The 140978-nt window shown below is 47.6% G+C and overlaps 4 protein-coding genes across 8 annotated transcripts; 2 read left to right on the forward strand and 2 right to left on the reverse strand.

Annotated features, from left to right (window-relative positions):
* Positions 1-23192: 23192 nt before the first annotated feature.
* On the reverse strand, positions 23193-50077 carry DNAAF6 (dynein axonemal assembly factor 6). Of its 4 annotated transcripts, none has more exons than XM_075007821.1 (7): positions 49955-50077; positions 45349-45480; positions 42116-42185; positions 40476-40581; positions 28154-28250; positions 26396-26481; positions 23193-24129 (listed from the first exon to the last, which is right to left on the reverse strand). In XM_075007821.1, the coding sequence occupies exons 2-7, from the start codon at positions 45445-45447 to the stop codon at positions 24000-24002; spliced, it is 588 nt and encodes a 195-aa protein (XP_074863922.1). In that variant the 5' UTR covers positions 45448-45480; positions 49955-50077; the 3' UTR covers positions 23193-23999. The 4 variants fall into 4 exon arrangements, with proteins under 4 accessions (XP_074863922.1, XP_074863924.1, XP_074863925.1 ...); XM_075007823.1 differs by having other exon boundaries at positions 45349-45495; positions 49955-50056; XM_075007824.1 differs by lacking the exon at positions 49955-50077 and adding an exon at positions 49425-49729 and having other exon boundaries at positions 45349-45495.
* Positions 50078-50207: 130 nt separating this feature from the next.
* NUP62CL (nucleoporin 62 C-terminal like) lies at positions 50208-67111 on the forward strand. Its single transcript, XM_075007637.1, has 13 exons — positions 50208-50298; positions 51175-51469; positions 52323-52732; positions 55078-55188; positions 55713-55838; positions 59239-59337; positions 61538-61649; positions 61936-62080; positions 62554-62603; positions 62754-62888; positions 63566-63677; positions 64521-64587; positions 66861-67111. The coding sequence occupies exons 2-13, from the start codon at positions 51189-51191 to the stop codon at positions 66950-66952; spliced, it is 1740 nt and encodes a 579-aa protein (XP_074863738.1). The 5' UTR covers positions 50208-50298; positions 51175-51188; the 3' UTR covers positions 66953-67111.
* A 5062-nt stretch (positions 67112-72173) lies between these two features.
* Positions 72174-108238, forward strand: RBM41 (RNA binding motif protein 41). 2 transcript variants are annotated; one of them, XM_075007490.1, is made up of 21 exons: positions 72174-72272; positions 73269-73385; positions 74659-74851; positions 75441-75645; positions 77295-77662; positions 78588-78735; positions 85034-85166; positions 87398-87614; positions 88536-88684; positions 89493-89655; positions 89953-90081; positions 91697-91816; positions 92565-92656; positions 95151-95249; positions 96361-96489; positions 98188-98265; positions 98788-98851; positions 100486-100658; positions 104071-104800; positions 105097-105380; positions 106564-108238. In XM_075007490.1, the coding sequence occupies exons 1-21, from the start codon at positions 72265-72267 to the stop codon at positions 106715-106717; spliced, it is 3753 nt and encodes a 1250-aa protein (XP_074863591.1). In that variant the 5' UTR covers positions 72174-72264; the 3' UTR covers positions 106718-108238. The 2 variants fall into 2 exon arrangements, with proteins under 2 accessions (XP_074863591.1, XP_074863590.1); XM_075007489.1 differs by lacking the exons at positions 85034-85166; positions 87398-87614; positions 88536-88684; ... (10 more) ...; positions 105097-105380; positions 106564-108238 and adding an exon at positions 79127-80393.
* A 21627-nt stretch (positions 108239-129865) lies between these two features.
* CLDN2 (claudin 2) lies at positions 129866-130555 on the reverse strand. The gene has a single exon (XM_075008064.1). It carries the CDS (start codon positions 130553-130555, stop codon positions 129866-129868), a length of 690 nt encoding a protein of 229 aa, XP_074864165.1.
* Positions 130556-140978: the final 10423 nt, after the last annotated feature.

Below are 140978 nucleotides of genomic sequence, written 5' to 3' on the forward strand. Positions count from 1 at the left end.
GCAGGAGCGAGTGATGCTGGTGCAGCCAGCCACACGCTCAGGCGCAAACGCCAGCCCTGGGCTTCACACCAAGACCAACTTCAGGTGCTGGAGTTTAGCTCCCTTTCACCATCTGTAACTGAGCTGCACTGTTCACACACCTGCCCACTGCAGACAGCTGCTGGCAGAGTGATGCTGCTTGAGTGGGATCTCTGACTGCCACAGCTGGGCTCGCAGAATCCCGTAGCGTAGAGGCACCTATAGTGGCAAAAGCACTTTTGCCAGGACAGCTTATTTTGCTTGGAGGTGCTGAGTAAGACATATGCAGTTTGGCTGAGATAAGCCAGTTTGGCTGAGTACGCTCTGCCAGGCCAGTAAAGCAGTGTAACTCCTAACTAAGGGTTTCTGTTGTAGGCCTGGTCTCTATTTCTTACACACCCATAGCACAATCACCTCTACTGGCCAGTCACGTGCCCTGTGCGTACGCACGGCATACAGCCCCCTGTGCAGCTCCATTTGCACTGACAGGTATCCCAGATGCACTAGTGCAGACTCACTAGTGTGCTGCTCCCACACAGACGCAAACAGGTGCACACCACCATCACCGCTGTCCGGCCGGTGTGCTGCCTGCCCGAGGAAGTGACTCTGAATTTTCCTGGGGAAGGCAGTGGCATTGTCTCATCCCTGTCTGAGGTGAGAACTGCCTCTCCCCTGCCAGTCCCCTCTCCGCTCTCCCGTCTCCTTATTCAGCATTAACGTCACCCCAAGCGGCTCATTCATCATCCCAAATTAGCCATTATTAAAGCCATCCATTCGCAGGGCTGGGGCTAAAATGAATTGTGTTATTATTCCAGTTACGACAATGAATGACCCGACATCAAAACCCATTTTGAATTCGCAGCGAGAAGGCAATCAATTACTTCGTTCCGCTGCCTGCTTGTCTGGGAACGCCAGGCTCTGTGCTGGGAACAGGCTGCGCTCCATTAATGGCATTTCCAAGCCCTAGTCAGGAGACTGGAGTGTTTCATTTCATGCCGTGGCAATTACCGAGGTGGCTGTTGTTGTGAACCCCCTGCAGCCTCTGTAAAGGCTGAGGCCGGGTTCTGTTTGGGATGGGGTTGGTAGGCGCCTTGCATGTGTGTGGCTTAATGTGGGCTGCTTGTTTAATCCAGGCTGTTCTCAGACAGCAGCTTCCTTTGACTGACAACACCACCAGACCCTTCAACCGGTCCTTAGGAACCCAAGCGGGCCTGCTCCTCTTGCCTGCTACAACGCCCCCCCCCTTGCCCATTTGCGCTGCGCCTGCCTCCTCCTTTCAGCCCGGCTGGGAGCTTCTCCAGACTGTCTGCCTCAGGCAGGCAGGAGGAAGCAGGGCCCATACTAATTAGCTGCAATTAAGTTTGTGTTGTCCGACTGTCCTGTCACACAATTCATCTGCCCAAGACTGTTGCGCTCCTGGCTCCGCTCTGCGGCGCCCATTCACTTCCCTTTGTTTCATGCACAATAACAGCGACAGCAACTGGACCGCAGCTCTGCCTTCCATCCTCCTTGGCGCCCGTCCCTGAGAAAAGCCTGGTGGGCAGAGCGTTGCCTGCAGCCTCCTCCATCTTCTGGGCTGGGAAGGGGAGCAGTGGATGGTCTCCCCAGCATGGCTGCGCTGGCACGCAGGCACGTAACGCTGTCTGAACCGGTGCCAGCCACCTCTCTGCTCTGACACGACCAGGACGGGCTGAGCCGCTGAGAATATAGTCACAGAACTTTCCACTGGATGTGCCTTGCCCAGGGTCACAGAGACAGATGGGAGTTCTATTTCTGGCACTGTTACTGACTAACTCCCAGTCTGACATCATCACATTGTGTCCGGTGCAGACGGAGATTCTGCCATCCTGCTCCTGTCCGAATCCCAGGGCTCTTCACACGTCTGTGTCAAATCCACTCACGGCGAATGCTCTGGTGGCTACCACGGGTGACCAAAAGTTGGACTGGGGCAGGACTGACTGGAACGACATGCCTGGTGGCAGAGGAAGCTGGGCTGTTGGTGGCAGAGAGACCTCTTTCTGGGCGTGGCCTGCAGCTGTGCTCCGTCCATGAGTCTGTGGATAAACAGACACTTTTCTGGGAAGGGTGAGGTGCTCCATCCATTTCAGAGGCGGTTTGATTTGGGGACCCAGGATAACGGGGCAAATGCCAATACTGTTTCCAGCTTCCTGCTGTTCGTGGTAGTAGAAGCATCCAGCTATTCTTGGAGCATTGTCGGAGTTGGAGTAGGATTTTCTTCCTCTCATTTGACCCCTCCCATTGACTTGCCAGTCACTCATGTAAATGGTTCTTCCACTAATAATATTAACATGGCACTAGCGTGTCTCTCGCCACCTTCTCTGGGTATTTTGTGTCCATGTTTAATAACAATAATACTGTGCACATCTCCATCAACTTCCATCCCCACCTTCTTTGCGTACACTGACTCAGTCTCACACCCCCTCATGGCACGTGCCCTCCCATTTTACAGATGAGAGCACTAAGGCATTCACCCAGGGTTGGGGAGTTAGCAAGTAGCAGAGCTCAAAATGGAAAAGAGATCTCCTAGTTCCCTTCTCCAGCCACTCTGCTCATCATCTCCCAAACTTAACCTATAGATCAGGGTCAGCAACCCCCAGCACGCACCCCAAGAATGGCACATGTGCTGATTTCAATCAGCACGTCAGGAGGGAGCTTAGCCCGCCCCTCCTCCTCCAGGCAGCTGGGAGGTTGCTCAAAGCCAGGCCGCCTGTGGATTGACAAAAGACAGGCTGATGCTACCGATCACCACCCACATGGCAAAGCTCTGCATCTTCATTTATTTAGTAACGAAGCTGTTTAAAGTAGGATTATTAGTGACTTTAAAAAGTATCACCGGCACTCAGACCGTACATAGAGGTCTGCCTTGGAAAGGATGCTGACCTCTGCTATAGATAGCCCTTCAGGTGTGGTTTCAAGCTACCTTTGCCTTGCTGCACCTTGTTTGTTTTCTGGGGGATCTCTGATATTAGTCTGGGTCCCAGTCCCCTGGCTGTTTTCCTGGCTGCCTGGACACAAGCTGGGCTTTTTGTAGGATATTGTATGCTGGGATGAAACTTCCTCTCTGTAACCCTGCACATCAGCTTAGCACAGGAAGTGAAATATTGTATACAAGTGGATTAGCAAGGCAAATGTAATTGGACACGGTATTCTTTTTGACGTCCTCTTCTAACTGCTGTGGGCGTTATTCGTGGAGACTTGACTGTACAGGTCTCCTCCAGAGTCGGCTAGATTTCAGCAATGAGTGACTGAAATGAGTCACATGCAGCTGGTGAGGAGCCAGGACATATTTCAGAGTGGAAGGTGCTTTACAAAGACAAGCTGGCCTTGACAAGACAGGGTGCGGGTAAGTCATCTCATTGACTAGGTCAGAGAACCTCAAAGCTGTACCTTAAATGAAGCACAACAGGCCTCAGAGGATACACGAATTGACAGTAAGTGTTTAAATCACAGCCTGAAGCGGTGACAGTGTTAAGGAAATAATGAATGGAGATTAAACTCCCCCTGCCGTGCGGAGAAAAACAGAACACTTTGGGGTGAACTGAAAAGGTCTCACTGGTTAGGGGACATCAGGATCTAAGGAGAAAGCTGAAGATCAGGTTTATTTAAAAAAAAAGAAACAAAGAGGAAGATTTCTTTGTGGAGTCCTTATGAGCTCACCTTGGTCCCTGTGTACATTTGAACAGCAAGGGGAAAGGATCCAATGTAATTATTCCAGCTGGAACTCAGCCAGGACCATGGGGTTAGCAATCTCCACACAGGGAAAATGGTAGAGGTGCTAAATGGGGAAGGGAAGCAGTACGACTGATTATGACCATTGACAAAATGAAAACAATGGTATTTGGAGATAAGGAGATAGGAGGGAAGATCAGCGTAGATGGGATTGAATTAGCACAGAGAAGTTCACTTAGCTGGGGAGCAACAGAACACATGATCTAGATTGTAAGAAGGAAATAGCGACTAGACTAGCGAAAGCCAGACAGAGTTTGAAGGTGATGGATGAGATCTAGAAAAGCAAAGCGATTAGCTTAGGAACGAAGCTGAGCATCTTGAAATTTGTGTATTCAGCAGCATGTTGTACAGATGTGAGACATGAGTGATAACAAAAGATTTGAAGTGAAGAATATTGGCATTTGAGAGGAATTGTAGAAAGATCCTGAGAATAGGATGGATGCAGAAGGTCACCAACAAGGAATTATATAGGAAGATACAGCCAAAAGAGAACCTACTGCAGAAGGTTATACAATGCAAGCTACAGCTATTCGGGCATATCAGCAGAATGAACGATGAATGAAAAATCAAGACCCTGCTATTCAGCATAATGGATGGTTCGAACAGGAGAGGCAAACCCCACAGAGAATGGGTAGATGATACAGTAGATTGGTGCAGAGCTAGTCTACAGAAACTAAGCCACTCTGCACTGGGCAGGGAAAGATGGAAGGAAATAGTGAGAGAGGCCTCAGACACCAATGAGTGCTGAGCCCACGGTTGTTAATGATGATGACGACACCGGGAAAAGAATTCCATGGCAAGTTTATTAAGCACAAATGACATGTGGCCTCCTCTAAAAGACTTGTTAAGCCTCACAGCATCTAGCACCAGGCTAGGCCAGTGGAATGAATGCAACCTCTGGGCTATCCTTAGAGGTCTTACCTGCAAGCCAAAGGTCGTGTGATACACAGCTCAGCCACCCCCTCCACACAAGAGCAGGCTCAAAGTAATGTAAATCAGTGTTGTATGACAGCTAAAGTGATTATCCCCTATAACAAAAATCCCTTCTCCGTATTTAAAATAATTTCCGGCACCTCCTGGGGAAGGATGAAAGCTTTTCTTCTGAACACTTTATTTAAGACCTAATCTTCATCTCACTCTGCCTTATCGGGTTTTGGAACCGGCTGCAAGATTTAAACGAGGCGAAATGAAACGACTTAAGAGACGAGAGGAGGCTCTTGAAGAGACTGGAAAGAATAATTGACAGCGATGAGGTAACGTGATAGGATTGAAGCACGGAAAGAAAGGATCTGAAGAATCACGAGAAGCAGCGTCACCTCAGCGAGACAGTCCCAAATACAGAGAATACTTATTTTAGTGTGTGGGCTTCCTGGCAGCAGCTAGTAAGTTCTGTGCCCAGGACAGGAGCAGAATAGGGTTGTTTGCAATTCGAGTCCCTGTCAAAGATGTGGGTCTCATCCTGAAATCTGTCCTCATGCGAGTAAGGCTTCTGTTTGCCAACAAAGATGTATCAAAAACAACCTGCTTGATCCAATGCCCGTGCAGGTCAAGAGGAGTTTTACTGTACAGTCTGGCGGGCAACGGATGGGCCCAGTAAAATAGTAAAAGGTATTGAAATTATTACTCCTTCAGACAGAGTGCAGAATGGTCTGCAGGGCTGAAGACCCAAAGGACCCATGAGAGAGGCCGCTGTTTAGTAAAGTCACAGGCAGGGAGGAGATGGAAGGGCAGAGAAAAGGATGGGGAGGAAGGTAAAAGAAGTGACACTGAGGGGTATACATTTCCTTTGCTAGTCCCCAAGGGCCAGACTGGCAAATATTTAGGCAGTGAAAGATCTTCAGCTGCATCCTTCTGCACCGAAACAGCTTTGAAAATCTGTCCCCAAGAGCCTAGATTGCACACAGGCAATGACAGGGCTCCCTGTGGTGGCAAAGCCTGTGTGTATTGTGCATGTAAAAATAAAGCGTGCTCACGGTGGGGAGAGCAGGAGCAGGGAGGAGGGGAGAGATGCTGAGATACCGCAGGCTAAGGAAATCCAATTCCCTGTTAAATTGGAAAAGGCAGTGCTTTGAAGATAATGCTGATAGGATAAAGGCTATGGGTCACAGATGTGGGAGAGTGGGTGGGTGGGTGTGAGTGAGGGAGCCCAGAAGGAATTGTAATATAGGGGCATATGGAAATTCATGCAAAATCAGCTCATTTGTAGGAGATTAAAAACCCTGGTCTGGCCCCAGCAGCAAAATGCATCCCTGATGTGACTGGAGTCACAGCCAGAAGAATTTGCCCCACCTGTCTGGAATGTACAGCAGTCTGTCAGCTTTGTGGTGCTTTGCAACGCCTTGCTGTGCATTTTGCTTAACATGTGGAGATATACCTATTGCAGAGAGCTGGAAGGGACCTTCACAGGCCCTTGAGTCCAGCCTGATCCCTCACAGATTTTTTTTTCCCCTAAAAATATGTGCAGCAGGCCCCTTCAAGGATTGAGCTCACAGCCCTGGGTTTAGTGGGCCAACATGCAAACCACTGAGCTATCCCTCCCTGCTACTAGGGGGTGATGTTAGCACTTTCCCTCCTCGCAGATGCAATGTACAGCTAAGCCTCCAGAAGGAGCAGGGTCTACAGAAGCAGCGGCAGATCCTAGGGCAGACAGCCCATAGTGCCCCGCTGCGCTGGCGCCTGGGCCCGTCCCACCAGAGGAAATGCAGAAGGGTGGAACGGTGAGACTGTAGCACTTCCAAGGGGCCAGGAGCTCCAGTTGATGCTGCTGTCATAGTAGAAGAAGCAGCTGGAGCTGCAGGCCCCTTGGAAACACCAGGCCGAAGGGCAACCTCCCCTTTTCCCAGCCCCTCTCCCCCATTGGTGAGCTGGGCAATCTAAAGTGGGGATCTCTCAGCACTCATGGCCATTAGCCACCTTATGGGGAAAGGCCCTTGCAGGAGTCAGGCCAGCATCCAGGGCCACGGGGGCTGCCTCAGCAGAGGGGCCCAGGTGGTACCTCCCCACTCACCCCACCAGCCGAGCCTGTGGTGCCAGTGGGGCAGTGCACTCGGCACTCCTCGTGCTGTGGGCTGGCGCCGGGTTTACCTCTCCAGGGCTGTCAGGCCAGGCCCCTTCCAGGACACCTCAGTGCATTGGTGCTTTTCAGCGAGGGCTGCTGGCTTGGACTGGACTGGGAAGCTTGTGGTGGAGGGACAGGAGGGAGTGCAGATCACCCCAGAGCCTGTCATCTGTCTCAGGTTCTTACAAAGCCGGGTTACTCTAGTTAGTACCTGAGCACCCCACAAGCTGCAATGTCTTTATCTTCAGGTGGGGTGGTGCTATTATCCCCATACTGACAAGTGTCAGAGAGGGGGCCGAGTTAGTCTGTAGCTTCGGGAACAACAAGAAGTCTTGTGGTACCTTATAGGCTAACAGATATTTTGGAGCCCTGATGAAGCAGGTCTTTGCCCACGGAAGTTTACGCTCCAAAATATCTGTTAGCCTATAAGGTGCCACAAAACTTTTTGTTATCCCCATAATGCAGATGAGGCACTGAGGCCTAAGGGCTGATATTTATAGGTACTTAGGCACATAAAGAAGCAGTGAGGGACCGAGGCACCGCTTGCCAGCCAGCACGTGTCAGGAGGAACTGATCTTGCAAGGCATGGTGGGGGGAAGGGAGGGAGACGGGCGGGGGAGATTCAGTGTAATGACTTGTATCAGAGAGGCAGCCGAGTTAGTCTGTATCTTTAAAAACAACAAGAAGTCCTGTGGCACCTCACAGACTAGCAGATATTTTGGAGCATGAGCTTTTGTGGGCAAAGACCCGCTTCGTCAGATGCTGAAGCAGGTCTCTACCCACAAAAGCTTATGCTCCAAAATATCTCCTAGTCTATAAAGTGCCACAGGACTTCTTGTTGAGTTTAATGACTGCACAGAAGACAGCCCTGGAGCCGGGGGGTGAGGGGGGCGCGGTGTAGGGATGAATAGGGGCTACAGGAATGCATGTATCTGGACAGATCTTCACCCCAAGCTGAGGGTATTCCAAGGCAAAGTGGCATTCTTATTAATGAATGAAACACAGATATACGGAGATGGTGGTGGGGAGTGAAGGCAAACACCCCATCTCCTCAGCCCTGCCTCAGGGGAAGGGACCTGGGCCGGGATATGAGGTTATTCCTCTTCCTCACTCTCAGAAAGCGTGTCCAAAGAGATCTCTGTGTATCTTCTGGAAGAATGGTGCAATACCAACCCCTGCTGGCTGCAGAGTGAGCATTAAGCATAAGCCCAGGGGTGTTGATGGGACTTGAACCCTTCAGCTGGGATAAGTCTGCTCCAAGCCAGCCATGCTAAGAGAAATACCTACTCATTCGAACGCAGCACAAGAGCAAGAAAAAGGGCCAGGAGAAAGTTGGGAATGTCGGGGAAATTTGGGGAGCTAATTTATTGGGGTATTTATGGCAGTGTGCAGGTGGGTGGGTGGACGAGGGCAGTCCTGTTAGCCTCTGGAACGTCTTGAGGAGAGCTGGGGAAACAGACAATTCACTCAACACACTTTGGCTGTGGTCTTAGAAGGAGCCTAAGGGAAGCAGGTGCCCAATTCCTATTGCCTTAGTTCCTCCCTTGGCTTGTCAGCCACCTACGGAGAAACTGCCATGTGCACAGATGGGCTCCTTGTGCGGAATTAATCAGCTCTCTTGAGCTGATACCTTTGTCATGAGTGAGTCCCAGAGACCATCACTCTGAGTGTTCGCGAGTCTTGGTTTGTCAGTTGCCTGGTGTGATTGGGCCTCTAAACCAGATGACATCCTTTCTGATGTGTTACTGGATGACAGCCACACCCAGAAGATGGCTGCCAAACACATCGGGCGCCAATTCCGCTGCAAGTACTCGCTTGCATGAGCCTTCCCCATGTTTCCTTTTCCCATAAGCCCCCTTGCACGTCAAAAGGCTCTTGCTGAAGGAAAACAAAGGAGAGGCTCCTCCAGTGGCTACGCAGTGTATTCACCTCAACGGGAATGTGAGCAAATCAGCCACATCTCAGCACTCAGAATTCTCTGAACCTAATTAGTGCCCCGTCAGAGTCTGCAGGAGACCAGTTCTCCTCTCAAGGCCAGATGCTGCATTGTGCAGCCGTCCCACGGGGGAAGAAAGAGACTTGAGAAAGTGACAATTCCTAATGGAGTAATTAAACTGAAATAATTCAATTACGGTTGCTAATTGAATAATTACAGTTGGAACACTACAGATTAATTGAGCAATATGTGTACTCTCCCAGCCATGTGGAGAGGCCTAAATGGAGAGAGGTGATGCTGAGGATGGGCAGAGGATAACCCTGAGGTCACAAACTGAAACGCTGCCTCTGTCTGACCAGAGGAGGGAGGACTCTAGGTTGACTGTACTGCCTTCAGACCAGAAGCCTGATTTAATTACACAAACAAGTAGGGGAAGAACCTCTGCAGGATCCCTGAAAACAGCACTGCTGTTAGTTGTTTTCAATGGAAAGCCCACAGGCCTCATACCTGCAAGGATGGACCCAACACCAAGTGTCTGGAAATCTTCCTCAGGCGCAGAGTTTAGGCATCCAACAGTCCAGTAGCAGAAGAAACAGAGGTTTTTAGTGGCCAAAGGTGAGGCCAGTGAATACTGCTACCAATAATAATAATAATGAACCCCAACAATGCAAGCTACCCAGGCCACATAGGTGCTCTGGAGAGGGAAGCCAAAAGCTCAGGAAAGTCCCCTTCAAAACCCAGTTGTGCCACAGGTTACGAGCACTTCCTAATTCACACATTAATATTCAGTGTCAAAGAGCACACAGGTTTATGGGTTGCATCTTTCCAGGCTGACTATAAATAGCCAAGGAGACTGCAGCAGTTCTTGGGTAAAACCTATGACAGATTCATAGGGCATTAGTTTCACTTTCGTGGCTCTAAAGGCCTGGTCAGGGACCAGGAATATGATCATTCCAGGGTATTCTACTGCCCAATGAACAACATTAATAGAATCATTTATACTTGCTAGGGAGGCTCCGTAAAGTGCGTTGAGATCCGCAGACATAAGAGGCTATGCCACGTATGATTCATTTCCAAGAGGTGTCGATGCCCTCCCAAAGCCTGTCAGAATACCAGTTCTCCCTTCAGCACCAGGAGTGCATTTCTGAATGGGGTGCTGTCTTTGAGGGGTTCCCGAAAATATGTTTGAAGGCATGAAATGCTTTGGGTCTGACACTTCACTGCTTCTTGTTCAGTCATTTACACCTAAGCTGAGTACAAAGTGTGTATAAAATGCTGCCATTCCTCTCTCGTTTTGCTCAGGCGTTAATGACTTCACAAGGGGAGCTAATGAAAGCAGAGAGACTTTCTGTCCATGTCTTGTTCAGCGCTAATCACGCTATCAGTGCTTCACAAAAGACATCACGCTGAGCCATGTGAAGATGTGCAGACTGCATGGGTCAGCTGGCATAAGTCGACTTAAATCCCTGACTTCCAGTGAGCGAAACCAAATTACACCAGCTGGGGTCTAGCCCAATGGCTCCACGCTGGGAAAATTCCTTGTATGGTTTGACAACCCTGGAAGATCAGAACTTGTTGCACCCCGGCTTTTTGAGATCAGGGCAAAGGTCTGAATACAGCCCCACCTACACAAATGCAATCAGAAAGGTCGCAAAACCAGCTCAGAGAGGGAGCTTTGTCTGGAGCTAAGTATGGGCATGCGTAACTTGGCTAGCTCTCCCTTCGCTGTGCTGGCAGCCGCTAATGCCACCTCTTTTGCACTACAGATTAAAGTGTGTGGTATCTCTCCCAGAGAAAGTTTGCCTGCAAAGCTGTTGTTAAAGTTGGATCCAGGAACACAAACAAAAGTAGAGTGCATAAGACTAGAAGAGGGCTACAATAGGTCCCAGCATTTACAAAGAAACACCACAAAAAAATAAGAGACAGTCCAGGAAGAAGAGTGTGATCTCAATGGCACCAAATCTAAATCAACTTCAACAGAGAATTATTTACAGCAGTACCACTCAACTTAGAATCTGATCCACTCTGTGGCTGAGAGGTCCTGGAGCAGAGCTGAACACGAATCAAAGAAAACACCATAGGAATAATTCAAACTGGGAGGTGTAGTTTAGAACAGGGAGCACACATAACAATAAACATAAATCATATGATGTGTAGTCAAGAAAGCAGGTCAACCTCTGAAAAAGTGTGGCTTGGGAGTAGCAGGATGTCATTGAAAACTGCCTCCCTTCCATTTCCACAACCACAGAACACTCTACTGTGTTGGAGCAAGGAGAAGACAAAGTCTACCAGTATCTCAAGAACAAACTTCAGAGATGGAGAATGTCTAGAAGAAGTAAGTTCTTTTACCTATTTTTGCAGTGAGAGGTAAGCAACAAATATCAAAACCAGCAAACAAATTTCATCAACTTGAAAAGATTCGGAAAAATACCATCTCTGGCAGTGATACAAAACCACAATTTTTAACATCAACATTATGTCTAAACAAAAAGCAGTCAAGCAGCACTTTAAAGACTAGCGAAATGGTTTATTAGGTGAGCTTTCGTGGGACAGACCCACTTCTTCACACCATAGCCAGACCAGAACAGACTCAATACTTAAGGCGCAGAGAACCAAAAACAGTAAGCAAGGAGGACAAATCAGAAAAAGATAATCAAGGTGAGCAAATCAGAGAGTGGAGGGGTGGGGGGGAAGGTCAAGAATTAGACTGAGCCAAGTATGCAGACAAGCCCCTATAATGACTCAGAAAGTTCCCATCACGATTTAAACCATGTGTTAATGTGCCAAATTTGAATATAAAAGCCAGCTCAGATGTTTCTCTTTCCAAAACGGTGCGATAATTCCTTTTCAGTAACACACATACCTTTAGGTCATTGACAGAATGCCCCACTCCATTAAAATGTTGACTAACTGGTTTGTGGATCTGGAGTGTTTTGATGTCTGTTTTGTGCCCATTGACCCTTTGTCTAAGGGAGTTAGAAGTCTGTCCAATATACAAAGCATCTGGGCATTGTTGGCACATGATGGCATATATGATGTTAGCAGAGGAGCATGAGAAAGTGCCCATGATTCTGTGAGTAATCTGGTTAGGTCCAGTGATGGTATTTCCAGAGAAGATATGTGGACAAAGCTGGCAGCGGGCTTTGTTGCAGGGAAAGGTTCCAGGACTGGTGTTCCTGGGGTATAGACTGTGGCTGTTAGTGAGGATCCTCATGAGATTGGGAGGTTGTCTGTAGGAGAGAACAGGCATGTCACCCAGGGCCTTCTGGAGTGTGGCATCCTGATTAAGGATAGGTTGTAGGTCTTTAATAATTCGTTGCAGTGGTCTGAGTTGGGGGCTGTAGGTGATGACCAGTGGTGTTCTGTTCTTGGCTTTTTTGGGCCAATCTTGGAGTAGCTGGTCTCTGGGTATTCATCTGACCCTGTCGATTTGTTTCTTTACTTCTTTGTTACTATTCAACATTATATGTATTCTCCTTTACAGAGCAGACTCATGCACAGCTACAGCATAAACTGATAAGATCAACTCATTCTAAAGTACGAGTGTGGAAAATTTTCAGAGTGCATTGAACAGTTTCTTGCAACATGAGAGCAAACCAAGCTAAAGCATCAACTGTGGTAGTAAGACAATTACGGGCATATTTAGGACACGGTTTGACATGGAAGTCTTTTTGGTGATAGCTTAAACAACAGTATGGACTCCACCTGCGAAGAGAAAAAGCGGGCAACCTACAGAGACATTACACCGACCAAAAGAAACACAACCCATCAGCACAATCTTCGGAAGCCCGAACAAATCATCATAAAATTGAAATACATGGTCCAAACTGGTGGCCAGCCTTTGCACCTAAGGATGTGCGGGGAGAAAGAAAAAAGAAAGATGGAAAGAAAAGGCATCTGTCATTCTTGCACACCCCTGGCAGACAGGCATGGTGCTGTGGGTGTGCCCCACCTTCATTTCCCCAACTGAGGCACCAGAAAGTTCACTTAACAGGATCTTGGCAAAGGGAAACTAAATACAGTAAAATTCCTTTAACCCAGCCTCTGATGGTCCGGAAATCCTGGTGGTCTGGCATCTGTAGTCCCCCGAGATACACGAGAGTTGCGAGAGGGGTGAAGAAGCTGGAGGAGCGTGGGGGTGGTGAGCTGCAGCTTGGTGTGGGGGTGGTGACCTGCGATGGGAGTGTGGGGGTTTGAACTAGGGCATGGGGGTTATGGTGACTTCCAATAATCTAGAAAATTTGGTAATCTGGCACCTGTCCAGTCCTGGATGTGCCGGATTAAAGGAATTTTACTGTACAAACTAAGCAAATAAGTCCTTCCTCTTTAATACGGTCTTAGAGAAGGAACACACAGTTCATAAAGCCCTCACCTTAGCACCTGGTTCAGAGCTCCCAAAATTAAAGTTCACAAAACAAGTCTTTGGCACTGGTCAGGCTGGTCTTTAGAGACTGACACAGCAATCACTACAGCCTATGTAGCATCTAGTCTCCTTTTTTCTCTTAGCTTCCCATTCCTATTTCAACTGACCTCCCCAGGGTGGGCTAGGGACTACAGAATTACTCCCAGCCTTTTCTTGGTCGTGGGCTCCAGTCCGTGCCTTAATGGGAACTACTCTTTCATAGACATAGTTAACCCTGAGCTCTGGCACAGACCACTGGTGGAGGCAGGATATTGGGGCAAGGTGAACTGTAGTCCGATCCAGTATGGTAGCTCTTCTATTCTTACTTTTCTTATGGAACCAAATAAAGCTTGATGATACTTAATGGTTAGGGCCGCTCTTTGGCTGGGCTGGTTAATTAAGATGCCTGAAGCGGTGTAGGTGGCTGTGATGTTTGCAGGCAATGCTGCTTTGTGTTCTTCTGAATGATCTCTGCTGGTGATGGTTCAGCAAAGTAAAACTTTGATAACTCCCTTGCTTAAACTTAACCCCCTTCTGGTGGGAAGCATCCAAAGCCTTCTCAGAGACGACATGGAAGCAGCTCTGTCCCTCCACTCCAGTTGCATTTCTACTCAATTTGTGGAAAAATCCCATATGTAATGGCAGGTCTTAGTCACCCTTGGAGAGTGGGATAGAGAATTTGAGAGACAATTCAAATGATTTCTGGTTATGATTAGGGAAATGCACTTGACTGGGATGAACTGTAGACAGAGGCCTCATGACAAATAGTTACCTACTCTTTTACCAATAAAGCAAATTAAAACCACAATGGGTCAAATTCACCAAGGAAATGAAGACAGTATTAAGCTTTCAATATGTTAATAACATGAGTACAAGTAAATCAAGGATTAATAGAATTTGGTACCTTGGAACACCACCAGGCCACCAGTTCAAATTTGTCCTATGTTAGCAGTGGCCAAACATCTTTTATGAGCTAAAGCATCTTCAGTGCCTCTCTGAAACAAATTGGTGGTTCTCAGTCTAGCTCCTCCTGAACAAGTGTTGATATCACAAAAAGCGGAGTACAATCAGTACTCCCCCACCTCTGCAGGCAGTCCTAGCAGAGTGGCTATGACTTGTATGGGCCGGCTCCTACAGGTCAGCACTGCATCACAATGGTAAGAGAACTTGATAAAGCTGCTTCTCCTACCATACTCATCCCGGTAGACAGAGAGCTTCAGTTTCAAGGGCCATCTGTATGCAATAATGAATGCATTGAAAAGTCTCATAAAGGCTTTACCCTTTTCTTAGTCTAGCTTTCAGTAGCTAAGACCATGGAGAGCGAGGCAGAGACACTGTTGCTTCCAGACAGATAGGTATGTATTTGATGCTGAGGTCCATTCCTCTAAACCCAGTTCCTGCTATGTAATAGAAGTAACATTGTTTTGTCTAACCAATCCCCACCAAGAAGGAGCTGTGCCATAACTTCTGGCAGCAGCAGCCCATATACACTCAGCCAGCAAAAATGATCTCATCTTTCTCATGCACCAGCCCAGTCTTCATGCGTATTGATCCTCAGAGTTGAAGCCAGCACATCATGTGATTTATTGAAGTCTTCTGGCAAACAGAAATTCAGAAGGTCCTTAGGTCTTGCCAGAAGTTAAGATGCTCTAAGATGCAATTTGAGCAGTTCTTGGCAACTTTTGTTTCTGGACAGACTATTAACATGATAGCAGAATCTGGGTAGTGCTATATGGACTTCAGCAAAGGGACCAATTTAAAGGCGGTTGTTGAAATGTCTTGACACACCTCAGTTCCACCTACAATGGGATGCAGCCTAATAGAGACATACACTGAAGGCTGCAAATTGTCATTGATCCAACAGAAAATGCTTCTCATGGGAAATCATTGGCAACGTGTCATCTCCATACATTCTCTCAAGAAATTAGCTGCATGGGCACTGGTTACAGCCGAGATAGTCAATCATCTTCCTCCAGTCTCATGCCAGCAGGGTGCAGCCCAAGACATTGTATTTTTAAACTGATTACAAGATCTTGGTCATTAAACATATCCAATCCATCAAAGCCCAAGTCCAGTTTGTCCTCTCCACTCTAATCATTGAGCAGATGCCTGTTTGCTTCCTGGATGATTAACTCCAGCGCATGTCTGCAGAGTGTTACAAGGATTTATTAGCCTGGCTGCTAGTAGAGGAGGAGCGTTTCTTGGTTACACACTGCTGTGCTGCTGGAATTCATTCCGGGGCAACAGAAGAATCTCTGCAGTGCCTCGGCCCTTCTGGGAAGTGACCCACGAAGGAGAGGGTCAAAGCTTGCAGGAGACCAACACAGCACTATACTGCAGGTACTTCATTTAACTGGACTGTAATGGTTCCTGACTTGGGGCTGTGGTACCTCCTGCTGGTCCATCTGGGAATTAGTTCTTTCAGTCCTAGGCTACGTCTACATGTGAACGCTACATCGAAATAGCCTATTTCGATGAATAATGTCTACATGTCCTCCAGGGCTGGCAACATCGACGTTCAACGTCGACGTTGGGCAGCACCACATCGAAATAGGAGCTGCGAGGGAACGTCTACACGCCAAACTAGCACACATCGAAATAAGGGTGCCAGGAACAGCTGCAGACAGGGTCACAGGGCGGACTAGCGCTTCCGGGGCAACAGCTAGCCGCTCCCTTAAAGGGCCCCTCCCAGACACACGCAGCCTGCACAGCACGCGGTCTGCAGAGCCATAGGGACGCACACCTTGAGCGACACAGGCATGGACCCCCAGCAGCAGCAGCAGCAGCAGCAGCAGCAGCCAGAGGTCCACCCAGCCGCCCCTGCAGGAGCAGTGCTCGCCCTGCTCCATGCCATGCAGGAGGCAGCTGAGCATCTCCTTGCCACAGAGGAGGAGCTGCGCGCAGGGGAGGAGGACGCAACCCCCAACCCTGCAGCACCCCGCCCCCGCCCCCCGCTGCACACGCCGCCGGCTGTGGAGCTACCCCACGAGCACCAACTGGTGGGAGCGGCTGGTGCTCGAAAAGTGGGACAACGACCGCTGGCTCCAGAACTTTCGCATGAGCTGGCAGACATTTCTGGAGCTATGCCAGTGGCTCACCCCCACACTGAGGCACCAGAACACCACCATGCGGCGTGCCCTCAGAGTCAAGAAATGGGTCGGCATCGCTGTCTGGAAGCTGGCCACTCCAGACAGCTACCGATCCGTGGGCCAGCAGTTTGGCGTTGGCAAGACAACTGTTGGGGCTGTCCTCATGGAGGTAAGAGGACCCACGGGGGGAGGGGGGGAGGCAGCCCTGGCAGGGGAGCGGGGGGAGGCAGCCCTGGCAGGGGGGGTGGGTAGGGGGGCCCTGGCAGGGGAGGGCCACACATACCCTGCACACCCCTCATTGGTGCTCTCCCATGTGCTTCCCCTGCAGGTCGTCCGCGCCATCAACGCCCTGCTCCTCCAGAGGCTCGTGAGGCTAGGGGACCTGGATGCCGCCATCGTGGGCTTTGCCACCCTGGGCTTCCCCAGTTGCTTCGGGGCTCTGGATGGGACTCACATCCCCATCCGTGCCCTGGAACACAGTGGAGGACGCTACTTAAACAGGAAGGGCTACCACTCAGTGGTCCTCCAGGCCTTGGTGGACAGCTGTGGCCGTTTCCTGGACATGTATGTGGGCTGGTCTGGCAGCACCCACGACGCCTGGGTATTCCAGAACTCGAGCCTGTACCGCCGGCTGGAGGCGGGGACCTACATCCCCCAGTGGGAGATCCCTGTGGGGGACACCACCATGCCCCTCTGCGTAATCGCAGATGTGGCATACCCCCTCCGGCCCTGGCTCATGCACCCGTACATGGGCCATCTGTCAGCCAGCCAGGAGTGCTTCAACATGCGCCTGAACCACGCGCGCCAGGTGGTGGAGTGCACATTTGGCTGCCTCAAAGGGCGCTGGAGGTGTCTCCTCACCCGCCTTGATGCGGGCCCCACCAACATCCCCCAGATTGTGGGCATGTGCAGCGCCCTCCACAACCTGGTGGAGAGCAAGGGGGAGGCCTTCTTTCAGGGCTGGGCTGTGGAGGCCGGCAGGGCCGATGTGCAGCCACCCGCTGCCCCCAGTCACCAGGTGGACCCCGAAGGGACCCAGGTCTGGGAGGCCCTGTGGGCCCAGTTCGATGAGTCCATGGGGTGAACACTGGCAGGCCCCCCACTGCCCCCCCCATCCTCCACAACATTCCCTGCCCCTACGCCCACACCACAGAGCACCCAAAAGCACACCCCCCCACTTTTCTTGTAAATAAAAGCAGACAGTTGTTCGTCAAATCAAATATCTGTAGAACTCTTATTATTATTATCAACAAGACTAACTATTTACAGGCAAAATCTAACTTATATATATATGTATTATAAATAAGGATAAGATGAAAGGGGAAGACAAGGAAGGGGAGAACTATGTACATGGGGGGGCAAGGATCAGCATAGTAACAGGGGTCAAATATACAAACTATTTACAAAAGAACATAACACTGGGGGGAATATATACAAAGTGGGGGGGCCATGTCCTGGGCCCCACACCCCCTAATGTCCAGCGCTGGGGGTGGGCGGCCAGGATCCCTGCCTCGGCCTCAGCCCTGGCCGGGGCTGGCTGGGGGCCGGGCGGACCGGGAGATATGGCCGGCGGGTGTCAGCTGGCCCCAGGTCCCCCTCAGCGGAAGGGCCTTCGGTGGTGGGTGGCGGTGCGACAGCGGACGGCGCAACGGCTGGAGCAGGCAGGGTGGGCGCAGCGGCGGCCGGCATGGCATGGGGGGCCAGGTAGTCGGTGATACGATCGAAGGTCCGCATGAAGGCCCCCCATGCCTCCTGGCACCAGGCCAGTGCCTGCTCCTGCAGCTGGAGGCGGCGCTCCTCCACCCGCAGCCACTGCTCAGCGACCTCCAGCTGCCGACGGTGGAGGGCCAGCAGCTGGGGGTCCGTCGCCGTTGGGTGGTGGTGCTGGGTCCGCCGTCTTCCCCGCCGTGGGGCTGGTCGCTCCTCCGCCGAGGGGTTGGCCTGGAGTGATGGCCCCGGAGGGCTGTCCGGGACCACTGACGCCTCGCCGGCACTCTCCAGTCCTTCCGATGGTGCAGCTGCGGAACACAGGAAGGGGGGAAGAAGAGTGGAGACAGCCGTTAGTGTGGGCCCCGAGCCGTGGCCCTTGTCCCCCCACCCCTCTGCTGCTGATTCCCCATCCCCATCCCCGGGAGATGCTGCTGTGATGGGGTTCAGGGGTCCCCCTGCACTGCACCCCATCCGCTGGCAGGAGTGACTCTCACTCAGCAGGTACAACAGGAGGTTTATTAGGCAACAGATGCCCAGTTTCTCCCAGAAGCGACAGTACAGCAGTCAGAGACAGTCCTTCCAACCCGTTCTGGGGAGAAGACCCCGAGGGGTGCCCCTCTGGGGTGCAGCTTTCCCCCTCCTCAGGCTGGCTGCCTTCCAGCTCTCCCTTCCCCTAGCCTCTAACTGCCGCCCCCGATTCAAACCCAGCTCAGCTCCTCCCTCCTCTTTGTTCAGGGCAGGGGTGTAACCTGCCAGTTGTAGCCCCAGGATCATCCTTAGCCACTGGGAGCTATTCTGCTTGTTTCTCATATCTAGCCTGAGTCTCGCATTTGCACTCCCCCCACTCCATCACGTGCTGCTGCTGCTGGGTGTCCCACCCCCTCCCCCCAGGGGACCCTAGAGGTTCCGCTCCCCCCAGCCCCGGGGATGGGGCATGGCACTGTCGTGCTGGGGGGGGCAGGGGCTGATGCACTCTTCTGAGGGACATGCCACTGCTGTCCTTGGGGCCATGGTCATCTGGGCATGTGGAGGGCCCTGGTCACATCTATTACCCCCACCCCTCAACCCCGGGGGTGTGCAGTGGTGGGGGGTACATACTTGATGGTCCACTCCCATGGTCAGGGAACACCCGGGGGGCGGACGCCTGGCTGGAGCTCCTGGATGGCAGGTCAATCCTCAGGCCGGCGTTGCTGGAGGAGGACTCCCCTTCCTGCTCCTCCTCCTCCGGTGCCACGGGGGTGGGCTCCTGGGGGGCGGGGCCCGGGGTGCGGGGCTTGCCTCCGGGGCGGACTCCACCTCCGGGGCCTGCTGGGGCTCCTCGGCTGAGGTATCAAGAGTGGCCAGAGGGGAGGAGGTGTGCCGGGGGCCCAGGATGTCCCTGAGCTCCCTGTAAAAGGGGCAAGTGACGGGGGCGGCCCCAGATTGGCTGGCCGCATCCCGGGCCCGGGCGTAACCCTGCTGCAGCTCCTTCACTTTACTCTAGACATGATCCGGAGTGCGGGCAGGGTGACCGCGGGCGGCCAGGCCCTCGGCCAGCTGAGCGAACGCATCCGCGTTCCGCCTCTTGCTCCCCATTACCTGGAGCACCTCCTCCTCGCTCCAGAGCCCCAACAGGTCACGAAGCTCGGCCTCCATCCAGGAGAGGCCCTGCTGCCGCTTCCCCGCTTGGCTGCTGGGCTGGGAGCCCTGGCTCCCCTTGCGGGGGGGGTCCCCTGGGGGCGCTTGGGGGGCTGGCGGGCAGCCATTGCAGCGGTGGGGTGTGTGTGGGTGGCTGCGGAGGAGCGTGCAGGCTGGCCGCGTGTCTGGGCTGCTGCCTGCACGTTCTCTCAGCTTCCTGCACAGGAAGGCAGGGGGCGGGGAGCTTTAAGGGGCCGTTCCACGCAGCCACCATCAAGCTCAGGGGCTGGAGAGAGCGTCTCTCAACCCCTCAGCTGATGGCCGCCATGGAGGACCCCGCTATTTCGATGTTGCGGGACGCGCAACGACTACACATTCCCTACTTCGACGTTGAACGTCGAAGTAGGGCGCTATTCCCATCCCCTCTTGGGGTTAGCGACTTCGACGTCTCGCCGCCTAACGTCCATGTTAACTTCGAAATAGCGCCCAACACGTGTAGCCGTGACGGGCGCTATTTCGAAGTTGGCGCCGCTACTTCGAAGTAGGCGGCACGTGTAGACGCGGCTCTAGAGTGCTCCCTGTTGGGCCAGTGTCTCCCCCATAATTACCTGTTTTCTTCTGAGCCACTTCAGGCCCTGTGTCCCGCCCTGTCCACTATGCCCTTTCCATGAGGGTACTGCCCCACAGCAGTGCCCCCATGCTCTAGGATCCTGTCCTTCCAAGGAACCTCAGTCCCTTATACGTCCCTTGCCTCAGTGACCCAGTGCCAGTCTTCAACTAGCCCCTTACTTGAGGGGCAAACTGCTGTCTGAAATGACCTCTGATCATTGGCAAGGAGGAGTGGAGCTACTGCCTTCTGCTGACCTGGCTGCCTCGCAGAAGCCCTAGTACCCCTGAGGCCCTGAAAGCAAGGCCTTGTGGGAGCACGAGCACCTGGTGGCCGGGCCTCACTCGCAAGGCAGAATGACCGTACAGTCCATCCTGGAATGCTATTATATAACGGCGGGGTGGTCTGAAACCAGGCCAGGAGAAAGAAATCAGAAAGTTGACAAGTAGTTGGAGAGTCCCAAAGAAAAACATCCTGACAAGTAGATAGTAAGTCTCCAAAGACAACATCTGGGACAAGTAGCTGGAAGCCCCCCAAAGAGAACATCCTGGTTGTGCGATATCAGAGGGTCCCGGGGGGAGGTTTGGAAATTTATCAAGGACAGAGGCAATCTTATAACATGTTCTGACAGGCCAGGAGGATAGAAAGCCCAAATTGGGTAACAAACGCTTTAATTGGCCAGGTATTGAACCCCCAAGTAAGAAACAGTATAAAAGGTGATTTAGCAGGGACAAGTGGGTGGGCTCCTGGACACCAGGCGGAGGCTAGCAACTTCCAGTCCAGACAGCAGACCCTGGCCTGATCACCTGGACATCACCACCATAAAAGGTCCCAACCAAGCTGTATCTCTGACTTGAAGGGCCGCTGTAACGTAGTTGTTGGTGAGATGTGGGAGCATTGGATGTTATTGGTAAGTCATGTGTAATTGTATACAGCCATATGTAACCTAGTGCTTAGCCTATGCTAAATAAATAAAGATATTTAAGACAAGTGTTAAGTAGTTGTAGTTACGAATAGATGAATCAGTCATTATCGGTAAATACCACTAGCTGGACTAGCTGGGGCTGTATAGAGAATTATTGGGACTTAGAACAGCCACAGGGCATTGTGGTGTTCACAATTGGAGCGTTATTGTTCCTGATACTCATAATACTGTGGAAACCCAGGTTGTAAAGTAGATACACTGTATCACATATTGCTGCTACGCTAGATAAGGCTGCTATAGCAGTGGGGTGGTTGGTCCCGGGCCATCCACCCCCCCAACCCCCCCCGCTGTATCAACCCCCACGCGCACCCACGGGACCTGGAATAGGTCGGCACATCGTCAGGCCTCAGCATGGGAGTCTGCCTGGCCAGAACTCCCCTCCTCTGCCTGCCCTTCCCCAGCACTGCTCTGTCTTGGGTACCCTCTCTAGCTTCCGGAGCAGCCAGATCCTTCTTGCTCCACAGCTGGAGCATAAGTATGTGTGCCCCTCTTCTCCAGGAGCCCTTTTTATAGAGCCTAGGCAGGCCCTGATTGGCTGTCTCTAGCACTCTTCTGACTGGCCTATCCCCCATCCCTCTCCCAGGGCTTGGTTTAACCCTTATTTCCCCAGAGCAGGGTGACTGCCCCACTACACAGACAGCTCAGGGTAGAGGTGGGGAGAAGACACTGTTTCACACAATTCAGTAAACCATTTTCGAAAGCTAAGAGATTCAACAGTCAGAAAAAAGTGGAAGCTACACTCTTCCGCCAGCTCCAAGGGGACTTAAAATTGGTGGAATCAGCTCCGAGAAAATACCTAAAGCACAGAAGAGCTATGCGGCAAGCAAAGAGCTGTAATAAGGCATCCTTGCTGACCCACTTCCAGCATCTCTTGGGGAGCCAGACCAACTCTTCAAAGTGTGGCTCAAAGGCACTACACTACTATTTATTTGTATTGCAATTCTACCTAGGAGCCTTACTCATAAACCAGAGCCCTACTGAGCTAGGCCCTGTACAAACACAGAACAAAAAGACACTCTCTGTCCCAAGGAGTTTATACATCATCTATTCTTCTTTGGGAACCATAAGAAGACTGTAAATTAGACAAACCCTGAGGCTGCTCTAGGATGCCTGGGTGTCAGGCGGGCCCCTTGCAAAGCCCCTGTTGCCTCCTCTTCTTCATTCCTTCCCTAAGCACAGGAATGAAATAATTAAAAATGAGGCCCACAGGCCTTATAATATGGCATCAGACATAAAGGAACCGTGTATTTTGTGTGTTTGTTTTAAGAGACTTTTGTAGCACATATAGTATACATGAGAAATACATTTAAATCCTGAAGATTGGCCAGTTTTCTAATTGGTACAGATGCCACAAAGAAACTTTCTATATGGGACACAGAAAGTACAAGGTATCCTACCAAGTGGAGTACTCCAGGCCCCTTTCTTGTCAAGATGCTCCCAATTTAAACACACTAATGCCCATTGCACGATTCTCCTCCATATTTTGATATCCTTGTATATCTTTCAAATCTGTGGAGTGAAATTAATTCTATTTCTATTTTTAAACATAATGGTACTTCACAAATAAGCACTTTGCTGCTAATGAATCTGCCTATCTGCAAACTGCAACAGGACCTTGGTATGATGGCTATTTACAACATCCGGAAACCACACTGACCAAATAAATATACTCCCAGGCCTGCTGACTTGGGGGGGCAAAGGGGGCAATTGCCACCAGTGTTTCAAAGAGGCTGGGGTTCTGGCCACTGCTACGGCTACTTTGGTAGTGGTGGTGTCTGGAGCTTCGGGCTCCTTTGAAATGCAGCTGCACACAGCTGGGGGAGGGGCAGTGCCACAGTCTAGGTGGCGCTGAGGGCTGAATGCCCCCACCCCTTCTGCCCTTGGCGTCGCCCCTTCCAGGCCATGGACCTGGGCACCCTTTCCATCTTGCCCCAGGGTCCACAGTGGCTGTCGGCACTACTGTTTATCCCATTTTCCCCAGCTATTATATGGTTTGGTCTCAGGCTACAATCTCCCCCAAAAGGTATCAATACAAGCATTTTAGTTAGACCAGAAGTAACACTTTAATTATTCATGGAGTGTAGGCTAAAACATCACATTAACAGCAGCAACCCAGTGACAAATCATTCAAACAAAATCTGTAGGTCTGGTCTTAGTCCCACCCTTTGAGCCAAGTGATGTACCACTGTCTAAGACCTAAGCCAAAGCTCACTGAAGTCAATAGGCATGTTTCCATTGTCTTCAATGAGGTTTGGATCAGATCCCTGGTTTCTACCCCAAAACACATACTCAAAGGCATCTCCTTTCTGAGATGTGGAATGACGAGGGCTATGTAACAAGATATCTTCTTGGCAAGACCAAGCTTTACTGGGAACATCGCACAGCAAAATCTAGAGTTCCGTGAGAGGTTAAAGATGGAATTATCTCCATGCATGAGCTCTGCAGGATTTTATCTAGGAGGCAGAAAAGGTATCTCACATCCTGTTTCATTGGCCACTACAGCTGGTGTTCTGGGTCACACTCACACATGATGACAAGCTCCGAGTAAGTTCAGAGATTGAATTTATATGGTAAGGCTGGGATCCCAAGCTTGCAGACAGAATTGCTCAGAGTTAGAAAGATTATACTAGACATACTCAGAGACACCTCTGACTCCTATTCCCTTCCCAGAGATATATGGTTTAGTCCATCACACTGCCTGACTGCATAACCAAGAGCTGCAGTGGAAGGATTTATCCATCTGGAACCATTCTCAATGGGAAAAGGCCATCGTCTGACTATCAGGTAGCCATACAGATCACTGTTTGAAACAGTTCCCTACTTTCCTTTAGGCAAAGTTGATAAAGTCAAGCTCCCTTTTCATCCTCAAGGTAACTTCCAGAGTCTCCTTTTCTGAGAAGAAACAAGCTTTGCCGTTCTTGCTGTCTACGGGGTGGGGGAGATGCAGTAGCAGCTTCCTAGAAAACAGGACATAAGGGGATTTTTTTAACCGTAAACACAAAGTAAGCACTAAAAAGGGTAATGCAAAATGCTAGTGCTAGGCAAGGGTTTGCAATTCAGAAACCAAAATGCGGTGGGCCACATTAATGGAGTGTGAGGTGGTAGGGCTCATTATACTACTGGGGCTCTGCTGCACAGGGCCCTTGAATAATTCCAAAGCTGGTTCTCTTTCAACACATGTTACGCTTTGTACTCAGACAAAGATTTCCAGTGATGGATTATCGGGCCTCTCACAGCTCTTGCTGCTGCACAGTGGTGCATTTTTGATGCAGAGTGAGAATGAGACACATCCACAAAGCTGTCACAGTGGTGAAAACCTGAATAATGCATACAGTCTGAACATGTGTTTGAAGAAAATGTAGCAAAGGGAGCAGTAAGCAAACTTGCCTTCCCAGGGAAGGATGAATAATTGCAGCATCCTGATTAAAGGCTTTGGCTGCCCCATTGATGTAAAGAGATCTTTGGGCATAGCCAAAGATTATCCCAAGCATGGAGGAATTCCTGGCTGGCATAGAGACAACACAGTCCCCTGGTTGCTTTAAATTAGGTTCTACGTCAGGTTGGTTCTGTATCACACTCTCCTGACCTGCACTAGGTGTTGCAGAATTCCCTATGCCCTGCCTGCTGGGGCCTGGCATAGTTCAGAGCAGCCTAAAGCAAGTTTACTGTGGCCTGACATAGAACCAGCCCCAAGACAGATCCTTTGTGTTCTCCCTTCTCAGCTGTGCCCAGCATTTACTGGATGCATTTGAAAATATAAGATGAAAAGTCTAATTTTGTTTCATAGTGCACAAAATTACATCTACGCTTAGGAAGTCAACACTAGATCAAACAGTCTCAGTCAGCCTTTAGATTGATTGAGAATCTCTTTTTTGCTGGATTCAGGACATGAATTGTCTGGAAGCAAAGAAGATATGGCAAATCCATGTCTCTCCAAAGAAACTAGATCAGAAGAGAAATAGCATGCTGAGGTTTCCCTACATCAGCAGTGTTATATGTAAATGTCTGATTTTGCCACCCAGGGGTTTTTGCCTAGCCAGTGGTCACTGGCTGAATATGCATTTCTCCTGCTTTTTGACTGGCATCACTTCCAAAGGCTAGTTTGTATTTCGGAATGGAAAATTTGGTTATCACATTAATATAATGTGGGCTTCCAGTATTCCTACATCTTTAGGTCAAACTAATCCCTAGTATAACTGTATTGACATCAGCGAATCAGGTCAGGGCTCAGAAAGCCCCATAGACTTTAGTCTCCAGTGTGGCAATTCCTGTATTTTTAATATTTAAAACAAAGCTTTTCTTTAGTATTTATCACAACGTGCCCTTTGAAGCTCTCTGTGTTTGTACAGGTCTAGCCAGAGTTTGCTGTCTAACCTAACAATCATGGATACCCAATACACTTAACCTGGCTGTTGAAGATAGGAAAGAAAACAATTGATCCCTGAACGTAAAAGGTTAGGCAGAGTTTGAGATATTTTTGGAGGGATAAGGCTGGCCTGTTATGTGGTTCTATATAATTAGCCTACTAGGGACAACTCTTCTCTGAACTTAATCCAGATCACACCTCTTGGAACCACTTGCAGAAGGACATCTGTCTGCATGTGTTGAGGCCAAATAAACAAGTAGGCACTCAAAACTATAAGCCCAGTTGTAGAGCACTACAATTTTGGCCCATGGGTTTTGCCGTTGTAAGGCTATCTTTGCTGGAGCAGGATCATAAGGTAGTCTGCGCTACTGGGACAGGTTGATCCAAGCTATGCAATTTGAGTTGGTTTAGTAGCATAACTTAAATCAATGTCCATGAATGAATGCCCATCAATGAACATGGGGTCCATACTGTGTTAGGCTGACAGAAGAAACTCCCTTGTCGACTTCCCTTACTCATCCAATTCTTGGGTGGCGTACTGGAGTTGACATGAGAGCAAATGGTGGTCAATTTATTGTGTCTATAGTAGACATGATAAATGAACCCCTGCTGGATCAATCACTGCACTCTGGATCCAGCCCGTAGTGAAGATGTGTCCACAGAGCCCCCTCCAGATGTTAGTTAGGGCCCCAAACCCAGCTCACTAATAATGGCTGGGTTTCCATCAATCTGTTCTTTTCTTCTGCAACTAAACAATCACATCCGCATCATCACCTTTGCGTGCTGCTCATCATTCCCCTGAAGCCTTTGTTAAATTCCATTAGACAGAAAACTTAAAACAATTCTGCTTCACTTACTTTTTGGGGGTTCGAAGGTCAAGAATCTTGTCCTGGATGTCAAGTGTAATGTTGGAGGACTTTGTATCTGGCAGTTTGATTTTAATCTGAAAGGACAGGTCCATGTAAGACAGAAGGGTAGGAGAGGCAATGTCAGGGGGAGTCCAGAGATATAGTGGAGGCTGGGATGAGCTCTGCAGTACCTGATCTACAGGAAATAGTCAACTTCCTTATGTACCCTTTTGACTCTAAAGGATCAGAGCTAGCGTTGTGCATAGGTGATTTGTACCAGAAGAAGGATAAATCATTTCTTTCAATGGGTTCATGATGTCTCTGCAGATACCCCTATCCTATGCAGAAAGCCTGAGTTGAAAGCCTGCGTGACAGTTTGCAGTTCCTTAAAGCCCTTGCACTGATGAGGGACTGAAGCACTTTGCAGAAACTAGAATAATATACACACAGAGAAGTTACAACCTTTGTGAATGTTGCAGATGTGGGAGGTCACTGATCATATAATAACGGGAGAAGCTCAGATACGTGGGACTTGAAGGGCTTTCACTAAGCTGTAACATTCCATTACTTCCCCAGAGTCATGACCCACAGGTCTCAAACCCAAGCCCACAGAATTCATGGGAGCAGCCATACCCCATCCCACCCACTGCAGCCTGCTACAAGCAGTTTGCCTGGGCCACATGAAGTCTAGCCTTAGCATGAGGGTCAGTTCCTGAGTACCAACTGGTACAATCCCAAAGTGTCTGAATGGCCCACTTAAGCCAGAAGCTGTCTGAGCTAGGCATGTTATGGGTTAATCAGTAACCTTACTGGTTCCAGTTAACCAGCAGCAGCTGGACCAGTGTCCATGTGGCATGAGCAGGAGGTTGCTCCAGCCCTGCAGGGTCACCGCAGGGGCAGTGAGAGAGTGTGGTGCTCTCGTGCACCCAGAGCAGCCACCAACCCCGCCCCTCACCTGCTGCGTTCTGGAGACTGGGCTTGCTCCGTCCCAGTTGGAGCATCCCTGCCTGTGACACACTGGGGAGCAGGGCTGCTCTGGCCATGCTGGAGTTCCCCCCCACCCATGGCAGCACCACAGGGAGGAAAGCTCCAGATGTGTCAGAGCAGCTCAAGTCCCTGGAATGCTGCGGGCAGGGGCGCTCCAGCCCAACCACTTCAGTGGCCTCCCCAGCCACCCCACCTTAATTGGTTAACTAGGATTTTACATCCCTAGTCTCAACTAGGCGCTGAACTGCACCTCTGGCAACCTAACTTGAATTGACTCTTGGCATCTAACATGTGATTCCTGATCTCCAGTTTGTCTGCTTCCTCCAACCTCCCTATTCCCTGACTCAGCTGACTCTTTTCTTGTGACTGTGTATTTTGGCTCTGAACAATAGGTCTGTCCACCTACACCCTGGCTGTGACACAGTCTATTCATAAGCTGCACTATCACTTCAATGTAAAAAAACCCAGTCACACAGGGTCATAGGTAAGGGGGTATAGCACCCTGTTACACCTGCACCCACTTAACCCAGGTCTGCACATGGCTCTTAGAGCCGGGCAGGTTGTGTATTTTCTGAATACCCGAGGGTCTTGAGTTACATGACCATTCCCAGCCCAGTACTGGTTAGTGGCAATGGCAGAATCACTGAAAGCTACTCAAAACAGGAATAGAGCTGCTGTATAGGCATGCCATCCACTGAAGGAAACAGTGAACAGGAAAGAAAGTGACAGCAATAAAAGGGGAAGGAGAAGGGACTGGAGATGGGGTGGGGCAATTCTCACCAGCATGCCCTCACAGCAGGCTGTGGAAGGGTCCTTTCTGCTCATCCCCAGGAAGATGTCCTCCGCTCCCACCTGCTGCTTGAATAAAATCTCATACCTAGCAGAGACAGAACTGGCCATCAGATCACAGTCTCACATAGTTGGCAGGAATGATCATGATGAAGAATAAACCTCCACAGCACAATCAGCCTTTGAAGGGCCAGGGAATAAGACAATGGGGCTGCAAATTGAACCATGCAGATGTAATATTTATCTCCTAAACCCCAAAACAGCCTCTGGGAAGAAATTTTTGTAAAACCTGTTGTCAAATATTTATCTTGCAAACAATTTCCTGTCCATTATTTGGCTTCTGGACCTGCAAAATAACATACCATTATCTGCTTATTTTAATTATATTCCATTTTACATATATTGATTTTTTTTCTCCAAATCAGTTTGTGTAATGAGAATGCTGCAAAAATCTTTCTGTTGCTTTCTAATGAATAAGAACATAAAAACGGCCATACTGGGTCAGACCAAAGGCCCACCCAGCCCAGTAGCCTGTCTGCCGACAGTGGCCAGTGTCAGGTGCCCCAGAAGGGGTGGACCGAAGACAATGATCAAGCGATTTGTCTCCTGCCGTCCATCTCCAGCCTCTGAAAATCAGAGGCCAGGGACACCATTCCTACCCGTGGCTAATAGCCTTTTATGGACCTAACCTCCATGAATTTATCTAGCTCTTTCTTCAATTCTGTTATAGTCCTACCCTTCACAGTCTCCTCTGGCAAGGAGTTCCGCAGGTTAACTATGCGCTGAGTGAAGAAGAACTTTCTTTTATTAGTTTTAAACCTGCTACCCATTAATTTCATTTGGTGTCCTCTAGTTTTTGTATTATGGGCACAAGTAAATAACTTCTCCTTATTCACCCTCTCCACACCCGTCATAATTTTATATACCTCTATCGTGTCCCTCCTCAGTCTCCTCTTTTCTAAACTGAAGAGTCCCAATCTTTTTAGCCTCTCCTCATATGGGACCAGTTGCAAGCCCCTAATCATTTAGTTGCCCTTTTCTGAATCTGTTTCAGTGCCAGGAGGAGGAGACCAAATCTGTACACAGTATTCAAGATGTGGGTGTACCATAGATTTATGTAGGGGCAGTAAGATACTCCTTGTCTTATATTCTATCCCTTTTTTAATAATACCTAACATCCTATTTCCCTTTTTGACAGCCTCTGCACACTGCGTGGATGTTTTCAAGGAACTATCCACGATAACTCCAAGATCTCTTTCCTTATTAGTTACAGCTAAATTAGCCCCCATCATATTGTAAGTATAGTTGGGGTTATTTTTTCCAATGTGCATTACCTTACTCTTATCCACATTAAATTTCATTTGCCTTTTTGTTGCCCAGTCACTCAGTTTGATTAAATATTTTTGAAGTTCTTCACAGTCTGCCTTCGTCTTGACTATTTTGAACAGTTTAGTGTCAGCTGCAAACTTTGCCACCTCACTGCTTACTCCCTTCTCCAGATCATTTATGAATAAATTGAACAGGATTGGTCCTAGGACTGACCCTTGGGGGACACCAGTAGTTACCCCTCTCCATTCAGAAAATTTACCGTTTATGCCTACCCTTTGTTTCCTGTCTTTTAACCAGTTCTCATTCCATGAAAGGACCTTCCCTCTTATCCCATGACAACTTAATTTACATAAGAGCCTTTGATGAGGTACCTTGGCAAAGGCTTTCTGGAAATCTAAGTATACTATATGCATTGGGTCTCCCCTGTTTGCATGTTTGTTAACGCCTTCAAAGAACTCTAACAGATTAGTAAGACACGATTTCACTCTGCAGAAACCATGTTGACTTTTGCCCATCAAATTATGTTCTTCTATGTGCCTGACAATTTTATTATTACTACTGTTTCAATTAATTTGCCCAGAACTGACGTTAAACTTACCGGTCTGTAATTGCCAGGGTTACCTCTAGAGCCCTTTTTAAATACTGGTGTCACATTAGCTATCTGAATGGGGAAACGCAACTGACAATTGCATTTAGAACATGTAATACTCTTATTAAATTGAGCAAAATAAATAGAGCAATTTCTCTAGACTGTTCTGCTGTTGCATGGAAAGAAGTTCCTTTTTACATCTCCAGTGATCAAGCATGAATGTAACACAAGTCTAGTCTCTCAGTCAATGTAAAATCTTTCTAATAAGAGCTCTAGATTTATATTTCAAGGCTTTTCCCATGCATTAATGTGATGAACTATTACAAAGATTTATGCTCTCATTTTATCTGTGCTACACAGTACATAATTGCTCAGGGCTGGAAAAAAAGCTGCAGCTCCTTCAGTAGAGACTGCATGCATCCAGAGAGCTGGGTTCTTATCAGCACTGGACAAATTTACCTTACCCTGACAGGTCAAACATGTTGATAGTTTTAAATAAAGACGTGTATACAAATGTATGTGGGTGCATAAGTAGGGACTAAATAAAGCACTGTCAAAAATGTTAATTTTTGAAGTCTAATTTAAAAGGGGGAAAACTCAGGCCAGAGTTTAGATTGGGCAATTGAATGCCTAATTATATAAGTGAGCAGAAACACTTCTGGGCCAGGACTACACAGGCGTACAATGGAGAAGCTGCAGGCCTGGGGGACAACAGCAGAATGGGAGTTGCCCCCCATAGTGCAGCTCCCCCACAGGCTGCAGGCCAGGAGGGTAGTTGGGGGCCAGGGCCACCCCACAGAGCCTCAGACCCCACCCAACAAGCACGCAGCCCCAGATTTTTCCCTCCCAGGAAGAGTCACTGGATGGGGGGTGCAGCCCTGGCCTCCGCAGGAGGAGCTGCCACAGTAGCAGCATTGTCCTCACCACCATGGGTGGCCCCGCTAACCAACCCCCACCTCCCAGCCCCCTGTTCCAAGACCCCCACCAACTTCCACACCGCCCACCTTCCTTGACTTCTGCACTCCGAACCCCTGCCTTGAGCCTCCTAAGGTACCCAGCCCCCAACCCTCCTCACCCCAAACCCTCACTCCAGCCTTCAGTTTTTTTAATTTTTGAAAAATACTATCATTGGAAAAAACAGGTAAATTTTTCATTTAGTTTCAAAAAGTTATTTCATTTAAAGAGCTGGGCAACGCTGGGTACAGCTGCTAGTATTGTACATAGGGCTGGCAGATTGGAATGTGTGGCAGCAGCATATTGTGTACAGAGAGTATTAGAAAGTGGTTATATAGTGAGGTATTGAAAGGTATATGGAATAGAATAATATATTGCTGCACTCTGAAAGCTGGGGTATCATAATTTATCTGTTGTAATTCTACTGACTCTGGTGACTTACAGCAGGGGGTAAAATTGGCATAGCAGATTTAAATCTTTTTCTGTACTGCTGCAGAAGTATCTAATGGTTTACTTTGTTCCAGAAATCCTCAATATTGTACAGCTAGTTATTGTTTGTTCCTGCACACTAGTGTATCAAAAACTAAAAGAAAAGGGAAATGTAAGGCTAAGCTACAAAGCACGAAGTGGGAAGTAAATTACAGCTCCCTACACCCACACACATTTTGCTAATATGCCTGACTCCTGTCCTGCCACATTTCCTGCTGTTTCAGTTGGAAGCCCCTGTGCAGCTTTTGGGATCCAACTGCATGCCTCTTGCTGTCTGACACCTTTCTCCCCTCTGCAGCGGTAAGACTATTCTGTTTGTGGGAGGTAAAAGGCCCTTTCTGAGAAATGGCTTGAGACCTGTAAACTTCTTTAACTTTTGTCTAAACTACTTTTTCCATAGTCCTTCAGCCTCTGACATGCAGGATTAAAATGTGTTTGGCTCCTCAGAGGCTTGGGGGAAGCTGCGAGTCATGTGGCCTGGGTGGGCATCTTGAGGGAGCAGCAGGGTCAAGTGATGCGGGGGGATATCTGGGAGAGGTGAGGCTATGAGCTTGTATAGGTGCAGGGCTGGGAGAGCAGCTGGAACCAGCCAGGGGAGTTGAGTGGTGGGTGGCAATCCTGGGTGGTAGTGGGGGCTACAGGGACACCGAAGCAACGTGGGCCAGAGCACCAAATTCAAGTTCTCTCAGGGCACCATTTTCCTTAGAGTCAGTCTTAAGTGGGAAGAAAGTGGTGCCGGCTTGATGGGAGGCACAGCGTGTTTGTGTGTGTGGAGATTGGAAATTATTTCTCAACATTCACACCTTAACAACAGAACCAACTGGTGTCTTTGATTTAAATTGTTCTCACATGACTCTTTCAGTGCGTGTTTGATATTTGGGAATGTATTCACTGGGCCTTGGAATTTTATTATGCTTTTTACTAATGTTCCTGAAAAGTGATTCAAGGACCATCGATTCTCTTGGGGGATTTCAATGCCACGGTTGGAAGAGACGCAGACCTCTGGCAGACTACCATTGGGAAAGGCATTGGCAACGTCAACTCTAATGGAGTGTTCCTCCTTACAAAATGTGTGGAACATGAACTTGTCATCAAGAACGCCCTCTTCCACCAGAAAATCAAATTTAAGACCTCATGGCAACATCTTCGATCAAAGCACTGGCACCTCATAGACTATGTCATGCTCTGTGCTCGGGATCAGCATGAGCTCTTTCTCACATGTGAAATGACTAGTGTTGAGGACTGCTGAACTGACCACCACCTTATTCGATCCACAATGGTGATTAGGACTGTCACCAAATGGAGAAATCAGAGGAAACAGATCCAACAAAAGATCAACGTGTAAGACTTGGAGGACCCTATCATACAAAGTGACTTCCAGATGGCGCTCCAAAGGAAGCTGCCGACAGTACACCCTGAAGATGTGGAAGAACACTGGTGTCAATTGAAAAATGCGATCATTGGAGCTTGTGCAGAACACACTGGCTATCAGTCCAGGAAGCATCAGGACCAGTTTGATGAGAATGATGTGGAAATTGAACACCTGACTGAGGCAAAAAGAAAAGACTTCAGGGCCTGGCAAAGCGACATCAACTGCAGAACAAAGAGAGGAGTGCACGCTAAGGTCAAAGCAGAAATCCAGCGTAAAACAAGGACTCTGAAAAACCAGTGGTGCACTGAGAAGGAAGGAGAACTCCGGCATCTCAAAGAGATCAACATTACAAGAAGTTACTTCAATGCTACCAAAGCTGTTTATGGACCAAGAAACCACAGAATTAATTCCCTGAGATCAAAGGATGATGCCCAACTCTTAAAAGACAATGAAGACGTTGCTTCTTGCTGTATGGAGCACTATAACGAGTCACTGAACTGCCCTCCACTGTGGTTCTAGAATCCCTTGACCAATTCCCTCAGTAACCACCTACTGATGATTTGACAACATTTCCTACCCTGAGGGAGATTCAAGCTGCCATTAAAGTGATGAAATGCAACAAGGCAACCAGACTTGATGTAATACCCAGCAAAGTCTTCAAAGAAGGCAGACCAGAGCTCCACAAACAACTCCACCTCCTGACTCTCAAGATCTGGGACAGGGAGCAGATGCCGTGAGATTTCAGAGACACACTGATCATCAGTCTCTTCAAGAAGGGTAACAAGCTGGATTGGGGAAACGACAGTGGCATCTCCCTTCTGACAACGGCAAGGAAAATCATAGTTTGAATCCTTGCAAACCAACTCCTGCCACTCTCAGAAGAAATTCCCACAGAATGTCAGTGTGACTTCTGACCTTTCCAAGGAACAGTGGACAAGATCTTAACTGTCCGGCAACTGCAAGAAAAATGTCATGAACAAAACCAAGCCTTACACAAATTTAATTGACCTGACCAGACCTGACCAAAGCATTCGACTCAGTCAATCGTAGCCCCCTATGGACTACCCTCTCAAAGATCTATCCCAAGACAAAGCTCTTTGTATACTGTGCAGTGGTTGTTCTAATGCTATTGTACTTATGTGAAACCTGGACAACATACAAGCATCCTTTGAAGGCACTTGAACAATATCATCAACACTGCCTCAGGAAAATCCTTAATATCTCTTGGGAGGATAGGCGCATGAACACTAGCATCCTAGAAGAGTCGAGCATGACCAGCATTGAAGCCATTATCATTGATCAACAGCTTTGTTGGACTGGTCATGTGGTTCGGATGTCTGATCAGTGCCTCCCATAACATATTCTGTTTTCTGAGTTGGAGGGAGGACAGAACAGCATTGGGGGCCAGTGGAAGTGATATAAGGACATGCTGAATGCACACATTTAAAAGTGCAGCATCGGTGTTGACACTTGGGAGAATCTTGCACAAGACTGCCCCAGTGAGAACAGTAACCCATGAGGGGATGATGCAATTTGAGAGGTCCTGCTGCAGTGCAGATGAGGAGAGGGAGAGAAGAAGAAAAGAGCACTGAAAACTGCCCCATCTGTGATAAGATCTGCAGCTTCAGAATCAGACTGATCAGCCCTCCAATAGGAGGGTGACAGGAATGCATCCTACTCATTACTGAGTGACTGCCAAGAGGATGTTAAAACTGATATAATTTATTAAATGTTCTCATTATTACCTTGGAACAATAGCAAAAGGACAACTAAGTTTGGAAGTTTCTATGCAAAGAGAGTTAAATCCCCAATGCCAAGTACATCAGTAACTGAACCCGAGTCTTCTGGAGCTCAGAATTCTGTCTACGGCAGTAGTTAGCATTACAGTGACATGGAGGATACCAAATCAATTGCTCATACAGAGATGTTTAGTATGAAAGAGACCCGCGCATTGAACCAGATGCACATTTAGAATATATTGAAGGAGGCCTGTATCAACCACTGACTGATTTTCCCAACCACTGACTATGGGAATGAAAACAGAATATTCATCAAGGAGTTCCATAATAAGAATAAATGGCTTGAATACAGTGTTCATGATGACAAGGCTTTTTGTTTGATCATTTGGGGATGGGATAAAGAATGAACCAGCTTTTTGAATTACTTTCTTTAAAACATGGAGAAAAGCAAATCAAGATTCCATGAACATTCCAGAAGTGAACCCTGTCTAAAAGCTACTGCTAAATGCATTGGATCCCAGGTTGATAATCAAAAGAAGAGAGCAGTAGAAGACAACTGAGCATATTTATAAACTGTAATACATATTTTATTTTGTGATCTCCAGGATATCTCTCTGAGGGGACACAATAAGACAATAGATTACAAATCAAAATAATTTTGGGGAATTGATGCAACTGTGTAATAAAGACAAAGAACTGATTGAATGATTTATGGTTAGCCAAGAGAAGTTCTTTACCAAGCTACACAGCTCATGTCAGAATGACATAACTGAGATTCTGGCTTCAAAAGTGCAAGATGCAATCATAACAGATATAAAGCAGAAGTGCTTTCCATCATTGCAGGTGAAACAATGGAGCTATCAAACATGAACAAGTGGCTCTCAATATATGTTACACAAAACTGGGATTTGAAATACAAGAGTGGTTTATTGGCTTCTACAGAACGCAACAGATGGATGATACTTCACTTTCTGCGCTGATCAAGAGTTCCTTATCAACCTTGGAAAGTGACATTTTAGCCCTAAGATATCAATGCTATAGTGGAGTTGCCAGCGTGAGAGAAGTCTATAAAGGTATGTCCACATGGATACTTAGTGAAAATCCTTTAGTTTACTATGTTCTCTGCTGTGCTCATATGCTCAATCTGTGTGGTAGCAGTCATGGTTTCTTGTGCGGTAGTTGTCTGAAATGGTTTCACACTTCGCCAGGCTCTATGAACTTTCAATTGAAGGAAGTGAGGAGACAAGCGGTCTTTGAAAAAATTATTCCAGAAAAGAATTTTCCTGGATGGGCCAACAACTCTTAAATCATTCAATGACACACGCTGGAGCTGTCGAGTTCAGGCTATCAAAGCAGTTTTGGAAAATTTTGAAGTACTGGTTCAAGCTCTTGATAAAATAGCAGTTGAGAATTCAAAAGTTGGAAGTGAAGCTTCTCTATGTCTTAAACATATGTAACTATTCAATTTTCTGTACTACCTGGTTTTAATGCAGAGAGTACTAGGACAAGAAAACCGCCCGTCCACACTTCTTCAGTCAAAAGACTTTACATATCAGAAAACAATAGTATTGGCTACATCCACAGTGTGTGTTCTCAAGAAAATGAGATGATTTTACATGTCAGATCTTTAATTATGTTAATAAACTATTCCAGAAGGATTACACTGGCCCTTGTGTGCCTCACAAACGTGTTATTCCCAAAAAGTTGGGAGGAGGGGAAAAGTTCCCTTTTGAGAAACCCAAGGACTATTCCAGGAGTGATTAATGTACAGAACTCTGGATGCACTTATATAAGAGATAGAAGACTAGTTTTTGGAGGATGACCTGTTCATTTTCAAGTGCCTTCCAGATGTCCTCTCTTCTGAAAAACATCAGATGAAAGTGTAGATGCTATTTTCACCAGGTACAATATTGATCGAGATGATTTGAACTCTGAAATCCAATTTATTTCTCAGATGTTCAAAGATGGCAATGCTAACACGAGTAATGAGGAATAGGAGCCTACCTAGCTTGAAAAAAGATTGCAATTCTTTTGTGAAATAGCAGTATGTGACACTTATCCAAATCCACCAAAACTCTATCTTTACTTAACTACCCCAGTGACAACAGCATCAGCTGAGAGAAGCTTTTCTTGCTTGTGGCAACTGAAGACTTACCTAAGGACTACTATGGGAGATACAGATTGAAAGAAAACAAGCTATTAACAAATCAGACATGAATTTTGCAAATGGAGAGGACCGACACCTACGATTCTTGTGACAAGGCAAGTAAAGTCATTACTTTTTAAAGCATTTGTTATTGCTTAATTGTTAGTTGTCACAAGAGCATGGTCATGCAGGTGCAGAAAATCAGAAGAGTGGTATGGTAGCTGCTATGAAAGTATAGGTTCCATTTGCTAAAAATGATTTTTTTTAAAAGTATTATTTATGGTTTAAATTTTAGTCATTTCTTGGGTACATCTCTCACAAAAACATATATCGTGAATGGAAAGTTAACAATGAACAACACTGACAGGAAATACCTCTTTTCTTTCAGAACAAAACGGCAGTCATGTAGCACTTTAAAGACTAACAAAATGATTTATTAAGTGATGAGTTTTTGAGAGACAGACCCACTTCTTCAGAGCTATATAATTTCCAGTCCGGACCCAAATATATATTGATCCCGACTGGAAATTATACAGATCTGAAGAAGTGGGTCTGTCCCACGAAAGCTCCTCACCTAAGAAATCATTTTGTTAGTCTTTAAAGTGCTAAATGACTGCTGTTTTGTTTTGTTAGAAAATTGACTAACACGGCTCCCTCTGTGTTACTCTTTTCTTTCAGGTAAAGAACACCAGCTCAGCAATACCAAGGTGCAGTTATCAACTGTTTTTGTATTTTTGCTAAAAGCTTACAATGTTGTCTGTACGATACAATATAAAAAAGTTTCAATGGATATCTAAATTGTACTTGCCAGCAATGTGCAATAACAACTGCATTGTTATATGAAATCATTCATATGTGAGAGATTCTGGTTCTTAAAACTGAATGGGCACAATGTGCAGAGCTCTACATAAAACATGTTTGTATATTTTCATTTTTTCAGTATGGAAAAGAAATACAATTCTGCAAATACTGTTACTTTGGTCCAAACTGTTTTTATTAAATTAAAGAAGGATAAATTTTCTGTCAAAACCTCACATGGCTGGGATGTAATTATAAAGTTGTAAGCAGTTGTGATGTGGTGATATTTATTCACAACACTAATTCTGGCACTTGATGTTAAGGTAGCAGTGAGCACATACCAAAGAAGCAAAATGACAGAAGGCATAAGAATTTCTGTAAGCGCTCTTTTGAGAATCTCAAATGTCAGAGCCAGCAATGTATAAATTGGCCTTAATGCTAGCCATATATTAGGGTAATTTTCTTAAGATTTCAATGTACATAAAAAGCACAAAATCACAGGTTTTCTTCATAACAAAAAGCAGTCAAGTAGCACTTTAAAGACTAGCAAAATAGTTTAGTAGGTGAGCTTTCGTGGGACAGACCCACTTCTTCAGACCATAGCCAGACCAGGTTTTTTTCATGTGCACCTTTTCTTGTAACAGTCTCCATCTACTATTACATAGTATAATAAAACACGATACCAAAAGTAGCACTAGAACCCCAAACTCTTTTTTCTCCTGAGTACGTACCTTGAACACTGCTGCATACCACCATGACCTTTACATTGCGTTATCAGTCACCACTGCATATAAAGGCTGCTTTTTGGACTACCTGACCCTTTGGACCCACGGAATTTTCCAGGGCACTTCACAGCCTAACTTATGTGACAGCATCCACTTAAGAATGCTTTATTTGAGGTGGGTAAGGAAGAAATCTATTACTATTTTTAAGCTATGCTCTTACAATCTATCTCTGACTCAACACCATCCATTAGAAGAGTAATGCTGCCTGTAAAATACTCCTCCAATGGTAGGTATTTGCCTCTGAAGCACTTATTTCCCTAAAATATAAAGGTAAATCCAACCCCCCTCCAACTTATAATACGTCATTAACAAAAGACTGGAATTCTCACTTACTGTCTCCAAAGCATCAGATAAATTCAGTAATGTATTCAAACTTGGCAGATAAGTTCTGGCACTGGCCTTCTTTCTCTCCTAATCCTGCTTTGCACAAGCAAACTGACAACACTTGAGTAATCTCATAACAGGAGAAACAGACTTTGGATGTTTGTAATGAGATTAGAAGTTCTCTTCCACAGAAGAGATTAAAGTCACTTATTAATTGCTGGTGCTTTGGCAGCAAAGTCCATCAGGGTATGTCCACACTGCAGTGTAAGCCTGGGCTTGAGCCTGACCCTAAGCCTCACCTCTTTGCATCTACACTGCAACTGTGTTAACCTAGTGCTCAGACCCCAGGCCCAGAAACCTGCAGGGATGAAGGTAGGGTTACCATCTTTGACTTTTTGAAAAAGAGGACATCTTGGAGAGGGAGTGTATCTGTATCAGTATCTACCAACTCACCCAGTATTAATGTACTATATCACATTAATACAAGGTGAGTTGGTAGATACTGATAGAGAAGTGGGTCTGTCCCACGAAAGCTCACCTAATAAACTATTTTGCTAGTCTTTAAAGTGCTACTTGACTGCTTTTTGTTTTGATAGTGTCTACACTAGCACGGCTTATTCTCTGTTACTACTCTCTCTCTTGGGTGTCCTCTTCTTTATATGGTAACCCTACTGAAGGGTCCAAATGTGGGTCCAAGTTAAGCTGGAACCCAAGGTCCGAACCCGATTGCTTTGCAGTGTAGCCACGGCCCTGCTTGACTCAGGTCCTGGGAGTCAGTATCTCTCAGTACCATGGGACACTTTCCTAGGCCTATCACAACAATCTACAATAAATAATATTGAAAATGGAAGCCACCCGCATTTTGCAAACAGCAGCAGCTCAAGTTAGCGTTAACCCTTTCTGTTCTCGTCATCAATCTGCAAGCACACTATCAGAGAGCCTCCTAGGCTTGTAACAGAGTGCCTACCAAGCCTTTTGCACAGCAAACTGCTTCCTGGTAATGTTCAGGGTGGGCAGTAAAGTCTTCTCACAGTGCACCACAGGGCTAGACTGGGGAAGTTGGAGGCATTAGGGACTCTGGATACAGTTACTTTGCCTTGAATCTGTGCATGCCAATGCTGATGGCAAATCTTAGGGTTAAAGCACCACTTAGAAAAGCCTTAACAGAGGGTTTAAATGGAGTTTTCCTTTTTCTTTCTGAGCCCCCCTTCTTCTTCCCCAGGAAACAAAACTGCAAAAACACCCTCATGGAGAATCCCTGCCACAACAACTGGTTTTCTGCATATAAAAGCCAGAGCCACCACTAGAGGTAACAAGCAGGGCAACTGTCTGCGGCCTAACACTACAGGGGCACCCACAAAGTTATGTTGCTCAGGCTTCAGCTCTAAGAGTGGGGCTCAGTGCCCAGACTTCAGCCCCATGTAGTAGGACGTTAGCTTTAGGCTCTAGGCCCCAACAAGTCTCACACCAGCTCTGCTTAACGGGCCCTCTGAAATCTGCTCAAGGTCTGTCAAGAGGCGCCCCGATTGACAACGACTGGGTTAAAATATAAGGTAGATGCTTAAAGCCTAAGCTTCTCTAACAAGATCAGCTGACTCAAGTCTGACTAACCCCAGGCTTGTATTGCAGTGAAGATATATCTCTGGTGTACACTCTTGCTGCCCTTCCATGACACAAGCTTCTCAGTGGTGTGTATTTTGCTGTAAATCCAGTACACATGCTATATAGAACATGCTTGGATTTCAGCTACCACAAAAACAGTGCACACATTAGCTTCGTTACACTTACTCTGGTTGTTCCCTTGGATCCCAGATATCATCAAACTCTGACCCTTCTGGCACCTCATCTGTATTCCAAATATCTTTACTATTTCCAGACTTCACCTGATGGGTAACTGGGAGAAGGGATAAAAAAGAGAATTTATACTGTCAGCTTCTAGGATAGGTCTATCTTTCTAGTGTTGCTGTCTTTAACCACAGTGTGGTGTTTGATATAAAGTACTTCTAGGATCAGAGTCTCTCCAGGATTTACCTGGCCACAATACAAGGAAATTAGAAAAGGAGCAGAGTTTTTATTTTCATGAACTTTACTCTCCTTTACCCACTTTATGCATGGAACAAGCCCAGGAACATTCTGCTCTAAGTCACAAAACATCAAACACTCCTCATACTGGGATGGGCGAAATCAAGAGGGATTAAGGGAACCTAAGCATTCCCTAAATAGCATTTTAAGAGACCAGAGATGATTTGTAAAGGGGTCCCCTTCATCCTCTCTTTAGTAAAGAGTCCTTTCTATAAATCAAGGTGATCACGTATATTGGAGAGAATATGCAGGGAATATGGCAGGAATTATGTCAACCCCAATTATTGAAGGGAGTTGTCCTCCCTTCATCTGGCAGGGTGTACAGGCTGGGATTCTTTGGACGCACCAATTGTTTCTGGATTCCTAAAGAGAAATAGTGGTGAAAAGCATCTTTGTTGTATTTGCAACTGTTTCTTTTAGACACAGTGCTCCCTACAATTGTCTGTGTCACTGTGACTTCTGGAATGACTCACTGCTGTTGGGCCACTCTTGAAGACTATGCAAAAAATGCAGTTGCCCAACTGTCTGTGAATGTTAATTGCTGGATGGATATTACACTCATTCTGCAAAGATTGCACTGACTTTCTTTGTTCTGGATCCACCTGAATGTGTTGACACTAGTGCACAAGACCCTAAAGGGTTTAAGTTCTTGCTGAGAGAGCCTAACTCACTCTTTACATGCGGCCAGTGGAAATGCCAGCAATTTTAGTGGAATTTACATTTTTTCCCAGCTGAGGACTGGAGGCAGCAGGGTCCACGAGGAGTACCTTGAATGTGGATCTTCAGGGCAGAGAATAAAGCTTAGTTCTTCTTTTAAGTTTTTATTTCAATGGGTTTGTGTGACGTTGTGGGAGTGAGGGAAGAGACTATGGTTTCATGGTAGGGTAGAAGCTTCTCCCCCTTACTGGATGGACAAACTGAGTTCCATTCAGTTTATTCTGTGAAGATGAAATCTGAAACCCCAACACTTGTCTGCTTTTTTGAGCATTAATTATTCCACAGCACCTTTTGCAAGATTAAAGATTGCCCTAGCTGGTGTCTTTGGCCAAAATTTCTCCTTATCTTTTAACAGTGCAGTGTGCTACCTTCTGTGGCTCCATGCTCCATTTCATACATGGCAGTGTTTCAGTGGCACCATATGGACAGCTTGTAAAGTATTTCAAGCCTTTGGGATAAAGAGTTTTACATAATGTATATGTAAAATATGATTATTTTCCTCTGAGTGCAGCGAAAGGAGACCACTTTCAGTTGTGTCAGAGGCAGCTGCTGTTACAGCTATTTTATTGTGTTGGTGTAACGGTGGATTACTGTGTTTGCTGACGCCATTCTGTTACAACACAACTTACCTGTGGGCTCTGCTTCCTTTGCTGGGCCGATATTCCCAGGGCCCACAGTGCTAACAGAAGAAGAATGTGACTAAAAAGAAAAAAAAAGCCAAATACAGTTGAAATGAATGTTTCCATAGCTCACCTCAATAATAATAAAACAATTAACAACACTAATAACTTGTATTTACAGAGTGCTGTTCATCATCATCATCAACAATAACCATGCGCTCAGTGCCCCTTGGGGTCTGATGCCTCTCTCACTATTTCCTTCCATCTTTCCCTGTCCTGTGCAGAGTGGCTTAGTTTCTGTAGACTAGCTCCGCACCAATCTACTACATCATCTATCCATTCTCCGTGGGGTCTGCCTCTCCTATTCGAGCCATCCATTATGCCGAACACCAGGGTCTTGATTTTTCGTTTGTTGTTCATTCTGCAAATATGTCCAAATAGTTGTAGCTTCCGTTTTTTAACCTTCTGCAGCAGGTTCTCTTTCGGCAGTATCTTCCTATAGAATTCCTCATTGGTGACCTTCTGCATCCATCCTATTCTCAGAATCTTTCTATAACAACTCCTTTTGAATGCCAATATTCTTCTTTTCGAATCTTTTGTTATCATCATGTCTCACAGACACCCACAGTTGTTGACGATGATGATTTATCAGAATGTTTTACAAACATTAATTACAGAAAATCCTCGATTTAATGGACTAATGGGGGGAGGGGTGTCCATTAAAGCTGAAAGTCCATTAAATTGAGGGTTTACTACCTTCCCCCCAGCAGGTTTCCCCAGCCTCAGTCTCCCCCCATCCCCCACATGCCCAGGACTCCCAAAGGAGCTACCACCTTCGGAGGAGCCACTGGACCTGGAGATGGCAACCCCGCCACCCTGGCTGGAGATGCCAACCCCACTGCCATGCAGCTGGGGGAACACTGCCACAGCTGGGACTCTGCTTCCATGTGGCTGGGGAGACCCTGCTGCTTGTGGCTGGAGCTTTCCCACCAGCGCTGGGTCCTCGCTGGCTTGCAGCTGAAGCTTTCCTGCTGTGCGTGGCTGGAAGAGCTGGTGCCACTGCTGGAGCCACCACGCGGTCCTTCCATCAGGGATAGGGTGCGTCTGAGAGTTGCATCTGCCTGCGTATGTGCCCCACCCCAGGTGTGAGGAACACATTGTGGCTCCTGTGGCAGTCGAGGCCTCTGTGGAGGGTTCAGCCATGGTGGACCAATAAGTCCCTTACTTTTTTGGGTGGGAGGGTAAAGGGGAGCTTTAGGTTTATATGGGGCCTGATTAAGCAGACTTCAAGAGCAACGGGGGTGGGGCTGGTGGATCTCCGTTGTTCCCCAAAGTCCACTAAACTGGGGTCCATAAAAATCTAGAGTTTACTGTACATTGTCCAAGTTCCTTGTGAGCATTATCATCCCCATTTTCAAGATGAAGAAAGTGAGGCACAGAAAAGTCAAATTAGTTGGCCAAGGGTCTTACAAGTCAATGGTATTACTGAAACGTCTTGTGTCACAGTCTTGTGCTCAAACCATTAAGTAACACCTCCCTCTTCATTCTCACCCTTGAGACAGCAGCGTTGATGTGCTGCATTTAAACAAGGATGCCAGAAGTACAGTCTTATCTCCACATGTGCTAGCACCTAAGGGATCTTTTCTCTAGGGCATCTGACAGCAGTGCCACACTTTGCGTGCCATGACAGTGGCATGTACCAATTTTGTATACGACATGCAATCCCATCATAGCACTTAGAATCTCTTTAACACAAGCAGTGATGCATAGCAATGACATTTATTTTAAATTATGAACCACTACAATGCTAACAGGCAGACAGTGTGCAACATTTCTATGTTTATAAAGCTATCTTGGTTTGATAAATGTGCCTCACCCATGGAGAGCATTAAAGTGAATCTAAACAAAGATTCCAAATTACCAAGAAGATTGACAAGTGGTCCAATAAAAGACGTTACCTCGCCTCTTGTTTCTAGAATATCATAGGACCAACCTTACTACATGGCTATAAACATACTTCATACAAGAATGACACAGACTTCATGGGCATCCCAGTGGGCAATTTTCCAATGAAAGCACAGAGGTATTATTTGTTTTATTAATAAGAGATGAACTAATGATTGAGATTTCTCTCCTGACGAGATGTTAAAGAATAAAAATAGCTGTCAAAGGTAGATCTAGAACAGAGGAACAGTCTGGGGAGGATGGAAGGTAGATTTTGAGAAGTATGCATCCAACCCCAAATGCAGACACTACATAAAAAGGTTTGAAGGCCAGTCAGTTGGCTCTGATAGTGGGATCTCTATTAATAATAGTGCGGTCATGGAGGCCTAAGATATTTCTCATTTTTATTCCTATCATAACAGAACATGTACAAGATACTACCAGTTTTTTCAGAGCATTATGAAGATTCCTTGAGGCGTTGTAGGTTGTGATTCTCAGGCATCCTAGCCTACTGTGACCAAAACTGGCTCAGACACATAAATGCTCTCAGAAAATACAATGACAATAGCACAGTGTGGGCATGGAGTACATTTTCCATATGCCACAACCATCACATAGCCTAAGATGATTTGACATAAAAGAATGGAAAGATAGGTGTCTCTTTAATCATTGCTCCAGATGATTCAGCTTGCAGTGATTACTCACCTCTCCCAATTCTACCCACTCCAACATTACCTATTGTACTTGAATGATCTCTAAAATGTTTCAGGGATGCACAAATTAGCATACTTCATCTCCTCCCAATTACCACTGGCTTTACTCTGTTGTTGCACTGCACCTTTGTACCTGTTACAATAAAGACATTTGTCTCTAGGTCAGAGTAAATGTCTTCATCTATGGCAGACAGCGGGAAGAGGGAAAGCTAAGTCTGCATTTGAGGTTATTTTAGATACATGTGTTCATTTTCTTTTGATTAAAGCAGTCCATGTGTCTCCTGTTCTCAGGCCATGCGCCCTCCTACTACTTCTTTTCCCTTTTGTAGAGCTCCACTCTCCAGTATTTTTTCTCCCGTTTCAATCCATCTAACATTTGGAAATGCTTCTGGGCTTTGATTCTTTTTTTACTACACTGCTTGAAGATAAATATCACTCCAATGAGGTCAATGGAGTAACATCAGTGTATAACCTATGTAAGAGAGGAGAATCAGGCACCTGGACTTTTGACTTCCATGGCAGTTGCACCATTTTCTACCAGACCCGCATTTGGCCTTGTGTGACTGTATTGAGGAAGGTACTTACCCCAAAGTCATTGTCATCATTGTCCTCTTCCTGAGGGTCAGCAAGCAGTTTAGCAAGAGCTTGCAGAGAAGAAAATGAAGAAATGCTGTCTATATCCATAGCTACTGCTCACTTGTTCATGGAAACAAACAGCTGAAGAAAGAACAACTATTTTTTTTGTTAAACAAACAATACAAAAGCACTTTGTTTTCTAGGTGTGATAAATTTGCAGCAGAAGCATGCACACCAAACCCACTATTTATGAACCAAGATACCGAGAAATCTCTGCACGGTGCTTTTCTAGCCCTTATTCTCTTATTATTATTATTAATTACTGTTGTGGCACCAAGGTGGAACCCAAGCGGTGTGCCAAAATCACATTGTGATACATGCTGTAAAAGCACAGAACAAAGTCTCTCCGCCAAAGAGTTTACAAGACAAGAAACAGCAGATGGATACAGACAGACCAATGGGGTAAAAGAAAACAGTCTGAGCACCTCTTAATCGTTAATGTGGGTATCTGTACAAAACCCTTGTTCCCTAAGGAAGTGCAGTAACAGCTGTGTTATCTTGCACTCTACCAGAATAGTATAGTATAGTGTATGGTTTCTTACACCTGCCAGAAATCTCATTTCTGACAGCTCTCAATACAGATCTTCAATCTAGTAATCAGGACTAGCATGCTGCCCAGGAGGTTATGCAACTGCACATTCTTCACTCTACTTTTATGCAAAAATAAGCGGCAGACCAGTAAGGAAGCTGACATTACAGATTTATTTAAGAAAAAATAGCTTCTGGAATGTGTCATAGGGTCATAACAGATTCACCCCACTCTCATGGAATTAGAACTGGAAGGGACTTCAAGAGGTCATCTAGTCCAGTCCTTCAACACATGGCACGATTGAGCATTATCAAGACCAGTCTTGGTGTCTGTATAGCCTGATCTTAAGAATTTCCAATGACAGAGGTTCCACAACCTCCCTAGGAAGGTTATTCCAGTGCTCAAGCACCCAGACAGTTGGAAAGTTTTCCCCAAAGTCCAAGTTAAACCTCCCTTGTTGTAATTTAAACCCTTTGCTTCTTGTCCTAGCTTTAGTGGTTAAGAACAATTTTTCTTCCTTCTTCTTGAAACAACCTTTTATGTACTGGAAAATGGTTATCATGTCCTCTCTCAATCTTTTCTTTTCCAGACTAAACAGACCGATTTTTTTCAATCTTGTTTCATAGCTCATGTTTTCTAGAGCTTTATTAATTTTTGTTGCTCTATTCTGGACTTTCTCCAATTTGTCTACATCCTTCCCGAAATGTGGTGCCTAGTTCTGGACACAATACTTCAGTTGTTACCAACTCATTGCACAGTACAGCAGAATTACTTCTCATGCATTGCTTGCAACAGTCCTGTTAATACATCCCAGAATGATATTTGGTTTTTTTCCACCCCCCCAGCAATGTTACAATGTTGGGTCATATTTAGCTTTCAGTCCACTCTGATCCCCAGATTCCTTTTTGCAGTACAACTTCTTAGGCAGTCATTTCCCATTTTATACACGTGCCACTGATTGTTCCTTCGTAAATGGAGTAATTTGCATTTCTCTTTACTGAATTAAGAACATAACAACAGTCATAGTGGGTCAGACCAAAGGTCCATCCAGCCCAGCAGCCTGTCTGCTGACAGTGGCCAGTGCCACATGCCCCAGAGAGGGGACAATGAAGACAATGATCAAGAGATTTGTCTCCTGCCAGTCAGAGGCCAAGGACACAATTCCTACCCTTGGCTAATAGCCTTTTATGGACCTAACTTCCATGAATTTATCTAGCTCTTTCTTAAATTCTGTTACAGTCCTAGCCTTCATAGCCTCCTCTACCCAGGAGTTTCGCATCTTAACTATGCGCTGAGTGAAGAAGAACTTTTTTTTATTAGTTTTAAACCTGCTACCTATTAATTTCATTTGGTGTCCTCCAGTTCTTGTATTAGAGGCACAAGTAAATAACTTCTCCTTATTCACCCTCTCCCCACCTGTCATAATTTTATATACCTCTATCATGTCCTCCCTCAGCCTCCTCTTTTCTAAACTGAAAAGTCCCAATCTTTTTAGCCTCTCCTCACACAGGACCTGTTCCAAGCCCCTAATCATTCTAGTTGCCCTTTTCTGAACCTTTTCCAGTGCCAGGATATCCTTTTTCAGGTGAGGAGACCAAATCTGTACACAGACTTCAAGATGAGAACGTACCATAGATTTATATATATCTTGACTATCTTGAACAGTTTAGTGTCATCTGCAAACTTTGCCACCTCACTGCTCACCCCCTTCTCCAGATCATTTATGAATACATTGAACAGGATTGGTCCTAGGACTGACCTTTGGGGGACACCAATAGTTACCCCTCTCCATTCGGAAAATTTACCATTTATGCCTACCCTTTGTTTCCTGTCTTTTAACCAGTTCTCATTCCATGAAAGGACCTTCCCTCTTATCCCATGACAACTTAATTTACATAAGAGCCTTTGATGAGGTACCTTGGCAAAGGCTTTCTGGAAATCTAAGTATACTATATCCACTGGATTTCCCCTGTCTGCATGTTTGTTAACCCCTTCAAAGAACTCTAACAGATTAGTAAGACATGATTTCCCTCTACAGAAACCATGTTGACTTTTGCCCATCAAATTATGTTCTTCTACATGCCTGACAATTTTATTCTTTACTACTGTTTCAATTAATTTGCCCGGAACTGACGTTAAACTTATCGGTCTGCAATTGTCAGGGTCACCTCTAGAGCTCTTTTTAAATATTGGTGTCACATTAGCTATCTTCCAGTCATTAGGTACGGAAGCTGATCCAAAGGACAGGTTACAAATTAGTGCTAACAGCGCTGCAATTTCCCATTTGAGTTACTTCAGAAGCCTTGAATGAATGCCATCTGGTCCCGGCGATTTGTTAACATTAAGTTTATCTATTTGTTCCAAAACCTCCTCTAATGACACTTCAATCCGGGACAGTTCCTCAGTTTCATTTCCCACAAAAAATGGTGCAGGTTTGGAAACCTCCCCAACATCCTCAGCTGTGAAGACTGAAGCAAAGAAATCATTTAGTCTCTCCGCAATGGCTTTATCATCCTTGCTTGCTCCTTTCGTATGTGTATCGTCTAGGGGACCCACTGTGTTTTTAGCAGGCTTCCTGCTTATAATGTTTTTAAAAAACATTTTGTTATTACTTTTTGAGCTTTTGGCTAGCTAATTTTATGCTATTTACTTCTGACCATTTCTACAGTTTGTCTGGATCATTTTCAATGTCACTCCTATCCTCCAAAGCACTTGCAACACCCTCCTCATAGATATTTCTGTTCTGGATATGGTCTGAGGAAGTGGGTCTGTCCCACAAAAGCTCACCTAATAAACTATTTTGCTAATCTTTAAAGTGCTACTTGACTGCTTTTTGTTTTGATAGTGTATAGACTAGCACGGCTTACTCTCTGTTACTATTCATGATGTAGATAATGATGACCCTGAGACACTTGCAAGATTCTGAAGTGCCTTCTGAATCATCAATTAAGATTAAATTATGGTCAGTACCATTTTAGTGTTAAATGTATTTTAGTGTTCTGGGTATAGGCTATGACCTGCCCACAGTAATATGTAGCATCATACAATAACTTACTGGATAGAAAACTAACTTTAGATAGCTATCTCAGGTGGGGGGAACCTATGGCAGGTGGGCATTGCAGGGTCGGGGGAGGAAGCAGTTCCTGCAGGCTGCAGTGAACCACCCTCCTATTGCTCCCAGTGGCAGGTGGGAGCTGCAGAAGACAGTTCGCTGAAGTACACTGAGCTACGTGGAGCCACATGCACCCCGCCCAACTTGGGCCAGGTAGGTACCTTGATAGCCTCCCCTCATCTGTCCAGACTCCATACCTAACGCCCCAGCTCCTGCACCATCTCCTGCATTGCCTTCAGCCCACTCCTGCACCCTACTCCCCTGACCAGAACCCCTGAGTGTACTCCCACAAGCTCCCCACCCTCAGCCCCTTCCCTCCTGCTCAGCTTCCTCACCCCACCTTGCTCCTACCCCCGCCTTACAGACCCTTCTCCCCCCACTTACCGTTATCAAGTGTCAACTGGTTAAGCTACGTGGCTCCAGCTTTGCTACAGCCACTGGCATCAGAGCAGCTTGGCACAGGTCAAAGATTATGGACGTCGGTGCTGCTCCTGCTGGGGGGCCACGTTATGCCCCAGAGGCGTGGGGGAGGGAGAAGTGCCACCCTGGGGGAAGGGGATCCGCACAAGACGAGGGGGGCAGGAGCCTGCGTTATAGGAGCGGCGGTAGCAATGGGCACAAGCTCTCAGGGTCTTGCGCAGCGACTGAGCCCAGGCGCCCTGGTAGCCCCGGGCCGCAGAGGCGGCAGCAGGGGCCCAGGGCTCTGAGGCGGCCAACGCCCGTTGCACTACTCGGCACCCCGGTGGCCTCGCCCCACCCCAGCCGGGTGCCCCGCCTTCGCCCGGGGCCCTTCCCCTGCTACTCCCCAGCTCTGCCGTGTGCGGCCCCGGCCCCTCGCCCGGGGGGACCTCCTGGCCCTCCAGTCCCCGCGCTCCCCGGCCCAGTCCCACGCCCCGACTCCTCGGGCCCGGTACCTGGCGGGCTCCAGCTGCGGCGGCCCCCCGGGAACCGACGGCCGCGCAGCGTCTGTCGTTACCATGGTAACGGTGAGTCGCTCCACTCCAGCCCCACTTCGCACCGCGGCTAGCGCAGGGCGGGATGTCGAAGCCTCAGCCAACCCCGCGAGCTCTTGGGGGAATGGCAGCGAATTGAGCCAGTAACAGGGCTCTCCCCTTTAACGCTGCGGGAGATTGGCGGAGGCTGAGCCACCTCCTTACGTCACCTTGTCGCGTCGCCTTCTCTAATCGTCACGCTTTCGCGCGCGCGGCCTGTCAGGAGGCGACGAGCGGTCCGACGGGGCTGGGCCGTGAGTGACCAGGTGAGTGTGGGGCCGGAGGGGGGCGGGGGGCTTGGCCTTGGCCTTGGCCTTGGCCTTGGCCTTGCCTTGCTCGCTGCGCCCGTCGGGGACCTGACGGGCCCCTGTGACCCTCCGTGTCCTACCATCCTCCGGGCGGCCGCGGGGGAGGGTCCGGGGGTCTGTTGAAGCCGCCTGCGCCGCACGGGGACATTTGACTCGGCGGGGGAGCGGCGGGTTGGTCTGTGCCATGCAGCAGCCCAGGCGGGCGCTGGTCTTGGACTCTAGAACCCTTTCCTCTGCCCGTCCCCGCTGCCGCGGGCCCAGCACGTGGCTTCCCGGGGTGACGGGGTGTTTATCGGAGTGGGGGTGGGGGAGGTCCCTGGTGTCTGCGGCGGTGAGGTTCAGCCCCACGCAGGTGCTGCCCGCTGCCATCGTTCTCTAGGCCCACTGCTGTGGGCTTCTCATGGCGCAGCTTGGTAAGGGGTATCTGTACCCTGTTGTAGGGCGTTTTGTGAGGGGTGCGTCTGTGGGCCTTCAGTGTGTCCCGCGTAGGGGTGGGCGGCTCGGCTTTGCTCCTTGGATTTGTAGAAGTTAAGGCCAATATTGTAAGTGCTCCTCCTTGTAGTACAAGTAACTGGCACATTTTTCAATTAGCATCCGCATTATGTAGCATTTGTTGAGGGTGCTGAATTTGTGTTTAACCTGTAGAAATGTCTGCGGAAAAAATGAAAGTACTGAAATATTCCTTATTCTGTAAAGTACAGTTTGGGAGCACATTGTGATTCATTTTTACTAACTGTGTTTCATCTTCTATTCACAACGTGTGGTTGCGCACAACAGCAGCATTCCTTTTCTGGTCACCTGGTTGGTTTTTTTAATCATTCTTTTTATTCTTAGAGTCAGAAATCATCATGAGTCAGTTTAACTTTGGATCTGGTTCTGCTGGGGGAGGGTTCAATTTTGGCACTCCAAAGACCACAACCACCACAGCATCAACAGGATTTGCCTTCTCCACACCTGGTACTGGAACAGGATTCAGTTTTGGCACACCAACTCAGACTCCAGCAAGCACCCAGTCTACAGGCTTGTTTTCTTTGGTGACCTCTGCTACTTCTTCACAAGCTTCTGGATTCACTTTTGGATCACCGGCCACGTCAACTGCGGCTCCAGCTGGAAGTGTATTCTCCTTAGGGTAAGAACTAACTAGAGGAAACATTTGTTTTTGTCATTCTCATGAGTTGCCATCATTGAGGGTTTTTTTGTAAAAATTTTTTTAAAGACACTGTATTTGGAAATGATACAGGTGCAACCTGTCTAGTCCAGCACACTCTCATCCAGCAACATCTGTAATCCGATATTAATTTAGTTAGCCGGACAGCCACTTATCATGGTTGTGACCAAGTTTCTCGTAGCCCTATAAAGTTTGTTTACAGCCACCGTTCTTGGCTGTCAATGCTCTGTGCTGTTGTTTAGCTGTAATTTACCCCTAAATGTCTTCTGAGAGCCCAGTAAACAGTGGAAGTGTTGGTAATGCTGCTAGACAGTACTGACATCTTTTGTGGCATTGGTCAGGGCCTGAGTGTGTTGGACTAGAAAGGCTCGCTCTGTAGTGAGAAAATCCAAGTGGAAAGCCAGGAGAAAAAAATTAGTCTTGTTAGGGATTGAAAAGAAGAAAGATGGGAAGATGCTTGGCACATAGATGGAGAACAGGTGTTCCAGGCACACCAAATGGTGAGGAGAAAGTAGTCTTTACTGAGAGGAGGTAATTAAGGAAGCTTCAAGGTTAGTGGAGTTAGGGCATGACCGGGGCTGTAGTACAGTGTGTTAGAACTGGGCTACAGTCTTTTTAAGATTAAATCCAATGCACCACAAAGAAGTTTGGTCAAGGACTTGCCTTCCTGAAACTCTTTATCTGAAATGTTAGTGATAAGGTATATTTAAAAAACAAAAACAAAAAAAACCTACCCTTCGGCAGCTTGCTGGATTACATCCTGAACAATTTAGATCATCTTGGATTTTTTTTTTTTTTTTCATTTTCTGTCTAGGGGAAATGTACCAAAGTTAAACTTGGGTGGCAGTGGCACCACTCAAGCTACAGGGATCACTGGAGGGTTTGGACTTGTTAACAGTACCGCCCTTACCAGCGCTATACCTAGCAGTGTGTCATCAAATCAGGCAGCAGGTCCTTCTGGCTTTGTTTTTGGTGCCACAACCACAGCCGCCGCCAGCACCAGTACCACCACCACCCAGGCCGGGACAACTGGAGGGTTCAACTTTACCAGCAGTGGAACAGTTCAGACTGGAACCCCAAACTTTAATCTCAGCTCTGTGGGAAATACAACTCAGCAAGTAGCACCTACAGGGTTAACCTTTGGAGCAGCCCCAGCTGCTGCCACCACTGCAGCAACTACTGCACAACCAGCCACGACCTTCAGTCTTGGGGGACAGTCCACAGGTGAGAGTGAGATCTTGACATGTGAGCTTAAGTGCCATCAGCACTATATCCGGATAAAAGCTTCTTTAGTCAGCTGACTTCTGAAGTTATGTAAACAAAATGGTATCGCATATTAAACTTCTAATAATCCAAGTGAATTGGCTGCTTGTTTGAGAAATGGGTATTGAAGTCTGTTCTTTCAGTCCTGTATGAAATGGAACTGGTGCTGCAGGTCAAGCATTTTTCAATCTGTTCGTGCCTGAAGTCTCCAGTTATCTGTAGCATTTTTTCATGTAGCCTTTGAGGTGGCATCTTTATACAGTTAAGATGTTCTCAGTAATGTCACAGAATTGTCAAGTATCAGAGGTAGCCATGTTAGTCTGTCTCTTTGAGAACAACAGGAGGTCCTGTGACACCTTATAGGCTAACAGATATTTTGGAGCATACAGCTTTTGTGGGCAAAGACTCGTTTCATCAGACCCTGCATCTAATGAAGTGGGTCTTTGCCCATGAAAGCTTTATGCTTCAAAATATCTGTTAGTCTGTCAGGTGCCACAGGACCTCTTGTTGTTACAGAATTGTCAAGTATATTTTGTACCCTAAAAGTTCGTATTGGGCTTTATCTGTTTCTTGAGACTAGCCAGATATGAGACTTTAAAAAAAAAGCACACAGCTAAAACCTTAACAGCAGTAGGTATTTGTTTGCTGCTACAGATTGCTATAATGGGAAATGAAAGTATGTGAGCATGCCCTGTGTCAACAAATCAGTTGTGGCTTAGTTAGTACAGCTTAGTTAATAGGCAGCTGTCTCTTTTGTAGGTCACTTCTCAGGAAATTTATTTTTTGCAGGACTCGCATATAAGACTAATGCGATGATGAATGGTCTAAAGGCGTATATCATTAAATCTAGTGCTTCTGACTTGCTCGTGTCTTGTGTGTGAGTATCTAGACACACATGAGCCGTGTCTACACGTGCACGCTACTTCGAAGTAGCGGCACTAACTTCGAAATAGCGCCCGTCATGGCTACACGTGTTGGGCGCTATTTCGATGTTAACATGGACGTTAGGCGGCGAGACGTCGAAGACGCTAACCCCATGAGGGGATAGGAATAGCGCCCTACTTCGACGTTCAACGTCGAAGTAGGGACCGTGTAGTCGTTGCACGTCCTGCAACATCGAAATTGCGGGGTCCTCCATGGCGGCCATCAGCTGAGGGGTTGAGAGACGCTCTCTCTCCAGCCCCTGCGGGGCTCTATGGTCACCGTGTGCAGCAGCCCTTAGCCCAGGGCTTCTGGCTGCTGCTACTGCAGCTGGGGATCCATGCTGCATGCACAGGGTCTGCAACCAGTTGTCGGCTCTGTGTATCTTGTGTTGTTTAGTGCAACTGTGTCTGGGAGGGGCCCTTTAAGGGAGCGGCTAGCTGTTGAGTCCGCCGTGTGACCCTGTCTGCAGCTGTGCCTGGCACCCTTATTTCGATGTGTGCTACTGTGGCGTGTAGACATTCCCTCGCAGCGCCTATTTCGATGTGGTGCTGCGCAACGTCGATGTTGAACGTCGACGTTGCCAGCCCTGGAGGATGTGTAGACGTTATTCATCGAAATAGGCTACTTCGATGTAGGGTTCACGTGTAGACGTAGCCATGGTGGGATAAAATAAAAAAACAGAATTGCAGAGAAAACAGTGAGATCATCTGATCTTTATATTGCAGGAGCTGGAATATCTCTGCAATCACAGTTCCACAAATCTCTGGAAAGGTTTTGGTACCGTAGCACTGTGACCATTATAGACGAATATCTCTCTTTAGAATGGTGATTTCCTTAGGCGCTGAGTTCCAGCATCAAGAGACTGAAATAATTTGTTGTAAATTGATTGCATTTGTAAAGCCAGTTCTGTTTAGAAATAAGATCTTTGTGTAAAAAGACCTTGTGTTTATAGTAGGTTGCTGGTACTTCCTAGGCCATTTGAGAATATTACCAGCGCTTTGAACAGGGACAAAGCTGACCGCAGCAATAAGTCAACTTTGGTGTGTCAGTACACAGCTGTAGTAATGGTCTTCTGGCCATTAAAAAGTGTGTGTGGAGAGAGTCTGGAGTCTGCGTGGGTGATGTTTGGCTACAGTTAGTGTGCACTAGAGCTAGTCGTAACAGCTGTTACAGACAGAATTTATTAGATCTAATGAATCCCTTTGCTGTTGGATCTAGGTTTGTCAGAAAAACATCAATATGAATCTGATAACAGATACTTTTAGCTCTACTAATTGGGATAATGTGTGTTTTCAGTTGCTCTCGAAAGTTGTGGGTATTTCAGAGCATTAGCTTGAGAATGGTTTCCTCTTCTTTCATTCTTTGTCTATTTCTTAATCCAGGTTTAAATTTTGGAATACTAGCCTCAACAGCAGCCTCCTCTGCGCCCACAGGAACATTGACAGCTACGACCATCCAGGGACCTAGTTTATCATTTGGAACCAAACTTGGAGGTAGGGGGTGATTTGAGGCATGGTGCCCGAAAAATGAGTCAAGGTGAAAGGGGCTGACTTCTCTGTTTGAAGTAGTTCTATTTATTGGGGTGTGAAGAGCAGATAAAAACAGGAGTGGATGCATTATTCTGCGTCTTAACAGTGAATTTCTTCTTTGGTCAGAGTCCTAAAAGCACTCTAAGTTCTCTAAGCACATTCTTATTTTACTCTGTACAGTTTTTTGCATTTGAAAACTGCATTTCACGGTTCTTTATTGGGTAAAATAAAGCAAAGAAGTGTAAGGGTTGTAGGGGTGGGAAATAGACAGTCAGGTTAAACTTGAAAAGATTGACGAGGCACAATACAGGAGAACTATTTCAGAAATAAAACCTGCAGAGAAGACTCTTGCATTTGTACAAAGGAGATTGCTGTAGATGAATGGAGAGAAAACGTGTCAGAGAAAAGATCCCGTTCTCTGTGCTGTTCATTCTGAGTATATGTTGGAGCTTCAGAGAAGGATGCATTTGGGTTTTTTCTGTTTTTAGGCTTGACTGCAACATCCACAGCCACGACCACAACAACTTCCCTTCTTGGTTCGTCAGGGCCTACATTGTTTGCATCCATCGCAACATCTTCAGCACCAACCTCTTCTGCTCCTTCAGGCCTCTCACGTAAGTCACAAAACATATATCCAAAAGTTCTTGCAATCTGTCCTGGTAGGGGCAAATAGATAGTCAAAGTGTAAGCTGGCAGGTTTTCTCTGAGGCGGTGATGCTTTTTCCCCCACAATAAATTACAACCACCTTTATTTTGGTCATTGATAGTCAGCTTAAATCTTGTCAGTGCTGTACTCGTTCATTGCATGGAAAACTGGCCAGAGTATAATGCATGTGAGAAGAGTGACAATTTTTTGTATTGGCTGTCCTGATATTGTGATTATGGCTGAACATGCTTACAGATGTTAGGTCGAAGTAAGGCAGCTTATGTTGACCTAACTATGTAAATATCTACAGTACAGTATTGCTACTTTTCATGTAAGTTGCCCACTGCACTGACCTAATAACTCCTCCTTTGCAGGAGGTGTAGTGCTTAAGTTTATGTAGTTAGGTTGATACAGTGTTAGTGTGGGCACTGTATTGCCTGTTTCGACTTTTAGCCCCTGCTTGCTGACAGCCCAGAGCTGTGAGTGCCCCACGCTGTCAGTTTAAATTTCTGGAAATGCTCTTTTACGAGGAGGTGCATTGCTGACAGATGGAAGGTAGAGCGGATGTGAAAAATCTGTGCAATTACTGTGGTGGCTGTATGGCAATGTAACTTAAATCAACTGATTTTTGTAGTGTAGATTTGCTCTCCCCGTGCTCCTGTCTCTGAGGTGGTGTTTATGGTGCTCAGGTTAGGTCCTCACGTTCCATTTGTAAGTAAGGTGCTGGTTTGGGGAAGCAGGTATGTGCGTATTTGGTGCTTTTAATATGCTGTGTATCTTGGTAGTTCCTTTGCGGCAGAAGATGTGCCGGTTGTGAAGTGCTGTCAGTTACCAGGAAATACAAAACCTCTTCTGCTCACTTGAGAGTAGTTAATACTGATCTCATCCTGTGTCCAACTGCTGTCTTCTCTCCACCCTATAAACAATCATTGTAGTCAACAAGGAGGAAGCAAAGATGACTTAGCAAATAGCTCTGGCAGCTGAATTACAAGCATTTTGCTACAAGGAGTGATTTCTGCTATTAATAGAGCTATTTGTATTGAAAACTGCCACTTTTTATCTAGTCAAAGAGAGGTTTTAAAAATCTGTGGCTACATCTACATGAGAAGCCTCTATTGCTAGAAGTCACTGTCGAAAGGGATTTCCCGGCAAAACTTCTGTTGACAGATTGCCTCTACACATAAAAGCAGATTGAAAGAGCAATTCACTCTGTCGACAGAGAGCAGACGGACTGCCCTACCCTCTCTTGGCAGAACGACTGACAAGAAGCTCCGCAAACAGGGCTGCCCGGTGAACTGGAAAACCTGTCTGTTGACCAAAGGGCCCCAGAGTGTCTACATGGCTGTTTTGTCAACAGAATGCTGTCAAGAGAGGTGTTCTGCCTGAACGGGGAAAGATATAATGCTGCTCACAGATGTGCCAGGTTTTGTCAACAAAGTGCATTTTGTGTGTAGATGCACAGTGGTTTTTCCTGACAAAAGCTCAATTTTGCTGGAAAAGCCTCTTATGTAGATGTCACCTGGGGATTTATTGTGCTAAAGTCCTTTGGCTACTGGAGAAACTCTTTTGATTGTCTGCCTGTAACTGATAGTAACTTGTCTATTTGCTGGGTGAATAAGAGAAAGCTTTACCAGATTTTCTGCAACTACTTGATTTAAAATGTTGAATCAGAGAAATGTAGGATTTGAAGACTTCTCAGTACGTCAACTTGTCCAGGTGGCAGGACTAAGTGTAAGTCCATTCCTGACAGGTGTGTGTTTAACCTGAACTTAAAAAATTTCAGTGACAGAGATTCAACAGCCTCTGGTTGGTAATTCTGTTTCTGTGCTTAACTACCCTTACAATTAGTAAGTTTTCCATGATAGCTAAACTAAATCTCTGTTGGTGAAATTTAAACCCATTACATCATGTCCTGCCCTCAGTGGTTAAGGAGAACCATTTATTAGACGTTTCTTTATAACAGCAATTTATGTACATGAAGACTATCATGTCCCCTCTCAGTCTACTTTTTTCAGTCTTTCCTCCTAGTTTGTATTTTCAAGACCTTGACTCACTTTTGGGACTCTCCTCTGTACTCTCATTTGTTTGCAACTTTCCTGAAGTGTGGTACCCAAAACTAGACACAGTACTCTAGCTGAAGTCTTGTCAGTGTTGAGTAGAATGGAAGAATTACTACTGCTGATACAGCCCAGAAAAATGTCTGGTTGGTTGGTTTGTTTATTTGCAGCAGTATTACGTGGTGGTCTAAGACTCTGAAGCTTCAGGATTATATGTTTCTTGGTCTGGTCAGCTATAATTTAAGCTCTTCAGAATGCTCATTCTCTTTGTTCCTTCCCTTTTAAGTTTTTTTGAAGGAGGGCTTTTGGCTTGACTAGGACATTCACCTGTCTTCCGCTTTAGGTAAAGGTCTGTACGTTGGCTGTACTGTTTGTGGAGCTTTTTGTGCATAGATGACACTTGCTTTATTACCCTGTGAACTAGAGCTATTTGGTTTGAATATTTTTCAGCCATTTCAGATGTTAGGACATAAAAGCAGAAAGTTGAGTCCATCAGTAAATATGTACGCTACAGGGATCACCTCCCTTCTCTCTATAAGAAATAAACAGGGCAGCTTGCCAAAGAGAGCATGCAAAATGGAGCCACCTGTAGTGAGACATAGCAGCTCACTTTCATTAGAAGAAACCAGATTGTATTTTGAGATATTTAGGCTCTGTGTTCATAGGAGCACAGCCTACCCAGATCATGTCAACCAAATTACACATATTGCAAAAGCTCAATGAGCATAGAGCCAAACTTGTCCCTGATGTAACTCCATTGAAGTTAATGTAACTCTATCAGAGATCAATTTGGCTTAATGTCTTCGTTATACTTACATTTTGGCAGCCATTCTATGAAATTTATTTCTGCGGAGCTTAGTAAAATTGGCAAGAAATTTTTAAAGCCATATTCAGGGTGCTAGATCTGACACAGTTGGTTATTTCTGTAACGAATTACTCGCATTTCTCGCTGACATTTAGCCTCTGAGAACTTAACTTTCCAGGACTGTGTTTATAAGCTATCTTGAGCCTAATGCTTGGGTCCTGTTGCTTCTTTTAGCCGTGTGTATCAGTATAATGTTGCATGTTTCGGATAAGCCAAATATAATGCTTTGTAACTGAATTGACAAGATTTCTTAAAACATCTAGGAAGTCTTTTGCATGTATCATGATTTCAACCTACTATTCCTCACTTAAGTATCTGGAATCTAGTTATTGGTTCTTTTCAAGTACAGATAAAATGGGGATAACTGCACAGGGCAGAGGAACTTTCTAAATGGTTTTCTTGACCTGTGTGGAACACAGGAAACTGTCATTGTCTTCTGTTTACAGTTGGTGGCACCTCAACTGCAACAACCAGCCTGGGTACTCTTGGATTTGGATTAAAGGTCCCCGGAACAACAACAACTGCTGCAACCATCACTACCACCAGTAAGGACTAGATGATGAAGAGAAAAAACAGAGCTGTCATGATGATAAAACTATTATGTAGTCCCATGGTTCTCAGTCTTTCTGCTTGGGATCTGCAAACCATCTCCCTGTACAGTTTCTTGTGGCTTCTTAGGAAAAACTACTTCACCAGGCGGGTGGTGAAGCACTGGAATGCGTTGCCTAGAGGTGGTGGATTCTCCATCCCCTGAGGTTTTTAAGTCCCGGCTGGACAAGGTCCTGGCTGGGATGATCTTGCTTGAAGCAGGGGGCTGGACTAGATGACCTCCTGAGGTCCCTTCCAGCCCTGTGATTCTGTGATTGTAGCAAAATTGATTTACTTATTGTCAATATTCTCTCTACTTCTATATAATTAGAAAACTAAGATATAAATAAATGACCTCTTCCTGCTTATATAGGATAGAGCAGGTGTCAGCAGCCCCCCTGGCATGGGTGCCAAGAGTGGCACATGAGCCGATTTTTTTCATTGGCATGTGAGGCAGGAACTCAGCCCCGCCCCACCTTCCCCATGCAACCAGGAGCTTGCTCAAAGCCATGCTGCCTGTGGATTAACAAAAGACTGGCTAATGCTACCAACCACCACGTAAAGGCTATGTCTACACTAGAAGCATCTGTCGACAGAATAGTAACAGAGAGGGAGCCGTGCTAGTCCATCCACTATCAAAACAAAAAGCAGTCAAGTAGCACTTCAAAGACTAGCAAAATAGTTTATTAGGTGAGCTTTCGTGGGACAGACCCACTTCTTCAGACCATAGCCAGACCAGAACAGACTCAATATTTAAGACACAGAGAACCAAAAACAGTAAGCAAGGAGGACAAATCAAAACATTCCAGATCCACAAACCAGTTAGTCAACATTTTAATGGAATGGGGCATTCTGTCAATGACCTAAAGTTATGTTGAATAGTAACAGAGAGTAAGCCGTGCTAGTCTATCCACTATCAAAACAAAAAGCAGTCAAGTAGCACTTTAAAGACTAGCAAAATAGTTTATTAGACTATTTTGCTAGTCTTTAAACTGCTACTTGACTGCTTTTTTTTCCCCTAAAGGTATGTGTGTTACTGAAGAGGAATTACTGCACCGTTTTGGAAAGAGAAGTGGACGAGCTGACTTTTATGTTCAAATTCGGCACGTTAACATATGGTTTAAATCGTGATGGGAACTTTCTGAGTCACTAGAGGGGCTCGTCTGCATACTTGGCTCAATCTAAATCTTGACCTTCCCCCCCACCCCTCCACTCTCTGATTTGCTCACCTTGATTATCTTTCTCTGATTTGTCCTCCTTGCTTACTGTTTTTGGTTCTCTGTGTCTTAAGTATTGAGTCTGTTCTGGTCTGGCTATGGTGTGAAGAAGTGGGTCTGTCCCACGAAAGCTCACCTAATAAACTATTTTGCTCATCTTTAAAGTGCTACTTGACTGCTTTCTGTCGACAGAAGTTACTGTTGACAGGGAAATCTTGACAGAACCTCTGATGACAGATTGCATCTACGCACAGCTTGCTCTGTCGACAGAGAACTGCCGGATTGCACTGCCCTCTGATGCCAGAAAGCTGAATGGCAGCTCTGCAGAGGGCTGCCCAGCAACCAGAAGCTCTTTTCTGTCGACAGAAGTGTCTATACTGCACTTTTGTCGACAGTACTTTGTCCAAAGATTGTTATGCCTCAAATTTTTGAGGGATAATACTGTTGAGAAAGTCGAGGCTTTGTCAACAGAATGCTTTAAGTGTGTAGACATTCCCTGAGTTAAGTTGACAGAAAGTCCCTTCTGTCAACAAAACTCTAGTGTAGACCCAGCCAAATGGTAAAGCTGTGCATGAAGCCATTGTAGTACTATTAGTGACTTTGAAAAAGTATCACCAACACCCAGACTGTACAAAGAGGCCAAAAGGTCAACTTTCAGCACTCTACCTTGGAAAGGTTGCTGACCCCTGGGATGGAACTTCGTAAAGATCTCATAACCTCTTCTAAAGCTGGATAACTATCATTATTTGTGTCTTACAAGTGGTTATACTCAAGTGAAGTGAATAATCAAGATTACACCATCAAGGTCATTCATTACTAGAATGCATGTCTCCTTATCTCCAATATTGAGCCCAAACTGCTACATCTCAACTGATTTCTCCTCCTCTGTACTAATTCCTCTCCTTTTATGTGTGGGGTGACATTAAATCTTTCTTTCCAGGCACTTCTTCTGTCACTAGCACAGGCTTTGCCTTGAATCTTAAACCACTGGCCACCACTGGTACCATTGGTGCTGTGACTTCTACTGCTACTATAGTGACCACAACAACCAGGTAAGTCTTTCTGCCAACTGAGTCACTGTCAAGTGTCCTAGTTCTGTGGTTGGGTACTGAGTGAGTGTTCATGATGCACCTAGGATGTTGGGTATTGAGTGGAGGCGCTGGAATAGGCTTCTCCAGGCAAAAAAATCTGGTGGAATTGGAATGCAGCAGTATCCTGGCAAGAGTGTTCTGTTGGGTCTGTTTATAACTCAGTGGTTATGTTGTTAATGTTTGCTGTGGTGTCACCTTTATACCTTATATTCAATCTAATAATGCTTTTCTGCTCCCCCAACTCCAGTGCTCCCCCAGTGATGACTTACGCCCAGCTGGAGAGTCTGATTAATAAATGGAGCCTAGAACTGGAGGATCAAGAAAAACATTTTCTTCACCAAGCTACGCAAGTCAATGCCTGGGATCGGACATTGATTGAGAATGGAGAAAAGGTGTGATAACTTGCCTTTTCAATCTGATTTTCACATAGGGCAAGTCTTTTACAGGTATTTGGATGCCCAAAGATACAAATAGGTGCTCAGTGGGATATTTAGAAGTAAGTAGATGTGGAACTCCCATTGACGTTTTTTGGAGGGAGTGGGGGAATCCCACTAGGCACCTATCTGCTGTTGTAGGCACCTCACAGCTTTAAAAATCTGACCCTGCTTGATCATGAATTGCCCAGGCAAGGTGGGAAATCTTAGGCCAGCCTGTTGCCCAGGAGTTGGCTTTTATGGCCTTAACTCTAGTGCTAAATCTAAAATGTTCTCTATGTAAACATCTGTACTATTGGTTACTCTTTCTAGTACACGCTTTTCATGGTGTTTTTATCTTAATCCTTCCCTCAGTCCCTCTACCCCTGTATCAGAGGATCCCTGAATTCTGTTAATGTAGTCTGTTAAATTCTGTTTGTCTCTGATTTTAGATTACTTCATTACACCGAGAAGTGGAGAAAGTGAAGCTGGATCAGAAGCGGTAAGAGAGAAATGGAGTGCTTTAGTCTTCCTGGTGTAATGTTCTTTCCATCTCCTTGCAGCCCTCTCATGATGCTGGAGAGTTTATATACCACATCTAACTGTCCCCTAAGTTTCTTTCAGGAGCTCACTTGTTCTTGTCTTCTTGCAGATTGGATCAGGAACTTGATTTCATCCTGTCGCAACAGAAGGAGCTGGAAGATTTGCTGACTCCTCTGGAAGAGTCTGTAAAGGAACAAAGTGGGACTATCTACTTGCAGCATGCAGATGAGGAGCGGGAGCGAACGTAAGAAAGTGAACCTGTTTAAGCACGTGAGAGGGCAGAGCTAAGGTGGTAACACTTGCAAACAGGAAGAACTAAATGTGGAATAGGGCATTGTAGGGGATTGCTTTGGATGAGGAGACTAGTAATAATTTTTTTTTGGAGCATGATCATATCAGTGCCTTGCATTTCCCATATTGGAAGTGGAAATAGAGGAATGTGGCAGCAGATGTGTTAAAATGTTTTAGGTAGCATAAATGGAGCTCTTTGAGGGATATGGACTCAAGTAACCGTTAGAGGTCAGGCTATTAATATTTGGAATTATTTCTTTATTAGTACTAAAATGAATCCCCGGATGGCAGTTAGAGCCAGAGAAGCATGGTGTGTGATTATTCAAATTATGCATGCATTTAAGGGCAAGAACTGGCAAATTCTAGTCAGACAACCAAAAAAGGTGCCCAAGCGATGTCTGGACCCTGCAAGACCAGTTACTTGTTTTATTTATCTGGCTGGGTATGAGAAAGATATGGCCTTGAATCTTAGATGTGAGAGAGCTACCAATTCCTTCACAGGTCTCTCTCTCTCCTGTGGAAGAATATTGGCGCTGTTAATTTCATGCCTAGGCAAAACAGTCCTCTAGCATGCTTAGTGTATGTGTTTGATTTAAAATGCTCTGATCTCACCTCCCATGTGCTTTGCAGCTATAAATTGGCTGAAAATATAGATGCCCAACTGAAGCGTATGGCACAGGACCTCAAAGACATCATTGAGCACCTGAACACATCTGGGGGCCCTGCTGATACCAGTGACCCTGTGAGTATCAGCCTAGTTTTCTTGTGAAAGGTATAACGATTTCTTACAGGCACTTAACTTGTGTAGTTCTAATACTCTTCACGTCTTTTGCATTTTCAGGATTTGAAAAGGGTTTCACAGCATTTTCTCCCTAATTGTTTCTTTTCTGTTGTCCAGACTCCTATTCCAGCACAAGCTAATGTGGCTCTTGTGCTTATTCTAGGGTCATAGGGGCATTACAAACTCTGCCGGCAGAGAGAGTGCAAAACCTCTTCCCAAAATTACTCACCTGTTTTGTATTTACCTTTGTAGAAATATATTTTAATTGGGAAATTATTTCCCACCATATTGTAGACCTATCATGCTGTGGGTGTGGACTTTGGATTAGGCACGTAAATATGTTCTGCTGTATTGTTCATTTTCTAATCCAGACCTAAAGTCTCATCTACTTCTCCTACACATCAACTTGATTTTAATCCCCATCACGGTTTTTGCCTGTAGGCTTGTCAGTGGAGAATTTCCCTTTTAATGAACATTGCAAAGAAAGGTGCTTTCCTCTTCTACATGACCTTGAGAATAAACTTTTTTTATGGGTATGATGTGTTTAAGTTCTGTTAGTCTAAGAGAGCCCAGACCACAAGGGTGTTTTCCAAACTTGATGTCTCCTGCACAGCTATGTGCTGCTTTTGTACTAACTTTCACCTGACTGAAATGACTCCTAATGTTTGGAGAACTTAGCTTTGAAAGCTGTAGCAAGGCCCAGGGACAAAGCTAGGCTGGTGTCTATTTCTTTTCCTGTTGTTCATTTCCACATACTAAACCAGAATAACTCATGCCTGAAAGTTTGCATCTATTTCTCTGCAGCTCCAGCAGATCTGTAAAATTTTGAATGCTCATATGGATTCATTGCAGTGGATCGACCAGAATTCCGGTAAGAAGCTTAACCCCACCCCCCACCTTTTTTTTTTCCTTTTTTGAAGTAAAGAAAGGTACTTGTCAAAATGTCTGAACTGCACTTATGACAGAAAACTGGAAGTCCTGAAGGAGGAGGGGAAATGTAATCTCTTAATGGCCTCTTTATTCAGTGCTGAGTGGCAGGACTAAAGTTTGAGAGATCAGGCAGATCTGGTAGTCAACCATGCAGAACCATAACTTGTTATAAAGTTGAAGTACTAAGTGTGTTTCTTGACCATAAACCCATTCAGAAAGATACACAAGAAGTCTTCCCAAAAGGCCCGGTCTGTTGTCATTTGGACTCCGCTCTCTCTTCGTGTGCCATTAAAAAAGGCCTGTAGACGTAGTAGCTATTGGATGAAGTTACTGGTTGTTTGCTAAATATTTTAGAAAAAACAGTGTTCCAAAATGTATCAGTTGAAAATGGCTTATCTATTAACAGAGTTTGAGCATGGGCTTGTACAATATTATCAGCCTTTTCTTTATGAAAATATCTTGGGGCCGGGGAGGGGTGGGGGGACACTTGAAAATGCTCTTGGCCAGCCACATTAGTCTAGGCTCAGTATCTCTCCTCTGGACTCTCTCTCTCTCTCGCTCTCTCTCTCTCTCTCTCTCTCTCTCCTGACTTCCAGCATGTCAGGATAATTTCTTATGGTTAGCTGACATCAAATGTTCCCTTTTGCAGGTGCAGTAACTCCATATTCTGAGGGACACTGCAGAAACTGCAGAGTAACAATTTAAAAACAGAATAGTGAGCAGATGTTATGCTTGCTGTTCAAAGGAAGATTGTTCTCTAGGGACTGGGCTTTTTTCACTGAAATTTAGGATGCTTGCAGGGTTTAATTGTTTTTGTTTTTTCCTCTCCTAAAGTTATTACACATGCTTTTCATGACCAGGAACCATCTGTCTCACAGTAAAAGATCCTGAGTAATCTAAGCAAGTTGTCTCCTTAATTGAACCTCATTAGCCACAAGAGGGCACTATTGAGTAATATGAGGCCACTCTTTATAGGATTGCGGTATATACCAATTCTGCTTCTCTCTCAACCCTCCCCAAGCACCTGGCTTATACTCATCCCTGTGGAAAGTAGGCACAACTCCCTTGATTTAAAGAGAATTGTCTGCTTATACCATGGCTATATTTGGTTTCCAGATTCCTAAAAGGTGGTAACTTCCCAGAACCGGGTACTTGTCCTCATGATGAGACTTTATAACTTGTGAGATGTCTCCTGCATCAGCAGTTCTTTGGATCCAGTTGCAGAAAGTATTTGGAAATGTCAATCTTGTGTAAAAACAGTTGACTTTCTTCTGAAACTCATTGCAATTTGTTCCCTTAGTGTGAAAACTTCTCTTATGTTCTGCTGGTGGGGTTGAGATCAGCCATGCCCACGAAAGAGATGTGGGCTGCTCGGGTAGCAGGGCGAGTGAGGGGCTCTCTGTGGCTCCCTGCCCTGCTGCTGCTGCTGAAATAATGGAACTAAATTCAGTTGGCTTAACGGACGGATCTCTCCCACCACCCTGCTGGCCATTAAACCAAATAAACTTGGTTCTACTGTTTCAGCGGCATCAGGGCATGGAGCCATAGAGCAGTCAGCTATTGTAATGGAATTTTCTCACAGAACCCATATTTTCACTTCACGGAACCCCGGTTCTGCAGAATGCCATTTAGAAAACACTGTTATAGACCACAATTCAGAATGAACTCTGGGTCATCAAATGGGCGAAGTGGAGAGTGTCTCGTCTTTAAAAGTGCGATTTGTGTATTTCCGAGTATGGACACAGTTCCAGCTACTCATGTTTAGTGAACAACAAGAAGTCTTGTTGCACCTCATAGACTAACAGATATTTTGGAGCATAAGCTTTCATGGGCAAAGACCCGCTTCATCAAATGCATGAGACATGTTTAGTAAGTGTTTAGTTTCTGACTTGTAAAAACTTCTGTTTAAAAAACTAAGTAACATGATTAACATAAATCAAATTGAAGTTGGGGCAGCAAGGAAAATTGGAGCGATGGCTAAAATGTCCTGTTAGGCTTGTCTGCTTCGTTTCTAGAGTTTGCCATCGTAGCCATTCAGTGGGGCCTGTGCAGTTCAGCAGGATCCTCTGCTGGATTCTTCTCTACCTGTCTGTTCTCAAACCTAATAACCTTTGATCCTCGCGCTTTCTGAGTGGTGGTCTCTCCTTCATACCTGTGCTGCCTCTTACAATGATCATGTGTGTTGTGGATTTCCTCCCCCCCCGCCCCCCACAGCTCTCCTGCAGAGGAAGGTGGAGGAGGTGACAAAGGTTTGTGAGAGCCGCCGAAAGGAACAGGAACGCAGTTTTCGGATCACATTTGATTGAGCGATAAAAGAAATCTCTACTGGTGTAACATTCACTTGATAACCATTATGTAAAAACTTAGGAAAAATAGAGTAAAAATTGTGATATCGCTTTTTTTGTTGTTTCAATAAAGTGTTTTTTTCATGTCAAGCCTCCTACACTGTCTTATGCCATAGAGCTTCTGCATGGAGCTTCTAAGTTCTGCAGCATTTGTTTCCCAATTCTGGGATTTTTGTAAAACAAGGGTGATGTGATACTAGAGGGTCTACGACAGACCACCTGCCCATGTGGGTGGATGAGGCTTTTTCTAAGCAACCAACAAAATCATCCAAAGCGCAGAATTTGGTGGTGATGGGGGACTTCAGCTATCCAGATATATGTTGGGAAACTAACACAGCAAGGCACAGACTGTCAAGAAAGTTCTTGGACTACATTGATGACAATTTTTTATGTCAGAAGGTGGAAAAAGCTACTGGGGGCAAGGAGTTCTAGGTTTGATTTTTATCAAATAAGGAGGAACTAAATGAGAATTTGAAAGTGGAAGGCAGCTTGGGAGAAAGTGACCATGAAATCAGAGTTCATGATTCTAAGAAATGGTGAAAGGGGGAACAGCAAAATTGAGACAATGGATTTCAGGAAGGCAGATTTTGATAAACTCAGAGAGCTAGTAGGTAAAATCTCATGGGAAGCGAGACTAAGAAGAAAAACAATTAAAGAGAGCTGGCAGGTTTTCAAAGGCACATTATTAAGAGCCCAAAAGCAAGCTATACTGCTGCATAGGAAAGATAGAAGGTATGTTAAAAGATCTCCTCGGCTTAGCCAGGAGATCTTGCATGATCTCAATATCAAAAATGAGTCATATAAAAAGTGGAAATTAGGAGAAATTACAAAAGATGTATATAAGCAAACAGTGCATGTATGCAGGGGCAAAATTAGAAAGGCAAAGGCACAGAATAAGCTCAAACTAGCTAGAGACATAAAGTGTAACAAGAAGTCATTCTATATATTAGAAGAAGAGGAGGCCCAAGGATAGGGTAGGTCAACTACTTAGTGAGGAGGGAGAAACAATATCAGGAAACTTGGAAATAGCAAAGGTACTTAATGACTTCTTTGTTTCAGTCTTCACCAAGAACCCTGATGCAGAAATGCCTAACCATGGTGAATGCTAGTGGGAAAGGGGTAGTTTTAGAGGATAAAATAAAAAAAAGTTAAAAATTACTTAGAAAAATTAGATGTCTTCATGTCACCAGGACTTAGTCAAATGCATCCTAGAATACTAAAGGATGTGATAGAGGTATCAGAACCTTTAGCTGTCATCTTTGAAAAGTCCTAGAAGTCAGGAGAGATTCCAGAAGACTGGAAAAGGGCAAATATAGTGCCCATCTATAGAAAGGGAAAAAAGAACACCCCAGGAAACTACAGACCAGTCAGTTTAACTTCGGTGCCAGGAAAGATAATGGAGCAAAGAATTAAGGAATTCATCTGCAAACATCTGGAAGAAAATAAGGTAACAGCCAGCATGGATTTGTGAAGAACAAATAATGCCAGAACAGTCTGATAGCATTCTTTGACAAGATAACAAGTCTTGTGGCAAGGAAAAGCAGTGGATGTGGTATACCTAGACTTTAGTAAGACATTTAATACTGTCTCACACAATGTTATCAATAAACTAGGCAGATACAACCTAGATGGAGCTACTATAAGGTGAGTGCATAACTGGTTGGGTAACTGTTCTCAGAGAGTAGTTATTCACAGTCGTAGTGAAAGGGCATAACAAGTGGGGTTTCACAGAGGCCTGTTTTGAGAACGGTTCTAGACAATAGCTTCATCAATGATTTAGATATTGGCATAGAGTGTGTGCTTTAAGTTTGCAGATGATACCAAACCGGGAGTGGTTGCAACTGCTTTGGAGGATAGGGTCAAAATTCAAAATGATCTGGACAAACTGGAGAAGTGGTGTGAAGTAAACAGGATGAAGTTTAATAAGGACAAATGCAAAGTACTCCACTTGGGAAGGAACCATCAGCCTTATACATACAAAGTGAGAAGCAACTGTCTAGGAAGTAGTACTGCGGAACAGGATTTATGGAACATAATGGACAACAAGCTAAATATGAGTCAACAGTGTGATGCTGTTGCAAAAAAAGCAAACATGATTCTGGGATGCATTAACAGGAGTACTGAGAGCAAAACTTGGGAAGTCATTCTTCTGCTCTACTCAGCACTCATTAGGCATCAGTTGGAGTATTGTATCCAGTTCTGGGCACCACATTTCAAGAAAGATTTGGAGAAGGTCCAGAGAAGAGCAACAAGAATGATTACAAGTCTAGAAAACACGAGCTATGAGGGAAGAGTGAAAGAACTGGACTTGTTTAGTTTAGAAAAGAAGACAGGTGGACATGATAGCGGTTTTCAAGTAGCTAAAAGAGGGTTACAAGCAGGAGGGATAAAAATTGTTCTCTTTGGCCTCTGAGGATAGGACAAGGAGCAATGGGCTTAAACTGCAGCAAGGGAGGTTTAGTTTGGACTTTAGGAAAAACTTCCTAACTGTCAGGATGGCTAAACACTGGAAAAAATTGCCTAGGGAGGCTGTGGAATCTCCATCACTGGAGATATTTAAGAGCGGGTTAGGTGTGTCGGGGATGGTCTAGACAGTGCTTGGTCTTGCTGTGGGGGCAGGGGGTTGGACTCGATGACCTCTCAAGGTTCTCTCCAGTTCTAGTGTTCTATGATTTTATGTTTCATGCATTTTACTCAGTTCTTGTTTGCTTTCTAAATTTAGAGTATTTTAAACCCCAGTGAAGTCACATTGCTAAATTCTCCAGCTCAATATTGCATTTAAATTAGGCTTATTCTCTGCATTATGACCGAAGAAGATGCAATTGAAATAATCTTTAAAAATTCAAGCAGGACATGTTCACTGCTGAAGTTTTAAAGCAAGTCAGGTCATAGAATTGTTGGATACCACTGACAAAGCTCCAGGAAATAGTTAAGTGCTAAACCAGCTTTTGAAAGCAAAGCCTCTTCTGCAGATGCAGAGAATATTGTCTTCATTTCAGTTTATTCATATAATTCAGTTCAATGACATTTAACAAACATTAAGATGATTGGGACTTGTAATGTTTAAAAAAGGGGTGCTTGTTTTCTCTTCACTCGGAGTATGAATGAATGGTTTCCAGAAACAATTAATTCCATTCATTAAGTACAGATCAGGCTTCCTTTATTTTATTTTAAAAGCAAAATAGGTTTTGATAAGTTTTTTTTTTTCGTATGTAAGCTTGTTTGTTTTTTCTTGGGTTAAATAAAGCTTTAAATGCTGAAGCAGGGAGCATTTATAATTGAATTCCACGTTCCGTTCACAGATCTTGACAAATCACAAATGAAAAATTAAACTACTAAAGAAGTGCCCTATTCATCATTTTCTAACAATTGTATTAGTCTTAAATTAAGTTGTACAGGTATTGAAACAGGTATGAATGTAATGTATCCTGATGAGCAAAGTACCAAATTCAGTGTAAAAGCTGTGTTTTGTTGCCAAATGTGTTAATTAATAAGCAACTTTTCTTTAGTTAGTTTGCTAAAGTACAAATATAAAACAAGGTCCAAATTAGTAAAATGAAACCAGTTCCTGCTTGTTGACAGAACAATCTGTGCTAAATTGGACCTTTTTCCACTTCCGAAAACATGGCCAGCATTCTGCCATTTGCAGTATGTACCCTACCACTGTTTACTGAGATGTCCTAACTGAAACAGATCTCTTTTTGATTCAAGGATGGTTAATCATATTGCAGGGAAGATATAGCTGTATTGATACCCAATGCTGGAAAGACAGTTTGGTGAGATGTTTTATTGGACGATATGATGTTGGTGAAGAGACAAGCTTTTGAGTTACACCAGCACCTGTGTAAGAGTTCTATGTAGCTTGAAAGTGATCACTTTCATCCTAAGTGGGCCCAATAAAAGATACTACCTCACTTACCTCCACTCTCCAGAGGAATATGGGCACTTCAGAAGCATTACCGCCCCCCGCCCCCGCGATCCCCAAGTTACTTAACTTCAGTGGAATCTATAGTTGTGGGTGTTACCCTCTCGCAATTGTCATTTGTGGGAGTAGACACATTTTATATGGTTTAAGATTGATTTTGTTACTTGTAGAAATGTGGGGAAGCTGTACTGAGCTTAATGTATACAATAATTTGCTCATATGCAAGGTCTGTGAAATTACCTTTGCATTAATAAGAAAACACCTCCCAGCTCAGGTTCGGGAGAGGGTGCAGGTTTCTGACCTGCCTGTTTTTAACTGTGGCTCTCAGACAGCGAGATCCTGGTCTGGAAGAACCTTCCCCAGCCAGCCCTTCAGCGTCCTGGGGCCTCTAGATGCTGCCACAGCCAAGTACCAGCCTTGGTCCATTTTTAAATCGCTGGGACCCATGGCAGCTGCCCTCTTTGCTCTCCCTGTTTGATCCTGAGCATATACCAGTATCTCCAGACAAATGCTCAGATTTGAAGAAAGATATTAATGCATACATACTACCCTTCCTCCTTGGTTATCCCCATCACTTTAGCTGGCACCTGCAGTAAAGTAAAGGCCTAATTCTTCTCATATTTACTGACTTTAATAGTCTCAGGGTAGCTGTGTTCGGCTGTAGCTTCCCAAATAGCAAGCAGTCCTGTAGCATCTCAAAGACTAACCCATTTATTAGGTCATGAGCTTTTGGGGGTAACATGCATGAAAGTTCAAGACTTGATAAATGGGTTAGTCTTTAAGGCAGTACAGGACTGCTTGTTCTGTGCGACTTTAGTGTTACTCATTACTTCTCACTCGTGTGTGGTCCAGTTGCTATACAGTCTGTAATGAGGCACAGCCCCGGTACTGAGGGGCTTTCTGCCTTACTACCCTTTACATTTAATGCAGTAAAGGGGCAGGGACTTGCTGATGTTCCTACGGCAGGCGGCCTGATCATGGGTTATACCCAGGTCTCACCAGAATCAATGTGATGATTTACAGTGGGCAGGGCCATGGGGCTTTAGCTCTCCCACCCCCAACCTGTGTGACTCAGCTCGTGGGGAGGAAGCCCTGGGGTTCTGCTGCGGGGAGGAAGGGGATGACAGACCCCGGCGCAGCCTAAGTGGTCCTAGCTGCGCTCTTCCCCAGCCGGTTAGAAATGGGGGCGGAGCCCCGCCTCGCTGTACTACAACTCCCAGCAGCCCCGGGGGCTGAGTCCCACCTCTCTCATTCGCTCGCGCCTCGCCGCACGGTATTGCTGGGAGTTGTAGTCCAGGCCCAGAGCCGGCCGGGGTAGAGGGAGTGGCAGGCGCGGGGCCCCGGAATCATGCGCAGGTGAGACGGGAGGGAGCTGCCGGGGCGCTCCTGGCCCTCTACGGAGGCGCGGGCCGGGGCGGGGGGCGCAGTGGGGCGTAGCGTTGTTCTAGCTCCCCCTGCCCGTGTGGTGGGGAGGGGGCTGCTGCAATACCAGCCCCCGTAATCCTTGGGTAGTATTGCTGGGGAGGGGGGGAAGATCTGGGGGCTGCACTGGGGGTGGGTTACCCCAGGCCCCCCTCTTCTTCTGCCCTTCGGGCTAGTCCTACATGCAAGTGCTTGTGAGAATGTCTGGTGGAAAAAACAACAAGGAGTCTTTAATAAGGGTATTTTGACCCACTTCTCCGCTCAGACAGCCTGTCTCTCTAAGATGGTGAGTGGGGATTCACAAGTACATCAGTGACTTCTTTCCTTTCCTATTCTGACCTTGGTATGGCGGCAGAGAGGAGGAAACCAACAGTTACAGAGACGTTGACAGCAATGGCCTTTTAAAATTCTGCCCAGAGTAGCCAATGCAAGGCAATGTGCCCTGTGCGGAACAAGTTCTCCCTTAGAAAGGCAGATTGCTCAAGGTTATAGCTATGCCGTCGCATGCTGCCAGCTGTCTGTGTTCTTCGACTGTCTCTCATGGCTTGGATTTTGATTTCTAAGAGTCTGGTTTTTTTGCACCGAGTCAGCTGAAGCTGGGCAGGCGTCATGTTTTACAAAATAGATCTTCCACAACAATAACAGGAATGCACGTGCATAAAAAATACCCTGTGCTTCTGGGCTAGTTCAGATTTTCCCCAAATCATCCCTGTGCCTTTCAGTTTGACATCATGGTGGAGTGCAGCCAGGAGGGTTCTTTTCGTTTCCAGCTTGTTCCTTATAGCCCATCTGGACTGGCTCATTGTCTTCCTCATGTTCCAAGAAAGGGCTTGGAAACGGAATACTGGTGAAATTATTAATACGGTAGATGTGGGGAGTAAAGAGCTCTCAGTAGCTTACTGACCCCCTCAGTTGTGCTCCTGTGTCCAGGGTCAACAGCAGCCTGTCAAGTGATGACCTTCTTCTGGAGGATTTGGAGACAGAAGGAGAGAGGCAGCTGAAGAGCCTCCTTCACCATCAGCTTGATACTGCTGTCTCCATTGAACAGTAAGTATTGAACTCAGAGCTGGGCCCAGCCACTGTCAGCCTGCTGGCTTGGGCCTTCTTCCCCCAGGGTCAGTTCTGGATGGGTGTAGCCCAAGGCGGCACACTGAGAGCTGCGCAGCGGATGCTGTGGTGAATTGGAACATGGAGCCCAAGGCAGCCACCTTGCTCTAGGGCTGGGCCTGACTGAACTAGGCGGCGAAGCACAAGTGGCCATTGGAGGCCAAAGGCTGCCCTGGCTGGCACTTGAGTGCTGGCAGATGGAGCACATTTGGATTCTGGAGGGCAGCATCACTAGCGGTACAGCAGCCTTAATGCTGCTGCTGAGATATTAGTGTAGCTGGGTCATTGAATCATTGTCAAACAGATGGAGGCAGGTTGCAGAACCAGAACTTTCTGTGCTGGGTCTCATTCAAGTGGTGAGTGTTTGAGCATGACTTGCTCCTAGCATTCTCTACGGGCGAGCACAAGGGCAGTTAAATATTTGAGTCACTAGGTGATACCTTTATAGAAATAAAAACAAGGAGTCAGTGGCACTTCAAAGACGAACAGTTTGTTATGGTGTAAACTTCTATGAGTTGCAACTCCCTTCATCAGGTGTATGAAGGGAAAGAAAGAGAAACAGATAGTTGAGATACCACGGTGGGAGTGTTACCTCAGAGCTAATTCGATCTTGGAGGATGTGGATAAGAAGATGAGAAAACACAAAGTGGAAGATTACTTATTGTGATGAGCGAGCCGAACCCAGTTGGATGGTGTCACATTTGCAAGTGAATTCCAGCTAGAAATTTCATGTTGCAGCCTGGTTTTGAAGGTGTTTTGTTTAAGGACGGCAACTTTCAAGTCTTTTATATACCCCACTTGGTGCTCTGCTGCCGTATAATCTTAGAGTATCAGGTAAAAGAACGTGGATGAGGACAGCACCTTCAGAAGCACAAGTATCGGAGGGGTAGCCATGTTGGTCTATATCTGCTAAAATGAGAAGTCCCGTGGCACCTTAGAGACTAACAGATGTATTGGGGCATAAGCTTTTGTGGGCAAAGTCCCACTCAGATGCATCTGGCGAAGCAGATCTTTTCCCACGAAAGCTTATGCTCCAAAAAATCTGTTAAGTGTATAAGGTGCCAAAGGACTTCTCATTTTTGCAGAAGCGCAGCCTCTCCAATGCACATGCTCTCACCAGAAGCAACCTAGCATGTCCAGGCCAGCCTCCTGTCCACACACTTAATGTCTGAGCCCTGAGGACTTCTTGCTTTGCTGTTGATTTGGATTGCAGGTGTGTGTCCAAGCGGCGATGCTTTGCCCCAGCTGCTCTTTACAAGCCCTTTGGGGAGGAGACAGCAGGAACTCTGACCTTATCTCAGTTCCAAGCCCTGCAGGAGAGTGAGCAAGAAACAGCCTCTCTTCGGGAACTGGGGCTCTCAGACACCGAGATCCTGCTCTGGAAGAACCATGCTTCAGCAGATAAGGTGAGGAAGGAGCTTTACTAGCAACTACAGGAGCCTGGAATGTAATGGAGCCTGGAGTCCAAAGCTCTGTAGAGTGTGTTAGTAATAGTTGGTGATAAACTGCAGCTTTTAAAGCACCTAAAGCTTTCTACTAAAAACAAGCAGTCCTGCTGCACCTTAAAGATTAACAATTTTTATTTGTTAGGTAATGTGCTTTTGTGGGTAAGACCCACTTCATCAGATTCACAGTACATATAGAGCGTCATTCCCAAATCACTTGGACAACAGGTGCAGATGTTATCCTTTGCTCTGTTAAAGAGCCAGGATCACTGGAGTATATGAATTCACCTAAAGGAGGAGTAAACTCAATGGAACCACAACTGTCAGGAAGGTCAGGAGAGAATGAATTGCTTTAACCTTCTATGCGTGATGGGTCCCCAGCCTTCAGTGTGAGGGGTCTCTGCCCTCATCTGCGAACAGAAGCTCTCTAGCCAGCTCCCCTTTGAGGGTAGCTCTTATTCCTAATCAGTGCCCCTTTAATCTGGAATTCCAGCCTCACCCTACAAAAGGGGTGGATTTTCTCCTAAGTGATGCGGCCGCTGTGTTTCAGGGTTCTGGGCTGGGGGCAGCCCCTGAAGCCGTGCAGGAACGGCTGCGAGCCATCCAGGAGAAGATGGCAGAGCGCCAGCGCATTTTGTCCCTGCCACAGAGATTTGCTGGCAGCAAACAGCTGAGCCGGCGGGAGATGGAGATTGAGAATGCGCTCTTCCAGGGGATGGACCGGCACTCCTTCTTGCGGGCCCTTTACCACCAAGGTACCCGGGTTCCCCAATGCCCACTGCCCCAGCAGGATGGGACTGTCTCCCCACAAGTGTTCTGCGAATGTAGATCTGGGGCAGGCACGGGGGGGGTTTCCTTCCTGCCCTTTCTCCCTGAAGAAATTATTTTACTTATGCATCGTGTGAGGGGGAGCTGTTCTCCTTTGTTTAAAGGGATCTCTGATTTACGAGCTGTTGTCAGAATGACGGTCCACCGGCAGGCTGGAGTCTGCACTTTCCGATGCCTCTGAAACTCCGTTGGTTCACTAGGATGCCATGGGCATAGCTGGAGACAGAGTTTGGCCTGCATGTTTAATAGCAGCATGTAATCTGGTGCTCTTATTAGTTATTTGTAATGCTTAGAGGCCCCACACAAAATCACAGCTCCATCATGCTAGGCAGAGTTCATACGCATAGTAAGACTGTCCCTGTCCTGAATTGCTAAGAGGGTAAATATACAAGATGGCTACAGGGTGGGACAGAAACTGAGTGGGGAAGTGATTTGGCCTCGGTCATCCTCCAGGGTAAGGGGTAGAAATAAAACCCAGGGCTCCTGACTCCCATCCCAGTGCCCTCTCAGTGCACATGCTGCCTATGGCCTGAGCATCTTTTCTCCTACCCCTGTGGTGTTGTCTCTCTCATAATCTGACCCCTACGCAGAGATGCCTAGCAATGCTCTAGAAGGCTGCAGAAAAGCATCACACGCCAGAACTTAGCCAGGGTTGCATTTAAAGTGGTTTTACAAGCTTACCAGTGAGGTTTTGTTTGTGTTTTTAAAAAAAAATGCTTAATGTGGGCATTTCTCACAACTTATTTTAAAAACACCTTTGTGATTATGCTTATTGTTGTTAGGATTATCGGCATGAGGAGGCAATCCAGTCAATGATCGGGGCCCTGTTGTGCTAGGTGCTGTACAAACAGTACAGAAAGATGGTCCATGCCCCAAAAAGCTGACCATCCAAGGACATTGATTCCCCTTCCCACCTACAGCCTCGGTGGCCAGGAAGCACAGATGTTTGCAGACTGATGGCTCTGGTGTCAGTATCCCAGCACAGTGCAGTGTAACAAACCGAAACAGCAACCTGGTTAGTGCTACCTGAATAGAGAGAGCGTTTCATTTTGCCATTGCTCAATTAAATAAACTAAGGCAGGTGTTATTAGTAACCCATGCAGGGAAGCTCTTTTAAATCCCTGCTTTTAACCTGACGGGGTCCTTGGAAGCTCAACAAAATGTTTCAGTTCAAAATAACTTTTCAAAAAGCAGCATGGCAGCAAATAAAACTCACTCCTGGACCAGAGGGAGGAAAGCTTCTGGTAGCTGGAGCTTAGGGGAACCAGTTAGCATGTTGCTCTCTGGGACATAATGCAATCAGGTGGCTGATTGGTTGACTGTATTATCTGTAGGATAATGGAGTTGGAAATGAGAGCCGTAGAAAGCAAGCAGGTAGCATTTCTGGTCTTTCTGGAAACCGGGAATGCCGTTGGTTACTGCTGGATATGTAACCCTTGCTGGAGGCTGGACTGAGCCGCTCCAAAGCAGAACTTCCTGTCTTTGGGCCCCAGTCTGTAACCTTCCTTGGTGACCTGTTCATTTTCTTCTGGAGGTGGGTTTTGTCACATCACCATGTGTCTGTATTGTGGATTAGATGAAGCTCAGAAGAGGATGGTGGATGAGAAGGATCCCATGGGTCACTTGGAGACTGTGTGTCAAGAGATGCTAAAAAAGCTGGTGCCCAAGGAATCCCATGCTGCAAAAAGTGACCCATGCCCAAGCGGGTCTGTGGTTAAGAGTACCACCCAGATTCCAGATCAGGGAGAGCAGACAGAACAGGATCAAGGTCCGAGTCTCTCCACAATGAAGCCAGTGGCCCAGCAACCCACTCCAGGGCCTGCGATTGTGAAGGAGCCTGTGGCATTCATCCCAGAAGAGGAGATCTGCAAGAATCGTCTCTCGGTAGAGGAGATCAGGAGCATCTCCCGGTTCTCCTCCTACAGCCCAGGAGAGCCAAGCAAGGTACAGGAAACACTGGGCTGAAGGTTGTGAACATGTTCCCCCTTCCCAGGGGTTATTGTACTTTGCCCTAACACAGAGCTCTGGGGAAGCTGTTCTGGTTCCCGTATTAGATTTGTGGATTCCAAGACCAGAAGCAGGGGGTGGGCAGACTCCTGTAAAGGGTAATGATTGCTGCCCGCTAATGCTGGAGCATCACCAGAAGGTGTCATGTAGTCACCTCCAGGGTTTCCTCTAGTTTTTTCCATTCAGGGGTGGAATACATTTTGTTATGTGCAGCAAGGCATATGGGAGAGGTGCGCCATCAGTAGAAACACACACTGCCAGCTGTGAGTATTGGGGGTTCTTTGCCAATCGGCTGGGTGGCCCTGAATCTCTCCTGGATGGCTACCCAAGCACTCTGCTTACTGGGCGCTCTGGTCACCTTCCAGCTAAAGGAGGAGCAGGCTGCTCTGTTAGGGGCAGAGAGGACATGGGGGACCTTGGGGTCGACCAGAAAGGTACCCCTGCTTACAGATCCCTGGGATACCTAACTGCCAGCCATGCTTCAAACCCAGCTGCAGATGGACCACAGCAGGTGGGAAGATCTTTGGCTCTTGGAGACGGAGACATGCCCACTCCATAACTAGTCATGAGCAGTCTGCATGCTGTGTTTAAACCTGGTCAAACAGGGCGCAAGAGCTCATGATATAAATAACCTGAGCCAACAGGAACCTGGGTGGATATAGTGTGAAAGAGCCTCAAAAAAGCCCCAAGAGGCCCTTCTGTATATGACTCTCTGCCTTCAAAACACACGACCACCAGTGTGAGGTTGAGGGAGGGCTGTAGCAGGGGAGGGGGCAGGGCCAGCCTGTCCCTGTGGGGTGAGCGAAGGTCCTTCCCGCACGAGGCTGAGGTGACCCTGTTGCCTCCTGCCCCATTGTTCTAGGTGCTGTATCTGAAGAACCTGAGTCCTCGGGTGACTGTGCGGGAGCTGGTTTCGCTGTTCGCTCGGTTCCAGGAGAAGGATGGCCCACCGGTGCAGTTCCGCCTGCTGAGCGGCCGCATGAGGGGCCAGGCCTTCATCACCTTTCCCAGTGAGTCCCTCAGCCACAGCTCACGGGCCTTGTCTGATGAGTGGAGGTGCGATGGCAGCTCCGCAGTGCACTGTGCTGGAAGGGCCACCCTCCCAGGAGGCCAGAGGGAGATTTGGCTTCCATGTTTCTCTGACTTAAGCATCTCCATGCTGCCCCGGTGACAAATTCCAGCCCTCCCATAGCCTCAGTGGCATAAGTTTGCTCTGGGCTGGCATTCCCCATACACTGCTCTGCTGATGAGATCCCAGCCCTGCAGCATCGAGCCAGGAGAGAGGACCTCATGGTCCTGAGGTTTGCACTTGAATCCAGTGGGCTTGGGAGCAGAGCTGGTTGTTGTGTGAGCAGTTGCATGTGCCCTGTCACCTGAGCTCCCTTTACTCTCCTGTTCCAGGTGTGGAGGTTGCCCAGGAAGCTATGCTGCTGGTGAATGGCTACAGCCTTCTGGGGAAAACACTCGTGATAGAGTTTGGGAAAAGCAAGGTTCAGTCATCTAGTGTTGATTCTACTTCCCCCAGCTTGTGTGCCGCAGACAGTGCAAAGATACCCACAACCAGCTAGTGGCCATGAATCTGTGTGTGTGGAACTCCCTGGGTTGTGGTTGCTCAGCTGTGTCAGAACAGCCTGTTAATGTTCTGATTTTGAGCTGAGTGCTCAGGTACATAAATCCCAGTGTGGGACAGGAGCCTTCTGGAAGCTAAGCTCCTTGGAGTGAGACTCGGATGAAAGCTTCAGCCGTCCCCACTCGCTGTGGGCAGAGGTGACTCGTGGGATGATGAGAACAGAGGCAACCTTTCCGGGTGTGAGGCAGAAAAGAACAAACGCTCTAGTCTGAAGGAGCCTGAGGATTTGAAATTGTTTGAGCACTCGGACCGGGCAGCCTGTTCGGAGGCATGAGTCCTGTGCTGTATGCCATTCTGTGTCTGTTTTAGTCCAATAGTGATAGGCTGTTTGTACAGGATGCCTGTCTTGCCACCATTTCTGTGGTACGTGAGCACTCTCTTCTCCTGTTTTATATCCCTGTTTTAGTGCTGCCTTTAAGGAGGGGGAATATGTCAGTAAATCTGTTCCCGTTATCTTTTTCTAGTGCATGTCTCTGTTCCCCAGACGACCTTGAACTTTCTGCCCTTTCATGCTGCAGGGGAGCTATACCCACCATCTCCTTTGCCCAGAGGAAATCTTTGTGGAAACGGCAGGAGCCTTCTGCGTAGGGCCTTTCCTTAGGAGCAGATGTGCTGTGTTACCGTAGTCTGCAAAGCCCATCTCCCTCGTTCCTCACAAGTTACTGTATCGGAGCTGAGGAGCTGTGCTTTGTCCGGTCTGGAAGCCTGCTCTGATAGCGAATGACACTGGAGGGCAGTGTTCTCTGTCAGCTGAGAGCTCGGGTGGCCAGCCTGGAGAGATTTAGATGCTGCCCAGCTGATTGGCAGAGCACCCACAGCCAGCAGCCTGTGCTTCTATTAGCGGTGCACATCCGCATATGCCTTTGTGCACATAACAAAATTTATTCTGCCCAGGGATGGAAAAAATTAGAGGGACCCCTGCGGGAGGGTTCAGAAAAAGGCATAATGCCACCCCGCACCCCACAATCACATGGCTATACCAATGCATTTGATTACATTGTGCTATGTGAGTGGGGAAAACTTCTTGACTCCTCACTGGTGATCTCTACTGCCCTGCTGCACAAAGATGGGTGGCCTTTATGGTTCCACGCCGCCCCCCCCCCCTCACCCATTGGCCTCACAGGAGATTCAGTTGTTGATACAAATGTTCAATTGCTTTCTGAGAATGATGTTGTTTTCCTCAGGAATAGCCTCCTCTGTCAAGTAAATATGGCAGGTTGTTGTAATGCTTCTCCACCAGCCTGTGTGTCTTTGGAGAGAAGCATTTGCGATCCTTTCGCCCTTTGATTGATGGAACCAGATTTCATGGCTTTAACAGAGATGAGCAGTGTAACACCTGCCACATGCCCAGAAGGGATGCAGATTTCCTGTAACAGCTGGTTCCTTCCCCTAGCAGCCAGCTAGTGGTCCAGCTGTCCATTGCATTTGATTCCTTGTCTAGCCCCCCCCCCCCCCCCCACCCGCCCCCAGCCTATCAGTTTGATTTTTTTTCAGACTGTTGTCTCTTTTGTCACTTCTCATTAGATTTTCATCGCGGTGTGCACAAAATCTAGGCTTGAGTTCAAATGTCGAATGGAGTGGTGTGTCATATCCTACCTGCAGTGCAAGGGGTGGCTTTGGAGGAAAACAAAAGCAGAATGCAGAGGTATTACTACGTTCAGCCTTGAAGAATGCTCACACGGAAACAGAACACTCTCACTTTCATCCTGACTAGAGATGTGAAAGGCTAACCGGTTACTGGGTAAACATCACGCTTAACAGTTGATGCTTACTGGTTGTGGTTGACGACTCCAGGTGTGTTGACCTCCCCAAGTAGCCCCTGTCCATGGTGAGCTCACATGTGTGACAGGCAGAGGGTGGAGTGGCCTCCCCATTCATTCCCCATTTAATTGGTTAGCCAATTAAAATGGGACTTCATATCCCTGGCCTGACCACTTTTGTCCTTACAAACTCTAGAGGTCTAATTTTTCAAAACAGCAGCATGATCAGCACAACTTCTACGGAGTGTTCTTGGGATCTTCAAACCCCAGAGTTCAGCTGGGGCCCTGCTGGGTTTGCTTTGGTTCCTGCTCTGGTCTGTGTTGCTATGGAATGTTTGAGCGTCACCAAGGGGATGGTTCCAAGCTCACCAGGGGCTGGGATTTAAACTGTATTTCACAAGGAGGGAGAAGGTGGAATTTTCTTCCACTTGACAAGAGTGGAAAACAGAGGGCCATTCTAGAGGTAGGTCTGGATTATCCATTTTGTTTCCTTTCGTGGGTGAGTCTTTTTACTTCAATTTCCACCTTTCATTCCCATGCTTCTCTAAACATGCGTACTGGAATGATCAGAGGGATAGGACAGGATAGGGCATAGGAGTAATTGCTGGGCAGATATGGTAGGAAGCTCCAGCTTCAGGGTCCAAAATCATCTTACCTAAAACGTTTGGCAAGAGAGGTGCACTAATTGTTTACATGGGTAACCCAGAGGCGCTGAGACCATAGAGAAAGGGGAGTGGAGTTTGCTCTGTAGGCTTAGTTAAGAGCCGGTTGGCTTTTAGCTCATGCAGTAGAAGCACAGGGCTTTATCCCTAAAATCTCCCAAACACTATATAGCCCTTAAAAAAATCTCATGGGGGGGCGGCGGACTCACTTTTAATCCCCTGTGGCTGGTAGGTTAGCATGTTATCACACTGCGTGGCTTCACTACGGGATGGGGCATAGAGGCTGCCAGCACACGTGTGGCTTTCAGAGGTCCTGGACCTCCAGCAGCAGTGGTGCAGTGTGGGTGGCAGAATCAGGGACGTTTGCTCCTAATTTTGCCCAGCTGGAGATTGCTTTCCCAGACTGCTGGCGGTAACTCTAGGGACAGGAGAGCCAGAGTGGGGGCAGCTGCAAGCGGTATCTGGCAGGCGGTGAGTATGCAAATAGGGAGCCCCACGTGGCGGAATATCTTCTTGAGCTTGGGGAGAAGGCCTCCATATTGCTGTACGGCGGTGGATGTCGCCATCTTTCTGTACGGCGGCGCCGAGGGGCTACCGTATAGCTGTCGCGCAGGACGCGAGGACCGCCCTGTGCTGTACGGCGGCGGGCGCGCCGTGGGGGCCGCCATGGTGCTGTACGGCGCGGGCGAGCAGGGGCCGCCATATCGGTGCGGGTGAGGGAGCGCGGGGCTTTGGCCCTGCCGCGGTCAGAGCTGTCAGTGCGCGGCTCTCGCTGGAGCCCGCGGGGCCGCCATGGCCCGCCGGCTCAACACGGAACAGGGCATCCGGCTGAGCGCGGTAGGTGGGGGCCGGGCCGGGCCCGGGGCGGCGCGGCGCGGCGGGGCCCGGCCGGAGGGAGCCCCGGCCCTGACCGCCCCCTCTCGCTCTCCCCGCAGATGAGCCCGCGCTACCTGCAGAGCAACAGCACCAGCCACACGCGGCCCTTCAGCGCCGTGGCCGAGCTGCTGGGTGAGGCGGGGGGTTGTGCCGTGGGGCGGGGGGCAGGGCAGTGGGAGCTGTGCAGTGGGCGGGGGGCAGGGCAGGGCAGTAGGAGCTGTGCAGTGGGGGGGCAGGGTGCTGAGGGCTGTGCAGTGGGGCGGGGTTAGGGCAGGGTAATGGGAGCTGTGCAGTGGGGGGGCAGGGCGCTGGGTACAGGGCAGTGGGGCGGGGGGCAAGGCAGGGCAGTAGGAGCTGTGCAGTGGGGGGGGCAGGGCGCTGGGGGCTGTGCAGTGGGGCGAGGGGCAGGGCAGGGTAGTGGGAGCTGTGCGGTGAGGGGGCAGGACGCTGGGGGCTGTGCAGTGGGGCGGCGTTAGGGCAGGGTAGTGGGAGCTGTGCAGTGAGGGGGCAGGGCACTGGGGGCTGTGCGGGGGGGGGGCAGGTGAGTGAGAGACTCTTGGCAGTGTTCACAGCAGCAGTTCCTGTTCCCTTTACTATACCACCAGTTCTCAACCTGTGGGTGACTTTGTTTTAATGGGATTGCCAGGGCTAGTGTTGGAATCGCTGGAGCCCAGGACCAGAAAGCTGAAGCCTGAGTTTCCAAGCAAGAAAGTACCTGTGCACAGAACAAATCAGACTCCTGAGAGGGACACGGTTGTTTGGAAAGGTTGAGAACCAGTGTGCTAGGTCACTTTGCAGGTGCTGGGTAGGACAGCTCTGCTGGAAGAAGGGACTCAGCCATTTGCGTCTCAGCTTTCTACAATGGTGTGATCCCTTTTGTCCCTGTGTCTGATGCTCTTGTTGACATGAACATGACTTGCGTGATGATGTCTGCCTAAGTTTGCAGAAAGATAGTTTCTTTTTCTGCTCAGCGACCTGTCCAGCAGCAGAAATGTAAAATGAAGAACACTGCTAAATTTTGCTGTTGCTATTCAAACCCCCTCTGGGAAGCTGTATAGCAGCTTGAGAAAACTCGAAGCAGGCACTGACTGGACAAGTCACAAGCCCCAGGTTAGCGTAGGAGAGTGGAATCCTGGCTTGCAGTGTCTGGGGATTGAACTTTACATGTCCTGGGCTTCAGGTAGGCGTGATTTGATGGAAAGTTCCGCACTTGGTTGCAGAAGGATGAAGTGTTTTAGGACAGGTAGCTGAAAACAACCAAAGTGTTCAGTGTTGCAACACGGTTAGAAGGGATTTGGCAAGTGTGGTTATGATTTTATTGGCAATGGTTTGTGATGACTTGCACAATTCATGTGTGGCTTCCTCACTCATTTTAAAAAAAATAGCCTCCTCCCAAACTCACAGCTTAAGTCTTTTGTGTCATACCATAGCATTCTTACCGTTTCTGTGTGTGTATTTTGTATTCACATTCCATAGGATAAGCAGCTCTTGTCTTGTGATAAGTAGTTTTTGGGAATATGGGGAGAGAGTATTAAGCCTTTTCAGCTTGCAAGAGAAACAACTAAGAAGCAGCTATGATAGAAGTCTGTAAAATCATGATGGTGTGGAAAAAGTAAATAAAGTGTTATTTATTACTCATAATGCTAAAAAGTAGGGGCTCTCCAAACTAAATTAATAGGCAGCAGACTTAAAAGAAACAAACAAAAGGAAGTATTTCTTCACACAATGCACAGTCAACCTGTGAAACTCCTTACTAGAAGCTGTTATGAAGGCCAAGACTAGAATGGTTCAAAAACACTTAGATAAGTTTCAAAACAAAAAAAAACAGTCAAATAGCACTTTAAAGACTAACAAAATAATTTATTAGGTGAGCTTTCGTGGGACCGACCCACTTCTTCAGACCATAGCCATACCAGAACAGACTCAATATTTAAGGCGTGGTCTGAAGAAGTGGGTCTGTACCAGGAAAGCTCACCTAATAAATTATCTTGTTAGTCTTTAAAGTGCTATTTGACTGCTTTTTTGTTTTGATAGTATATAGACTAGCACGGCTCCCTCTCTGTTAGGTAAGTTTATAGAGGACAGTTCTATCAGTAGCTAATAAACTCTGTTTGCCAGAAGCTGGGAATGGACTATGGGGATGGATCACTTGACGAAGACTTGTTCCTTTTTTCACTTCTCTTTAAATCCGTTACATTGGCCACTGTCAGAAGATGTACCTTTTGTCTCACCCGTACGACCATTCTATGATATAGCCTCAATCAGACATTTCCCTGTATTTGGGAGGATTCAAGGATTTCCTAGATTCAAGGAGACTTGTTTGTTGGGAATAGTTGAGGAGTTGAGCATACCTAATTGTCTGGGATTTTTCCTTCCACAGACAATGCATCAGATCCTGGTGTGACAGCTAAGCTTTTCTGCATTGATGTTGTAGAAATCAAGGGAGAGCTTTGTCTGACTTTCACAGATAATGGAGCTGGAATGACACCGCACAAACTTCACCGTATGCTCAGGTAGCAAACTAAGCATTCATCCAGATAAGTTTCTGCTGTCTTAAATTCAGCGCTCACAAGCAAGTGTTACCATTGACCCAGAGTTCAGGGTTTCATGAGTCCTGATTGAAATGTGCACAGAACCCTCCTTGTAGTTTCTCTTTTCTTCCTTTCCTTCTCACTCTGAAAAATCCTAAAACAACTACATTTTTTAACATACAGTGCATGATCCAGGGACTAATTTTTTTTTTTTTAACATTCAGGGCTGTAATGTACACAGGGGATTATCAAATGTCTGCTCCTTCGGGGCCGCACCAATCACACATTTCCATATTTCTCCTAAGTCCTGCACTCATGTCTGACTTGCATGGGAACATCACCAAACCCTCCCTCCCTCCTTCCTTTATCTTGGCTCCATTTTCAGTACCTCCAGTCTATTTCTCAGTTGCCTGTTGATGCACTATTTATTATCCTGTTCTGTTGTTTTGCCTCTCAGAACAAATGCCGTGTAACCTCCTGGTTTCCATTAGCCCTTATGATAATTTTGCTGTTTCCAGTGGGTAGTCTGCAAACCATAGTCTCTTGGGGTAGGGTGTGGTTTGGTTGTTCCTGTGCAACAATTTGCTGATAGTCTCTGCCTCTGTCCCCCTCCTTTTCTTATCTAGCTTTTCTTTAAAGTCTGTGAACACAAAAACACAGTTCTTCCGAAAAGTCGGAGGGGTTCAGGAAGTGAAAACCAGAAGCCTTAGCCCCTTCCTGCTTTGTGTGGTGAGGGAGGAAAGCAGTGACTAAGGTTCTCTTGAATTAATACTGTTGGAATGTATGTTGGAAGCTCATTGCTACATTCCCCCACAGAACCTGGGGGGAGATGCTTTCCAAATCTGCTGTGGGTCTGAGCTAGAATGCGGTGTGGCAAAGCCACAAAGCGACCCTCTTTCCTTCCCATATCACTTCTTTACCCTTCCTGTCACAGTGTGTAGGAGTGGGGAAGGATTGACTGTCTCATGCACGCACTAAGAGGACAGAATGGAAAGGGAATTAGATGGAGGGTCCCATATTTGCCGGCACATAGATACCTATATGGAGGATAGATAATGACAGCAGGAAAGAGAAATTTTTTCGCCTTCCTTATTCTCTCCTCCTTCCTCAAAGGCAGCATAAATATCAAAGAGCCACCTTTATTATCAGGGTTCCATCTCTAGTCTCTCTCCTGACTGTGGACTATTAAGTGTAGAGTTACAAAAATAGATGAATTGGGCATGGAGAGATTTAGAGGAGCAATGAAATAGTGCTGTGAGCTTATGCCAAGATTAATTCTTTAACAGTTGTTATAGGACCAGTTTTAATAGCTTGGGTCACAGGAGGCTGAGTCTTGGAGATACATTTCTTATCTAAACTACATCTGTACAACATTTTGAAGTTTTTGTTACTTCGCATACCATGCTCCACTGACGTGTGAGGCCAGTCCCACAGAGTGTGATATGTAATTGCAAGATCAATGAGGCATGGTGTTTTGTAACATTTGAAGTGACCTGTGGACAGTGGTGACAAATGCTTTCTTGAAAATTAGGGAATCAGACATTGTGTGATCTGACGGGAGGGGAAGCTTCAGTTTTGCTAGCCCCTACCGAGGATTTTATTTCAGCTGGGCAGTACATATGCTGGTTTATCGGATGTCTACTGTGGCAGCATAGTCTAGTGCTTAGAGCAGAGAGAGGCAAAGAGGACACATGGGGTCTAATCCTAATTGTCATTGGCTCAGTGTGTGAACTGTGGCAGATTTTCACTTTTCTGTAACTCATCTTCCCCATCTGTAAAATGAGAGTAGTGAGCTGTGTTTCAAAGGTGTAAAGATTAATTAGTGCTTAGAAGTTCTTAGGCTGAAAGCACTAAAGAAATGTTAATTATAAAACTTACATTCATTGCCCCATAGGGAAATAAGCAGCACTGTCTAATGATTAGAGCAGAGGACTGGGCATCAGGAGAGCAGGATTCTAATTGCACCTCTGCCACTTGTTTGTGGGATCTTGGGCAAATCAGTTAACCTTCTTGAGCTTCTCTTTGCAAAGTGCTTTGATATCTTTAGATGGGAAGTGATGTATTAAGGCAAAGTAGTATTCATTTGCCTCATGCTTTTTGAGCTAGGTAACCACCATGAAGCTCCACATTTAAAATAGCTTTCCACTCCACCTGTTCCTCTTCCTGTTCACCTCTGTCAGAGAGCTTTCCACTTGACTGACTGTGATTTGCAGCTTTGGTTTCACGGACAAAGCAGTGAAGAAGAACCACCCGTCCATTGGAGTGTATGGTAATGGTTTTAAGTCCGGCTCCATGCGTCTGGGAAAGGATGCCATTGTCTTCACCAAGAATGGAGGAGCGCTCAGTGTGGGACTCCTTTCACAGACCTATTTGGAACGTGTCCATGCTCAGGCTGTTATTGTCCCAGTGATACCATTCAACCAGCAAAATAATATCCTTCCCTGTAAGGCAAGAGTGACTCTGCAACCTGAATTATCTGGCGGTGGATGCAGGGGTCAGAAAAGTGTGGTTCTGAGGAGGTCCGCAGGCCAGTGTTTTGTGAGTTGTGATTGTTGCAATAGTGTCTTTACACAAGAGTTCTGATGGTGAGGATTGTTTGGGGGATATACCTGGGTAGTTCATGTCACCCGTATGTGCTGCTGCCTCCTGGTAACATCTGCAGGGGGCATCATCCCTGCGGAATACTAGGGTAATGACATAGTTCAGCGCTGCACTGGGAGAGCCCCTGTGATAACACATGTGCTTCTTGTTGCATCCGTCAAGTTGTTCCCCTTTACACCAGAATTTGTCATGGATCCAGTGGGCACTTCTGCTAGTTTCCATGTTCAGCGTAACCCCTGGGTAGTCTGCAGACCCTACCTCCCACCGACGGAGTGCCACCTCCTTCCTAGTAGTTGTCTGGTCTGTGCCCCGCACATTGTCTTACCCCCTGCAGCAATAACATGCTTTTTTGGTGTTGTGATACTTGGAAACGGTGCTGTCTCCACACTGATGGGAGCCTTAAATACACAGCTGCCAGTGTTGCACTGTTCCCATGGGCCGTAGTGATTTGGCATGGTATACCTCCTTGCTTTAACAGTAGTGCATAACTTTACATCCTCTCTCCTGACTAAGCTGATGCCTGGTGATATTTTTCCACCCATTTCTCTTGATTAGTACTTTGAATAGTGTAACTCCTCTTTGGACACGGTGCTCTTGGCACTGTGCTCTGTCATGGCCCTGGCGTGTGCTTTGTCTGTGTACGTCCCCTGCCTATGCAGTAATGTCTGAAGTCTTAATGCCTCCTTGGTGGTTGAGGGGGTGAATGTTGGTGCAGTCTTGTTCGTTCTTTCTTTGACTCTGTGGCTTCTAAAGAAAATGATTGTTACGGAAGACTCTGGGCCCAGCCTCGAGGCCATCCTGAAATATACGCTCTTCAATACTGAGGAGGAGTTGCTGGCTCAGTTTGATGCCATTCCAGGCAAAAAGGGCACACGGATTCTCATCTGGAACGTCCGCAGGTATGGAAAGCCAGGGCACACAAGGATGGATGAGTGGGAAATGGCAGGTGCAGCCCTCTGTTAGGCTGAGTGGGGGAAAAAGAAATAACAACTCAGTAGCCTAAAAATTGGGTACCTCACCAGGCCCAGTTTGCATCAGAGTTAGTTTAGCCTGTCCTCCTTTCATGATATAAATACCCAGTTTTATGCAACTTGCTGCGTAGGGCTCTTTCAGGAGTAACAACGGCTGAAGTTCCGGTGTCTACGACTTTGCTAAGGCTTAGTATGGGCATCACTGAGGCCTGAATTCAGCTGTGGTTATTTTATTCGAGCTTGTGGCACTTGAGAAATGAAGACCCTAGCTTGAATTTCAGAATTTAAGGATGGCCTTCAGAAATACTTTATTTTATAATGTAGACTGCCGCATTTGATACGGGAATAATTGATCCAATAACACACAGTGCACCGTGCCCTCTTTAGTCGCTTTTTCCAGTAGAACTGCAGTTTGATGACCAAGCTCCTGCTTTTGGGCTGGCTATGTAAAGATTCTATGTGGAGCTCTGTTCCTGGCCCAATGCCAGAGCTCTGGCCCCCTTCCTCAGCCCCTCTCCCCCCATCTATGTTGTCCATCTCCTGCCACTTCATGGAGCTGAGAATCATGGCTTGACCTTGGGGAATGGTGATGACGGGGTGCAGACAGGGTTAAGCTGGGAGTGACCCTAAAAAGTGAGGGAACCACAATTGTATAGTTTGAACCGCTATAAAGTGGATCTGTTGCTGATCAAGGGTGGCTGGATAGGATGATGTTTTTGTTTGTTGTGTTACTTAGAAACAAAGATGGGAAGCCTGAATTGGACTTTGATACGGACAAGTGTGACATTCGGATGTCAGACTTCATCCCAGAGGAATCAGAGGAAGCTGGGCAGAAGGTTCCTCCTCGCTCGGAGAAGGTTCAAGAGTCCTCTGCGCCAGAAACGGAATGCTCTTTACGGGTGAGTTAGGAATGCTTGCGTCGCATCGAAGACGTAGAGCAGTCTTTGCTTTGCATCTATCCAATGTGAACAGTACAAGCTAGGAGCATGTGCTGAGGTCAGGCATGCCAGTAACACTTTGGGTAGAATTAAAAGATGTGGCATTCAAACAGGATATCCCTGTTTTCCTGGAAAGGACTCAGCTGCTTGGCTATACAGGGCTTATTGTGTTGTCAAGTGACTTCACTTTTTTCCCTAAAGGTTCCCAGTGCGGTCTGTGCCATAATACCCTTCTTCTTGCCTGTCCCCTGCTACCAGGCATACTGCAGTATCTTGTACCTGAAGCCCCGTATGCAGATTGTTCTGCGACAGAAGAAAGTGAAGACTCAGCTGATCTCCAAGAGCTTGGCCAGTATTGAATATGATGTGTATAGACCTACCTCCACAGTATCCTTATAGCTGCCTCTGACCTTTCCTGACCCTGGTGACTTCACTGCATCCAGGAGAACACACAATGAGGATCGCTTGTTTTCTAATTGAAATTAACTCCTCATTTGTGCTCCAAATTGGTTTGGGTGGGCTAGAGCAGCAGGGTAGGAAAGCAAAGTATTGAAACGAACTTAGATTGACTTCTCCTTTCCACCCTGTGCCACCGCAGAGGCTAGATCCCAGCCTCAGTAGTTCAAGGGGCTTTGAAAGCTGTCTGGAGAGAACCAGGGTTTGCCAGCTTAATGAATGGTATCTCTTGTATGTTTCAAGCGTGAGTGAGTTCCAGATGAGCAGAAGGAATCTTTGTGTTTTGGTACCTGGCAGCTGAATTCCAGTCCCAGGCTTATTTGATGTTAACATCACAAACCTATTAAAACCTGTATAAAACTATAAGCATCTTTAAAAAAGTATAGGGAAGAGCTCTCAATGTAAATCAAGGCCTGCTTTCTGTGCACAAGATCAGAACTTGTGTATGCCAGAAGGAAAGGTTATTTTTAATTCCAGTCCTACATATTCAGGCAGAGATCATGACTATTGCTGAGTCTCTCTAATTTGAGTATCCTTCTCACTATGATTTACAGATTAGATCCTGTCTTTGGTGACACTTGAGCAAAAGTGTTCATAAATGTACTTGAGCTTGTTAAGAGATAAGAAAGAATGGGCTATGGCTTGTTCTGTAACAGCTGCGTAGGTTCTGCAGAGCCAAGACGAGTGAAACATAATGTATCTATCCCTGATGTTGAAGAATAACATTTGCTAGAATACACTTTAGGGAACCCCAGAAGATGACACGCAATTAAAATATACCATCTGCACATATATTCCGTAAATGTGGGCACTCTCTTAAAAAGAGAGGCCATCAGAAGGATATTATTGATGCAACAAAATCCTTCTTTGTATATAGCTTCTGTTTTTGTTTTTGTGTTTGTTTTTGTTTTTTTAACCAAATAGCAGAATTTCTTGCTCAGTATTGAAACCAAGTGAAAAGGGTGTCTGCTGAATTTCCTCTACCTCTGTGGGCCTTGATGTCTTCATTTAATTTTTTCTTGAGGTTTCTTTGTCTTGTTTACAAAGCAAAAACAACCAAAATTAATGATGTTTTAGTCATTTTCTGGCCTGCCTGGGTTATAAATCAATTTGGCCATAGTTCTTTGGTCAGAACTTGACTGCTTGATTACCAGGTTAAAATGAAACGCTTTACACTATCTCCAGTAGTCCTGTTCTGCCAGACTGGCTGTGCTAAACTCTTGGAACTCAAATGGGCTGCAGTTAATGCTTGTTCACCATCTTTGGCTGTCTATACTAAGGTCCTCCTCTCGTTACAAAGCCCAGTGCTCGGCTCTGCCCTCCTGCTAAAGAGGTGGAGGTGGTGTTCCAATCTAAACAGCACAGCATCTGCAGCACACAACTTACTTCATGAGGCTGCGACAGGAAAAAGTGTGTGCTTTGCTTTGTTTTTGGAGGCATTTCACCTTCTGCTCATCTCCATCAGCATCCACTCCCTTCCCACAAAACACCACTCACTTCTTCCTTGGCGCTTGCTGCTTTTCTCCTTTGACAATCTTTCTCCCAGAACAAAAGAGTGAAGATTACCTTTGGGTTCAACTGCAAGAACAAGAGCCACTTTGGCATCCTGATGTACCACAACAACCGACTCATCAAGTCCTATGAGAAGGTGGGCTGCCAACTGAAGGTGAGTGATCAGTTCTTCCCTTCTGCTCTCAGGAATGGGGGAGGAGAGAGGAATGTGGCTTTACTAAAGGTAGACCCTGCCCATAGATCCTTACCGTCAGGTCCCATTGACTTCCAGGAACTCAACAGCTGAGTGCAGGAGTTCCTGAACATGGTAGCTGTGCTGTCAGTTCATACATAGATCCATATTGTATACTTGTCTGGAAACTGAGTTCCAAGTACATCCCTCATCAGATTATTTATTGCTGCTGTATGGGGCGGGTGCTGGTGGGGAATTCAAGTCATGAAAGCCATCTTCATTTTGCTCAGGCATACTGACCTTTTTCGCTGAGAATCAGGCTTGCAGTGGTGGGGCAGCATAGTTGTGCCAGCAAGCTGGCAGTCATTCCTCTGTTTCTGAGAGTCATCTTAGCTACAGATAAATTGGTGGCTCTCAGAGTGAGGAAGCTACTCAGTATTCCACGTTTGTACCCTGTGGGAGTGTGTTTAAGTGCTTGCCTGCACTGTCTCAAAGGGACCTGTTCTCTGGGGACTGTGGTCCTGACTTTGGAGGGTGCCAGGCATTCCTATCTGATACATGGTGCTGCTGTGCTAGGGAGAGGATATGAGATACTGAGTCTTGTTGCTCTTATTCCTGGGGTTCCTAGGGAATAGGAATTACTCTCCTGAAGGAGCAGCCTCCTTTTCTCTTGTAATCGGTGTGGCTGAAACAATTGGTTCTCTTCTCTCCTTTTTGACTGTTGGTGTAGGGGGAAGGCCTGGGTGTGATGGGGGTGATTGAGTGCAATTTCCTGAAACCAGCACACAACAAACAGGACTTTGAAGAAAGCAAAGAATACCGGTAAGAAAGGCCTCCAGCTGAGGCTACCACTGTGTATGGGCTTTTGGTATCAAATAGCCCCATGCCGGCCCATCTGCCTTCTTATGGCCCTGCCAGAAGATGTTTGACCATGTTTCTCAGCAACCTGGAGAGACCTTGCTCTCCTGGGTTGAGCGAGGGAGTAGGCACCATATTGGTCCAGCTCTGGTTTCCTGCATGTCTCCATCCATTAATCCTAAATGCTGCCCCAGAGATTTAGCTGAAATAAGAGCTTGTTTTCATTCACTAAAGCAGTGTTTCCCAGGCTTTCAGAAACAGGCTTCCTGCAGGAGAATCAAACCCATCACGTGCCCCCTTGTATCCTGTCACATTAGCAGGACAGCAAGGGAGAAGCTGACATGGGCACTGTTCCATATTCCTCCTGCTCAGCCACTTCATTAGTTGGGCATACCCCTAACGTTACAGCACAGCAGTTCCCCAGAGATGAACACTAACATGAATGTCAGTATCGCCTCTAGAACAGGCAGTGGCAGGGAAAGGGGGTGAACGCGGACCCTGCCGTTTGTCTTTGCTTGCAGATAGCCAGCTGTTCTTAAATGAGTGCAAATAGCTACCAGAGTTGTGGGCTGCTGGGCTGAGGTCAGGGGCCCCCTTGTTTCAGCAGGAAGTCAGAGGTGCGGCGCTTGTGAAACCTCTGGTCTGTCATCTTCCTAATCCCCTCCCCCACCAAGCTGTGAGTTTATTGACTTGACCAGAACTTACACCCTTCTGAAGCGCACGGGTTTCAGACTGCTGCTAGTGGCGGGCTTTTGCTACCAGGCTGACTGCCGGAAACCTGAATAGTAACAGAGCGGTAGCCACGTTTAGTCTGTATTCTAACAAAACAAAAGCAAAAACAGCAGAAATGTAGAATTTGCAGGAAACCTAGTTTAGCAGTGGAAGGGGTAGATTATGGGAGCAATTAATCACCACGTTCAGGGGCTGCGTGAAGTTAAAGGAGGCTGGGTGTCCTCAAATTTTGCTCTCTTTAGCAAGCATGCATGTATAATGAGAGAGAGAGTAATTTGGGGTGAGCTTTGGCTAAGCTTGTTCTTCATATTGCAGTCTGAACACGGCTATGTAGAGTTCGGGTTTTCTCTTTTCATAACTGTCAGGCCTCTCTTGCATTCTAAGTTATCCTCTGGTCAGTAAGATGAGACCTTTTTTCTTGGGATGTGTAGGAGATGGTTAGATTGGCCCAAAAAGCACTTAAATACCTTTATTCTAATCTATCAGACTTGTCCAAATGCAAAGGATAGAAATGCAGATTTCCTGTTGGGAGAAGAAAACCCTGTCTGTTTGCTCCATCCCCTCTTCTTGTGCACAGTTCCCATTCTTCAGCATTTATCCAATTTAAGCACGTTGATGCTGGCCTTAGTCCTGTTGGTTACCTGAATCATATATAGCAGCCGGTTGAATGAGACATTTCTTTAGGCTACCTGGAAACGTTAGAGGGACTGGTGGCTTTTCTTTGGAAAGTGAGAGAGGACTGAGCCAAGGTTTCAGACTCAAATCGAAGGATACTAATGAGGTGCTGAAATGAATATTCAGCGCCTTATTAGCATGCTGCCAGCTATGGCACTTAAAGTGCTGCGTTTCGTTTGTGCGTGGCTCGTCTACGCGGGGGTCAGCTGATAGGAATAAGGGGATTTCAATGTTTGCAGGATCCTTTTGAAAAGGAGCCCCTGTAGACAAGCCGCACGCGAGCAAACCGCGGCACCTACAAAGTGCTGCGGACGGCGGCATGCTAATGAGGTGCTGAATATTCACTTCAGTGCCTCATTAGTATTCAATTTGGCCATTAACATGGACATTTTGAAGTTTTTTGGTGAGTGTAGACGTAGCCTTAGTTACCTGAGTTTGGTCTTTGGATGGTGAGGACTCAGTCTTCCTTGGTAGAAATTATGTTTGCTGTAGCTGAATATTGAGGCCAAAGATGAGTGAGCCTAGCTTCTGTGCACAGCCAGACCTTGAGCCCTAAAAGATGCAGAAATTATAGGAAGAAGCTCTCTAGTCTGTTGTGGAGGAAGTCATGCTAAATGATCGTAATGTTCCTTTTTGGCCTTAACATCTATGAAAACTGCGGTGCTGGTATCCCCTGATTTGGAGAAGAAGTGACTGTGATTCTGAACAAAAAGGCAATCCTGCTCCAATGAGAGTGGTAGAGAAACAACTCCCTTGAGCACTGGGAGTGTGTGCCGGAAACATAGTAGCCGTCAACAGCATCCTAAAGCCAGGGTTATTCCTGGTACAAATCTAAACAAATGGTCCAAAACCCAAGCTGGCCCTACCGTGACAAGTCTGAGCTCCTCCTCTGTCATTACTGCTGCCCTGTCTGGGCACCTCTGCTTGCTGTAGTGCAAGGCAAAGGCGGGCTGGGAAGGAGGTTTGCTTCTCCACCTGGTTTGTGTTACTTGCGCTACTTGTGACTTTCAGTGTCTGATTTTTCACTGCCCTTCCCTTCCCTTCCCACTAGACGGACAATTGCTGCACTAGGACAGAAACTTAACGCTTATTGGAAGACGAAGGTGGCAGAGATGAAGTTGGGTGGTTCCAATGCAGCCAACGTGATAGCGTGAGTTCAAACATGATGATCTAAAGCACCATAAAAAGCACCAGGCCTACCATTTGCAGAGAAGGGGTGGGTAGTTGAGAAAGCATAAGGTGTTTGGAGGGAAGATTAATATCTCTTTACCAGGAGATACAGCTGCATAAACTGCTACATGTTGAACTTGTCTAGTCCAGCACGCTCTCATCTGACAACATCTGTAATCTGGTATGATTTTAGTTAGCTGGGCAACCACTTATCATGGGTGTGGCTGAGTTTCCTGTGGTCCCATAAAGTTTTACTGCCACCGGTTCTGGCTTTCTGTTTTCTTTGCTGCTGTTTAGCTGTAATTTACTCCTAACTTTTGAAGAGCCCAGGAAGCAGTGGAAGTGTTGGTAATGCTGCTCATCAGTATTGACCTCCTGTAGTCTGGCAAATTCTCTCGTTTGGTATTGTTCAGGTCCTGAGGGTGCCGGACTAGAGGTTCAGCCTGTAGCATAATGAGTTTAGTGATCTTAGCCTAGTCCCTGGCTAATGTTGGGGTGAGCAGGGCATGTAATAATAGGGTGTTCCAGATGAGAAAGGAAGGGCATTGGCATATATTGTGCAGGACTATGATAATGAGTTCCAGGCAGGGACATGCGAGGCCTCGGCTAAGATGACTGTCCAGATTAGGTGTTAATCAGGCCTTTCTTTTCATAGCTTTGATGTGAACATCATAATAGTGTGGTGAGCATTCCATTCCAAGGGAGCTGTGCGCAACTGATGAAGCCTGGCGAGGTGTGGGGTTGATGCGATAGCCGACGGCACCGTATCCCTTCCCTGTCTGTCCTCTGCAAGGCCAGCACCTTCTGTCCGCTGGGAGTCTGTTGCTGGTGGTGGCGGGGAGCGTCACTGAATGCTACTAATATTCTACAGGCACTGTCTGTAGGGTGAATGGGACTATCTGAGAATGCAGAGTTGCTATGGACAAAACTAAACAGGGGCATGTGCTGCCATGAACTGTAGACCAAGCTAGCTAGCTACACAGGAGCAGCACTGGATGATGCAGCGTTCCCAGAACTCATGGGACGACACGTAGGGCAGGCATAGTTCTTAGCTTGTATCCAAGACATGTAGTCTATGTATCTCTTTCCAGAGGGAGACCAGACCAGACTTGGGTGCAATGTGAGGAGTGTTTGAAATGGAGGAAGCTTCCTGACAAGGTTGATCCTGCATCCTTATCAGAGAAGTGGTTCTGTCGTCTCCATCCCCACCCCAAGTACAAGTAAGGAGCTCACCTCTCTCTTTGAACTTTCTCCCTGCTGCCTTCCACTTTTAATACAAACACTGACTGTTCCCATTTTTGCTGGTCCCGGCTTCCTTCACCATGAATGTGTACATAAGCATCTTCATCGACCTTGGTATAAGCTTACCAGGCCAGCCCCTATTACCACCGCTTGGAAAACACAGGTATGGAACTGCAAAAAAGAATCCCACTTGAAATACAAGACCTCATGTGAAAGGAGGTTAATGGAAGACTTTCTTAAGGTTCTGGACTAGGATAGAAGCTGTTTGAGATATATATATATATTGGCGATCTGGTAAAGGAGGTGTCCAATTACAGGTGACACAGTTTCAGTCAAGATGAGTGGATTTTGAACAAATTCAGATGGGTCTGCTTAAACTGAGTAGTCAGGCGGCAAGACAAACAAGTGCAAAGCAACTCAGGTTAGAAGCAATAATTAAGATTACTCATGTACAGATGGTTTCTAAATTAACTGTAACCTCTCTGGAGAAAGACCTAATATAATTATGAAAGTTCAGTGAAAACATCTGCTCAATGTTTCAAAGTTATGGTTTAAAAAAAGAAAAACTAACCCAAACCCATCCAGGTGTTACTTGGAGGGTGCATTAAAAGAGGGAAAGAGATTACTGAGGCTATTAAAATGCCTTTTATAAATCACTGGGTAGCTGTGTCAGTTTGTTTCAGCAAAAATAGCGAGGAGTCCTGTGGCACCTTAAAAACTGACAAATGTACTTGGCCATAAGCTTTCATGGGCTGCAGCCCGCTTTGTGAGACGCTTGAAATGGAAGCTGTGCCCAAACCTAGAATTGTGAGCCTAGTCCTGGTCAGCCTAACTCAGAAAGGAACAGGCCAAGGAAAACTATTAGAGCTATGGAAAGACTTCCATAGGAGGAGGGAGCAAAAGGATTAGGACTGACTAGTTTAGAGATGGGACGTACTGAGTGCATACATAATAACGGATGGTGTGGAGGTGGATAGTTGGAAACTCCTTTTACCTTTCTCAGAAGAACCAGGGAACATCCAAGCAAATTTAAACATGATAAAGGAATTCATTGTTTACATAGCACATAATTACCCTGGGGGGTCGTCTTGCCCCAAGAGAAAAGGGAGGCTGGGAACTTAGCAGAATTAGATATTTTCATATCCATAGTTAAATTTTTTTAAACTAGTTTATATGATATACTGCTCGTTCACCCTTCTGATTCAAGATGTAGCAAGCCATTAGCTGCTTGAGATTGAGTCGCTTTTTCCCATGGGCATATTACACTTTAATTGTTCACCATGGGAGTCTTATGCTGTCCCATGAGGAATCTGGTGTTTGCCGTTCTGGGAGACAGGGCTTACCGCACCGTTCTCCACAGTAGCTCATAATGTGAGAGGAAATGGCACAAATGCAACAGTACTTGATGCTATGAACTTAGATCTTTAAAGCTTCACTTTGTCTCATCTGTGTAATTTTAGAAGGTAAAGTGGCTGTTTTCCCCCTCTAAATAGTTCAAATTTTGCTCTTTATCTGAAATAAATGCAAAGATTATAATGAAAGATAAAGTACTGAGGAATCTCTGAGAACAGCTGGAGACACTTCATACAAAGATTCTGAAGAATTGGAGGATTTATAGGTGACGGTCAAAACCGTACTCGCTCATGCTCAGGTTTGACAGTCTGATCTCACTGCAGAAGCTGCTCAGCACCTGAGGAACAGGATCTCAGTGATGAGGAGATGAATCCCAGCTATGACCGAAAATCCAGGAAACAGTTGAGTATATGAAGATGCCATCCTGCAGATGGGCTAGCAGCAGCAAGGGAGTCTTCACACCCAATCTTGTTTTCCATCCCCAGTCCTGCTGCTGCTTCTGCCCGCTAAACACAACCAGGAAGCAGGAGAGGGGAACAGTGTTATCTTTCTCTGCACAGGAGCTCAGAATGTAGGTGGCATGCCCCAGTTTTCTCGCATGAGGCACAACATGTTTCTGGTTCCTGGTTCAGTCTCCGTGATGTCTCCTTTGTTTCTGTCGCTTACGTTCTAGGATCTCTCTCTCTCTGAAACTAGACTTCTGTAGTTAGTTTAAACTGTCTGCTTACTGAGGTAATAGAGGTGATCCTGTGACAATGTTCTGCTGCTGGGGTAGTAAATTCTCTCCATGTTGAGAGGTGTCATGTGTCCTAAGTCTTGCCCATGCCACGTCCAAGCAGTTTCTCCTGGCACAGCTAAATTTTGGATCCCGGTTGAGTCTTAGAGCATGGAAACTGAATGCCTTCTTCCTTCCCATCGTTTAGAGAGCAGACTGCAGAGAGGAAGAGGAGATCATCATCATCATCTTTGGAGAACCAGGAACACCAGGTGAGAGGAAGGAAATGAATCAGAGAAGATTTGTGATGGTCTGGAGAGTGGGGGACCCTGCTCTATGCTGTTGGGGATGACAAGGTTTCTGCCCTGTCCTCTTATCTTTCTCATTACTGTCTTGTGCTGGGAGAAGGTGACCCAAGGATCAGGATCTGTTGGCTGGAACAGGAAAGCACCTGTGTATGCACACTTTGGACATGCAAACACCAGAGCAGTATTAACCGCTTACTTATTAACAGTGTGACAGTGCTTAGGAGCTACAGCTCACATACCATTCTTTCTCCCAAGCCATGCCTTAATTTAAGGGGCTTAGCTTGATCTTGCACCCTCCCAACACAAAGTGTTGGTGAGGTCCCCCTTCCTGTCTGTGGTCACAGGGCTGATTTTCTCATGCCCTTTTTGACCTTAAGGTTAATTGGTTATATAAAGACTGATGTTTTGAATTTTCAGGAGCACTGTCTTTCGGACACGGCTGCCCAGGATGGGTTCTCCGGGCAGCTCTGGATACTGCAGCATGTGATCAGGTTGGCCGTCCTTTAGGGACAGTTCCCTCCCAACAATCATCATGGTATTAATACACCTTCCCGTCCCCGCTCCAACTCCAGCCTAGTCTTACTGCATGCCCTCTTCCCAAAGATGTCCTCACTTCGCATGCTAGACTAGTCTTTCCCTGATCTATTAGGAAGCACAAACCTGGTGAGGACAGGGGGACTTCTCAACCCCATCTTCTCTCCTCCCCATAAGCCAACTCTCAATAAGCCATGCATATCCTGAAGCACGTAAGTAGATGAGGCTGTGCTCACTGTTGTGGAGCACTTGATCTGATTCAAGACTAGGAGGTTCTTTGGGGTGTTACTCTGTCCTCACTCATGTTTGTCATCTAATTCCACAGTGGTGGCATTAATTCCCCCTTTGTTCCCTTAGTCATTCGTATTTCTTTTGTGACACAGTCATCCCACAAAGTCCCCAGGTGCATGCCTGTATGTGTAGAAAGAAAGTTGGTTTGTCTGTTGCATGTATCCCTTTTGTGCATGGATGGTCTCACAGAAGTTCCAGGAGACACCTCACATCCTGGCATGAAGGAGCTATAGCACCATTCCCTGAGCTGGGAAGGGAGTGAATTCTTACAGCCTTAAACGCTGACAATGCTACCTGTGGTAGTGAATGGGGAGGTGGTGGAGAGAGGAATTCTCCTTTGGGACAGTGACTGTGTGGAACTTTGGTTTGGTCCTCAGCTGGTAAAGCCTACTAAGATAATTATTGCAGTGAGGCCGGTTCAACATCCAGCTGGCAGAGCCCCCGAAGTGGTAACCACTAGGGAAATGGGTCTGTCCTGGATCTCTAGAGACTTTTCTGAAGGTGCTACGGGTGCGGCTCTTGACCACCAGAGAACGGTGACAGGGGCATGGGAGTTTGGTCTTAGCCAGCAGAGTGCCAGTGATGGTAACCACGAGGAGAATTTTCTTTTAATTTCCAGTTGGTGGATCTGCTCGAAGGGGAGCGCAGGCTGAATGCTCAAGTGCCTTCCAGTGCTGTTTTCAGTATGGTTCAATAACTGTTCTTCCAAAGCTGCAGGTGTCACTCGAGAGGGGCTCTTTGTTTTATTGTTTCAATGCTCCCTTCCTTGCCAGGTATTATCCACTACACCAGAGCCTTGTCCTGTACAAAATAACAGCGTAACGTGCATGGTGAAGCATCAGCATGCAGGAGAGGAGTCTGATGGGACTGCTGGCTCTCTTACTCCTCCCTCTGCTCTTGACAAGATCACTGGGCCTTTGGGGCAAAATATACCACAGACAGCAAGGTATGTGCAAACAACTGCCCCTTCATTAATAACAACCCTCCTACTATTACGGGACACCCGCCCTGTGTGAGAGATTCTCTGGGGTGTGCTTGCTCATGGAGTATATGGACATGAGGCGGGAAGTGAGAAGGGGTGATCTGAGAATCTGATTAAAGGAAGCATTGGCAGGAGCTATCCCATCTGCCTTCGTTCCTTGTACACTTTCTTTTTAAACTTTTCTTTTTTTAAACACAATTCAGCTTTCTTTTTAGCATTTTGCTGGCCTTGAGATGGGAACACAGCTTTGATGAATGGATTGCAAGGCCATCTGATTTAATTATGCCTTCACCTAGCATATCAATATCATCTGAGTCTTCAGTGGTGACATCCTGTTGGCGCTCAGAGTCAGGGTACTCTGGAGAAAAGAGAGTGGTTGTTTCCTTATTTCTCTAATATGCATAGCTGGGCTTCTCCAGTTGGAGTATTACTAACTAATCAGGATCACGTTTGCAGCCATTTTTCCTTTCGTGTTTCTCTTTGAGATGAGCCTCTAGCAATTAGTGATATAAATTGATCTTTTTCATCTTTTTCTAGGACAAGGCAAGAGAAGCAGGGTAGGAATAGAGGAAGGAACAGAAGTTCTTGCTGTGTCTTAATTTTTAGTCTCTTCTTCCTTTCACTTTTTGTCCTTTTTCTTTGTTGCTGGTGCCATCACTTTCACAGCTCTATATTCCTACAGAGGCTGAGCCTAAACTTATTTTAGCCGTTCTATGCACTGGTGCGGTGCTTATTCTCCTACAGCCCCTATGGCTGATCTGGATAATGGGCATTGTGACTTCCAGTCAGATGGAGACAGGAAATTTAGGGCAATTTGTGAAGCTAGCCCTTACTAGAGCTAACTGAAAATTCAGTTGATTTCTCGCTTTGGTTAAGAGAAGCTTTTTTTTTTTTTTCTTTTTGCCAAATCTGAACTTCACTTGGGGGTTTAGCTTCATATTTTCCCTTCCGTTCTCTTGGCTCCAGGGCTGTGTTCACTGGGTGGGGGAAGTCAGTGAACCCGTGCCATTTTAAGAGCTGTAATACACCATTCTGTGCACTTGGTGGCAAAATTTGTCCACCTTCCCTTTTACAGCCTCACTGTGGATGGCTGTCTGGTAGAAGAGCTGCTCCAGTGGTGGTGACTGTTTTATATGCACGTTGTGTGTTGTGAGAAGTAGCACAAGAGAATTTAAAATGCATTAAGAGATGGGGCAGCGGCCTAAGCAGAGGTTATCGAACTAGGGTCAGCAGAACACTTTGGGAATGGTGCTTACCTGGTGCTTTTATTTCTGGCTTCTTATTCGTGCCAGGAAGCTGACAATAGGTTCCATGCCTTCCTAACCCTGCTTTTCCCCCAAGCAGTTAGTGTAGTTGCCGTTGCAAGTAGCTGTCTGACTCTTCATATTGAAAGGTCCCACGGCGTTGAAGAGCATGAGAACTTCTGCACAGAGGTGAAAGTTGTCTGGTACAGCATAGCAGTAAGAACTCACTGCCAGAACTGGTCCTTACACAGATGACAAAGAGCTGCTGTGTGGTAGCGCTTTAACATCACTGCCGCAGGGCTGCTGGCTGTAGGAGCAAAGGGGGCAGCTGCCCTGCGGTCCCGTGATTTAAAAAGGTCCAGGGCTCTTGACCTCCACTACTAGGTAGCACAGAAGGGATGGCTAGGGAAGACTAGCCCTCCCCCGCCTTACCCTTTCTGCCTTCTGGGGGCCTAGGCTCTCTCCTCACCCCCATCTTGCCTACAGACAGCAAAGGATCATACTGGCAGCCACTGGTTGGTGGGGAGCTGCTCTGGGCTCCGAAGAGCAGCAGCTGGGATCCCCAGGCCCATGAAATTGTCACCAGAACCCTGGGGCTGCCACTGCTGCAGCCCTGGGGCTCCTGGCTGCTGTGGTTGGGGGAGTTTGCCCCCACCTCATCCCTTCATGCTGCCGGTTCCTCCTTTCAGGGACCAAAATCCACCTCCGCTGTGCCAAGGACAATAGAACACTGGTAAGCCCGGGCAGTTAGTAAAGGATCTTTCCGTTCCTAAGTAAATCACACATGGAAAGGAATCACTTAGCCTGCTACTATGTACAGCCATATCTGTGGTAGATGATAGCAGCCATTCGAAATCACCCAGACTGCATAGCAGATTTTAGCGGTTTCCAGGCACGGAAGTTAAAGTTAATTTCTGGCTGGTCTTTCAGGATGTTTAACGGTAGAATGGAATTGGCCCCAGTGAAGTTTAACCAAGGTATTGGCAGGCTCCTGCTTTTTCCTGGTGGAAAGAATCAAGTTTAAAGCAACCTGAAAAAGTGTAAAGCAATGTGAGATTTAAATGCACGTAAAGCCCTCCAGTCAGGGAGCACGATTAAACAGCGTAAATGTGAATTAAGGCAGGCGTGAGCAAGAAGCCCGTTGGTATTAAAACACATGCGTGTTCATTTGCTACTCCTGCCCTGATTATTTTTTCTGACCTAACCAAGCATTGCAGTTACCCCAGAGGCAGTGTAAGATTGAGAGGGATGTGTGTCTGCCCACTGGGTAAGATCTGTTTTCAGAAGTGCCTGGAATGAGCAGCTTCAGGTCAGCGCGGGGTTTAGACGGGTATATCAGTGCACTGTGCACTCACAAATGAGCTGGCTTCTTCCTGGCTGAAGTTCATTGTTTTTAATTAGGTGAATAAGTTCATCAGCCATCTGTTGCTGCACCCAGATTTCACTTGGGATTGTGGATGATATATGCTTCACAGTGTATTGTAAACATTACTTAACTAGCTCATTTTGCTGATAACTCTGAAAAGCCCGACTCGTGCCTTCAGTTGTGGTTGATGAAATGTTATTAACCATTCATTTTTCATGTGGGATTATGAAAACTGCAGTTGGCTTCCATTCAGGGACGCAGGTTTCACAGGCTTTGCTATGATGGATTACAGGGGGCAGTGGGTTCTAGCGGATTGAATTTGGGGTGAAGCAGGGAACCAGGAACTCCAGAGATCTAATCCCAGCTGTGCTGCTGATTTGGTAAGGTTCCCACCTGTAAAAGGAGGATAACATTTAGTTAGGTTGGGGAGGGTGTTGTAAGGATTATTGGTTAGTATCTGTGTAGCACTTTGCATATCTGAAGTACAGTGTTAATACAGAGCGTAATCCGATCAGTGCTGCAGCCTACTGGTTTCTATCAGTTATCTCATCTTAATGGTTCTGTGGCACCTTGCCCTGCTCTGCCCCACAGACCACCTGGACCTGTGGGGGCAGCCAGAGAGGGAAAGTGATTTCTCTGCGCTTGGAGATCAGTATTACCCACTAAACCTGAAGGCTGGTTTTCTCTGTGGGATGGGGAGGTGCTGCTTTGCTGTTGTGTAGAGTGAGGGTTCAGGTCCACTGATCCAGGCCTTTCTCTCTTTCAGTAAGCACAAGCTATCCACGGAAGAGAAGCTTCTGGGAAAGCGGAGGCGATCCGAGGAGCCGACAGAACATTCCCCCCTATACCTGAGCAGTTCCTGCCCCCACGCCCCTTTTGAAAGGGAGAGCTCCAGTGAAGCAGACCAGGAATGCAGCGAGCCTGAGAAGGTTGATAGGAGCATAGAGGGGACCACAGACTCCTGCGTAGTCCCAGAACATCTAGATGCACTCGGTGACACCAGCCAAGCTTCACACCCAGAGGGTTTCTGTCCTACCAAAGAGACTCCAGCAAGGCAAAGTCACTTGGCAGGGCAGCCAAAGGAGACTGCAGTGGTCCAGGTGGGGCTGGAAGAGCAAATGCCAGCCTTAATAGCAGAAAGCCATGCGCCAGGTGAGGGGGTGTGTGTGAATACATGTGAGAACCTGGAGGAGGTGGACAAAAGGCCCTTTGTAGCTGTTGTTGGTATTTCAAAGGCTGCTGCAGATGGTGAGGCTCCCATTCAGCTAATCCCCTTTGGATGGGAGGAGAGACTTGATAAAGCAAAAGTTGAGGGGAAGGCCTGGAGCTGCACTGATCCTCCCCCTGATGGAGACAAAGGAGGAGGAGACTTGGAGGTACCAAAGACCATGAATCAGAGGGATGTGGTAGAGCAGGAGGAGCTGAGACGAACCATGGAGAGTATCTTAGTGGAGCTGAAGAGCATCTCAGCGGAACGGGATTTGCTCCAGCACAAGGTAACATAAGCACCTGGCTGTGAATTTCATTGGGGCTGGGTGGGGCCGGGGGTGAAGTTCTGCAGCAATAGGGAATTGGAGGGGGAAGATGAAGACTGACATAGTCAGGAGAGAGAGAGAGTGTCCCCCTGCTTCATCTGTAGTGTAAGACAAGTCGGGGGTAGGGTGCCTTCCTTGCTAGCCGTTTAGCCTTTTTCTTAGCCCCTAGAAAGATAGGTTCCCCCTGCCCCCTTTACCTCTCGCTGTGTGATCTTCCTTCCTGTACATGCTCTGCATTTGCTGTTTCTTTAACTCAGGTTGAAGAACTAGAGCAGGAGAAGTGCCACCTGGAGACAGATTTTTTGAAAAGCCAACAGGAGCTGGCAACACTCAGGGCCCAGGAGACAGAAGGCTTGTACTGGAGCAAGAAACACATGGGTTACCGCCAGGCTGAACTGCAAGAGCTGAAGGCTCAGCTGGAGAGGACCATAGAGGAAAAGACTGAGCTGAAGGAGAGGCTCAAGGAGACAGAGATGCACATGGAGGTGCTTAGGGAGGCCCATGTCTCCTGCAGGAGCCCAGAGAGAGGAGACTTGAAAAGGTCAGACATGTAGGTTAAACCATAGATCATCAATCACTCCCAAGGTACAGGGAGAGAACATGGGTTATCTAGTGGAGGAACATCCACATAGGAAACTGACTTCTGGGAGAGCACCTTGAAGGACTTCCTGAGTAACAATGGTTATTACTAAGAATTGTTAGGCTGTGAGGTGAAGGGGTAGATGAGTGCTACAGGAGAAGCCAAATACCTACAGGTTTGAAGGATACCCTTCTGTTGTGTCCCCCCCACCACACCCACCCATACACACAGAGTTCCTTGGGCTGGGTTCTTCACTGAAGACCATTTTCTTTTTATAGAGTATTCCCATTGCATCATTCAGACAATATTGGTCTCCTTATGCAAAAGAAAATGTGTCGGGGGAAAGAAATACTTTGTAGGTATTGTCTTTTCCACAAGCTTGGGATTTTCCATGTCAGGGATGTGTGTTTAGCCCTGCTTCTGAACTGACAGCACTTAATGGAATCTAAAGGAACAAGTGTGAATGTTGCCCCCTTCTTACAGACAGACTGCTGCATTAGTGCTCTGCAAATGGAGAAAGAAATCTGAGCTGTAACTTATTTGCAAATTTGGCTCCATTAACCATGGATTAAACAGAGACTGGGAGTGGCTCACAGCTTACAAAGGCAGTTTCTCTGCTCTGGGTGCTAATATCTCCCCGTTAGACTCTGACGAAGACTCACATCAGACCCCTGTCTGATCTGACTTGTTTTTTCCTCTTTTGATAAGTACTGTTTTTATACTGGGCCATGTCCACCTTGCTGAATAGACCTTGTCAGCTCTGGCCACCGCCTCTTACTGGGACCCCACTCTTTAAATACCCCTCTGAAACCACCCCCCCATGCATCTGATGAAGTGGGTCTTTTCCCACAAAAGCTTATGCTCCAAAATATCTGTTAGTCTATAAGGTGCCACAAGACTTCTTGTTGCTCTACACAGTGTCACATGAGAAACTCAACAAAGAGCTGACCTAAGTTATATTCCCCTATTGCCAGTCCTGTATGTTGGGCCCCAAGATCTTCCCATCCTACCATCTGCAGACTTCATTGTGTGTAGAATGGAACAAAGAACCCCAACCTCCCACAGCACTAGTAGTAGGAAGGAGGACCGCAAGTTAGGGGAACGAACTTTTGTGTCTGACTCTTGACTCTTCTCTTGCCCACAGCACTGTGGAGAAGCTGAAGAACCTGCGTATGAATGTCAGCCAGCTCCTCTCGCTGGTCCTCCCTCATCTAGAGCTGCAGGACGTTAACTATGAGTCGGACCAGGTTGATGAAATCTTGCAGACCGTACTGGAGACAAACAGGATGTCGGAGTAGCCCTTCCCTTTGCTGCCTTTTTGTATAGTTTCTTTAATAAACCCATAAAATCTTCTCCAAAATCAAGGCCTTCCTCCACTTCATGAGAAGTGGGGCCTGCTTTCTTGTGGCTTTCTAACCTTGTCAGCAGGGTCCTGTGGAGATCGTCATGGATAGTTCTTCCCTGTGTCCCACCTGGTCTGCTTTGTTTATAGCTGGCTGGCTTCCTGGAAAGTGAGTCCTCACATGGTTTTTGTCTCTTAAATGCTTTTTCAGTTTGTTAAATAGTGGAGTGAGACACATCCTTCAAATTAATTTTAACATTCCAAGCTGCTGTGGGAGCCTGTTTTGATAACTCACTGTCACTGTCCTGGTGTCACTTTAATTGCAGAGCAATGTTATTGATGCAGTTCTCTGGCATTTTTCAGCAGGTGGTGCTTTGTGTAAAACTCCTCTCGACCCAGACTTCTACTTAACTAGAAAGTGGAATTTCAAAAGGATTGCAAAGACACGTTCTAGGATTCGTATTACTGTGGTGTAGTCTGTGATTGCTGGTGAGAATCTTTCTCAGGTTAGGAGGTTGCCTATAGGAGAGAACAGGCCTGTCACCTAAAGCCTTCTGGACCAGAATAGGTTGTAGATTTTTAATGATGCATTGCAGGGGGTTTGAGTTGGGGGCTATAGGTGATGATGATAAGTAGTGTTCTGTTGTTGATCTTCTTGGGCCTATCTTGAAGTAGCTGGTTTCTGGGTATTCATCTGGCCCTGTCAATTTGGAATTTTTTTTTTTTTTTTTTTTTTTTTTTTTTAACTTCTCCCAGTGAGTAATTCTGTTTTATAAATGCTTCATAGAGGTCTTGTAGTTTTTGGTCTCTGTCAGTAGGAATAATACAAATACTGAAACTTTTCCTTGTGACAAACCCCACTGCCAACTTCATCCATATGTTTATTCTGGGGATACCATCGCTGGACTTAGCCATGTTAGTTACAAGGTCAAAGGCACATTCTTATGCACTTCCAGCAACATTATACATGCCATTATGTGCCAACAACGCCCTGCCACTACGTACATTGGACGGACTGGACAAAACCTTCACCAGAAAATAAATGGGCACAGAGCAAACATCAAGAAACTCCATACTCATAAGCTGTCTCATGAACACTTCAGTGGAGTGGGCCATTCTGTTAAAAAACTGAGAATTTGTGTCCTGGAACATAGAGAATTTAACAACAGATTAGACTGAAAGATTTCTGAGTTTAGAGCACATATTCAAATTCAGCACATTAACACGTATGAACAGAGACATCAACTACCTCACGCGTTACAGGGACTACTTCCCTTCCTTTAATGCTTGTAATTATCTCAGACAGGGCAGTTAACATCCCCCCACCTCTCACCCCCTTCGTTCAATCCTATTTGATTTGTCAGTTTTTATTGCAAATTTTTTTTTCTTCTTGGTGCTCTGTACTTACATGTCAGTCTGTATTGGAAGTGAAATTGATCTGAAGAAGTGAGTCTGTCCCATGAAAGCTCATCAGCGAATAAAGCATTCTGTTATTCTTTAAAGTGCTCTATTTCTGCTGCTTTGTTTTGTTGGAATACAGAATAACACGGCTACCTCTCTCTGTTACTATTCAGTTATGGAGCAGCTTAATAGCAGTTTCTTGTCTCCAGATCTGTTCACTGTCTTCTGTTTCTTTGTGGTCTCTTTTTCCCATCCTGGTATGATTGGGTTGGAGATCAAAAGTTATATCAATTTCTGGTAGTTCTGAATATAGATACGCCAGTTAATTTTTCACCCTACCCCACCCTCTAATTCTGGTCTCTTATGCTGCATCTGCCTGAGCTTTAGTCATCCTTGCCATTCACCAGCATTCAAAATAACAAAGGTTAACATGGTTAAATAAAGTTTTCTGCGGTTAAATAAAATCCATGAATGAGTTTATCTGACTAATCTTAACGTTATGCTTTGGAAACTGAAAACAGCTTTCCAGTTATCCAGCCCATCCTCCTGCTCTTGAGGAAACTTCAAGGTCTCCTCTTCAGTTTATTTTTATTTTGCAGGTAATTAACTCCTGTAAGTATGCTTATGCATAAGAGACGTTAAGCTTCGTCATTCCTTTCCTCTATAATAAATTCTTTGCCATTATCCTAGTGAATATTTGTAGGCCTGCTAATGACCACTCGATATTAGCTTTAATTTAAATCACAATTGGGGATTCTGTATTTCTCCCTTATCTTTATAGGAGACAAGGCCACCTTTATCTGTGCTGCCTTTTAAAAATCTCGCTGTTTCTATTCCATTATTTTTCAACTATAGTGCAGTAAGTACGTCCTCAGAGTGAGCCGTAAGGAAATTAGATCACTGACCTTTAATCTCCTTCTTGGCTACCTTGACACTGGCTTATCTATTTTTCAAACTACGCAGTTCCTGGTTATAGCCTTGCAAAGTTAATTTACCAGCTCAGATACCAAAATGTTCTTATACCTCAATGATCATCAAAAAATTAATATTTAACTTGCCTATCAAAAATTATCCATCTCAGGTGAGCAGATAAGAAGAACATTGATACCATCTTTTGATTGGCTTACCCTGCCTGAAACTGTTTGTTTTTTTGTGGTTTGTTTTTTTGTGTTTTGGTTTTTTTTGCCTTTTTCTGTGCTGAACTATGTTTAGAGAGAGGCTTATTCTACCAGATATATGGTCCTGAAAAGCCAATAGCGTATTCAAGATTTTGGAAATAGTGCCTCTCCTGTTTATTTGATATTCACGCTGAAACACTAGAATACTTGACCTATGATGCTTGCTCAAATATTGGTGTATTCTGTTAACCATTGAACAGAAATCCTGAATGGGAAGACAATTAATCAAAACCAATCTGTTTAAGATAAAAACCTACAAGTTCTAATTTTGCCCCAGATAAATTAGGAGTAAACTACAGCATCTGCCTAGTTGTGACCAATATTTTAGCCTTGGATCCTTTTGAAGGTTAAACCATGTTGTCTTTTCATTTGGAACAATCCAAGACCATATTGCTTCAGAACAGAAATAAAACCCCAGAATAACTCTCTTCCCCTGCCAATTAAACATAGTACCTGTTAGCCACAGTGAGAAACTAGTAGTCTATCTGCTTACCATGAGCATAGATGCACCCCTTGCTTTGTTTGAGAAAGAGTCACTAACTCTGGACCTGATCCTGCACCATTAAAGTCACTGAGTTTTGCCATTGATTTCAGTGGATCTGGGACTAAGTCCTAGGTACCTTGTGCTGTTACAGGGATATCTGTTAGAAGAAGTAGATTCAACCCTAGTGTCTGAGCTGAGACTCTCCTCTAAAGAGGCTGTATAACAATGGCCCCTTCATCCTTGTTGTCTCTTGTGTGGTCAGAGCACGCTAATGCTTACCATAAGTTTTCGCCAGATCCTACACCCTGTAATGCTGACCTCTAAGGCATCCCCCTCTCCACTGGTTGGAAGAGTTTAGGACTGGTTTCCTTCTCTGGTTGTCTATGACGACTCATTCAGAGCTTGTGGCTTCTTTCCCCAACAGTGCAAGAGAGCACTACCTGCCTGGGTCTTGAAAGGAAGAGGGAAATTGTTTACGTCGGCAGTGATCCAGACTGCCTGGAGTGGCTCACAGCCCGGAGTGTCTACCGCAGGGCAGATGCCCAAAGTTGGTCTGCTGTTCTTTAGTTAGATTTCACAGAACCAGTAACAAATGTGAACTCCAGGATCACTCTATCAGTGTTAGCAACGAAGGGTCCTGTGGCACCTTATAGACTAACAGAAAAGTTTTGAGCATGAGCTTTCGTGAGCACAGACTCACTTCATCAGATGCTGGTCTTGGAAATCTGCAGGGCCAAGTATAAATAAGCCAGAGCAAGGCTGGGGATAACAAGGTTAGCTCAGTCAGCAAGGGTGAGGCTTACTACCAGCAGTTGATCTGGAGGTGTGAACACCAAGGGAGAGGAAGCTGCTTTTTGTATTTAACCAGCCATTCACAGTCTTTGTTTAAGCCTGAGCTGAGGGCGTGGAATTTGCAGATGAATTGTAGCTTAGAAATTTCTCTTTGGAGTCTGGTCCTGAAATTTCTTTGCTGTAGGATAGGTACTTTTAAGTCTGCTCCTGTGTGGCCTGGGAGATTGAAGTGCTCTCCTACGGGTTTTTGTATATTGCCATTTCTGATATCTGATTTGTGTGCGTTTATTCTTTTACGTAGAGACTGTCCAGTTTGTCCGATGTATATAGCAGAAGGGCATTGCTGGCACACGATGGCATAAATTATATTGGTAGATGTGCAGCTGAATGAACCCACGATGGTGTGGCTGATCTGGTTAGGTCCTGTAATGGTGTTGCCGGTGTAGATTGTGGGCAGAGCTGGCAACGAGGTTTGTTGCATGGATGGGTCCCTGAGTTAGAGTGACTGTGGTGCGGTGTATAGCTGCTGGTTAGGATTTGCTTCAGGTTGGCAGGTTGTCTGTGGACAAGGACTGGTCTGCCTCCCAAGGCCTGTGAAAGTGGGGGATCGTTGTCCAGGATGGGTTGTAAATCCCTGATGATGCGCTGTAGAGGTTTTAGCTGAGGGCTCTAGGTGATGGCTAGTGGTGTTCTGTTGGTTTCTCTCTTGGGCTTGTCCTGTAGTAAGAGGCTTCGTGGCACACGTCTGGCTCTGTTGATCTGTTTTTTCACTTCCTCAGGTGGGTACTGCAGTTTCAAGAATGCTTGGTAGAGATCCTGTAGGTGTTTGTCTCTGTCGGAGGGGTTGGAGCAAATGCGGTTATATCTTAGTGCTTGGCTGCAGACAAGACACACCACACGATCCATTGCTGACAGTGGCCAATGCCAGGTGCCCCAGAGAAGGAGAACAGAAGACAATGATCAAGTGATTTATCTCCTGCCATCCATCTCTTGCCCTTGTACTGAAGGCTAGGGCACCATACTTTACCCCTGGCTAATAGCCATTTATGGACCTAACCTGCAAAAATTTATCGAGCTCTTTTTTTAAACCCTAATAGAGTCCTGGCCTTCACAGCCTCCTCCGGCAAGGAGTTCCACAGGTTGACTGTGCGCTGTGTGAAGAAAAATTTCCTTTTATTAGTTTTGAACCTACTACCCATCAATTTCATTTGGTGTCCCCTAGTTCTTGTATTATGGGAAAAGGTAAATAATTTTTCTATATTCACTTTCTCCACACCATTCATGATTTTATATACCTCTATCATATTGCCCCTCAATCGCCTCTTTTCCAGACTGAAAAGTCCCAGTCTCTCTAGCCTCTCCCCATATGGGACCTGTTCCAAACTCCAAATCATCTTAGTTGCCCTTTTCTGAACCTTTTCTAATGCCAATATATCTCTTTTGAGGTGAGGAGACCACATCTGCACGCAGTACTCAAGATGTGGGCGTACCATAGTTTTATATAGGGGAAGTATGATATCTTTTGTCTTATTATCTATCCCTTTTTTAATAATTCCTAACATCCTATTTGCTTTACTAACTGCCGCTGCACACTGCGTGGATGTCTTCAGAGAACTATCCACTATAACTCCAAGATCCCTTTCCTGATCTGTCGTAGCTAAATTTGACCCCATCATGTTGTACGTGTAATTTGGGTTATTTTTTCCAATGTGCATTACCTTACACTTACCCACACTAAATTTCATTTGCCATTTTGCTGCCCAATCACTCAGTTTGCCGAGATCTTTTTGTAGTTCTTCACAATCCCTTTTGGTTTTGACTGTCCTGAACAACTTGGTGTCATCTGCAAACTTTGCCGCCTCACTGCTTACCTCTTTTTCTAGATCATTGATGAACAAGTTGAACAGGATCGGTCCTAGGACTGACCCCTGGGGAACACCACTAGTTACCCCCCTCCATTGTGAAAATTTACCATTTATTCCAACCCTTTGTTTTCTGTCTTTTAACCAATTCCCGATCCATGAAAGGATCTTTCCTCCTATCCCGTGACCGCCTAATTTACATAAAAGCCTTTGGTGTGGGACCGTGTCACAGGCTTTCTGGAAATCTAGGTATATTATGTCCACTGGGTGCCCTTTGTCCGCATGTTTATTAACCCCTTCAAAGAATTCTAATAGATTAGTTAGACACGACTTCCCTCTGCAGAAACCATGCTGACTTTTGCCCAACAATTTGTGCTCTTCTACGTGCCTTGCAATTTTATTCTTTACTATTGTTTCTACTAATTTTCCTGGTATTGATGTTAGACTTATCGGTCTATAATTGCCAGGGTCTCCTCTGGAGCCTTTTTTAAATATTGGCGTTATATTGGCCGTCTTCCAGTCATTGGGTACCGAAGTGGATTTAAAGGATAGGTTACAAACCACTGTTAATAGCTCCGCAATTTCACATTTGAGTTTTTTCAGAGCCTTTGGGTGAATGCCGTCTGGTCCTGGAGACTTGTTACTATTCAGCTTATCAATTAACTCCAAAACCTCCTCTAATGTCACTTCAATCTGGGAGAGTTCCTCGGATTTGTCACCTAAAAAGGCTGGCTCAGATCACCTCCAGATCAACTGCTAGTAGTAAACCTCACCCTTGCTGACTGAGCTAACCTTGTTATCCCCAGCCTTGCTCTTGCTTATTTATACCTGGCCCTGCAGATTTCCAAGACCAGCATCTGATGAAGTGAGTCTGTGCTCACGAAAGCTCATGCTCAAAACTTTTCTGTTAGTCTGTAAGGTGCCACAGGACCCTTCATTGCTGTTACAGATCCAGACTAACACGGCTACCCCTCCGATACTCTATCAGTGTTAGACTGGAAAGTTTAAGGAGACTATCTTGTTACTTTGGCAAGCTGGGCTTAGTGATAAATGGTTACTTAAACCAAAAATCACAAAATATGCAGGTTTCTTCCAGTACCAAGAGACCAGTCACTTTCCCCAGCCCTAGATCTTATACCAAAGACAACACCTGTAGCCAATCCTGTTGAAACAAAACAAAATATGATCTAAAGGATTATGAACGAGATAAAAAGTGAGTTGCTTACAGATTAAACCAAGCAAACATCTACCCAAAGAACGTTTTATCACAGTCCTAAGAGCAACAGGCTTGTAGGGATCTTTCCATTCAAAATGTCTTTCAGGGTGGACTTAGGGATAACTTCTGGGGATCTCTGGCTTCAGTTTAGGGTCTCGGGTCCTGCCAGAGTTCAAATAGCAAGATGACGACAAATTTTTCTGTCTTTATATGTCCTTCATCCAGCCTTCTGGTCCATAGGCTGAACTTCCTTGCATGGAGCCATTTCCAAGGTGTGATGTGACCATTCACCAGTGCTTTGTGTGGTGATGTTTCTTGATACCCCCATCTGATTTTGATAGGGTTTCTGGATGATCAGGAGGAAAAATGCATCTGAATTCACAGATTTAGAGCAAAGGTTTTTGAAGTCACATTGCACAACTTACGTTTCCTTTATATTATGGAACGCAGACATTAGGTTCAATAGCATGTTTGTATATGCTAAATACATCAGTGATGGGCAACCTCGTTTAGCGAGTCGGCTGCATGAGCGGCTCTCCTTCCTTTCAGTTGTACACAAAATGGCTTGAACCATAGCAGCGCTGAGATTGGACGCAGATGAGTGCATGGTGCTCACAGTCAATGTTGTGTGCAATCAGCAGGCACTTCACTTCATGTGCTTTTGCTTTACAGGCCTGCCACTTGGGTAATACTGATGGGAGGGGAAAACTGCACGGGGGGAAAAAACTGCACAGTGGGAAACCAGTGGAATCTGGCAACTCTGTGCATGGGCAACCGTAAGCAAAATGAGTTGTGGGTGACACACAGAACCCCGATGCCCCACCGGTGCAGTACTTTCTCGTAAGTCTGTTACTTATTTTGAGCAATACTAATGCAAATGTAAACCGGTCTAGTCTCCAGCTATGGGTACGTGAGTTCTTAGTTAACATCTGCAGCCTTGGCAAGATCTGGCACCTGACTTGTCAGCGTCACAGGCATTATCTACTGTGACTGATGCTATTTACATTGACATTCAAATGAAGGCAGTTTTGGGGGGCATAGAGCGCAGGGGAAGTGTGCCAACCATAATTGGCAGGGTAGGGCTTATCAGAGTCTGATACCTGCTCTCCAGCCCCTAACGTCTTTCATATTCAATATCTGCACGTTTGCAATGAACTTAAAGCACTCAGAAAAAGTAGAAAATCCAAGGCTAAGATCAGCAGTATCTATACAGTAAAGAGATTACGTCCAGTTACAGAAAAAGGACTTAAAGGGCGTTGTTATATTGGAAACATACTTGAGAAAATATGGATCTAATAATGTTTAAGAATTTACCTGGTTTTATCTGTTTACCTCTATGTATAAGCCTCTGTCGTCTGAGTTTGAACTGGAATTAATTCAGTTCCCCTAACCCCAGAGTCCTGACGTATCACATTCCCCAAACAGGGAAGTTTAGAAGCTTGGGTCAGCTAATGACAATTTCCCCATCCTAAAAGACGCTACTAGAGGCCTTATGAAATGTACCTGGAGTCCTGCAACTTTTCACTGCTCAGCAGATGAACAGGGACAATTCTTTCAGAATTCCAGGCACATTTAGAGTGTTGGGTATGTATCCCAGTTTAAGGGTTCCAGGATTAAGTTACATGAAAACTTAATTCACAAGCTGACAAGAATGACTCTTCTGTTCAGTCTGACTGGCATGCCACTGTTGCTCTCCTGTGGCCCTTTTCTGTTGTCCCATTACCCACCAGAAAGAGTGTGTTAGCTTTCACCTCTGCTCATCCAAGAAAGGGTCTGGTTTAATGATGCTGTCCCAGCAGTGACTGTGCTGTGTCTTTTCCAGGAATGACACAGCAAGGTACCCAATCATGTTAAGAGTCTCCACAGGATCAGTCATCTATACAGTAAACCCTTGTTTTAATGGAGTCCGATTTTAACAGACTTCGGCAATAATGGATGCTGTCCGCCAGACCCCCTATTCAAATGCCGGCAACTTGCCAGAGCCGCCACTGCTGGAAGAGCCTCTGGGGCTGGAGGAGCAGCCGGGGCTGCCGCTGATGGAGCCACCTGGCGCTCCTCCCACCAGTTTCTACAGGAGGGCCCAGCTTTGGGTGGGTGGGTGAGCAGCTTTTGGCAGGCGAGCACAAAACAGCACAAAGAGCCCACTGCCAAGCTCTCTCTCCCGAGCCCGCTGTGTCTCTCCCAGATCTCGGACTTCGTGCTCCCTAGTGTGCCTTGCAAGTTGCCTCCTTCCTGCAGATTTGGATTTAATGGACTTTTGGAATTAACGGACACCCCTTCCCCCATTAGTCCGTTAAATCGAGGATTTACTGTACTGCTGCCAGTTCCGAGGAGTCCTTTCCTGGGGTGAGGGGGCTTAGTGGGAAGTTAGAGAGCTCAGTAGCAGTCTCCAGCCCCTAGTCTTTGGAAGTTTTGTGCCAGTCTAACTGGTTCTGAGGAGTCAGCCAAAAGTCCTATTATTTTAAAAAAAAAAAAAAAAAAAAAAGCATGAGTTTTCTCAGGAGTGCTGCATGCTGCAGGTTGAGAATCAGAATTCCTTCGGCTTCCAGCACCTGTTTAACTTTTAGGTATGGGTCTCTCTCTATCTTTTTTTAAGTATTGCTCCATTATTTTGTTAGAGATTGAAGCAAGACTTGTGAAGGTTCTCCTGCCTGTTTCCCCAGCCCTCCAGTTCCTTAATTCCCTGAGGTCTACACTAGAAACTTTTGTCCAAGTAACAACGTTAAGCATGTGTACAACAATCAGTCTACATTCACACTACTGCAGAAAATTGACCTGAGCTGTGCAATTCCAGCTACCCAAATACCATAGCTAGGGTTGACATACTTTTAGCTTGAGTTCCGTGGGGTCTAAATCACAGGGTGTCGATGAGAGAAACTCTTTCCTGTTCTCATCAGGGTAGAATACAGGGGTTTGCTGCAGAGCTAGGTGGGTCTTTGGTCACAGTGTGTCAGTCCCCATTGTAGTGTAGATTATAGCTTCATGCACCAGCAGAAGCTTGGCTGGCATTCAGTAATACTGGCATAAAAGTTGTTTTGCTGGTATATCTATTGAAGAGAAAAAACTGTAAGTTATGCTGGCTAACACGTTTTTATCATAAGTTGGTTGTACGGTAGGAGAATTTTGTAGTAAAGCTACACAGTCAACCTTTTCTAGACTTAAATCATTGGAAAAAAGCTATTTGTCATTTGCCAGTCAACTTCCTATAGCACTCTGGAGATAGGTTCTCCAGCCCTTCTGCTTTTGCATATAGTATGTTATTTGTTTGTTATTCCCAAATCTGTTCTGGATCAATAGCTGCATTTAGAAGTTTGAATAAATGTTCAACTTCCTTTTACTTTTATTAATATTTATTTTTAAAAGGGCAGTGACTGACATCTTCAGCCATCAGTTTCATCTGTCAGAGGACCTACTTTGTAGTATGTCTCTGTCCCTGTAAAGGGGCTCTGAATTGCTGAAGAGCGTGAGTGCCAAACTCAGGGCCAGCTGTTCAGAACCATGGCACAAAACCCGAGTTGGTTTTGAGTTCAGTACTTAGATGCGACTATCTATCAACTGTGAAGTCTTCATGTGCCTTAATGTTGAGTTGCAGATGGTACCCCCCTGGCTTCTCCAGTTTGTCGTGCCATCCCAGTGGGGTTGCCGATGTGGTAGATGGTCCCTTACACTGCAAAGCACAACAATATTCAGGTTACTTCCAGTTTCTTAGGACCAGTCACTTACCCTGGTTAGTTGCACCTATAATCTTTCTCCAAAGACTATGCTCATAGCCTAAACTGTGTACAGATGTAGTAGTATGAAAAGGACAGGTGTTATTTAGGAGGTTAAGGCTGGTAAACAAATGTGTTGGTCTTAAGTTTCAGTGGTTGCTATAATAAGCAAGGTCTATATGTCCTTTAGGACTAGATCATACTAAGCTGCTGACGATACTAACCCCCGGCTTATGCTTAAAAACCTGGCCCCAAGAGTTCAAACAGCAGTGAAATCTAGTTCCTTTTTAGGGATTTTTATTCCCTTTACCCTTCTACTTTGAGCTGCAAACTCAGCTGATGGGAGGAACGCACTTGCAAGACTCATCTTTATGGGCATAGAGTGGAAAAAAAAGAGTCTTGTCCTTTTAAATCTTCCCATCTTGTCAGTGTGGTGTTTGAAAGGCGTTTTGTGTTGGGCAGGACCTAACACCTGCTGTCTGAGACCAGCATTGTCACACTGGTTAATCTCTCTCTCTTCTGAGCTTTCAGAGACTTATCAAGCGAATGCTCAAATATTGCCTTACAACAGGGAATATAGATGTTTTAAGTGAGCTTATTGAAAGCTTTTAAGTTGCTGCCTGCTTAAAAGTCTTTAGTAGCACATTCTTACAATTCTAATACCTATCTGAACGACACTAACACAGAGAGGAGCCCGGCTTATTCCAACTAGGTGTTTGTCAATGTTCAACGGAGGCCTTAGATTCTTCAGCCTCACAACCTCTCATGGTAAATTTGTGAAAGTCCTGATTTCCCAGAAGCTGTGATTTTTTTTTTGTCTGCCGTTTTATTCCCCTCATCCTTTATCCAAAGTGTCTGGCTGAGTTCCAGTTTGTTTTCCCTCTTCCATTTCCCGTACAGCTTTTTCTGAACTGCTTTGAACAGTCCCTGAAAGCAGACTGGCCATTTGTTTCTCCTTGGCTTGCTTTAGCAGGGGAGTTGTGCCTTGGTGTGGCTCTCTTAGACTTCCCAGCACTGCTTTTCATGCTGGTGAATTTTTACACTTTCACCCTCTGTCCCTCACTCCCTAAATGTCACGTTTTCCTAAAGCTTGGCGTCCTGAAATGGCCATACGCCGAAACGGCTGTGTTCTGTACAATCGTGCCTTCAAAGAGCGTGTGGTTGGTTTTCTTCCCCGCTCCCTTCTGCTCTAGCCAGTTCTAAAGTTGAAACTAAAATGCTCAGTTTTGAACCTGGATGCTTGGTCTCCCTTCTGCTGAAGTGAAGCTTGGGTGACGGGAGCGGCCCGCTTCCTGTGGCATTCCATGCTTTGTGAATCCCAACCGCCTGTCCTCTCTCTCCAACCATTGGCTCCTCTTCACCCGTGCTCTTCTCATTCATTTTCCCATGTGCTTGGCACAGCATTCCTGGGTTGGCGTGGACAAGAGCTTTTAAGGACTTGTATCTAGGGTTCCCTCAAATTTTTTACCATCCATGGGCGGAAGAAATGTTATGTGCACCAAGGTGCGTGTGGATGTGCGCCATCAGTAGAAACATACACTGCTATCTGTGGGTGCTTGGGGCATTCTGCTAATCCTCTGGGTGGCTCCTGAATTTCTCTCAGGCATCCGCCCAAGTGTTCAGCATATAGGGAGCACCGCTAGGGTCCCTTTCATTCCCTGTTGTAGCAGTCTTGGTTCTTAACATGTGGCTCCAGTGGCCATTAGCCTTTTCCATGCAAGTGTTTGAAGGTGTCGTGCCAAAGGAGCATTCTCAGGACAAGGAGGTGGCTGTTCAAGTATTTTGGGGAGTGCTTCTCCCAGGCATGGCAGAGAGCATGAAGCTGCCTGTTGGGAAATTTTTAATCATGGGTTGTCAAGACTGGCCTACCCTGTGAAATGAAGGCGGAGCAGTGGAGACCTTGTGATACAGGAAGAAATAAGAGGGGTCGAGTGAGGATAGCTCACGAAAGGCCTTCATGGTGAAGGCAAGTTGTTGAACACAGTGGGAAAGGGGAAGTCCGTGGTGGGATACCAAGAAAAGAATGATGTGGTGGCACAGATGAGCCAGGAAATAGCTCTTGGCAGCAGCACTAATGCTGAAGTCTGCAGCCTGCAGAAGCAGGTGTGACTCCTAGGTTTCTACCTGGATCTGTTTATTGTGCCCATATCAGGGTTGGTGATAAGAGCATGTTTAGATGTTAGCCCCTTGTTTGATTTGAGACACCATGTGGGCAACCAGAGCTGCCTTTCCTGGTGGGGGGCATATTTACATAAGTCCATCAAAGTAGGGCCAGCACTCGTGAGAGAAGATGGGGCTCTGTCCCTCCTGTCACCCACCACTCCTAGCGTGGAGGTGGCTGAGGTCCCTAGGGAATGGAAGTGATCCCTTCCCTTAGGAAGAAGTGCTACTGCTGCAGGGTTGGCATTCGCTTGAGCTGGCTGCCAATGCTTGGAGGAGGTGTTGCTCCTGCCGTGGCCATGAATTCTGGTGCTCCCAGTGCCCTGTTCCTTTTTTGCACTCTCTCCTGCTCACCTTGGGCTTTCTTCAAACTGATTCGTCCTAGGTGGTTACTGCAGTGGGGCCAGCACTACCCGCTTGGCTCAGAGGCCTGATCACAGACAACTTGCCCATCAAGATCCACAGGGCATGATGGCATCAGCCCAGCAGAGGCAGCTGAGTGGACGCAGAGGCTAAGCAGGCCTCCGGCCCCTACAGTGGTGCCTGAACTGCATCGCTGAAATGAGTTAGAGGAGAGAGGAGGAGATGATCTGTTTTCTGTACCGCATCGGAAGAGAACCTGTCAACCAGGCACCTTCCGCTAGCATGAAATTCACAGGGTCGTTGAGAAAAGAGAGGCAGCTTGGAGGGCAGGAGACTTCAGACAGCACCAGGCTCTCAGCATCATCATGAGCTTCCAACCCACCTCTCGGTGTGCCATATCTCCATCCCCAGTACTTCACACTCATACACATGCCTGATAGTTGACCGGTTGGCTTAAAACGGGAAATGATTCTGCCCACACGTCACTTCGGCTTGAGCCATGCACGACAGTGAAGTGAATTGCAATGCTTTGGCAGTCGTGAAAAATACCACTCCATAGCAATATCATCCTTTTCAGGACGTGGGCACTAGCGGTTGAATATCACAGTGCATATGCCATGTCGCTGAGTTGCATTGCAAGACCCCCCTGCACCTGCTTACCTGAAAGGAGAAATAGAGGCATGGAGACACACAGGTCACACAGCATCTGGGTGGCAAAACCTGGTCTAAGCCTAGTGCTTTTCCCATTGCTGATCTCAGCTTAAAAGGTGCCACTGCATTTATTGGCTGGCCACAGTAAGCGACGACTACATTACAGACAAGATCAATGGAGTAGAGATCAATGGGCTGGCAGTCAGTTTAGCAGGTTTGGTAATGAGCCACCAAATCAATCGCAGGTCGCTCTCTGGTTGACCCCAGAAGAGTAGAAATTGGTGGGTGAATGTCTTGACCCAGTGCAATATAGACACTGCAGTAACTTGACCTAAGGTATGCTAACTCCGGCTCCTTTATTCATGTAGTAGGAGTTGTGTGCCTTAGGTTGACTTACTGTGGTAGTGTGGATGTACTATTACCCATGCACTGTGTGCGGTAGGGCTCTGCTCCAGCATAGCTATACTGATATGTTTCCCAGCTGTGTACAGTCTCTAGATTTCTAAATTCAGAAACTTGTAAATTGCACCATTGGTTCTGGTGTACTTTAATTGCTGCTAACTGTGGAGTTCTAGGGGGAACCCTAAGAATGCACAGATGAATCCTTACATACGGTTTTTTAAGTGAAAGAGGCAATCCCAAAGGAACTTTGGCTAAGTTGAGGTTCTAAACTCCTGGCGGTAATTGGAGAGCATTAGATTTGCAAAGCTACACATTGCGCTAAGAAACCCTACTTTGGGTTATATGTACTTGTCAGTTACATTAGCCTAAACAATCTTGAGTGCCCCTGTAGTTGTGTGCTCAACACTGAGGCATCCTTACACCCATGCCCCTTATATCTGTTGTTTTGATTATATCAGCTATGTATTCTCTCCTTCCCCCCAGCCTGTCCTGTGAATTGGAAGCTCTCTCAGACCTTAATGGGAGCTGCTGGGATGTTTGACTCTTTTAACAAAGAGCTTTACTTCTGATTGTTCTTCTGGGCACTTGCATTAACTAGGTGTGGATAAAAAATAAAACCCAGAATTTTTAATAGCCTGAATAAATCATCTCCTTTTCGCAGTCAGGTCAATCTGCTGCTTCTCCTGTCATATGTAGTCTTTGAGCGGGATGATGCCACACTGGATAGACAAGACCTGAATGTCTGGTGGGGGTGGGGGAGAATAACATTTCAAGTCACCATTGTACGTCAGCTACAAGAAGCAAGCATGAGGGGCTTACGTAAATGTAAATGAGGACTGGTCCATGCTACGGTTAGGTTGACACAAGGCAGCTTATGCCGACCAAGTGTTGACACTAAAATCTCCCTACCACTGACCCTAACTGCTGCACTATGATGACTCTAACTCCACCTCGAAGAGTAGCGCAAAGTCAAGATTGTTGAGGTTAGTTCAACAGCGGCTTTGATGCCACATTGCTTATGTTGACCGTTAATGACTTTTGGACTGTCCTGCACTGCTCCATACTGGTGGTATGCTGGGTACGAGTGCTCCAGGGTGGACATGCAGAAGTGATTTAATTACTGTGGCAGTTGTAAGGTAATTGTAGGTCAAAATAATTTTGTAGCGTAGACGTGTCCTGACTTGCTAGAAAGACTTGATGCATAGTAGATGGCTAGTGCTCTGTGCTGTTGCCACCTGTTGCACTGAGCTTTCGCCTAGTCCCCTGCTCCTCTAGCTGGACTGGGACCCAAGTTCCCTTCCCTGCCCCAGTGGCAAGTACATGGGTTGGCCAACAGATCGGTTTCACCATCCTATGTGCTCCTCTATCTCATGGTCTTTTGGGGCCTTTGATCCCTCGTTTCCTCTGTGCAAATCTTTCAGGGACTGGGAGAGGTGTTTTTGCCCCATAGGAAGCTGGCCTCATACTTGTGAAGGCTCTTCAATTAGCAATGAGCTGCAGCCTCCCCTAACATCTGTTATCACTGGGGACAGGTCCCTGGGGTTGCTACTGCAAGGAACTTGGAGGGGAGAATGCATGAGTCATGCTGTTATCAGGCACATTAGCACTTCAGGTAAATATGATTTTCCTGGTGCAAGGTTAATGGTGGAGGTGGTGACGTCTGAACAATGAACCTGCTGCTCTTCCTCACCCTTACTAATCTAAATTGCTTTATGTTGGGATGGCATGTGGGGCACTTTAAAACTGTACCCAGTGCTCCCAGGTTCATTAAGAGAGCCTTGGCAGGCAAAGAGGCATTCAGGGTGCATCAGCTAGGGAGCAGCTGGAAGGTGTTTATCCGGCTACTGGTCTCAGCAACGTGTAATTCCTCCTCACTGTGCGCTGGCTGGGCCAGCCACAACCACAGAGTTTTGCAGGGCTTGGCCAGTGCCACCTAAGACTGAGCAATGGAGAACAGTGCCTTAGCAAAACTATCTGCCTGCTAAATGATGGGTGGGCCCTGCAGGCTCTGCCACTGCACCACTGGCGGGACTGTCCCTTGTTGCCTTCATCCACAAAACTAGGGGGAGAGGTATCACAGAATCACAGGGCTGGAAGGGACCTCAGGAGGTCATCTAGTCCAGCCCCCTGCTTCAGGCAGGATCAACCCCCACTAAGTCATCCCAGCCAGGACCTTGTCAAGCTGGGACTTAAAAACCTCAAGGGATGGAGAATCCACCACCTCTCTAGGCAACGCATTCCAATGCTTCACCACCCGCCTGGTGAAGAAGTTTTTCCTAATATCTAACCTACACCTCTCCCTCTTCAACTTCTGACCATTACTCCTTGTTCTGCCATCAGACACCACTGAGAACAATTTCTTACCCTCCTCTTTAGAGCTCCCCTTCAGGAAGTTGAAGGCTGCTATTAAATCACCTCTAAGTCTTCTCTTTTGTAAACTAAACAAGCCCAAATCCCTCAGCCTATCCTCATAGGTCTTGTGCTCCAGACCCTTAATCATTTTTGTTGCCCTTAGCTGAACCTGCTCTAGCAAATCCACATCCTTTTTATACTGGGGGGCCCAAAACTGAACACAATATTCCAGATGTGGCCTCACCAGTGCTGAATAAAGAGGAATAACTGCTTCCCTAGATCTGCTCGAAATGCTCTTCCTAATGCACCCCAGTATGCTGTTAGCTTTCTTGGCTGCAAGGGCACACTGTTTACTCATATCCAGCCTTTCATCCACCATAACCCCTAGGTCCCTTTCCATCGTACTGCTGCTGAGCTAGTCGGTCCCCAGCCTGTAACAATGTTTGGGATTCTTCCGCCCCAGGTGCAGGACTCTACACTTCTCCGTAGATACGTTGGAGGGTAGAGAGAGAATCCAGAGGGACCTGGTTAAATTGGGGGACTGGGCCAAAAGAAATCTGATGCGGTTCAATAAGGAGAACCTATGAGGATAGGCTGAGGGATTTGGGCTTGTTTAGTTTACAGAAAAGACTTAGAGGTGATTTAATAGCAGCCTTCAGCTTCCTGAAGGGGAGCTCTAAAGAGGAGGGTGAGAAATTGTTCTCGGTGGTGTCTGATGGCAGAACAAGGAGTAATGGTCAGAAGTTGAAGAGGGAAAGGTGTAGGTTAGATATTAGGAAAAACTACTTCACCAGGCGGGCGGTGAAGCATTGGAATGCGTTGCCTAGAGAGGTGGTGGATTCTCCATCCCTTGAGGTTTTTAAGTCCCGGCTTGACAAGGTCCTGGCTGGGATGACTTAGTAGGGGTTGATCCTGCTTGAAGCAGGGGGCTGGACTAGGTGACCTCCTGAGGTCCCTTCCAGCCCTATGATTCTGTGATCCATTGTCTCACACATTTGTTTCCTTGCTGCATCTGCCAGCCTCGCGTCTGCTGCAGTTGGTGTGGTGTGTGTGGCTTGAGTGGAGCGGTTGGGGGCTTGGCAACCAAAAGATCAACAAGAGCTGCCCCCCCTACTTTTTTCCCTCAAATTCAGTGAAAAGCTCAATAATTTGAGAGCCACAGGGCATGTGAATGCCAGACAGTCCTTAATAAATACCATCAACTGTACTTTTTGCGACCCTTGTTTTAAGAACAGCGCACAATGATTTGTAATGTGATCCATGTTTACTGCAGGACATCCACAAACTTTTTACGTATTCTTATTCCTCGCGCTTTACATATGTTTGTACCATTGTCTTCCTGACTTTCACTCCCAGGCCCCCTTTTTAATTAGGCCAGTTTTACTTCAAGTTTAATTTATTTTCTTTATTAAAAGGTGTGTCCCCTTTCTCAGTAGGAACGCTGCCAGCTTCCTTTTCAAAAGCAAGACTTTATTGGCAACGCAGTCAAAACACAGATACAGTATCTTATCCCACAATGCAGATATTAAAGGGGGAGCTGTCCAGCCTTTCAAGATCACAGTGCTATTTAGATATGAGTTGGTTCGTGCTCGGCTTTAAGATGTTCACCTTTAATAAAAAGTGGTGAGTGGGAGGGGGAAGAGTTACTTTGCAATTATAACATTGGGAGCCATAAAGAAATCCTTAAAGAACTGCATGCAACTTTGGAGCCCTGGGTTGTAGATGCCTGCTCTAGCATATTGCATTGGTGAAGGGCTTTTTCATTATGCAGCCTCTAATGCGGGAACCAAGGGCTCAGGCTGTGTGCACAGAACCTGCAGGCTGCCCTGTTTCATTCCTTTATTTCTCATTTGGGAGCAGCGTCTCTAATAAAATACCACAGAGCCAATGTAAGCACGTCAGCCAGACCCTTGATCTCTGATCTCCTGGAGTGGGTGGCAGCGCTCAGCTAATTGTCCCCTGGGCGTACACAATTCTGCAAGGTGCCCCCATCTGATACCCTAAGCAATGGGATGAGACCATCCCATGTGCAGAATGCACTGTCTTGTCCTCCAGCAGGGTAGAGGATTTGCGCAGGATTGTGCCGTCAGTTTGCTGAGCTATAAATGTGACTAATAAAACCCACCCTTGTAGATATAGGGCGAGATGAACAGGTGTCTTCAAGAGCTATAGAAATGCTGGAAATTACTGGCAAAGGTGGAGCTCTTAAATGTTTGGAGAGAGCCCAGTTAACCTGTGTTTTAAGGTGACCAGTAGAGGCTCTTATGCTGCCTTGTGTCCTGGACTGGTTTTCCCAGGCTGGGCAGCACACCTGGCCCTTTTCTTTAAGCACCTCAGGATTAAACATTCCAGCTTCAGGCTCCCTCACTCCCTGGAGAGTTTATTGAATTTTCTTCCCATGAGTGAGTATATGATTGGTCATGCCCTGGGAAGTGCTCTGTTTATGTATGAAACAGGTACAGTGTGGGCAATGCAAGCTGCCCCCAGCCTGGCCCCACAAGGGGCTGCAGAGATGGGTGGCTGTGTCCCCACAGCCATCCCCCTCCTGTTTCTTTAGTACTAAGACTGCAAGCCAGGGAGTGAATGGAGATTATGGTGCTTGTGTGATGACACATGCCTGCTAACATGGCAGAAACCATATTCGTGCTACCCTGGGGTGGGTTTGCGCCTTTGTCTTGAAGGTGAAAGGTACAGAACCAGTTGTCTGATCCTGGTGGTCTCCAACGCACCTTTAAAGGAACTTGTTTGCCTAGTTGCAGCATGTTGTCTTGGAAACCTCTCAAAACCCTTGACAAATAGCAGTGCATTTAAACCTGGCAGTTCCTCGTGTGTGTGGGGGGTGCTATTATGCCCATTTTACAGTTAGGAAAACTGAGGCATAGTGCTGCTGTGACTGGCTAAGGCCCCATGGCAAAGTGCTGGCAGCACTGTGGGGTATGAGTAAGCATTTTGGCCCATAGCCCACATCTTTGTATGTAAATTGAATGGATGGCCATGAATGCTCACAAAATTGGGGGTTGGGGTGTGGGAGAGGGTGAGGGCTCCAGCTGGGCTTGTGAGCTTAGAGGAGTGGCCGGAGAGGAGTTTATGGTGCAAGAGGATGCGCCAGGCTGGCACGGAGGAGTTCGGAGGACAGGAGGAGGATCAGGGCTGGGACAGGAGTTTGGGGGGGGTGGCCCAGGCTGGCCTGGAGGGGTTTGAAGGGCAGGAGGAGGATTGGGGTGAGGGAAGGGGGTTGGAGCCTGGTAGGGGCTCAGGGCTGCAGACTCCAGAGAGCAGAGCCACAGCACATACAGACTGAGGCAAACCCCCAAGCTGGGCCTCTGGTGGGAGCTCGAGAGTTGGAGTGAAAGGACCAGACTGGGCCCACGGGCTGTAGTTTGCTCACCCTGTCAGATAGCCTCAACTCCAGTTCCTTGGCCTGGTGGCTAGCACAGAGCCTTTCCCACTTGCACTCTGCAGAGACCTGTCTGGCGGGAGCATACAAACTCTCCTTAGTCTGGTGGACGACAGAGCGGGGGATGGCAGGGTTAATTTTTAAGCACAGCAAACTCTGGTCGAGAAAGAGAGAGAAATGCCCCAGTCTCGCTGTCTGCATCCACAGCTCCGCCAGGGACGTAATGCCTTGCACCTTTGAGGGGGGCCAGACCATAATTCTGTGTATTGCCAGAGCCCCTGAGGACCCTGGCCAAGACGAGGGCTCTTTGTGCTGTGGTGGCAGAGGGCAAGGACGGTCCTTCCTCTCGGACACGGACTCTGGAAGGGGAGTGGCCCTCCTCACCGAGGATGGATGCAGATTGAAGCCAGAGTGGGATCTCACTGCACCTGCCAAGGAGGAGGGGAGCAGTACAGGAGTGGTGTTTACCCAAGCCTGCTCCACTGTCCTTTCATGCAGGTCTCTGCTGGGAGAACACTTGGGTTTTCTCCTCCTGAGAGACACACTGGTCACAGTGGGGTGGAGGCTGCTTCAGAGTGCAAACCAGCACCTCCGACTTCACTCACCTCCTGAGTTCACCTATAGTTGCTAGAAGCGACTGGGGCCTGGGAGGAGCAGCCAGAGCCATGCAGTGAGGAACAGCTGTGCAGAGACAGAGGACTGGCCACTGGCTGGAGTAGACAAGCACCAGCCTGGGTGGGAGTGGCCCTCAGCATGGAGAAGGAGATGGGGAACTCAGCCTCCTGGAGCGGGTGAATGCAGTCCCAGGTCTGGGGAGCACGGGAGGGGCTTTGCCCTGGGAAAGGCGGGCGCCCCTGCCTCTGGGCTGTTGCTTAGTGAGGGATAAGGCTAGGTCTGCGTACAGGATTCCTCGGGCTGGAGCCGTTAGCCCACCTAGACTACCAATGCTGGCCATGTCTGGTTCCCCCCGCTGCAGCCCCTGAGTGGGGGTCATTTCACCCTTGGGCCTGGGGGGACCTTGTTGTGGTAGGGGCCTGTGGGGAGGGCTGTATGGCTTGGGTGGCTGCTTCTGCCTTACACCTTGGAATGGGGGCACATCCCAGGATCCCATCAGTCTGCTGTTGGAGCCCGTGGCTGGAGCACGAGGCAGCACCCAGCCCAATTTGAGCTGGGGGCTGGACCGGCACAGCAGACAGCTGTGCATGTTTCTTGCCTGAGGATTAGCCCGGGCGAGCGGGGAGGAAGTGGTGAAGTACAGATGGGCCAGGGAAGAAGGCTCATTGTCCCAGGGGAAGCCAGGCTGTCTCCTCCGAGTGCTGCGGGGGGCAGGAAGCGTTTGCTGCCCGTCAGCCCTGCAATAGCCATTGCTAGCGCAGGTCTGTGGGGAAGCCCGTTTCAGGCTGGGGGGGCAGGGTGTGGAGTCACCCTGTGCCCCTATCGTAATGTGCAAATCTTCCCGCCTGCAGGAAAGTGAGGCTGTTGCTCCCCCCAGCGGCTCTTTCCTTCAAGCCCCAGTTCTGCCCCTGCCCTCATCGCCCTCAGACCTGCTCAGTGCTTTGTGCTCCAATGCTGAGGAACATCACTGAAAGCCCTCAGGGCCTGTCAGCCATCCAGCGAGGGTCCCAGCTGGGCAAGGAATGCCCCCTGCCCCCTTTCCCCCCAGTCCCAGCACCTCTGACTGGGCCTTGCCGGGCTGTTCTTAGACTAGCTGGCAGGGCTCGGACTCGAGCTATCTGCCTCCGGCCTCAGGTACGTGTCAGGAGGGTCTCTTGTTGGTGCCTGTGAGGAGGCCCCCACCATGGTCCTTGAGAACACTACTGTGGGAAACCCCTCCAGTCTAGGGGCTCCAGGCACGTACCAAGGCAGGGGTTAGCTTTCTGGAGGAATGGAGCCTTGCCAAAGGTCACCGGCAGAGCCAGGCCGCAGCCCAGGCGTTCCTGGCTTGTGGAGCCCTGCTCCATCCACCGGACCGTGCTGCCCTTCTCGACTGTCTCCAGCACCATTGCAGCTGTGGTGAGTTTGTGCTCATGTATCTACCCGCCTGCCCCTCCACTGAGCTCCCGTCCCTTGTTGATGTCTGCTCCCCCAAAGGTCAGGGAGCATTTTCCCCGCTAAGAGGAGAGGGACCAGAATCCAGCCCTTACCAAGCAGCCACATGTCTCCTTTGAGATCTGTTTGTTTGCTCGCACCACCTGCCAGGGGCCACTGCATTCCCATGCCTGAGGGTCACGGCTCTTCAAAGCCAGGCACGGAAACAAGCACGCAGGGGGTTGGCTTTGGGGCTCCCAGTTCCCTTTGAAATATGCCTCCGCCCTCCGGCTGGGCAGCAAGTGGGCAGCTGTAATGGGCACAAGGTGGCCTGGCCCTGTCTGGGAGCGGATGCTCCCTGGGTGGGGGTGAAGCCCCGTCGGCGCAGGAGGAAAGCGACGGCAGCTTCAGCACGACTGTAAATGCAGCTTTATTGCAACGATTCATCCTTCTCGGCCCATGGGGCCATTCAGCAAACGCGCTGCTCCCAGAGAGCCACGGTCTCCCCTGCCCCCAGTTCAAACCACCCGCAAGCGCAGTCCGAGCTCCGCAGCCAGGCCCAGCAGCTCTCCCTGACCTGCCGCCCTGTCCAAACGCTCTCCCGCCCACTGCGACTGCACCCAGCCCCTTTCCCCTGTGCTTCGCCTGCAGGCTGGCAGTGTCAGCAAACGCGCCCCCCGCTCACAAGCCCGCAGGCCAGCGACTCCTCGGGAAAGCCAGGCGCTGGCGGCTGAATCTCATGAGTTCTGATGCCATGCCAGCTGAGTGCTCGCTCCTCTGGTGGGGCCCACGGGGGTGCCCTGCCTCTTGGCGTGGGTGGGGGTTCCCAAAGGAGGGTGCTCCCCTGGCCCCGGGGCTCTGCTGCCTGCAACGGCAGAAGGCCAAAGCCAGCCCAGTCTGTACGAGCAGCCGCGTCTCGCCGGAGCGTCCGCTAGTTAGCGGGAACTGGGCCTCACAGACAAGCGCCCAAGGGAAACAGGCGAGCTCAAGTTGAGGGCTTGGCCTCGCCTCTGAGCTCCTCCAGTCCAGTCCTTTCGAGTGTCCCCCGAGGCAGGTGAGGTCCCACCACCTGCCTTGCCACGGGGGCGTGGGCCAGGCCTTGGGGCTCCTATACGTACCCCGTCAGGTTGTAGGCATTGAATTCGCTCTTGGTTTTTTGGGTTTGGCTGATGGATGGCCGGGGGGTGGCCAGGAGTTTGGCTTGGTAGGCGCTTGGGTAGGTCATCTCAGGCTCCCGGGGCGGGCAGGACGCGGCGAGTATGCAGCCGCCGATGATGGTGATCAAGGCCGAGACAATGCCCAGGTACATGGCCTCCCCCATCTCGTACTTGGCGCTGTCTGGGATGAGCGGGTTGTAGAAGTCTTGCAGCACCACGTGGGTGTTCCACACCATGGGGATGAAGCAGAGGATGCCCCCCAGGATGAAGATCACCCCCCCAGTCACCGCTACCTTGTCCTTGGCGGAGGAGCCCTGGGCGAAGACGGTGCACCTCATCCCCCACACTGAGATGATGGAGGCCAGCGAGGAGACAGCGCAGGACGTCACCATCAGCGCCTGGGCGGCCTGCATGTCGGCAGGCAGGGACAGCAGGGAGTTGTAGATATCGCACTGTGTGATGCCAGTGCTCTGGATGGCACACTCCATCCAAAGGCCCTTGGTGAAGCCCACGGCTGTCACGATGCTGGCTCCGATGTAGGAGCTGTTCTTCCACGTGGGCAGGATCGTGGTGATCACAGTGCCCAGCAGTCCCAGCCCCGCCAGGATGTAGCCCACGAGCTGGAGCCCCATTGAGACCATCTTCAGTCGCTCTCCTCACCTGGCTGTGGCTGAGGGCTTCTCCCTTCTGTTGCTGTGTGCCAGCTCCTCTCTACTGCCTCAGCTCTTGGAGAGCAGCGTGTGGGTCTGAGCACATCTCCTCCCTGGCCTTTGTAGGCTAAGGGCTGTCCTTGCAGGGGTGGGAACAAGGGGAGGGGAAATTCTCTGGAAGGAAAAGAAAATCCATCGAGAATTAAATATTGACCAGAGACTCCTGAGAGATGCCAAGTACCCTTTCACCTCCACTATCATCCCAGACATCTGACAGAGAGAGCAAATCCCCCGAAAAACAAACACCGCCCAGGGAATCACGCTGTACACTGGCGAGCAGGGCCACGTGAAACACACCCACCTGCCGTGCTTGGCTCCAGCTCCCCACGCTGGTTCCCAGCCCGGCTGCTGGCGCGGTGCAGAGCGGCACAGCTCATTGCAGGCGCCTGTCGCAGTAGGAGACTGGCTCTGTCCTGCAGCCTGGTCTGGGACTTGCCTCTCCACAGATCCTGGCGCCTGGGTTTGAGCACATTGCGTGCGCCTACGGGAGGAGGATGCTGGAAGTGCCTAGCAATCACCCAGATCCCGGTACTGGCAGCCTGAGGGTAGTGCTGCCAGGCTGCAAAGCCCTCCCCGCTGGAGATCCTCTGTCCCAGCTCCGGTCATCTGGGATGGCTCCACCCTGGTCCTAGGCTCAGCAGTGACTGGGGCCAGGGAGGAGACTGTGTTTTCCCTCTGGCAATCCCCTTGGCCTGCTAAACCCAGGGCTGTGAGTTCAATCCTTGAGGGGGCCATTTAAGGATCTGGGGCAAAGAGAATTAAAAAAAAAAACCACAGGAAAGGGATGATGAGCGGATGACCTCCGGAGGTCCCTTCCCGCTCTGTGAGATGCATATCTCAGAAATCCCTGATGGGAACAGCACCAGTGAGAAGGTGCAGCTTCGTCACACTCTCTCTGAGCCTTACCACCGCCTTTCAGACAGCCGAGACCTGACCCCGAAGGAGGATGGGGACAGCTCTGGTCTCCATTGCCATCTCCTCTCAGGCTCTCTTCCACAGCCTCCCTCTCCACATCTCTCTTTTCCTGGGCACAGGCAGCAGCTTGGCCCCGGCCGGGCCTTCACTGGTCCGTTCAGGGTGGCTCCTACAACACTTCTTAACGGTGTAGCTACAGGAGCAGAACTCACTTCTGCTGGGGTTGCATCTCCTTCTGGTGTGTGCAGTCAGCACGGCTGAGGCTCTGAGCGCTGATGGAGGACGGAAAGGTCCCCCAGCCCCTCTTGCCCTGCAATAAGGAGCAGCTGGACCCGTGAAAGTGCGGGGAGCAGAAGGGGTCGGGGGACCTTCCCATCCTCCTTGGTGCAGGACTTGTTCTCCTGCCTGTGCGTGTTTTCAGACCCTGCCATCCCAGGTGGCTTCAGCCAAACTCTGAGGCATGGAGGAGAAAGGTGTCCTTTGGGAATTAACTGCTGCAGATCCAAGCTTCACTTCTCAGTTGTGGTGGTGACCAAGCAGGGCCCCAGGCCTCCAGCAGGGGGTGCTCTATTACCAGTGACACCTGCTGCTCTAACCTGGATTGTCACGTTAGTGGGAAGCACTTAAAACTTCCTGGTTGTGTTGCCTAGGTGGGTGCGCTCCCTTCTCAGGCTGGCCTTCCCAGGTCTGCCGACAGCCTGGCCCCGAGAGACACCTCAAGTCAGCGACTGAGGTATGAGGTGAGAATGCCTCGTTTCTAGTGAGTTGCAATTCACCAAGTGCCAGCCGAGGAGCGGCTCTGTAACTCTCCCACGCGACCAGGGTGAGCCATCGTGCTGATTTCAGGTGTGGGGAGGGGTCCTTTGGTAAGCAGCCCCTCACCTGGCACAAGGAGGAAACAACCTCGCCATCAGTGGCCGCTGCCTGGTGATGACACGAACACAGGCTGGCAGCGTGAACAATCCCTTTGGGCTGCTCTTGTCCTGCACTCACCCTGCTGTTCAGTGCTGCGCTGGGGTATTTCTCGCATTGCTGCTTCTCTCTGGGGCCTTCCACAGGTCCTGCCCAGCAGGGCTGTCCTTAGGAGTTATGGGGCCCCATGCAGTACTGCAAAACTGGTGCCTCTGTGGCTGGTGGCAGCTCGGGCCTGGGGGAGGCGGCACCATTTTTTAGAGATGTGCTTTTGTGTTCTTCAGCAACACACGAAGGAAATATTTTTAAACTACGCTCCTGTAGAGTAAGACAGGAAATTCAGAAACTGACAGTAAATGCCTGTTACATGGCTTCATTACCCCTTGAATAGCTCTTCAAGAGGTTCCATGTTCTGCTGCTACGGCTGGCAGATGTTTTCACTAGCTCCTCTCCAGAGTTAGACTCGCCAGGCTGCAGCAGCCAGAGAACAGGGGTAGGAAGAGGCAGGTGGGTGGACATTAAGATCCAGCAGTGTCCCAGATTTCCTGGCGCCCCATCCAGCTGCCTGTTGTGCCTACGGGTGAAGGTGGCCTTGCCGTCCAGTACAGCATGACAATGTGGACAAATGCAGTTTTGCAGCAAATCTGTCTCCTCTGCCCTGACCGCCCCCTCAGCAGCTTGTCCCAAAAATCCCCACTGGGGCATTCAGAAATGGGGGGGGGGCGGGGCTGGGACCTCTAAACGACACGGCCGATGCAGCTCAGCTGCCTCCTTCCCTGGGAAAGTCAGCAGCAGGCTTGGACGGTAGCGTTGCTAATTTTGGTTGGATGTGTTCCTGGAGGTTCCGTCAGGTGACAGAAGCGTTAATTAAGGATTCACCAGTCATTCCTGGAAACTCTGGGGTGATCTTAGAAGGCAGGTGACCCTGTTTGATAGCAACAATGCCAGAGAGAAGGGAACACAGCAAAAGAGCCTCTGGCCTGGCCCTTTCCCCTCCAAGCTGCCTCTCGAACATTTCGTCGCAAGTTTTTCTCGCTTCTTTCCTTTCCCGCCTTGCCACAGCCTCTCCCCTGAGCCCAGCAGCTTGAATGTTTTGGACATGGGGCAACAGGGAATGGATTGCCCCAGGCTTAGCTGTTCTGTTCATTCCCTCTGAGCCCCCTGGTGCTGGCCACTGTCAGAAGCTGGACCTTTGGCTTGACCCAGGATGGCCTGCAGTCACCAGGGAAGCCAAGGCAAGGTGGAAGGGGGCTTGGCGTGTTGTCCGGGAAGGGGTGGGGTCTCATTCACTCAGCCGTTTGTGCTGCCTGGACCATGGTGCTCGGCCCAGCTGCCCCCGCCCACGCAGAGCGGTAGAGCAGGGCTGTCATAGTGCTTCAAAACTCAGCTGCCCCCTCCAGAGATGGCTGCACAGCAGCTTCCGGAAATGCCATTCACAGAGCTGGCTGAAGACTTGCAAAGAGCCGCAGGCGGAACCGGGCTCCCAGGACTGGCAGGGACCTCAGGAGGTCAAATCCTGTCCCCGACGCTTGTGGCAGGATTGAGTATTACAGCGTGGGGTGGGGGTGGGAGGGTTGAATGCTGGCAGAAGTTTGTCAGCGTAGCTCGGTGACACTCCACGGGGACCCTGGGGCTGGGGCTGGGGCTGCTGGGCCAGGCCACAGCATGGAGACAGGAACGAGGGGAAATCTCAAACTGGCACCCAGAGAAACATGTATAGGAGCTTTGAAATACTTCCCAGAAATACAGCCCCCGGGGGGAAGCCCTGGAGCAGTCGAGTGGGGCTTCCATGGGAAGCACAAATCCTCCAAGCACAGGAGGATGCGGTCTGCTCCACACAGGGAGAGCAGAGGGGAGACAGGGCCCAGGGGAGAAAGGCTTTCTAGTGGTTAACTGCAGCTTTGCAAAATCCATCAGCAAATCTAAGCTTGGCTTCGTGGCTTATTCCAGATTGGTGCGAGCCCCCCGTGTGCCTGCCCCCCTCGAGGCCCTGGGGCCACCTTTTTGTTTGTATTGCTCCCATGAATAACTAAAAGCATCTGTATTTAGCAAAGGGGTTGGGGGTTGGTTGGGCGTGTGGTTTGGTGGGGGAGCGGGGTAGGGAGGACAGAGCAAGGAGACAGTTTGGAGCAAGCAACCACAACGCTGAAAGATGCAGGGGTTGGGGTGCTGATTTGGTGCAGCCTCCGGTGTGGTTGATGCAGAAGATCAGAGCTGACGGTGCATATATGGAGCTGGTTTTAGACAGTATCATGTAAGTCTGCGTATGGGGCAGCTTCTTGAAACCCAAGGGGTGAATTAGACCCAGTGGAGGCCAAATATGAGAGTCCTGGAGTCAGTGCTAGCATGGTTCTGTAGTGCCATCCCTGCGTACACATCATGTGCCCTCCAAGGCATTATGTGTTGCCTTGGAGAGCTGCCATCAAGGCACTGGCCAGCTGCAGCCCATGCAGCTCATGAGCATTGATTTTCAAGATCAAAGGTCCCAGAGGTCCTGCTGCAGGCCCAGTATTTCCATCACTGGTGTAATGGTAGATCTGCTGCAGATAACTTGGGCTCTGCAAACTCTCAGCCCCAGGGCGTGTGGGAAATCCAGCCCATCAGGTGTGAGGAAAAAGGGGGCGTGACGCATGACCTTTGCCTGACTCTGTATCACAACCTCCGAAGCGTGCTGCTCCCAAAGGTCTGGAGAAGTGACAGCTCAGCTGAGTGTGCCAACACCTTCCCCGGCCAAGCTGCCGCCTGTGAACCAGGCCAGCAAGACCATTTGGGAGGTGGAGGTGTGAAGTCTCTCATTTCGGTTACGCTTTCCAGGCTCCTGTCCGCTCTGCTGATCGTATCTTTGCTGGTGCTGGTTCTGAGATGGCCGAACGCTCCGACAGGGTCCTGGCAAGCGGGATCAAAGGATCGCCGTGCTGACCGAGCAGCCGGCACAGCCATTCGTCAGACCTGTCGGACTCAAGCGGTGGGTTTTCCCAGGGCCTCAAAACTGCCTCTTTCCTGCTGCAGCTGTGAAAGTGATGCTGCGGAGCAAGGAGGAGGGATTGAGAGAGGGCCCTGTGTGGCAGGCTGCCAGGGAGGGAGCCCAGGAGCTCTTCAGACCCGCTGTTCAGGGAGGCGCTGGTGTTTTAAAAAAATTCCTTGGTTGTCACTTTCGGTGTTTTGTCAAGACGCTGTTGGGCCAGGGGAGCAGTCGCTGTCTTCCCACGTGGAGGCAGCCCGGCTCGCTGAACAAGACAGGGTGCGCAAAGCAACTGGGGGGGGTGGGGGGCGGCATGACAGGGTAGGTCGTGCGGTGTCCTGCCATCAGGCCCACTGGTGGTTGATAGAGTGCTTGAGAGCCCAGGTAAGGAGCCAATGGCCCTGAGCCAGATGCTTGTGACCCTCACGCCTATGGGGTGTGGTTAACTGTCCCATGGAGTGGCACTTACGGAGAGAAGGAAGCCTTCCTTGCAAGGAAGGTGGCTTGTACCTCGAGCTGCAGAGGCTCTTGTACTGAGCACCAGAGATCCCAGGTTCTGCTCCGTCTGTCGGCATTACCCTTGCAAAGGACAACCACCAAGCACGGAAGTGGGGACGGGCTGCCATCACGATCGCAAAGGGATTGGGCTGGGGCCTTCCCCTGCGGCTTGCTGTGCTGGGGTGGTTGCATAAAATACAATGTGAGGCGAGCAAGGCTCAGGAGTGGGTGTGGGGGGAGGAGAGGACAGGTGTGAGCAGGGAGGCCTGGCAGTGGGGTGGCTGAGTTGAGGTAGGAAACTAGGCAGGGGTGTGAGGTTTCCAGGTGTCACAGGGTGACGGCTCTGGGTTTGAGGAGGGAGCAGAGGCCAGTGCACCAGGGCTGCTGGCCTGCTGCGCCGTTGTGGCTTATGAGGGGGCACCTGGGCATTTCTCAAGAGGAATGAGGCCACAACACCTGCTCGGCTAGTCTACGGGTGGGAGCCAGGGCCAGCAAAGTGTGGGACTAGAACAGACTGGAGACCCAGAGCGCTGGGACAGCTAGTGCCGGATGAAGGCATAAGCTAATTGCACTACGTCTTTGGGCCTGGCAACATGAGAGGCCTCTAAAAAAGAAATTACTGACTCCCCTTCAAATGCCATCAGAATCGGGTGACAAATGAGAAGAAGCCGATTCTCCCTGATCATAGCCATTTGGGTTAAATATGATAAAAACATACACATCTCTGGCCACAGGAAGCGCCTTCCCCATCACTGCTCGTCTTTGACAGGCGGGAGGCCAGGGCTGAGGGAGGAAAATAATCGCACTCGGAAAACGAGGATTTCTACAAGTAAGTCCGTTCTCGGTGCCCTTCCGCAGCTGCGACCGGTAGAATCCTGGCCGGGCGTTCGGCGCTTATTTACCTCCGTAACGCCACTGCTGATGAAAGCCGGGGAAAATGGGAGGTTGGAGACGGCAGCGTTGTGAGGCAACCCTCAGATGGGACTCGGCCTAGAGGTGACATCCTGTACGGCGTCCTTCTTGGCTGGTAATATCCAGAAAGCCGCCATCTTGTGTTCACAGCCCAGCTCACTCAGTCGGCTGGCTCCTGTTTCATTTTGTTTTCCTAGGGTCAGCGCCTTCTTTCTTTCGAGCTGGGCAGACCTACGGCTGCGTATTTTAACCTGCGGGCTGCTTTCTGTTTCGTGCGCTAGCCGGGCTGCATAGGACCGAGTTTACAGGGGACCATCGTAAAAACTTGGGTTGAGTGGATCGGGAGGGAGATAAATTTGTGATGAGTTCCCTCTGTCAGCTTTGGGCAGCTTCAGCGTATTTTTCTAGCACGGCAAAAGAAAAATCCCCACGGTTCAGTGTCTCGTAGAGAAAATTAAATCAGAACAAACAATTGTACATTTATATTTGCATATTGCCTGGATAAGCTTTGTATTTCCCTAACAAAATGAATCTATTTTGTTTTCATTTGTTCATCTGAAAAAGGTAATTTCCCATTTTTGTGTGTGTGTGTGTGTGTGTGTGTGTGTGTTCATCTGAAAAAGGTAATTTCCCTTATTGTGTGTGTGTGTGTGTGTGTGTGTGTGTGTGTGTGTGTGTGTGTGTGTGTGTGTGTGTGTGTGTGTGTGTGTGTGTGTGTGTGTTTTAAACTTATCTACCCTCTCTTATTTTCCTGTGGGAACAGCAACCCTTTGTGCTTAGGTATCCACTGTCTATTCTGTGAAAATAACCAGTTCAGTTTTTTGGGGTGTTGATATTGTTTAGGGCCCCAGAATGTCATAGTCTGGCCCTGCAGACAGCGGATCTGGGGAGAAACAGAGCAGCCTGAGGGCTGAGCATTGTGTGTGTTAGGCCAGTAAGTCAGACCCTGGTGGAAGGGCCATCAATGGACAAAACTAAGCCTGGGGACCGTTAATCGGAGGGCAGGCAAGGGACCAGAGGCAGGGTGCTGCTGAGGCACACCAGACCTGAAAGGGGGCGCTGTGGAGCTGGCGCGACACACTGGAGCGCCTCCTACTGGCCCTCTGTGGCTTGGCAAAGCTAACACTCAGGGCTAGCACCAAGGGCTGGATTCTCCATAATGCTGGGCTCCCAGGCCTTTTGCTGGCCCTGGCTGGTGCTACTGGTGTGTAGCCCCTCTGATCAGCAGACGGTCCAAGCTGCTGGCTGGGAGTGAGCGCGAGTCATTCAGCTGGGAGAAGGTCCCCCGAAGAGCTCAGCCTCCTGCTGGTTGGTTGGGGCTGGGCCGGGCCATGGATGTTACAATGCCCAGGTGTGTTGGCTCTGCTCCCGCTCTCCTGACTCCATGGCAGGCCCATATTTCCCTACCTGCCCTCTGGCTTCTGTTCCCCTCCCAGTGCTCCTGGCAGGGTGGCCGTTACCCCACCTTTGTGTGTGCAAATGGCATTTGCACATGCAGCCCGGCACACCCAGATGGCAGAGCCCCAACACACGCGCCCTCAAGCCTCGTGAACGGGGAGAGGCCGTGAATCGCTGCACCGCGTCGTCCATTTCTGGTGTCCATCTGTCTCTCCGGCGCGTAGAGGACAGCCCTGCGATTCTCCCCCCGGCTCCTTCCCAGAGGCTGCCCCGCGCTCTGGAGTAGTGTGTCTGGGAGGGAAGGAGGCCGGGGGAGCTGCTTGCGGAGAAGCACCAAGCTTCTCTGCAGGATTTATTATTCTAAGACTCCTGGCCCAAATGAGAAACAAATGGGGAAATGTAACAAGCCCTGTCCCGGCTGCTGTGCCGCAATGGCCCAGTCACTGCCACAAATGGGGGGCAGAGGGGAGCCCTGGGGGTGACAAATTGTGTTCTGCAGAAGGGCCCAGCCACTCCGGCAGTGTTCGTTCCCAGAGCTGTAGCATTTGGGACAGCTGGACGCAGAAGGCAGAGTTGGATGGGACCATTTGCTATTTTGTTTCCTTCTCCCACGTTAAAAGCATCTCGGGAGAAGGGGCTCAGCTGTGACCCCACTTTGCCGGCTGCCCCCACATATGTTTCTCAGCTGGGCCCTGCCCGAGGATGAGGATAGCAAATGGGCAAAAGACATCTCGCTGGGCAATTCTCCTGGGACAGAGCGGGGTGGCCTACAGCATCAAGTCGAGGTGGCTTTTAGTTATTTCTTCATCCTCTCTGCACGCCTTGTCTGCCTCATCGGCCAGGGCCCACTTGCTTCTTGGGGGCAGTCTGCTGAGTGGAGGCAGGGCTGGGTGCTGAGTCCGCCTCCATTTCAAAGAGGATGAGAGTTAACTTGGGGTTAGAACGAGGCCAGAGGAGGGAGGATAAGGGATGGGAAGCAGCTGGCACGGAGCCCCTGCCCATTCAGACCCTAAAACTGAATGAGCTGCGGCACAGTAGTTCTGCGTCAGGGGGCTTGTTTGCAATCAGATGCATGCTGGTTCCCTGCCTTCCTGCCGCGGTTCACCCCTCTCCCCCAGGGGCTGGAGGTAGGGGAGAGGCCCCCAGCGCAGAGGGTGAGGCTTCTGGCATTTCCGTCCCTGAGCAAACGTGGCTGCAGGGGGAAATAACCCACATGACTCCCCAGGCGCTGGGCAGCTCTGATCCCTTAAACATGCCTCAAAAAGACCAGAGTGCAGGCCCTGCACGTTTGAAATCAAAGGGCGGCTGGGGGCGCCGGAGCAGCCAGCGCGATCGGGGAGGAAACAATGGCTGGGGTCCGGTAGGTGCAGATTCCCCATGTTCTCCCCCCTGATTACTTCAGTTGCACAAACGTGGGAGCTGGAGTGCTTTGGAGAGGCTGCTGTGGGGACAGGCCGGCAGAACGACAGCACCAGTACAGGGCCCAGGTGGGCCCAGGACAGAGCTGTCACTTGCAGAGTGACCTGGGGCAAGTCACACGGACTCCCATCTTCAAAAGCATTTAGGCTCCTGAGTCCCACTGAAATCCCTTGGCCTGGGAGGCAGGGGCCCAACTAGCTTCAAGGACGTGGGCTTTTCCCTCCCCAGGTCTGAGCGTCCTCCACTGGGCAGTGGAGCTAACAACAGAGCCGAGGTAATGGGTTTATGCTGCCGTGTGAGATTGGCAGCGGCATTCCAGGTTCCTGGGGATCTCGGGCTTGCTTCCTTTCGCTGTGTCCCAGCTCTGCTTGGGCTGCCCTTCGGTTTGCTTTGCTCATCTCCCCTCTGCAAAGCAGGGCGACCGGCCGTCCTGCTCTTGGCGGGACAGCTCGGTATTTCGGGCGCCATTCTGGCGTCCCCATTTATTTTGCAAAAGGGGCTAATTGCCCCCTGTTTCACGGGGTTCATTGGCTTCCCACACCTGGGGGAGCCAGGAGCTGGCAGCCGGACCATGCGGTGACTCGGCTGCTGCCCGGCTTCCCCCAGCAGGGGCTAGAGCTGAGCTGGGACCGTGGCAGTTGGCGCGGGAGCCTGGGGGGCAGGGTTGAACCAGGGCTTCAGTGGGATTGGATCTGGGGCTGGGGCTTGGAGTGGGAGCCGGGATTGAAGCTGGAGCCTTGCGGGGGCTGAGCCGGGCCATGGAGGTTGGAGCGGGAGCTGGGGCCAGGGCCGGGTTGGAGCGGGAGCTAAAGGGGGTTTGAGCCGGGGGGTGGAAACCGTGGCCGGAATGGGGTTGGCATTGGAGTTGGAGTTGGAGCCGCCCGGCTTCCCCCAGCTGGGTGCGCCAAGAGCCGGACCGTTGTGGTGGTGAGGGCTTCCAGCCACAGCTCAGGGAAGCCAGGATCTTCGCTGGCGGGGAGCAGCCCTATTCCTGGCACCCCAAATAGGGTGACCATCTGTCCTGTTTTGGCCGGGACCGGGGTCATTCCCTACATCCCATATTTGGCCGGGGTGATGCGGCATAAAGGGTCTGAGCTCTGCAGCAGGCGAATGCTCTACTGGTCGTAGGTGCTGTGGGGGTAAATGTTTAATGCTGCGTTGCACAGGGCTGAGGGGTAGCTTGGCCAAGGAGTCGAGGGCTGAATATTGACACGCCGGAGCAGGTGTGGGACTGCTTTGTGGCTCGAGGCTCATGCGTGATCACTGGGCGTGGTGCACGGTCTACCCCCACGCCTATGTGTGCTTAACTGGCCTCAGTAGCGGTACCGAGCCCACGGC

Source organism: Carettochelys insculpta, chromosome 13, assembly GCF_033958435.1.
Source record: "Carettochelys insculpta isolate YL-2023 chromosome 13, ASM3395843v1, whole genome shotgun sequence".
Taxonomy (NCBI): Eukaryota; Metazoa; Chordata; order Testudines; family Carettochelyidae; genus Carettochelys; species Carettochelys insculpta.

Excerpts from the sequence above, each read along its gene's own strand:
- DNAAF6 (XM_075007821.1), bottom strand. The coding sequence starts at position 45,447 with ATGGATATAGACAGCATTTCTTCATTTTCTTCTCTGCAAGCTCTTGCT. Across the intron at positions 40,582-42,115 it reads AAAGGAAGCAGAGCCCACAG|TTACCCATCAGGTGAAGTCT; the intron begins GTAAGTTGTGTT and ends CCCTTCTCCCAG. Across the intron at positions 26,482-28,153 it reads CCTGCTGTGAGGGCATGCTG|ATTAAAATCAAACTGCCAGA; the intron begins GTGAGAATTGCC and ends CTGTCCTTTCAG.
- NUP62CL (XM_075007637.1), top strand. The coding sequence starts at position 51,189 with ATGAGTCAGTTTAACTTTGGATCTGGTTCTGCTGGGGGAGGGTTCAAT. Across the intron at positions 51,470-52,322 it reads GGAAGTGTATTCTCCTTAGG|GGGAAATGTACCAAAGTTAA; the intron begins GTAAGAACTAAC and ends TTTTCTGTCTAG. Across the intron at positions 59,338-61,537 it reads TGCAACCATCACTACCACCA|GCACTTCTTCTGTCACTAGC; the intron begins GTAAGGACTAGA and ends CTTTCTTTCCAG.
- RBM41 (XM_075007490.1), top strand. Across the intron at positions 85,167-87,397 it reads AAACTTCACCGTATGCTCAG|CTTTGGTTTCACGGACAAAG; the intron begins GTAGCAAACTAA and ends TGTGATTTGCAG. Across the intron at positions 98,266-98,787 it reads GACCGAAAATCCAGGAAACA|AGAGCAGACTGCAGAGAGGA; the intron begins GTTGAGTATATG and ends CCCATCGTTTAG.
- CLDN2 (XM_075008064.1), bottom strand. The coding sequence starts at position 130,555 with ATGGTCTCAATGGGGCTCCAGCTCGTGGGCTACATCCTGGCGGGGCTG.